Raw genomic sequence first — 144,179 nt, forward strand, 5'->3', positions numbered from 1 at the left:
TCTCTTTCGCTATCTGCTTTGCAATCCTGAATACCGCTCTCTGACCCTCTTCCGAATCCAAGCGTTCTCCGAACATTTTCCTGCATGCCTCCTGCGCCTTTGCCACCTCTTTCTTTGCAGCCTTCTTGGCTGTCATAACTTTAATGCTCTGCTTTTTCTGCTCCCGTACCCTTCGCCTTCTGCCACTCCTTGAACTTCTTCCTCTTCTCGTCAATCCTTTTTCCAACTTCTTCATCCCACCACCATGTTTCCGAGTGCCTCGGTGGTCCTTTTGTCCATCCACATACCTCACCAACAGCTCCCAACAGACTATCTTCCATTGACATCCAACCACGTTCAAGCTCAACCACATAATCCTCTACCCTACTCAGCCTCTCTTTTAATGCCTCCCTTACTCTCACCTGTTTCAACCTCCACACCTTCATTCTCGGTTGGTACTTCACCCGCCGAGCTCTCCGTGCACCTTTCACCCTTATGTCGCAGACAACCAAGTGGTGCTGTGAAACAGCCTCCTCCCCCGGGATCACCTTTGTGTCCCGGAGATGCCCCCTATCTCGCCTACGCACCAGCAGGTAGTCAACGGTTGTCGTCGACCCACCTGACGTGTATGTAACAAGCTTATTATCCCCTTTCTGGAACTGAGTATTACAAATCAACAAATCAGCTCCATCAGCAAACTCCAAAATCCTTTCATCTTCTCCATTTCTCACACCATATCCGTAACCCCCATGAACTCCCTCAAAACCGTCAATACTCCTTCCCACATGTCCATTTAGGTCTCCACCTATCACAACAACTTCCTCATCTTTCACGTTTTCCATCAGCTTCTCTATAGCACACCAGAACTTGTCCTTCTCTTCATCGCTCCGACCAACCTGCGCAGCATATCCCGAGATGACGTTCACCAAGAGCTTTCCAATCATCATTTTCACCATCATCAACCTATCACTCACTCTAGTCACACTCACCACACTGTCTACAAACTCCTCAGAAAACAGGACACCAACACCATTCACGCCCTCCAGGCACCCTTGCCACACAAACTTGTATTTCTGCCCCTGCCTACCCTTCACCATTCTCACACCACTTCCCTTCCATCTCGTCTCTTGCACACAACATATGTGCACTCTTCTTCTGATCAATACTTCCACCACTTCTCCTGATCTCCCTGTCATTGTCCCTACATTCCATGTCCCAAACCTCAGAAACCGATCTCCACTTCGGGCTGTACCCTGCCCATATGTAGTTGTAATTGTCATTGTTCTCTTTTTGAGGCAATGTTTTTCTGGCCGGATGCCCTTCCTGACGCCAACCCTCTTTGTCGCCTCTTACGACACGCAGGGATACGGTGTACCTATTCTAACCAGGGTACACACCGGGATAAAGCTTTGAATAAAACCAAACGGGTTTAATCCCGAACAAATAAACGGAGAAACGTAAATGATTCTTCATTCACAATACAGTATTTATATGAGGATATAAAATCCAACGAGTATCAACTTCTTTCCTCCACTAACACCATTGACTGTCCTGGGTGATGCTCAACACCTTTTGCCTTGCTATTACCTCCTCATCTTCTTATCCTTTCTCTTCTAAGACTCTCTGTCCTCCATACATGATACACAACAACATGTACAAACTATCAGGAACACAAGCAAAGTCAGCATCCTCACTGACACTAAGAACAGGGTGACCTGGATGAGCAAGGAAGTCACCACAGATTTTCAAGGTAATCTGAATCGGTGAAAGAAAAATGTGTTCTTCAGGCTCGTATGTTGGCATTGTGAGCATGTCGTCCTCAACGGTGTCTTTGTCTTGATGGAGATGAGTTGGAGCACAATTAACAAATTTACGAGACACCAGTAACATTTGTCTCTCATACAAATTTGTCTCCGGTGGTTTGATAAATTGAACGACACCCTCTAACTTTGACTGAAGTTGTTCTTTGAAAGATCCATGTCGACTCATGAAGGACCAAGTTATTTCATGACTGGAGTCAATGCACAAAGTCCCTTCTCCCATGCATTAATCAACTAAATGGCATGGCCTTTCTCCACAGCATATCCAAGTTTGTTGCAGAGCCAAACCAGACCAGACCATTATTAGCCCCTGTTGGACTTGGTCCGAAACGGGGGCTTGTGGATTGGGTCTTGTCCGTTTGTGCGTCCATCCGCAGCCATATCCTGGACATGTATGGAATGGTTTTGTTCATACTTGGCGCAAAGACAACACATGATGGTATAATATGCACATCATTTTGTTTGGCGATTCGATGAAAGATGGCCGAATGGCGGCCATTTTAGTTGTAAAAACTCAATGTTGAAACACGTCCTCAACCACTTCACGTCCAGCGCTGCAAAATAAAGTTGAATATCACTATGGTGTAAATGTATGTGCATAAGTATTTGTTTTGAAATGTTTTTGGGGAAAAAAAACGGCAGTAAGTGTTCCATTGGAAAAATCTAAACACAAAAGGTAGAACCCTTTATTGAAAATAGTTGGGAGGCCATGCTCTGACTTGTGTGTGCGTGATGTGAAGTGGCCATTGCTGTTGCCAAAACCATGGGGGCTGTGACATTTTATGTCGTTTTCTGCTTGTCTTTACTGGCATCTTTGGCTGTTCCTGTTGATCTCCTGAATGCCGTGGAACATGGGAGGTGGCACTTCGCTTCAGCGGCTGTGAGGTCGGATGCATTAACCGAGCGCAAAGCAACTGTGTGGTCATACTGCGCTGCTTCCAGAATTGATGGCTCATTGGAAATGTCAAAACATGATGGACATCATCCTTGAATTTGACCCGTTGGCAGAAAATGCAAGCACTCCATTCCATGGGCTTAACGCGACTTCTTGGTGTGCTGCTCCACCCTGCAGCTGAATCTGCCGGGGATGCACAGGATGCTGCTGTGTTTTCTCGATGAGACTGTGACGCTTCTAAACGATCAATTTTGTTTTTGTTTGTGTACTCGCTACAACAATTTATCTGCCAGTGCAAGTTCAGTTCATCACTTCGGCTAATATATCCACCAGTCGCTCTATCACTTCTCGTTTTTTACTGTCTTTCAGTTGCTTCTCCTTTGCTATTGAGGTTAAGCCCTTTTCACCCCCATCTCGAAGGCTGTTTTTGGGTTTGTTGCCTTCCTGATGGAAAATACAGGCGTCTAAATCCACCTCACGTGGCCTTTTCAACGACAACAGCGGCTCCATCATTACCGATTCTGAAAACAAATAAAACAAGATTAATTTGCTTGCAGCAACAACTTGATACAATTGGGCTTGATACAAAAATATCTAGAGGGAAATGTAGCTTCAATAAATGATTTTCTGATCTGACTTTCAATGCCACATGCATGACCACATGTACAGACCACAGAGCCGCATGCATGACTACATGTACAGACCACAGAGCCACATGTACAGACCACAGAGCCACATGCATGACCACATGTACAGACCACAGAGCCACATGCATGACTACATATACAGACCACAGAGCCACATGTACAGACCACAGTCACATGCATGACCACATGTACAGACCACAGAGCCACATGCATGACCACATGTACAGACCACAGAGCCGCATGCATGACCACATGTACAGACCACAGAGCCGCATGCATGACCACATGTACAGACCACAGCGCCACATGCATGACTACATATACAGACCACAGAGCCACATGTCCAGACCACAGAGCCGCATGCATGACTACATATACAGACCACAGAGCCACATGTACAGACCACAGGACCACATGTACAGATCACAGAGCCACATGCATGACTACATATACAGACCACAGAGCCACATGTACAGACCACAGAGCCACATGTACAGACCACAGAGCCACATGCATGATTACATATACAGACCACAGAGCCACATGCATGACTACATATACAGACCACAGAGCCACATGCATGACCACATGTACAGACCACAGAGCCACATGCATGACTACATATACAGACCACAGAGCCACATGTCCAGACCACAGAGCCGCATGTATGACTACATGTCCAGACCACAGAGCCGCATGCATGACTACATATACAGACCACAGAGCCACATGTACAGACCACAGAGCCACATGCATGACTACATATACAGACCACAGAGCCACATGTACAGACCACAGAGCCACATGCATGACCACATGTACAGACCACAGAGCCACATGCATGACCACATGTACAGACCACAGAGCCGCATGCATGACCACATGTACAGATCACAGAGCCACATGCATGACTACATGTACAGAGCCACATGCATGACTACATATACAGACCACAGAGCCACATGCATGACTACATATACAGACCACAGAGCCACATGTACAGACCACAGAGCCACATGCATGACCACATGTACAGACCACAGAGCCACATGCATGACCACATGTACAGACCACAGAGCCACATGCATGACTACATATACAGACCACAGAGCCACATGCATGACCACATGCACAGACCACAAAGCCACCTGGTGGCCAATCGATACACCTCAGCACAATGTTTGTTTTTAAGGTGAGGCTTATTAGAATGACCAGCACAACTTCCAAGTCATGCTCACCCCATCGTAATAATGAAAATATCAAATTTGTCAAAGTAATCCATTTTCGGTGGCCATATTGGATTTGCCATTTTGTGCACTTATAATGCAAAATCGAGCTTCGCAACAAGTAGATTCGAATTCAGCATATCAAATTCACCGCAGAACAGCTTGTTGACAGCTTGTACTAAGAAATAGCTTTTACTCCTTGGATAATGTACTTGTCCAATTTTTCGTCGAGTCTACACTACTCCTTATCCCCTCTCACTCTCTCTCCAGCTCCCCTCCCCCTCTCCTGATCCCCTCTCTCCTCCTGCTCCCATCTCCCTCTCCTCCTGCTCCCCTCTCATTCCTCCTCCTGATTTCCGCTCACCCTCTCCCTGCCCCCCCTGATGCCAGTACACCCCCTCTCCCTCCTCCTCATTAACCTGCTCTCCCCCCTTCCCCCTGCTCCCTCCTCTCCTGTTCAGCCTGCTCAACAATGCCTTGACTTGGAACAGGCCACAACAGTTTATTAACGATAAAGTGCTCAATTTATTTTTTTCACTTTCCACACATATCATCGAATGTCTGATCTTCATACCTACAAATCGCTGTATATATTGCTTTTGGTGGTGCTTTATTTTTCAAATTAGGAGCTTGGAGCTCTTTTATGCTTCATATGATGTCATTTTCCATGATGGACTCTCACGGACTAATTAAAGTATATAATTGAAATCTGTGTTCGGATTTGAGGATCGGATCTTTTGGACTAAAGAAGTGTCAAAATTTGGAGTGAAATCTAAAAAATTTAAGAAATCATCAATTCTTACAACGAAGCATATTTACTTAAGCAACGTTGTCATTCCTCCTTCTCCATATTTACACAAGAATATATAAGATACAGAATCAATTAGTCGGGAGACCGGTTAAATTGCTGAGAGATGGTTTTTTTAACTTATGATTATGTTGTCCAAGTGCAGCAGAAGGTATGTACATGTACACTGAAATGTACAAGTTGTATGAAAAGTACAATGTATGAAAGTTGTCATGATTGCTTGCGACGGGTGGTATTTGGACGGCCCCACGGTGTTCACACACGTCTTTTTATGATGCAGCAGCGCTGTGTTTACGGTGTTTATATTAGGGTACAAAATAATAAAAGGATGTAAATGTTGTCCTTTATGTACATATCGCTCCCCCGTCCAACTGAGCCCCCCTCCTCCCCACATTTTGCTAATCTGTGAATCTGGTGCCCTTTAGACCCTTGTTTGAAAAAGTCCATTCTTGTTAAAATGTGAGAATGTAATGGACCAACCCTCACTTCATTAGTGACTGGAGTCTTCTAAAGAGTAGAGCAATATGTGCTGGTACCTGGTACCCTGACTAATTTTATGATTTCTACTCGCCTATTGGGGGAGAGAGTGCGATGGAGTGGAGGATTAGTGCTTCAGGGGCGTAGCTAGGCCCATGAAGACCCCACAGATACTTCACACAGTTGTAATGAATGAATATATTCCGATTTAAACCCTTGTTGCAACTCCCATCGACATTCCATATGTTCGAGTAGAAATCTTCAAACAAATGATTGTTTCATGTGATTTATTATGGCATTGACAGCAAACTGAGAAACACACCAAAGCAAATACAGTATCTGAAGTCGCTCAAGTACAATCGCTCATCATCATCATCAATCAACTGGTATTTCCATTTCACCTTTTTCTTTTATTTCCTCCTTTAATTACTCGACAGTCACTCTGCTGCAACTACTGCATTGCTGGTACGAAGTCTCTTTTGTTCAGTTTACAGTTGTCCAGTCATTTTTAGGTTTGCGTCCATTTTCCTTCTTTCAGTTACATTTGGATTAAATCTTGAAATTAGCAATGCTGTCTTTTCTTGTTATTTATGAGCATTAGTCACACTCTTGATGTAGATTTTCACTAAAAATAGAATGCAATTGTCAGGTTATCATACTTGGATGATGTCATCATTGATATAAAATAAATCCCAGGGCATGCTTTTTTTACATCCTTGGAGGAGGTGTTGAGGTGTTTACTTTTGACGAGGCAGCAATGAGTAAAACGGTAAAATACGGGACCTGTTAAACCTGCTCAATCAATCAATTAATCGATTTATTAATTGTGTCCTTCCCCCACCTGCTCAATCAATCAATTAATCGATTTATTAATTGTGTCCTTCCCCCACCTGCTCAATCAATCAATTAATCGATTTATTAGCCTCCAAGCAGGTGTCAGCCCCACTGAGATCTTTTATTTCGGGTATTGTCTGTCCTGAGCCTCTACCTGAAAATGACGACGTATTTATTTCATATTCGGCATGTGTATGCAGTGATATCTGATTATGAGGGACGCCAAATTCTTTTGGGATCAGAGTCGATTAAGAAGTTTGGGAATTTGATTTTTAAGCAGTGAAGTCGCTTCAATATTTGGCTATGTCCTTCCTTCCTTCCGTCCGTCAAAAATGAAGAACAACCTTTCTAACCCACCTTGTTTAATTCTAAAGGGTTCCAAAGTGTAATTGTTGCGAGTTCTAGGGGGTACTAAAGGGGAAGTTTAATGGGTTTCGTTCATTTCTAAGCTTTGCCTATTTTATATTAAAAATGCCAACCTGAACCGCTTCCTTCGGACATGGGTGCGATTTTCTATTTTTAAGGAAGAGAATACAAGATTGTACAAGATTGTACACGCTTTTTGGAACCATTATTTATTTACTAGCAGAGCACCAACCGACAGCGATCGTGTTCCAAGCATGTAACACATTCTGTTGATGCATACCTTTATGTGAGCGGTGTATAGGCAACTGACAGCTCCCTCAATCGCTCCTGAAAATATTTTAAAAATCGCATCTGTGTCTGGAGGAAGTGGTTCATTTTGGCATTTAATATGAAATATTTTTAAAATGCTTTAAAACTTTATGAATGCTTTAAAACAGCTGTTCACCACCATCTCTTATCTTCCCCCATCCGAAACCTTGATCTCTTCTACCCCCGCTAATTCACCCCAGATCCACTTTTTTTGAAATACCGACTTCTTTCCTGGAAGTTCTAGCAGTGTCCATGTGTTTTTTTTACCTCTCACACCCTCCTCCCCCTTCCCATGCCTCTTTCCCCCAAGCCCTCTCCCTCCCACAGATCTCCCCATGTCCCTGTTCTCTACTGTTGTACTTGGGTGCTTCCCTCTCTCCCCCCATCTTGTCTCCCGCTCCCTTTATTGCATGTTTTGTGTGTCCATTTTGTTTTTTGTGATTGATGTTAGCTCTTACACGAGCCTCGATCTTGTATACAAAAAAAAAAAAAGGCAAAGCCTCAAAACGAACGAATCCCATTAGAACTTCCCTTTAGAATCCCTTAGAATTACTCATTAGAACCCTTTAGAACTCAGAAGAATTACACTTCAGAATCCTTTGGAATAAAAACCCGGTGGGTTTTAAAGGTTCTTCTTCATTTTTGACGGAGGGATGGACAAAGTCAAATATTGTAGCGGCTTCACCGCTTAAAAATAATCCGGGTTACGTGCATGAAGCAAAAACATGGCTACTGGTTATAATTCAAAACAACTCGCTGCACTGGAAAACGTGGGGACAGGAATACTGTAGGCCTATGTACTGCAAAAGGTGCGACTTGTAATACCTTCTCCCACCTGGAGGCGGCGATACATGATACACATTTACATAGAGAATTTGAGAACTCCCCTTTCCCCCCCAACCAAGACCACCGGCAAAGATAAAACACCCCGATACATTAATTGAGGTCATGCTGATCCTATGTAGCAAGTGTGGATGTAATCGGGTCAGAACTGTAGGAGGAGTAGCACAGCAAACAAACACACAAACAAACACTGGTCGTCAATTATAATAAGGAATATACACTTTACCATCACCATTACCAACACGTGATTTTGAATTACTTATTTATTTTTATACACAGCATCACCGCCACCAACATTCCACTTTTAATTATTTATTTACATAGATTACCATGTCCAGTCTGTCTCTATGATCAACATAGCACCTTGAATTATTTATCTATTTATATGCAATTTACCATCTTCACTTCGGTCTCAGTGTTGTGGCCTTCACAAAGGCGGTCTTTGTGCCATGTAACCTCCACAAAGGTGGTCTCAGTGCTGTGTAACCTTCATGATGGGGGTCTCAGTGCTGTGTAACCTTCATGATGGGGGTCTCAGTGCTGTGCAACCTTTATGATGGGGGTCTCAGTGCTGTGTAACCTTCATGATGGGGGGTCTCAGTGCTGTGTAACCTTCATGATGGGGGTCTCAGTCCTGTGTAACCTGTATGATGGGGGTCTCAGTGCTGTGTAACCTTTATGATGTGGGTCTCAGTGCTGTGTAACCTTCATGATGGGGGTCTCAGTCCTGTGTAACCTTTATGATGGGGGTCTCAGTGCTGTGTAACCTTTATGATGGGGGTCTCAGTGCTGTGTAACCTTCATGATGGGGGTCTCAGTCCTGTGTAACCTTTATGATGGGGGTCTCAGTGCTGTGTAACCTTTATGATGTGGGTCTCAGTGCTGTGTAACCTTCATGATGGGGGTCTCAGTCCTGTGTAACCTTTATGATGGGGGTCTCAGTGCTGTGTAACCTTTATGATGGGGGTCTCAGTGCTGCGTAACCTTTATGATGTGGGTCTCAGTGCTGTGTAACCTTCATGATGGGGGTCTCAGTGCTGTGTAACCTTCATGATGGGGGTCTCAGTCCTGTGTAACCTTTATGATGGGGGTCTCAGTGCTGTGTAACCTTCATGATGGGGGTCTCAGTGTTATGTAACCTTTATGATGGGGGTCTCAGTGCTGTGCAACCTTCATGATGGGGGTCTCAGTGCTGTGCAACCTTCATGATGGGGGTCTCAGTGCTGTGTAACCTTTATGATGGGGGTCTCAGTGCTGTGTAAGCTTTATGATGTGGGTCTCAGTGCTGTGTAAGCTTCATGATGGGGGTCTGTGTTATGTAACCTTTATGATGGGGGTCTCAGTGCTGTGCAACCTTCATGATGGGGGTCTCAGTGCTGTGCAACCTTCATGATGGGGGTCTCAGTGCTGTGTAACCTTTATGATGGGGGTCTCAGTGCTGTGTAACCTTCATGATGGGGGTCTCAGTGTTATGTAACCTTTATGATGGGGGTCTCAGTGCTGTGCAACCTTCATGATGGGGGTCTCAGTGCTGTGCAACCTTCATGATGGGGGTCTCAGTGCTGTGTAACCTTTATGATGGGGGTCTCAGTGCTGTGTAAGCTTCATGATGGGGGTCTCAGTGCTGTGCAACCTTTATGATGGGGGTCTCAGTGCTGTGTAACCTTTATGATGGGGGTCTCAGTGCTGTGCAACCTTCATGATGGGGGTCTCAGTGCTGTGCAACCTTCATGATGGGGGTCTCAGTGCTGTGTAACCTTTATGATGGGGGTCTCAGTGCTGTGCAACCTTCATGATGGGGGTCTCAGTGCTGTGCAACCTTTATGATGTGGGTCTCAGTGCTGTGTAACCTTTATGATGGGGGTCTCAGTGCTGTGCAACCTTCATGATGGGGGTCTCAGTGCTGTGCAACCTTCATGATGGGGGTCTCAGTGCTGTGCAACCTTCATGATGGGGGTCTCAGTGCTGTGCAACCTTTATGATGGGGGTCTCAGTGCTGTGTAACCTTTATGATGGGGGTCTCAGTGCTGTGCAACCTTCATGATGGGGGTCTCAGTGCTGTGTAACCTTTATGATGGGGGTCTCAGTGCTGTGTAACCTTTATGATGGGGGTCTCAGTGCTGTGCAAGTGTTTAAAGCCAGAGTGTAAGGGTTCTAAAAGATTATGCTGGTGTTATGAACATGAGATGTTATATTGGAAAAAAGCAGCAAATTGATCAGCTGGGGAAAGAGATGTAGTTATAGTTACTGGGAAAGGAGCTCGGATCCTGTTTATCGGGCTGCAGATTATTGTGAAAAAGTGCCTTAAAAATGGCGGAACTGACAACTAGCTTCCCACCAGCTACTTTTGGTATTTTTATAAAGTATGGGCCTTGACACGTTCACAAACCAAAAATACCCAGAATACCTCTGGGGGAACATGCTTAAATGACGTCATCGAAATGGCTGCCAAAATTGTAAAGTTTGGCAATGTGTACAGGTGCTCACGTGGTACCTAACCGTTTATATAGTAGTTTTACTTGAGCAAAGGTATTGTACACAAAAGTAGATCATTGAAACAAATGGTAACCACCAATGTGAAATGAACACCAGGGGGCGATAGCAACATGGCCGCCAGTGCATTGAAATGGCGTTTTTCTTTTCTCCATATTTGATGAATACAGTGGGAGAAATCTGATGTTTGCTTTTATGATACAGTTCTAACAATATTATACACGTATAAAGAGGGACTTGGCTTATTACAGAATAATGACACCTGGTTGGTTGCACGATATTGATTGCAACACTAAATGTAATGGTTCCTTTGGTGTTTTTCCAGACATACTGAGCTTGACATCCACAGATTAAGGATCGACTGCTAATTAAACCATTAGGAGGTAGGCCCAGAGTTGATCGTTACCTTTAAAATTATTCAGTTTTGTTTCCTTCTTGTTTTTCATTCTTGTTTTATTCCAGTGCTTTTATTATTATGAGTTGATATATTCATTTCAATGTTATCAATTTCTATTTCATTGTTGATTATCCCAGAGTTTAAAGTGACTCGCAGTTAACCGATAGATTTAATGATGTTCATTTTTGTTTCATTCTTGGTTCAGTTCTTCTTCATTCTCGATTCATCACAGAGTTTTACATTTAATTTGTCTTTGTTTATTTATTCTTGGCAAGTTTACCATCACACTTCAGGTTCACTCTTTTCTTGGATTTCTTCATTCAACATAATATGGCCGTGGATACCTTGTCCTTATTTGCTGTATTTTTGTTAGTTTTTATTCCTTGTATTAATTTCTGCATCTGTTGCTGTGCTTTTTCTAAGAATAGATTCATTACTTTTGTTCTAGGTCCACATCTTTAGATGAGAACAATGGACGAGCAAGAGCCATCTACAAGTAGGGACTCTGAGAATGTCTTGCGGACCATCAACAAGTAGGGACTCTGAGAATGTCTTGCGGACCATCAACAAGTAGGGACTCTGAGAATGTCTTGCGGACCATCAACAAGTAGGGACTCTGAGAATGTCTTGTGGACCATCTACAAGTAGGGGCTCTGAGAATGTCTTGCGGACCATCAACAAGTAGGGACTCTGAGAATGTCTTGCAGACCATCAACAAGTAGGGACTCTGAGAATGTCTTGCGGACCATCAACAAGTAGGGACTCTGAGAATGTCTTGCGGACCATCAACAAGTAGGGACTCTGAGAATGTCTTGCGGACCATCAACAAGTAGGGACTCTGAGAATGTCTTGCGGACCATCAACAAGTAGGGACTCTGAGAATGTCTTGCGGACCATCAACAAGTAGGGACTCTGAGAATGTCTTGCGGACCATCTACAAGTAGGGGCTCTGAGAATGTCTTGCGGACCATCAACAAGTAGGGACTCTGAGAATGTCTTGCGGACCATCTACAAGTAGGGGCTCTGAGAATGTCTTGCGGACCATCTACAAGTAGGGGCTCTGAGAATGTCTTGCGGACCATCTACAAGTAGGGGCTCTGAGAATGTCTTGCGGACCATCAACAAGTAGGGACTCTGAGAATGTCTTGCGGACTGATATTTGTACAATTTGCAAAGGAAAGAAAGGACCTATATCTGAGAAAGAAAAGGCACGGACAAGTACATCTAAGGGATTGTCAACTTTTATAAAATAATGCAAGGAGCGACAAGATGAGGTTGCTGATGAAATACTGTCACTTCGTGAGACACCTCAGGTGTCCCAGATCCGATTTCATTTTGCCTGCAAATGTACCTGTACGGATTCACAAAAACGTCAAGCAGCACAAAAACGCAGGCAAGAATGGAGTAGTAATTCCAATGAACACCAGCCGAAAGTAGCCAGGCTGTCAAGAGAAAAAACATCAGCCTTGTCCTGGGATGAACACTATCATTTGTGGAGAGCCAGAGAATAAAAAGAAAGGAATAAAACCTACAGCAGCGAATATGAAGCCAGCAGAAGTTCGTGAGAATGTGCTTCGGGGGGCTATTGCTGCAGGAAATCAGGTTGTTGTCCAACGTCTTTCTTTTGAGAACGATATATTTGCAAAGAATGCGAAATACCACAAGATATGCTATCAAAACATTACCTCTTCAAATACCAAAGAGGATAATAAGTGTAAAGCAGAGAAAGAAAGTGTTGACTCTACTTTCAATCAAGCAGCTAGAAATGTCTACCTGGAATTCAAGGAAATGTTGGACAATGGAACACCAGTGCTTCTATCAGACTTGTGCAAACATTACAGAGGGTGTTTACTGTTTGGTCAAACTGGACATGGATCCTGACACTGCCAAACAGGCACGGTCCTTTTAGGTTAAGAAAAACATGATCGAAAATTTGGGAGACGAGATAGCATTTTACAGTCAGATAGGATTGCCGGATGTTGTATGCTCCAGTAGCATAACAGTGGGACATTTAGTTGGAGAGATGGCTAAAGTGTCAGAATCCGATATCGAGCAAGACCTGCTTGAGAATGATGATGGTTCTGATTACAACAATGATTCCCAAATACTTCACTGTGCAGTTAGTATTATTCGCAGAGACATAGAAAAATTACAACCAACAACTGAATAACCGAATACCCAAGAAATTGATCTTAATGCATCAGCTGCGTTTAATTTAAATATTATTTAAATATTTAAATTAAATTATTAAATTAATTTAAATGCATTTAAATGCATTGCATGCATGCATCCATTTAATTTAATTTATTATTTAAATATTTAAATTAAATTATTAAATTAATTTAAATGCATTTAAATGCATTACATGCATGCATACATTTAATTTAAATATCATTTAAATATTTAAATTAAATTATTAAATGCATTTAATAGGAAATCATGAATGCAATGCATGCATGCATTTAAATTAATTTATTATTATATTATAATTTAATTAATTAATAATTTATATTATAATTTATATTATATAAATTATATTATACTAGCAGAAGTACCCGGCATTGCCGGGCGGGGGAGGGGAGGGGAACGGGGGGGGGGGGGGGGGGGGGGGGGGGGGAGCGAGCCCCTTGGCAAAGCGAATGATTTTTTTTTTCATAGCGTCATAGCGTCATAGCGTTTCATAGCGTCATAGCGATTTTTTTTTTTTCATAGCGTCATAGCGTTCATAGCGTAATATCGTTCATAGCGTCATAGCGATTTTTTTTTTCATAGCGTCATAGCGTTTCATAGCATCATAGCGATTTTTTTTTTCATAGCGTCATAGCGTCATAGCGTTCATAGCGTCATATCGTTAATAGCGTCATAGCGATTTTTTTTGTCATAGCGTTATAGCGTCATATCGTTCATAGCGTCATCACGTGATCGCTCTGAGCGAATCAGCGCCCACCTGCTCTGATTCCGTTGATTCCGTGCGCTGAGGTAAATATGAATAAAAAATATGGATCGTCAAATATTTTGAGTTCGGCCATGTTCGTCCCAGGCTCAATGGTCATGTCTATGCCAAATATCAAGCACGTAAGCCTCTGCGTTTAGGAGTCTATCGGTAACATCACACACACACACACACACACACACACACACACACACACACACACACACACACACACACACACACACACACACACACACACACAAACTGTGTTTTATATATATAGATTTATTATACCTCTCCCACCTCCCCCAAAGCCCTCGCCCTCCCACATTTCTCCCGTTGTCCCTGCTCTCAAATGTTGTTTGTGTCCTTCCCCCTCTCTCCCCATCTTGTCTGCCGCTCCCCTTATTTTTTGTGTTTTGTGTGTCGGTTTGACTTTTTGTGTGATTAATGTTAGCTCTTTCACGAGCCTCGATCTTGTATACAAAAATATATATATATATATTATTTTTAATATTATTAAATATAATTAATAATATTTCCCGGTGTGTACCCCGGTTTAGAATAGGTACATCGTATCCCTGCGCATCGTAAGAGGCGACTAAGGGTTGGTGTCAGGAAGGGCATCCGGCCATAAAAACATTGCAAACATTGCCTCAAAAAGGGAACCATGATTGTCATGGGGCCTGCAAGGCTAACCCCCACTCTAGTGGGGGAAATGGCCTTAAAACGATCATTCATTCATTTTCATTCATAATTAATAATATTATTTTTAAATATTATTAAATATTAATATTATCAAATATAATATTTAAATCAGATGCTAGTATCATTTTATTACAGATCAGGACACAGGGACCCGCAATGTAAAAATAAAATACAAAAACTTAATAAAAATGGAGGCCAACTTGATGACGTCACTTGAACATGTTCCCCCAAGGGGATTCTGGGTATTTTTGGTGTGTCAAGTAGTCAGGGCCCATACTTTATCAAAATATCAAAATTAGCTGGTAGGAAGCTAGTTGCCATTTCACCCTCATTTTCATGCTCAATCTGCAGCCCGATAATGAATAAAAGAGAATAACATATTGATGCTAGAACAGGTGTTTTTAGTCCAGGTACGGTAATACGAGGCTTTTGCTGCAGCAAGTGATTTCATGTAGTTTACCCTCTACTGTTTAAGTCTCGTCATTGTCGAGTTTTCTTGTACTGGGATTTCTTTCTGATTTGCAACAAGTTGTTTTAAGAAAATGCAAATTGCTATTAAATGAAAAAGAGTGCTCGCTTGGCTCATCATACTTGGAACTTTCACATGCAGGACAAGGACATGAGACATCGGTGCATTTACCCTGCCGATAGTGTTTGCTCACGTTACATGAGCCTCGACTTTGAGACACAGGACCGCAATGGCGTCGTGCAGTCGGCAGACATGCATAAGAGTGTGCGATGTGAACGAAGCGGAGGTGCAGGTGGATAATGTTGGATGAAACTGCTCTGAACATGTTCACATCATAATGCCATTGATATTGGGAATGTCTGGTGCTCTTCATCTTCATCATCCACATATCAAGTCATCTCCACTCTTTTTCTTTCGAAAGTCACTCCAGTGAATATTTTCCTTATTTCCAATTTGTTCAGTCCATTTTATTTTTTTCGTGCTTGTCTCTCAGTTCTTGTTTCCATGTACAAAATCTTGGATAGTGCACAAGCAAGGTGGCAGAAGGCAAAAAGGTGACGCACGGGCAGTAGGGAAGCATTTCCATTTGTGACATTTTGTTTTGTATTCTTCTTTTCCTTTGTCTTCTTTGTAGTTGTTGTGGTGGTTGCATTTGCTGTGTCACTTACAGCGCATTCAGAAAGTATTCAGACCCCTTCACTTTTTTCACATTTTGTTATGTTGCAGCCTTGTGCTGAAATCGTTTAAATTCATTCTTTCCCTCATCAATCTACACTCAATACCCCGTAATGACAAAGAGAAAACAGGATTTTAGAAAGTTTTGCAAATTTATTAAAAAGAAAAAACTGAAATATCACATTGACATAAGTATTCAGACCCTTTGCTATGACACTTGAAATTTAGCTCAGGTGCCTCCCATTTCTCTTGATCATCTTTGAGATGTTTCCACACCTTGATTGGAGTCCACCTGTGGTAAATTCAATTGATTGGACATGATTTGGAAAGGCACACACCTGTCTATATAAGGTCTCACAGCTGACAATGCATATCAGAGCAAAAACCAAGCCATGAGGTCGAAGAAACTGCCTGCAGAGCTCAGAGACAGGATTGTGTCGAGGCACAGATCTGGGGAAGCCTACAAAAAAATCTCTGCTGCATTGAAGGTTCCCAAGAGCACAGTGGCCTCCATAATTCTTAAATGGAAGAAGTTTGGAACAACCAGGACTCTTCCTAGAGCTGGCCGCCCGACCAAATTGGGCAATCGGGGGAGAAGGGCCTTGGTAAGAGAGGTGACCAAGAACCCGATGGTCACTCTGGCTGAGCTCCAGAGATCCTGTGTGGAGATGGGAGAAACTTCCAGAAGGACAACCATCACTGCAACATTCCAACGATCTGGGCTTTATGGCACAGTGGCCAGACGGAAGCCTCTCCTCAGTGAAAGACGCACGAAAGCCCGCTTGGAGTTTGCAAGACTCCAATCAAGGTGCAGAAACTTCTCAAAGATGATCAAGAGAAATGGGAGGCACCTGAGCTAAATTTCAAGTGTCATAGCAAAGGGTCTGGATACTTATGTCAATGTGATATTTCAGTTTTTTCTTTTTAATAAATTTGCAAAACTTTCTAAAATCCTGTTTTCTCTCATTATGGGGTATTGAGTGTAGATTGATGAGGGAAAAAATGAATTTAAACGATTTCAGCAAAAGGCTGCAACATAACAAAATGTGATAAAGTGAAGGGGTCTGAATACTTTCTGAATGCACTGTATTTTACACGTTAAGATGTTGCATAGTATTGTCACCCTTGCACGCCTGCTGCTGCCTTAACGGTTAAAGTGACACACTTAGGGTCTTATGGTCTTGGATTTGAGCTCCTGTTGGCCCATTAAATAACACCAGGTGGGTTGACTCGGCCTGTCATCCTTCCGAGGTGGACGAGCTTACTGGAAACGGGGGTCACTGCATCAGCATCAGCGGCACAGCCACGTTCCCAGCAAAATGATGTAAGCAGTGGGCAGAGGTAATGATAACGATCACCGTTGTTCTTGTTAAGCAAGGTGAGGAAGCGATCGAGGTGTGGGGTCTCTCTTTGTGAACACATGAGCGATGCTAAAGTTGACGTTGCATGCACATTGCACATTATTAAACTTCCTTTGGCTGCATATGTCTGCACGTCTTCACTGGTAGTGTTGGGATGCAGCACCTTTCGTAGACTAGTCTACGCTGAACAGTTTCCTTCTTTTTGTGTCCTGTTTCTTGCTTTCTCCTTGCAGCTCGCAATGTGGTGTGTTTTGTATACAAGTCGTGTTCTTTACCAAGGACCCTGCAGTTTTTGTGGCTCTCTTCTACCCCAAAGTATTTGTTTCTGACATGTGCTTCCTCATGTGGACTTTCATGTGTCCCGAGTGTCTGAAGCTCTTGCCACAGACCGAGCACTTGAAAGGATGCTCTCCGGTGTGGCTCCTAATGTGGACATTCATGACGGTTATGTGCGAGAAGCCCTTGGCACAATACGAGCACTTGTATCGCTGCTCTCCCGTGTGGCTCCTCATATGGACGTTCATGTTTCCTAACTGCGTGAAGCCCTTTCCGCAGAACGAGCACCTGTACGGATGCTCTCCCGTGTGGCTCCTCAAGTGGACTTTCAAGTCCCAGAAGCGCCTGAAGCCCTTGCCACAGAAATTGCACTTGTGCGGCTCCTCGCCCGTGTGGCTCCGTACGTGGATCTTCAAGTTGGCCAAGTGGCTGTAGCCTTTGCCACAGAAAGAGCACTTGTACGGACGCTCTCCCGTGTGGCTCCTCATGTGGCCTTGCACGTCCCATAAGCGCATGAAGGCCTTGGCGCACACGTTGCACTTGTACACGTTCTCCTCTTTGTGCACCTTCACGTGGTTATAAAACTTTCTTTTGAATTCGGTGCTGTATTGGCAGTAACAGCACGTGTACATTGCCGACGAGTCCTGGGAAGCCATTATTTGGCCGATATCATTTGGCGTTTCTTCTGCAAATAAAATCATAGGACCATGAGAATAAATCGGATTCTATCAAATCATTACAATCGATATGTGGACCGGCATTAGGATACCCGGGTGTGAATGAATCATTGTGGTTGTATACTCACAATCGGAACGGCACATTGCTATTCACCACGTAAACATCAAACTTCTTATATTTTTACCTGAACACGACCTTTCTTAATCATATATCGCAAAGTTCATGGAATAGTCAGGTTCACTATGTTAACAAATGTAATTTCGTTCAAAATTTTGGGAGATTAGCAAACCTGTACATTTTTGGAATCGGAGCATGGAGAATCCGAAAATCAATGTTGGTATTTGCAGACACCTGCATGGCCGCCATTTTGGATTTTCAAAATGGCCACCATAAAATACATATTTTGCGCTATCTCGGTTTCTACTCAACCTCGAAACTTAATTAAATATGCTAAACCTACGTTTTCTGGGTCAGGGAATCCAATAAAGGCCTCAAAATAGTGCTCAGGATTACAGAAAAGCAACAAACAAAGGTAATTGAAAACCATTGCCTTTATATTTGTGATATAACTGTATTACATAATACATGATATTGCAAGTCCTTTGAAGTTATAGGTATGGGTTTATAAAGCAACAAAGCAGCCTTGTTAGTATCAGATTGAACTATAAGTCCTATACACAGGATCTACTAGGTCTATACCGTTCAGGAATATGCTTTTGCAGATCTTCATCACTGTCCTGAGTGTCATCTGGAAAGTCCTAAAAGTGAAGCAAGTGTTAGGATTAGAAGTCTAATGATCCCACCAATGGTTTTCCTGACCCAGAAAACATAGGATTAGCATATTTAAATAAGATTCTCGGTTGACTAGAAGCCGAGATAGCGCAAATTATGTATTTTATGGTGGCCATTTTGAAAATCCAAAATGGCGGCCATGCAGGTGTCTACACAAATGCCAACATTAATTTTTGGATTCCTCATGCTCTGAATATTCCAAAAATGTACAGGTTTGCTAATCACCAAAAGGTTTGAACGAAAAAACACGGTGAACCTGACTGGAGGAGCTTGTTCAGATCCATGGACTTTGACATGAATCTAAATTATAGATAAGTAAATAACGAGGCAATCATGCTAGCGTAGAGGTACGCACACCCTTCTGGACCGTTTAACCAGGGTTTGAATCTCAATCCAGCTATAAACTACCTCCCTGGTATCTCGCAGGTCGGGTGATTCATCAACGTGTGTGCCGACAATCTGATGGAGGTTAAAAACTGGAGGCCTTGTCTGGCAGAATTAGTTGGTGGATGTAAAAGATGCCACGGTGTCCTTTCCGAAGAGTCGGAACAAATTCCTGTTGGGTGCAGGGTGTTGTAGGGTGCCATGGTGTTGGGTACAGGGTGCACCGCATTAGCGGCACACCTGCTACCTCAACAAATGATGCCGCCCACAGCCATGTGGTGCATACGAAGGAACAGGTAAATGAAGGAAAACAGATTTGAACCTGGAATTTCCTTATGTGACCCATGTACGCAGATGGTAACAAAACAACCAAACTCTTGTGAGGTTTAAAACATCATCTTGTAAATAACTCACTTATATAGATCAACAATGATGTTGGGAAAATTAAATAACTGAAGGTTTAACAAACAAATCGTATGGTTTGCACAAGTACGAGTTAAGAAGCATATTTCTTTCCATTTTTCCCTGCTCCTGCCTCTCCATCCCCTCCACTTCCCTGCCTCTATTTTCACCTTGCTTGCTCCACTCTCCAGACTCCCTCGGCATCCTCTCGCTGGTTGAAGTTCACTGCAGTAACCATCATTGCCATCCAATATCTGCCGTTTGATGACGTGAGAGACTATTTCCTCTTCAACAAGTTCTGTTGCCATCACTGCATTGGCTTCCATATCAAGAAATGTCTTCATTTGGTTCAGAAATCATTATCGTCTCGGTGCCACAAACTCGCAACGCTCATCCTCAAAGATGTCCTTTTCGAGTGCATTCTCTCCACCTTCGAGCCTCATTAAAACAGTTGGCCATTGATTGTCGGGTAACAGCTCCAGAAATCTTTGAGCGTTGTCATACATATCTACAGACGATGAAATTGATAACTGAGATGCATTACCATCAGCATTTGTAACAACTTGCCATCCACCGTTTGCCCTTCACGTGACTCGTGGTGGTCCCTCTCTGCTCTCCCCCCGTTGGTATTTTTGTGCACATAAGATTGTTCACGGTTCTGTTTAAATATTATTTAAATATGTATAACCTTTCCCCTTCAGTGTTTTACTCAGTGGTATTTTACAACACGCTGTTTTTCTTCCTATTTAAAAGGCTTTTCTCAATTTCCTCTCCAACTCATTCCACCTCAAAAAAAAGAAATTCAATATCTTATACGTCTCCCTCACTACATGGTCTAAATTCACATTCATTCCATCCCTCCTCCATCATTCTGAACCGGATTGCTAACTTGAAAATCACAACAAACCCAATTTGTTTTCAATGTTCGTCTTTCATTAATCATCCACTTTCTAAACTCCCCTCTTGCCCCTCCCATCCAAATGCCTCCCCTTGCACCTACACTCCTAAACTCCCCCCTTGCCCCGCCACTCTTAAACTCCCCCCCTACCCCTCCACTCCTGAACTCCCCCCTTGCCCTTCCACTCCTGAACTCCCCCCTTGCCCTTCCCCTCCTAAACTCCCCCATCACTCCTCCCCTTCAAAACTCCCCCCCAACCCCTCCCATTCAAATCTCCCCCCATACCATTCCTCTCCAATTCTCCCTCCTCCCCCCTCCTCCTCAAAGCTGCCTCCTCCCCACTTCGTCTCCCTTCTATCTCATACCTCCACCCCCCCCCAACCTTCTTCTTTCCTCTGCCCCCCCTCAAACAACCCCTCTCTGTGCCTCATCCCTTCACCTTCAAACCTTTCATCCTCCTCATCCTTCCCTTTCTTGGAACTCTTCTGCAATCGCTGACACACTAACAACTGCTCTCCCTACCTCCCCCTCTCATCCTTCATCTTACCCTACTCCTCCCCTCCCCTGTCCTGTACCCGATGCTCCCCCTCTCTCTTCATTAACGGTATGGACCTCAAACATCCGGGGCCTTCGCTCAAACCTGACTGATCTCTCCATACAGGTTGCTTCTGACAATCCAGACTTGATCTGCTTAACAGAGACTTTCCTCCTTCAAGATGTCTCTGATTCCTTAATATCTCTTCCTGGTTACTCCCTCCTCCGGTATGATAGACCTGAGCCTCGGCCTGGTGGTGGGGTGGCTATCTTTATCAAAAACTCTCTTCCTCACTCTCCTTGCACTGCCCTCTCTCCTCCTCACCCCCAGGAGTACCTCTGGCTACGGCTTCCTCTCCGCTCCCACCTTTTGTTCATATGTGTTCTGTACCGTCCCCCAAACAGTGATGACTCCATCTACATTTCACTGTCTGACAACATGGACCAACTTCTATCCACTCATCCCAACTCTCTCTTCCTCATATGTGGTGACTTCAATTGTCATCATGCCACCTGGTTGGGTGTGGGTTCCTCTCTCACCAGTCATGGCACCTCAGCAAAGGACTTCTGTGACTCACTGGGATTGACACAATCTGTCAATTTCCCGACCCAGATCTCAGCCAATGGAGTATCTTCTCTTCTAGACTTGGTTATGACTAACTTCCCTGCTAATGTCTGCTGCTCTTCTTCTGCTACAATCGGTTCTTCTGATCATGTGCTTGTCAAAGTGGACATCTCTCTGGCCATTCTCAGAGAGCCTCCTCAGCGTCGACGAGTCTGGCATTTCACTCAGGCCGACTGGGACGGTCTTCAAGCAGCCATCAATCGTCTGGATCGGTCTCCCATCTCCACTGCCTCTGACATCAATTCTTCCTGGGAATTCTTCCAAAGCAAACTGATCTCTCTCATGCACAGATTTATCCCATCTCGCCTTCAGTTGTCTTACCCTTCCTCCCGTCCATGGTACACTGAATCTTGTGGTGAGGCAGTTGCCCTGAAACAACTTGCCTTTGCCTCTTGGAAGGCTAATCCAACTGAAGGAAATCTCAGTTCCTTCCACCAAGCTCGGAACAAGTGTGTGTCTACCCTCAGGAGTGCCAGGAAGCACTATCTCTCCTCACTCAAGAATGAACTCTCAAACCTGTCTCCTTCCTCCAAATCCTGGTGGCATCTGGTCAAATCCGTTTCTGGTGTTTGTTCCCCCTCCATCCCCTCCCTTACCTCAAATGGCCACACAGTTGACATCGCACGTGACAAAGCCGAATGCCTCAACTCTGTGTTTGCCTCAAAATCCTTAGTCCCAAACCCATCTCTCTCTGTTCCCACCTTTCCCAGTCGAACCAAACTGCTCCTGGACTCTGTGACCTTCTCTCCTGACAAGGTGGAGGAGTTTTTGTCAAACCTCGACTCTGATTCTGCAACTGGACCAGATGGCATCAGCCCACGGGTCCTAAAATCCTGCTCTGCAGCTCTATCTCACCCTCTTTCTGTTCTTTTCACCCTATCTTTTGCTCAAGGTCATCTGCCAGCATCCTGGAAATCAGCAAACATTACCGCTTTACACAAAAAAGGTGCAAAAACAGATCCTTGCAACTACAGACCAATCAGCCTTTTTGTCTAACCTCGACTCTGATTCTGCAACTGGACCAGACGGCATCAGCCCACGGGTCCTAAAATCCTGCTCTGCCACTCTATCTCACCCTCTCTCTGTTCTTTTCACCCTATCTTTTGCTCAAGGTCATCTGCCAGCATCCTGGAAATCAGCAAACATTACCGCTTTACACAAAAAAGGTGCAAAAACAGATCCTTTTAACTACAGACCAATCAGCCTGCTCCCAATTATCAGCAAAGTCATGGAATCCATCATTGCTTCGGATATGAAATCTTTCCTCTTCTCCAATGGCTTGATCTCTGATCATCAATTTGGATTCAGACCAGGTCACTCTACTCTGGACATGCTGCTTCTCCTGTCTCAACAATGGATGGAGGTCCTCAATGCCAAACAGGAAATTAGAGCTGTCTCCCTCGACATATCACGTGCCTTCGATACGGTCTGGCACCCAGCTCTGCTCACCAAACTCTACTCCTATGGTATCCATGGAAATCTCCATGCATGGCTTGCGGACTTCCTCTCTGGTCGTAGTCAACGTGTGGCCCTGAATGGATTTCTCTCATCTCCCCTTCCCGTTCAGGCTGGAATTCCCCAAGGCAGTGTGCTGGCCCTGTGCTTTTTCTGGTCTTTATCAATGATCTCTCCGACTCTCTGGAAAATCCTCTCTATCTCTTTGCTGATGACTCCACTCTCTGCCGCTCCATTCCTCTTCCCTCAGATCGGCAGTCTGCAGCCTCCTCACTCTCTGAAGACCTGGACAAAATCACAGACTGGTCAAACAAGTGGAACATGTCTTTCAATCCTGACAAATCTCACACTCTTACTATGTCTCTCCGAAAAGATCGACTGGACAACCCTCCCATCTACTTTCTCAACAATCCTCTCCAAGAAGTTCTGTCGCTCAAGCTTTTGGGTCTCACTATCTGCCATGATCTTTCTTGGGAAAACCACATTTCCAAGCTGGCCTGCAAAGCCAGTCGCCGACTGGGCATCCTCCGTCGTGCGAAGTCCTTCCTAGGCACACCTGAGCTCCTCACCACATACAAGGCTTTCATCCGCAGCTCAATGGAATACTGTTCTCCCCTATGGGCTGGTGCTCCTGCCTCACACCTAGCTCGGCTTCACGCTGTTGAAACCAAAGCTTTCAGAATCATTGGAATCTCCCGCGATGAAGCTATCACTGAGGGCCTTTCACTCACTCACCGCAGGCAGGTAGGTGGTCTTTCTGTCTTCTACCGACTCCTCTCCGGCCTTGCTCCCCCAGCTCTCTCTGTGCTCTGTCCCCCAAATATTCCTACAGGTCGCACAAGATCTGCCAGCCACCCTCTGATGGTTAAACTGCCGAAATCTCGGCTCTCTGCTCACCTTCACTCTTTCATTCCTCTTTTCTCCCGCCTCTGGAACAAACTCCCACACTCACTTCAATCACACTCCTCCCTCCAGGTCTTCAAAACAGCTGTTCACCACCATCTCTTATCTTCCCCCATCCAAAACCTTGATCTTTTCTACCCCCACTAATTCACCCCAGATCCACCTTGTTTGAAATTCCAACTTCTTTCCTGGAAGTCTTGGCAGTGTCCATATGTTTTATACCTCTCCCACCCCCCCCCCCTTCCCATGCCTCCCCCCCAAAGCCCTCTCCCTCCCACAGTTCTCTCGATGTCTCCATGTATCTCGGTCCCCGCTCTCAAATGTTGTGTTTGTGTCCTTCCCCCTCTCTCCCCATCTTGTCTACCGCTCCCGATGTTATTTGTTTTGTGTGTCTGTTTGTCTTTCTGTGTGATTAATGTTCGCTCTTTCACGAGCCTCGATCTTGTATTCAAAAAATAAAAAAAAATAAAAAAATAAAAAATAAAAATAAAAAAATAAAAAAATAAAAAGTAATTAAAAATGAAATGTAGAAATATGTAATTTACATAAGTATTCAACCCCCCTGAGTCAATACTTCATAGAAGCGCCTTTGGCAGCGATTACAGCTTCGAGTCTTCTTTTGAATATGTCTGCATCAGCTTTGCACATCTGGATTTTGGGAGTTTCTCCCATTCTTCCTTGCAGATTTGCTCAAGCTTTGTCAAGTTGCATGGGGAGCGTCGGTGAATAGCAATTTTCAAGTCTTTCCACAGATTCTCAATGGGATTCAAGTCTCAGATTTGGCTGGGCCACTCAAGGACTTTCACATTGTTGTCCTGAAGCCTTTCCAGTGTTGCTTTGTCTGTATGCTTGGGGTCATTGTCCTGTTGGAACGTAAATCTTCGCTGCAGTCTAAGGTCTTTTGCCCTCTGAAGCAGGTTATCCTGAAGGATTTGCCTGGATTTGGCTCCATTCATTGTTCCCTCTATCCTTACAAGTCTCCTAGTACCTGCCGCTGAAAAGCATCCCCATAGTATGATGTTGCCACCACCATGCTTCACGGTAGGGATGGGCTTAGATGGGTGATGAGCTGTGCTTGGTTTCCACCAGACGTAGCGCTTTGTATTCAGACCAAAGCGTTCTATTTTAGTCTCACCAGACCACAGAATATTTTCCCTCATGCTCTCAGTCTTTCACGAGCCTTTTTGCAAACTCCAGACGTGCTGTCATGTCCTTTTTCTCAGGAGTGGCGTCCGTCTGGCCAATTCCCCATAAAGCCTCGATTTGTGAAGTGCTGCAGGACTGTTGTCCTTCCGCCAGGTTCTCCCATCTCGGCCAAGGAACTCTGTAGTTCTGTCAGAGAGGTCATTGGGTTCTTCATCACCTCCCTGACCAAGCTCGTTCTTGCCCAATTGCTCAGTTTGGTCAGACGGCCAGCTCTAGGAAGTTCCATATTCTTTCCATTTCCTAATGATGGAGCTCACTTTGCTCTTGGGATCTTTCAACACTCTATAAATTGTTTTATATCCTTCCCCAGATCATTGCGTCCTCACAATTCTATCTCGGAGTTCTACGGACACTTCCTTGGACTTCATGGTGGAGTTTCTGCTCTGACATGCACCGTCAACTGTGGGACCTTATACAGAAAGGTGTTTCTTTTTAAATCGTGTCCAATCAATTGAATTAGCCGCAGGTGGACTCCAATCATATTGTCGAGACATCTCAAGGATGATGAAAGGAAAGTGGATGCACGTGAGCTGAATTTGGAATGTCATAGCAAAGGGGTAGACCACTTGTTGACTTAAGACATTTCAGCTTTTCATTTTAATTATTTTGTAAAAAATTCTAAATAAAATTCCATTTTGATATTATGGGGTATTATGTGCAGATCAGTGACAAAGAAATCTCAATTTAATCCATTTTAAATTCAGGAGGTAACACAACAAAATGTGAAGCAAGTCAAAGGGTGTGAATACTTTCTGAAGGCACTGCATATTTACGTTTCTTTGCCGTCCCAGACATCATCTATAAAGCCCTACAACGGATGTGACGAGAGTGAGCGATCAACAAGAGGAGGACATCCGTATCTATTGCAGACACAACAATAATCTGGCAACTGTTGTTTATACAGTGCAATATCATTGTCGTGTCTGCTTCTTCATGTACTACATTAAGATTGGTGAGGTCAGTTGACTCATTAAGGTGTCTCTTCCAAAATGTCAAAATTGTCCGAGAAGAAATGAACAAATCGACCATGGACAAGCTTTTGTGGAATAATAGTACCCATTTCATGATCGATGGATTGGATTGTGCATTCAGACAGACAAGTGTCCATTTGTAAAATCTGTTTCTAACTTACAACTGTCACCCCACTCCCACCATGTACGTGCCAGCCCAAAGTCCCCTTTATTGGCGAATGCATTGCAAAATAGATCTGCCCAAGTCATTTACATTGTTTGGAACGACAATTTTGTTTTGATTGTGTAGGGCAGTACCAACCCGACTCAGGAGATTCAGGGTTTCTTGACTCTTCAATCAAAGGTTCACACGGCTCGTGCTTTGCAAAAACAGTAACTTCTTCTTGCGGTGTTGTAAGATTGTTCCTGTGGAAAGCTCCCGACATCACCGGATTCTCTGTGCGTGCACAAACCAACAAAACATGTTCCCGACATTATCTGCAATGTTAACAATGAGTCGGCCATAATATTGTCACGTGACCGGTTTCCCCTTACATCGTGGGAGCTCAGATGTTGAGAATACTGTGCTGAAATAAAGCGATACCCTGGTCACGCCGCAGGGATTTAACAGATAAATAGGAAGTTAATGAACAGGTTTTAATTGCATGACAAAACTAGGACGGCAGGTACTCGGTGGAGCGCATACCTCCGCCAGGCTGACCAGTTTGTAGTTTCTATCCCACTGATAGGCCGGATCTGGATTCTGACCTGAACCAAATTCTAATCGGCTTGTTCTTGTCACCGAACCAACTCATCCACCAAGTTTAGTCATAACTCATCCATAACTTTTTTAAATATCATGTTATATAATCACTTTCCACCCAATCTCTCAATGGTGAAGAATTACTTAGGAATTAAATAATCCTCGTATCCGAATCCATATTCAGATCTTCACCACAATTGAATCAATTCTCCCCTGTCACACACCCAACCAGTCCACCAAGTTTCATCCAAATCTGTCCATAACGTTTTGAGATATCTTGATCACAAACAAACAGACAGGGGTGAAAACATAACCTCCATCCACCTTCGGTGGCGTAGGTAATAATTACTACGTTCATTTATAATAAACTGAAACACCTACTCCTGTTGTGAGCGTCTTGGGAAGGAGGGTGTCGGGGTGGTGGGACACATCTATTTTGTGCCCAATGCTAGTAATACCCTTTCCCTCTGGCAGGGGGTCAGTAATCACCGTGCACAGACGAAAATCTCAAGTTGTCAACCCACCCTCACAGAGGGCGGGGAAGGGGAATTATTTTATGCCCATGACCTGACCCTGGATATCCCCAACACTTGTTCAAAATTTGGTGGAGGTCGGCCAAGCCCTTTGAGTCTAGAAGTGAGCAGACAGACAGCCAAACAGTCCTTATGTATTTTTTTTTTGGACCCTAACATTTGTAAACTGTGACCTGTTTCTACATTTGTGGCCCTGTGTCCCGCGTGTTTGCGGTTTGTCGTGTGCAAAAAAAAGAGCCATGAGCGCAAGAAAAAGAGCCAGGAGCGAAAAAAAGAGCCGTGAGTGCAAAAAGAGCCGCGAGCGAAAAAAAGAGCCGTGAGCGAAATAAAGAGCCATGAGCGAAAAAAGAGCCGTGAGCGCAAAAAAGAGCCGTGAGCGCAAAAAGAGCCGTGAGCGAAAAAAAGAGCCGTGAGCGAAAAAAGAGCCATGATCGCAAAAAGAGCCGCGAGCGAAAAAAAGAGCCGTGAGCGAAAAAAAAGAGCCGTGAGCGAAAAAAAGAGCCGTGAGCGAAAAAAAGCCGTGAGCGCAAAAAAAGAGCCATGAGCGCAAAAACGAGCCGTGAGGGCAAAAAATAGCCATGAGCGCAAAAAGAGCTGTGAGCGCAAAAAGAGCCGTGAGCGCAAAGAAAGCCGTGAGCACAAAAAAAGAGCCGTGAGCGCCAAAAAAGAGCCGTGAGCGAAAAAAAGAGCCATGAGCATAACACAGTTCTAAAAACATATATCTTCCACTAGCCATACATAAAGCAACTGGACATACACAAAAAAACATGTCTTCAATGAGTAATTTCTTATCTTCCATTAAGAGGTGGAGAGCACTATCTAAATATCTACCTAAATGCTAGTTCACAGGCGACACTATTTCGGGTAATTACAAGACTGGTCTAAACATGCAGATCAAGTGATATCTCTCCTTCAGTCATTTTGAGTTGCATCGTTCAGAAGAACACAATTTAGATTTGCTCGTGTAGGGCAGGGCAGTACCAACCTGATTCAGGAGATTCATGATTTATTGACTCTTCAAGCAAAGGTTCACACGGCTCGTGCTTTGCAACAACAATAACTTCTTGCAGTGTTGGAGGATTGTCACTGTGGAAAGCTCCCACCACCACCGGAATCTCTGTGCATGCACAAACCAACAAAACGTTTTGCCTACATCATCTGGAATGTTAACTATGAGTCAGTCATAATATTGTCACGTGACCGGGTTCCCCCTTATGCAGTGGGAGTTTAGGTCTTGAGGATACTGAAAGAAAGGTATGCTTTAGTTACGCTGCAGGGATTCAACATATCGATAAGAGGCTAATGAGGCGGGTTTTAATTACACTAGAAAATAATTACTGTGTTCATTCATAATTTCATTCATAACTGGAACCCTGGTGTTGGCTTAGCAGTTAGGGTGCCGGCTTGGGATCCCAGGGTCCTGGGTTCGAATCCCGGTCGATCGCTGAATTAACGCCAGGGGGGTTGACTCAGCCTGTCATCCTTCCGAGGTCGGCAAATTGAGTACCAGCTTGCTGGGATGAATGATCCTGGTGTGTACCCCGGTTTAGAATAGGTACACTGTATCCCTGCGCATCGTAAAGGCGTGACCAAGCATAACACGTCAGGTTGGCGTCAGGAAGGGCATCCGGCCATAAAACATTGCCTCAAACAGGGAACCATGATTGTCATGGGGCCCGCAAGGCTAACCCCCGCTCCAGCGGGGAAAATGGCCTTAAAAACGATCATTCATTCATCTATCTATAATGCCAGTAATCTCTGTGTGTCTGTCTGTGACCGCTGTTTCTCGACAACCACGGGTCCGATATACTTGAAACTTGCCAGGTATATTGCTGGGGACCCGAGGATGTGCCTTTTCAAGGTTTCATATTAATCGGACAAGTAGTTAGCGAGCTATGTCCAAAAAACGATTCAACCAATCAGAGAGCAGCGAGCTATCACGTGTGCCGAACGTGGCGAACAGACTCTGCCTCGGACGGCACATTTGAGAGCGTATTCATTTATTTCACGTTGGCAAACTATGTTGGCGTTAAACTATGTTTTAAAACTAATTAAAACTAATTTGCGATTCTTTCGCTTTCCTGCGCGTTTGTGCACGCTATGGCGATTTCTTTACCAAACTCCGCAAGCCGTTCGCTTTGGACCAAACCATTTCATGTAAATAGAGGGGGGGGGGGATTGTCACCGTACTCGCAAGCCGTTCGCTTTGGACCAAACCATTTCATGTAAATAGAGGGGGGGGATTGTCACCGTACTCGCAAGCCGTTCGCTTTGGACCAAACCATTTCATGTAAATAGAGGGGGGGGATTGTCACCGTACTCGCAAGCCGTTCGCTTTGGCTTTGCGAATGGACCAAACCATTTCATGTAAATAGAGGGGGGGGGGGGATTGTCACCGTACTCGCAAGCCGTTCGCTTTGGCTTTGCAAATGGACCAAACCATTTCATGTAAATAGAGGGGGGGGATATAATTTTAGATATATATATAGTACGGGCATGCCCTAGTAATAATAAAAGGCAGTTTGTGTGTGTGTGCGTGTGTGCATCTCCTCCATAACTCCAAAACCATGGAACCTAGCGGCCCCAAACTTTGCACACATACTTCTCGACCTCCAAAGGATTGCAAGAATGAAAACTGAGTGTTCGGGTGTGTTTATGAAGATCATTTACACTAACAGGCTTACCTTTGGTCAGCCTGCGTTCAGGTCGCTCAGCTTAGGGTCTTAATTCCGCCATTTTGTCTGCTCAACTCAAGTATGCCATGCCTCAGACCAGGTCGGTTTCTGTACAATAAAGTTATATATCTACGAATGGTAATATAGCTGATCTTCATGCGTACGATCGCTGTATTTCTGTATACATCGCAACGCTTATAAACACCAGTGTTCGTGCATTTATTTAATTTCCACAAAGCTCAAGAATCTCTTTACCTGAACCGAATTTCAAAAAAATTTCTGCGGAATTGGCCTCAGCAGCAATTCCAACTATTAAGTAAATGTTCTTTATTTGTCTAATTCAGACATTGTGGGATACTCCAGGGACCTCAATAGTATTGTGGGAGTGCTTGCTCGAGTGTTTAAGCTGCCTGGCGAGTGCTTTTCAGGCTCCTTTTTGCAAGTCATGGCGATACAGTGGACAGCATTTCCTTTTTGTTTTTACGTACGCAGTTTGTTATTACACGAGATCACATTGATTCACATTTTTGTGCGATTTACTTTCAATATATATTGGCTACCCCCACTCTAGCAGGGAAAATGGCCTTAAAATGCCTGTTGTTGTTGGTGTTGTACTTTCAATATATATCAATGTTATATTAATATACCCGTAAAAATGTACTTATTAAAAAACGTCAGATCAAACATTGTGTTTGGAACTCCGCCATGTTGAACTGTAGCTTTGCAAGTGAAAGTCTGACATTTTGTTTGCTCGGTCTGGTTTGAATACTTTGCTGATTTCCTGTAGATTTTCACTTTTAGAGAACACTATTTAAAGGTAAATATTTGTGGTTGCCGTTTTTGTGCAATGTTGAAATGTGAAATTTGTGAACAATTTGACTGTCCTCTTTGGGGACTGCTTATTCGTGGGGTCTACTCAACTTGTATTTACATTTTTTTAAACCCCCCGAGGTGCTCCACCTGAAATTAAAACAAATCTGGTGAAAAACGGATGTTTATAAATGAAATCACATCGTTCTGCGCGTTCTGCAGGCAAACATAACAAGTGATTACATGCATGGACGTGTAGGTAAGGTGACACATCACAAGTGATTACATGCATGGACATGTAGGTAAGGTGACACATAACAAGTGATTACATGCATGGACGTGTTGGCAAGGTGACACATAACAAGTGATTACATGCATGGACGTGTAGGCAAGGTGACACATCACAAGTGATTACATGCATGGATGTGTAGGCAAGGTGACACATAACAAGTAATTACATGCATGGACGTGTAGGCAAGGTGACACATAACAAGTGATTACATGCATGGACGTGTAGGCAAGGTGACACAAAACAAGTAATTACATGCATGGACGTGTAGGCAAGGTGACACATAACAAGTGATTACATGCATGGACGTGTAGGCAAGGTGACACATAACAAGTGATTACATGCACAGACGTGTTGGCAAGGTGACACATAAGTGATTACATGCACAGACGTGTAGGCAAGGTGACACATAACAAATGATTACATGCATGGACGTGTAGGCAAGGTGACACATCACAAGTGATTACATGCATGAACGTGTAGGCAAGGTGACACATCACAGGTGATTACATGCATAGACGTGTAGGCAAGGTGACACATAACAAGTGATTACATGCATTGACGTGTAGGCAAGGTGACACATAACAAGTGATTACATGCATGGACGTGTAGGCAAGGTGACACATAAGTGATTACATGCATGGACGTGTAGGCAAGGTGACAAATAACAAGTGATTACATGCATGGACGTGTAGGCAAGGTGACACATAACAAGTGATTACATGCATGGACGTGTAGGCAAGGTGACACATAACAAGTGATTACATGCGTGGACGTGTAGGCAAGGTGACACATAACAAGTGATTACATGCATGGACGTGTAGGCAGGGTGACACATCACAAGTGATTACATGCATGGACGTGTAGGCAAGGTGACACATAACAAGTGATTACATGCATGGATGTGTCGGCAAGGTGACACATCACAAGTGATTACATGCATGGACATGTAGGCAAGGTGACACATCACAAGTGATTTCATGCATGGATGTGTAGGCAAGGTGACACATAACAAGTGATTACATGCATGGATGTGTCGGCAAGGTGACACATCACAAGTGATTACATGCATGGATGTGTCGGCAAGGTGACACATCACAAGTGATTACATGCATTGACGTGTAGGCAAGGTGACACATAAGTGATTACATGCATGGACGTGTCGGCAACGTGACAAATAACAAGTGATTACATGCATGGACGTGTAGGCAAGGTGACACATGACAAGTGATTACATGCATGGATGTGTTGGCAAGGTGACACATCACAAGTGATTACATGCATGGACGTGTAGGCAAGGTGACACATAAGTGATTACATGCATGGACGTGTCGGCAACGTGACAAATAACAAGTGATTACATGCATGGACGTGTAGGCAAGGTGACACATAACAAGTGATTACATGCATGGATGTGTAGGCAAGGTGACACATCACAAGTGATTACATGCATGGACGTGTCGGCAAGGTGATACATAACAAGTGATTCCATGCATGGACGTGTAGGCAAGGTGACACATAAGTGAGTACATGCATGGACGTGTAGGCAATGTGACAAATAACAAGTGATTACATGCATGGATGTGTAGGCAAGGTGACACATAACAAGTGATTACATGCATGGACGTGTAGGGAAGGTGACACATCACAAGTGATTGCATGCATGGACGTGTCGGCAAGGTGGCACATAACAAGTGATTACATGCATGGACGTGTAGGCAAGGTGACACATCACAAGTGATTACATGCATGGACGTGTAGGCAAGGCGACACATCACAAGTGATTACATGCATGGACGTGTCGGCAAGGTGACACATAACAAGTGATTACATGCATGGACGTGTAGGCAAGGTGACACATCACAAGTGATTACATGCATGGACGTGTAGGCAAGGTGACACATCACAATTGATAACATGCATGGACGTGTAGGCAAGGTGACACATAACAAGTGATTACATGCATGGACGTGTAGGCAAGGTGACACATAACAAGTGATTACATGCATGGACGTGTCGGCAAGGTGACACATCACAAGTGATTACATGCATGGACGTGTAGGCAAGGTGACACATCACAAGTGATTACATGCATGGACGTGTAGGCAAGGTGACACATAACAAGTGATTACATGCATGGACGTGTAGGCAAGGTGACACATCACAAGTGATTACATGCATGGACGTGTAGGCAAGGTGACACATCACAAGTGATTACATGCATGGATGTGTAGGCAAGGTGACACGTTTCCTGTGTGGTTTATTTATGTCATGTGATTGTACTAATCTTATTACTAATGGATGCAACTAATGCAACAATTGTACTAATGGATGCAACTGGGGCTGTTACCCTTGCGCTAAAATAAGTTTTGGGGAAATCAGAAGTTTTTGAGGGATTATACACCTTGATGATGTCGGAGAATTTCAAGATTGTATCCATCAACTGAGAAAACCACATTTGAGGCCATTTTTCCCCACAGAGCAGGGGTTGGCCTTTTTCGGGCACCTTGGTCCCCTTTTTGAAGCAATGTTTTATGGCCGGATGCCCTTCCTGCCGCCAACCCCGTTAGTCGCCTCTTGCAACACACAGGGAATTACCAGTGAACTGGTACTCAATTTGCCGACGTCGGAAGGATGACAGGCTGAGTCAACCCCCCTGGCGTTAATTCAGCGATCGACCGGGATTCGTACCCAGGATCCTAGAATCCCAAGCCGTCACCCTAACCGCTAAGCCAACACCAGGCTTAACTTAACATGCAGATTAAGCGATATCTCTCCTTTGGTCATTTTGAGTTCCATCGTTTGAATGACAGTTTTGTTTTGCTCGTGTAGGGGAGTAGTAGTACCAACCTGATTCAGGAGATTCATGATTTGACTCTTCAAGCAAAGGTTCACACGGCTCGTGCTTTGCAAAAACAGTAACTTCTTCTTGCGGTGTTGCAGGATTTTCACTGTGGAAAGCTTCCGCCACCACCGGATTCTCTGCACGTGCGCAAACCGACAAAACATGTTCCCTACATTATCTGCAATGTTAACCATGAGTCCGGCAAAATATTCAGTGACTAACTGTAACACCAGTTTTATTAAAAATAAATTTTTGCAAACCCCTGTGATCACTGCTGTTACGTTTGTGGGGGTAGGCAATGAAATACGTTAGTCCAGGTGGAAGTGTATAGATTACGATGCTCCGACTGTCGCAGTGAAGAAGAAGAACCCTCATGTGCCATAAGTAGGGAATCCGTTAGACCGGATGTCGCGAAAGTGTATCTTTGTCCCCATGACGAGGGGTGGGGTTATGTTAATTAGTTAGGGATTAATGGTAAATCCCCTGTATGTGAATCGCCTCTGTACTTTTCCCATTGTTCCTTATGACAATGCACGACACACACATAGCCAAGCCAAGCAATCAGCGTGCATAATAAACATTATAAAATAAAAGTTCCGGAACCAAGACATTGAAGAATACCGCTGGTGCCGCGAGCCGCCACATCAAGCAGGCAGGTCCGTGAGGCCACGCCCCGAAGAGCAGTGATTGGTCCAGTACCATAGAGCGATGAGATGGGACTCGCTGATAGGGGCATGCATGGGGATCGTTGGATGACGTCAGAGCCTTGAGAATAATTGAGTCCCGACATTTTGGCCTCTTGTGTCAGGGACATTGCAAGCAAACGGTCACATGTACGGTGCTCTATTGAGTTCGGGCTCGCCATTGGTGGTGGCATTCGCACAACACACCCTCTCGCTTCCTGGTGTTCATGGAAGGCGGACGCAGTCGCGCATTTTGTCTTTGTGGTCCCTGGCTTTCATCGGTTCGAGCGACCGCATTGTCCTTTCCTTGGCCCGTTGGTGCTGGCTGTGCGTCGTCTGGGTGCTGTGTGAAGCAGACGGTGAGGACGAGTGCGGCTGGAGTGAACGAATGGCGTGCTAGGCCTGCTTCCCGAGCACGGACTTTGCGCCAGGGTGAGTGCGTTTCCCGCACACGGACCTCCAGGACCCGGTCGCGGACTGATGGGGTTCAAGAGCCACTCAGAGCTAAGTACACAAACACACGCATTCTTTTCCAGTTATTTTTCCCCTTGTGTTTATACGAGTATGTGTGGAGGGTCCCTCGATTAGGAATTTTAGTTTTCCGTGCATTCTGTTGTTACCAGCATTTCTTTCATTAAAGCCGGTACTTTTACATTATAATTCCGTGTCAGTTGAATTGATTATCCAAGTTCGAAGACGTCCAGTGGGGTCCGTGAAGGTAAGAGCTTCGTTACCCTTCGCTGCCCTCCCCCGGGTGTATAAGGAAGGTTCGCCATTGTTGACTGAACGCCTCGGAGTTTAAGCTCAATCGGCTATCCGTCCCCAGGGGTGTTCACCCCGGGAACGCGACACTGCACGCGGATCCTTTTTAGCGGTGGTCCATGGGAGTGCCTTGTGGAGATCTCTTCCTCACAATCCTGTAATATGGAGGTTCTCAAACTGTGGTCCATGGACAACCACAGGTGGTCTGTGATCTCCGTTCAGGTGGTTGTTGCAGAACAGGAAAGGTTTTGGATTCTAATAACTGGAGCGTACCCATAAATTGCAGACATAGCAGTGCGTTTTCTGATGCCATGTGCTACTACACATCTGTGCGACACAGGATTATTGTCACTTCCATCCCTCAAGTCCAAATACAGAAGCAGGATGAATGCTGAACTTGACCTCAGGCTAAAGCTGACAAACATTACACCTGACTTCCCAAAACTTGGGTAAAAAATGCAGACACATTCATCACATTAGAGACGAAAGACTACTGTCATTAAAATACGAGTCGGGTGCTTTGATTTGCAGAACAAAAAGAACGTTTATCAAATGATCCACCAAGACTCAGCAATTTTCAAGTAGCCCACGGAAAAAAAAACAACTACGTTTGAGAACCGCCACTCTAAAGCATGTGGTGAATGTACAGGTGAGATACTGGAGCAATGATATGTCGGTCAATATTCGTAAACCATCAAACCATTTGCTCGATATTAAAACTCCTTCCAGTAGGTTTTCCTTCTCAGGCCCTGGTCTTTCAACTATGCGGTGAAGGCCTTCACAATGCTACATCTACACAACGGTGCGTTCAATCCTCGTGAAAATTGCAGGCATTACTAATCTCTCCAACAGGAAATGAAACTGCAATTGTCGAGGAAAGTTCAGGGTTATAAGCAGGAAAATCCAGACCATAATCATCATCTCTGAAACATCTCAAGTTCAATGCGCTGACAAGTTCCAGGAAAGGTACAACTCAGCTTGAGCAATTAATCGACACCGATACTTCGGTACTTTCATCAGTCTTGAAAGTGCCAATACAGTAAAATTAGATGCATGTTAATGTTGCACACTCATGAACGAGGCATTTGAGGGAATTTCGATTCACATTTGTGTGTTATCACAAAAAACTCAATAACGGTGATTGCATTTTCCTTTAATAAGCAACTCTACGGTTATTAAAGGAAACTTCTTTAGACTCGAGAGCTTACCAGTTTCTGAGGTTACTTCACCCTCTTCAGTTTGCAGTGTGTAAACATCGTTAATCCTGATTCCAAGCATTCCGTGGGCATCGTCCACGCACGCACCATCCTCCTCATTGGGCCCGCACGGAGACTGCAGCATGATCAGCTTCTGGGCACAAACGGACAGTTCCTTGCTCAAAGCACCGAGCATGGAGCACAGAATTTCCACCAGGTTGGAGCCTTCAAGCCGGACGACTCTGCGTTCCACGAAGCTGCGGATCTCGGCATACGTCGCGAAAGGAAACCTTTCTTTGGCATAAGAAAAGAGGTCTGCTCTCAACGAGTCCGACTCCATGCAAATTTGGAGCAGCTTTTGGCTCTTGATGCCCAGATCGATGACCACGGCCTGGGCCGTTTCTCTTCTCAAGCCCTGGTCTTTCAACCATGCAGTGAAGGTCACTACTTCGGCCATGGCTTGCAGGAGATAAAACAACCGCTTGTTGTTAGGTTATGGTTTTCACGGTCCAAGGCATCAAAGAAGAGCGTGTAGTGCCAGTATAATATGGTCACCAATGTACAAGATAGATAAAGACAAGATTGAACTTGTTCAACGATGGACGGTGAGGCTTCACATCATCTGTATCGCTCCCGTAACAAATCCTCAAACTTCCAACCTTGGAATAAGGAAGACAGAACGACACGATACAGATTTTTTAAACTGTGAACAATATCAACATTGTCCGAGGAAACTTTGACTCTGCAGCTTCAGCTGGCAACTAAAGAGCCGTCTATCCCTGTACAAGAAAATTTACGTTTAACTGAAAAAAAAACTTTAGCATTAACAGTCAATAATGACTAAATAAACTACAAAGATGTGTTATAATGGCTGGGGCAGTTGATGCTTTCAAAGCCAACCTGGAGAAGTACTGGGAGAGAAGAAACAAGTCATTTTGGTACAAGGAAGGGTAAAAGAAACTGAAGCAGGAAGGTCAACATGAGGGGTAATATGGGTGGGGAGGATGCTGCATGTGGACGATCTGTCTGTCTGTTGTTGTATAGCCGCGGACAGTTCTCTTGAACAAGCCTGTGGCACGGAGACAGCCGATTGATCTCACAGGAGAGACCTAGAGATCATGCACATCTAGGATGGTGTACTCGACGGACATCTAGGATCCGGAAAGTATAGATGGACTGAAGGAGTGAATATCGGTGAATATCGGAAAGACGAAGGTGATGGCAAGTGGTAAAGCATGTGGTGAGGTGGAAAGAACTGGGAAGTGGCCCTGTGCTGTGTGCAGGAAGGGTGTCGGAGTGAATAACATTCAATGTACAATGTGCGCTGAGTGGGTTCATCAAAAATGTAGTGGTTTGAGAGGGTCATTAACCAGTGTGGCAGCTACATTCAAGTGTAAGGTGTGCACAGAGGGAGCTGCAAATGGAGGAAATGTTGAGTTGGATCTTGGAGATGGCGTGAAGCTGGAAGGTGTGAAAACATTTTGTTACCTCGGAGACATGCTGAATGGAGAAGGTGGATCAGACTCGGCAACGGTTGCTCGAGTGAGATGTGCATGGAAGAAGTTTCGGGAACTGAGTGGCGTACTCACGAGGAGGGGAGCGTCGTTGAAGCTGAAGGGAAAGGTGTATGCTGCATGTGTGAGAAGTGTTATGATTTATGGGAGCGAGACATGGGTAATGAACGTAGAGCAGCAACGAAGGCTGGAAAGGGTGGAAATGCGAATGGTTCTGTGGATGTGTGGAGTATCGTTGAGAGAGAGGAAGACAAATGATGAATTGCGAAAGATGATGGGAAAGAGCCTGTGATGGATGCTGTGAAGAGGAACAGGTTGAGATGGTTTGGTCATGTGTTGAGGAAGGATGAAAGTGACTGGTTGAGAAGAGTGATGGAAATGAATGTAGAAGGAAGTAGAGGACGGGAAGACCGAGAAAGACTTGGCTAAAGTTGGTGGAGGAAGAAATGCGGGCAAGGGGGTTAACAAGGGGAGATGCAGAAAATAGGGCAAAATGGAGAAGATTGTCATGGGGCCCGCAAGGCTAACCCCCGCTCTAGCAGGGAAATTGACCTTAAAATGCCTGTTGTAGAATGGTGTACTCCCGCTTTCACAAAGTCTGGGCCATGACAGAGTTAAAGAGAAAGAGAGAGCCAAGAGGGAAAGGGCTGTTCCATGGGTACCGATGAGCACTCTGACCGTGACCGCGCTGCCCCGACGAATCCCGGAAGCAAGGAAGAATGGGGAAGATTTGGCCCCTGACTTGCGTTGGGACGTACAACCACCACGAAGAAGCGTCCCCGATAGTTGTCAATCTGTCTGTAGTGGTGGAGAATGGGCGGGAGATGCAGGAAGTACTAGGGGAGTGAAAGAAGGCCATTGAGAAACATGGGCTGAAGATGAGTATGGAGAAGATGGAGGTGATGTGGGTCGGGCAGCAGAGAAAATAAATGAATATCAGGTTAGAGAGGAAGATGAGACAAGGAAATATGTTTGAGTATCTGGGTGGACCAGTCACTGGGGATGGTAAGTCAGAGGCACAGGTGTGGAGGAGGATTCAGGTGGGTGCAATTGCATGGAGGTGGGTGGAGGGAGTAATGGCCGACAGGAAGATTTCAAGGAGATTGAAAGCAAAGGTCCTGATGTCGTGTGTAACGCCGGCCTACCTTTCCGGTCTGGAGACGGTGGCACTGACAGAGAGACACAAACAGAGGCTGCAGGTTTGTGGGAACAACTGGGTCGGGAGGATTACGGGTGTGAAGAGGGTGGATAGAAGGAGAATGGATGAACTGAGGGAGGAGATTGGTGTGTAGATGAGCTTGGTAGTGAGATTGGTGAAATGATGGCTGAGATGAGCTGGACACGATGCAGATGTGGGAAGAGAAAATGGCAAAGAGAGTGCTCCTCTCGCGTTCCCCCACCCCTCCCCCCATTGGATTTTCGATGATAAGTTATAAACTATGGTATTGGATGCAGTCCAGTGGCAGACACATCGTGGTGCACACCATTCAACTTTATATTAATGTGTGTGTGTTGCAGGTACAGGTGTGATAGGTGCCGGTGTCGCACTAATCTTTCAAGAGTGCATTAAATGTGTTTCCCAATCGGCCCGTTATCAGATTTTGTCGCAGGTTTTCATGTAACCAGAGTGCGGTCATTCTCGTTTTAATGAAAGAACATCTGGGCAATTCGGCTGTTTACCAGTTTACCACTTTGGCCAATTAGTCAACGCGAATTTGCTGAACTGTTGGGTCAGAGAAGAACACGATGAGCTCCAGAAACATCTAATATAAGAATGCAGGGAAGGTTTCTGTCAAGCAATTATTATTATTATTTTTTGCGGCAAGCAATTTTTTTCCCTGGGGAAGGACCCCCAGACTCACCTGCCCCCATTTGGTGCTATAGCCCTGGTGCCACCCCCCATCCTGGTGCCACCGCACCCCGTCCTGGTGCCACCCCCACCCGTACTGATGCCACCCCCCCCTGTCCTGGTGCCACACCCTCCATCCTGGCACCACCCCCCCCCTGTCCTGGTGCCACCCCCCCTGTCCTGGTGCCACACCCCCCATCCTGGTGCCACCCCACACCCTAGTGCCACCCCCCCCGTCATGGTGCCACCCCCGCCGTCCTGGTGCCACCCCCCCGTCCTGGTGCCACCCCCCCATCCTGGTGCCACCCCCGCATCCTGGTGCCCCCCCATCCTGGTGCCACCCCCCCACCACCATCCTGGTGCCACCCCCACCCCGTCCTGGTGCCACCCACCACCCCTCGTTCCCTTCTCATCTTGAAATGCCTGGCTTCTCCCCTGGGAATCACTACCCAACACACCACCAGGTGGAGAAAGAAACTCAGCTTTAACCACATGGCCAAACACGAAGCTTTATTAAAGATTGCTAATTATAACTTGAACACTAATTTGATCAAAGTGCTTTTGATCTTGTGTCCAAGGATCGTTTCTCACCCGTCTCGACACACAAACAATCTCACTCAAAAAACGAGAGGCGTTTGAACACACAAGGTTAATCACCAACAGATCAAGACCACCGCTTGGTCTTTCATAGCCAGGTACGACCAGCCATCTCCCCCCCAGTTCAGTACGAAACCTGCGCCATTCTTCCTGCTCACCCACAAATCATGTCCCAGTCCTCTTGTCGCCCTCAGGGCCCAGACACACAGCTTCCCCCGCGCGATTCTTCATGCTCACCCACAAATCATGTCCCAGTCCTCTCGTCACCCTCAGGGCCCAGACACACAGCTTCCCCCACGCGATTCTTCATGCTCACCCACAAATCATGTCCCAGTCCTCTCGTCACCCTCAGGGCCCAGACACACAGCTTCCCCCACGCGATTCTTCATGCTCACCCACAAATCATGTCCCAGTCCTCTTGTCGCCCTCAGGGCCCAGACACACAGCTTCCCCCATGCGATTCTTCCTGCTCACCCACAAATCATGTCCCAGTCCTCTCTGTCCAACCTCTCACTCAGTTCGGTACGAAACCCGCACGATTCCTCCTGCTCACCCACAAATCATGTCCCAGTCCTCTCGTCACCCTCAGGGCCCACAGACACACAGCTTCCCCCGCGCGATTCTTCATGCTCACCCACAAATCATGTCCCAGTCCTCTCGTCACCCTCAGGGCCCAGACACACAGCTTCCCCCGCGCGATTCTTCATGCTCACCCACAAATCATGTCCCAGTCCTCTCGTCACCCTCAGGGCCCAGACACACAGCTTCCCCCGCGCGATTCTTCATGCTCACCCACAAATCATGTCCCAGTCCTCTCGTCACCCTCAGGGCCCAGACACACAGCTTCCCCCACGCGATTCTTCATGCTCACCCACAAATCGTGTCCTAGTCCTCTCTGTCTAACCTCTCGCTCAGTTCGGTAAGAAACCCGCGCGATTCTTCCTGCTCACCCACAAATCATGTCCCAGTCCTCTCGTTGCCCTCAGGGCCCAGACAAACAGCTTCCCCGGCGCGATTCTTCATGCTCACAAATCATATCATGTCCCAGTCCTCTCACTTCACTCCCTCAATTTGTTACGAAACCCGTGCGATTCCTCCTGCTCATCCACAAACCGTGTCCCAGTCCTCTCTGTCTAACCTCTCCCTCAGTTTGGTACGAAACTCGTGCGATTCCTCCTGCTCACCCACAAATCATGTCCCAGTCCTCTCGTCACCCTCAGGGCCCAGACACACAGCTTCCCCCACGCGATTCTTCATGCTCACCCACAAATCGTGTCCTAGTCCTCTCTGTCCAACCTCTCGCTCAGTTCGGTAAGAAACCCGCGCGATTCTTCATGCTCACCCACAAATCGTGTCCTAGTCCTCTCTGTCCAACCTCTCGCTCAGTTCGGTAAGAAACCCGCGCGATTCTTCCTGCTCACGCACAAATCATATCATGTCCCAGTTCTCTCGTTGCCCTCAGGGCCCAGACACACAGCTTCCCCCGCGCGATTCTTCATGCTCACCCACAAATCGTGTCCTTGTCCTCTGTCTAACCTCTCGCTCAGTTCGGTAAGAAACCCGCGCGATTCTTCCTGCTCACCCACAAATCGTGTCCTAGTCCTCTCTGTCTAACCTCTCACTCAGTTCGGTACGAAACCCGCGCGATTCTTCATGCTCACCCACAAATCGTGTCCTAGTCCTCTCTGTCCAACCTCTCGCTCAGTTCGGTAAGAAACCCGCGCGATTCTTCATGCTCACCCACAAATCGTGTCCTCGTCCTCTCTGTCCAACCTCTCGCTCAGTTCGGTAAGAAACCCGCGCGATTCTTCCTGCTCACGCACAAATCATATGATGTCCCAGTTCTCTCGTTGCCCTCAGGGCCCAGACACACAGCTTCCCCCGCGCGATTCTTCATGCTCACCCACAAATCGTGTCCTTGTCCTCTGTCTAACCTCTCGCTCAGTTCGGTAAGAAACCCGCGCGATTCTTCCTGCTCACCCACAAATCGTGTCCTAGTCCTCTCTGTCTAACCACTCACTCAGTTTGGTACGAAACTCGTGCGATTCCTCCTGCTCACCCACAAATCATGTCCCAGTCCTCTCGTCACCCTCAGGGCCCAGACACACAGCTTCCCCCACGCGATTCTTCATGCTCACCCACAAATCGTGTCCTCGTCCTCTCTGTCTAACCTCTCGCTCAGTTCGGTAAGAAACCCACACGATTCATCCTGCTCACCCACAAATCATGTCCCAGTCCTCTCGTCACCCTCAGGGCCCAGACACACAGCTTCCCCCGCGCGATTCTTCATCCTCACCCACAAATCGTGTCCTCGTCCTCTCTGTCTAACCTCTCGCTCAGTTCGGTAAGAAACCCGCGCGATTCTTCCTGCTCACCCACAAATCATGTCCCACTCCCAGTCCTCTCGTCACCCTCAGGGCCCAGACACACAGCTTCCACCGCGCGATTCTTCATGCTCACCCACAAATCGTGTCCTAGTCCTCTCTGTCTAACCTCTCACGCAGTTCGGTGAGAAACCCGAGCGATTCTTCCTGCTCACCCACAAATCATGTCCCAGTCCTCTCGTTGCCCTCAGGGCCCAGACACACAGCTTCCTGCGCCAGGGCAGTTTCGCGACGAGCGCTGACAACGCTCCTCCCCTTCGGACATTACCACGCCCTCTCAGACTCAATTATTCATTCTTCTCTCTCGTAAGCATAATATTTGCAAAAAACGCCTTTAGCATCGACAAATTCACCAACGAATGTGAATTATTGCCTTACCAACGAGTAATTTGGTAAATTAATCAATCTTCCAAGCAGACACGGTGTGAAAGCGTCTCCTCAGAGTCTGGGCGGGATTGGTGGTTGGAACCCCTGCCGAGTCATACCAAACATTCAAAAAATGGTATGTGCTGCTCCGTTGTTCATGCTCAACGTTTCAAAGGACAAACCTTGTGAACGTTTGGTGTATCGATTAATCTCCAAACGATTACATTTGCGCTTGGCAAAATGGCGATAGACGTCACTTCCTGTGACTTCAACACTTTACTGCTTTAAGCAGTCTCGGATTTTCTTCCCCACAATGAGTTGTAAAACGAAACCATTAATAATTAACCATTAATTACTTAATGGTATATCATAAGTAGACATAATGTAGAGGAAGAAGAGCAACCAATTGTCATGAAGAATAAAAATAAATTTGATGAAGAAGAAGAAATAAAATATCACACGATGTAACGGAATGAATAATCGACGTTATTGTCGAGGCTGAGGTACAAACCGTACAAAAGAAACGCACAATGCGGTCGCTCGGTTTAAAACGCGTGGGCGGTGTATTTGGGTGAAGAAGCAGCGGAAGGAAGGGAGGAATCTCGCGGGGTGTTGCGCGGTGGAGATCCGCATTTCCGGGTGTGTCGTTTGGGGCTGGGGGTGGGTCTGGTCTGGGTCTTCAATCAAGCGAGCGCGCCTGGATTGCACCCGGTGGGGACTCGAGGGCCTCCAAACGGTCATGCAGAAATACGAGAAGTTGGAGAAGATTGGAGAAGGTAAATAAATAGGAATTTTAAATGGCTTACTCCATAGCAGCTCGGGATCGCCATTGGTAACGAATAATGGCGGCGCTGACAGACGGCCCGGCCCGTGTGATGTCGTGCGGTCGTGTTGGGTTCGTGCGGTCGTGTTGGGTTCGTGCGCCCGTGTTTACCCACATCATCATGGCCGAGACGTGCTCATCCTGGGCCTTCGTCTGCTTGAAGGTTTTTGGAACTTCTCTTCCCAGTTTTGGACAAGTGTGTAAGACCTAGCTCTACCGTGCAGGTGAAGTTAAAGTTAAAAAAAATAATTGTAACGAGGTCGAGGCTCGTGGAAGAGCGAGAACAAAACAAGGAGAACGTCCTGGAAAAGAGCAATATTGGGAAGAGGAGGAGGAGGAGGAGGAGGAGGACACACGGGGTGAACAAGCGAGACACAGTCAAACAGCAAGAGGGGGGAAAGGGAGAGAGAGGAAGGAAAAACACATTAATGTGGGAGAGAAGAGGTGGGCCTGGGGAGGATTAACGAGGGAAGAGAAAATCATGATTATGGAGGGAAGAGGTGGGCTTGAGGAGGATTAACGAGGGAAGAGAAAATCATGATTATGGAGGGAAGAGGTGGGCTTGGGGAGGATTAACGAGGGAAGAGAAAATCATGATTATGGAGGGAAGAGGTGGGCCTGGGGAGGATTAACGAGGGAAGAGAAAATCATGATTATGGAGGGAAGAGGTGGGCTTGGGGAGGATTAACGAGGGAAGAGAAAATCATGATTATGGAGGGAAGAGGTGGGTTTGGGGAGGATTAACGAGGGAAGAGAAAAATCATGATTATGGAGGGAAGAGGTGGGCTTTGGGAGGGTTAACGAGGGAAGAAAATCATGATTATGGAGGGAAGAGGTGGGCTTGGGGAGGGTTAACGAGGGAAGAGAAAATCATGATTATGGAGGGAAGAGGTGGGTTTGGGGAGGATTAACGAGGGAAGAGAAAAATCATGATTATGGAGGGAAGAGGTGGGCTTTGGGAGGGTTAACGAGGGAAGAAAATCATGATTATGGAGGGAAGAGGTGGGCTTGGGGAGGGTTAACGAGGGAAGAGAAAATCATGATTATGGAGGGAAGAGGTGGGTTTGGGGAGGATTAACGAGGGAAGAGAAAATCATGATTATGGAGGGAAGAGGTGGGCTTGGGGAGGATTAACGAGGGAAGAGAAAATCATGATTATGGAGGGAAGAGGTGGGCTTGGGGAGGATTAACGAGGGAAGAGAAAATCATGATTATGGAGGGAAGAGGTGGGCTTGGGGAGGATTAACGAGGGAAGAGAAAAATCATGATTATGGAGGGAAGAGGTGGGCTTTGGGAGGGTTAACGAGGGAAGAAAATCATGATTATGGAGGGAAGAGGTGGGCTTGGGGAGGGTTAACGAGGGAAGAGAAAATCATGATGGAGGGGAGAGGTGGGCTTGGGGAGGGTTAACGAGGGAAGAGAAAATCATGATTATGGAGGGAAGAGGTGGGCTTTGGGAGGGTTAACGAGGGAAGAAAATCATGATTATGGAGGGAAGAGGTGGGCTTGGGGAGGGTTAACGAGGGAAGAGAAAATCATGATGGAGGGGAGAGGTGGGCTTGGGGAGGGTTAACGAGGGAAGAGAAAATCATGATGGAGGGGAGAGGTGGGCTTGGGGAGGGTTAACGAGGGAAGAGAAAATCATGATGGAGGGGAGAGGTGGGCTTGGGGAGGGTTAATGAGGGAAGAGAAAATCATGATTATGGAGGGAAGAGGTGGGCTTGGGGAGGGTTAATGAGGGAAGATAAAATCGTGATTATGGAGGGAAGAGGTGGGCTTGGGGAGGGTTAATGAGGGAAGATAAAATCGCGATTATGGAGGGAAGAGGTGGGCTTGGGGAGGGTTAATGAGGGAAGATAAAATCATGATTATGGAGGGAAGAGGTGGGCTTGGGGAGGGTTAATGAGGGAAGATAAAATCGTGATTATGGAGGGAAGAGGTGGGCTTGCGGAGGACGAGAGGGGGAAGAGAAAATCATTATTATGGAGGGAAGAGGTGGCCTTGGGGAGGATTAACGAGGGAAGAGAAAATCACGAGTATGGAGGGAAGAGGCGGGCTTGGGGAGGGTTAAGGAGCGAAGAGAAAAATCATGATTATGGAGGGAAGAGGTGGGCTTGGGGAGGGTTAACGAGCGAAGAGAATATCATGATTATGGAGGGAAGAGGTGGGCTTGGGAGGGTTAACGAGCGAAGAGAATATCATGATTATGGAGGGAAGAGGTGGGCTTGGGGAGGGTTAACGAGGGAAGATAACATCACGAGTCTGGAGGGAAGGGGTGTTCATGCTCATCATCAAACTGCCAATTTTCCTGGGGCCTGAGGGGGGTGGTGAACAACCATCTTGAAGACCTGGAGGGAAGGATGGGATTGAACAGACCAAGGAAATTGGTTCCAAAGGTGTGAAAAAAGAGGAACCAAAGGTGTGAAAAAAGAGGAACCAAAGGTGTGAAAAAAGAGGAACGAATGAGTGCAGGTGAGCAGTGAACCTGGATTTTTGGGATTTTAACAAGATGAGGTTTACTATCAGACTGGGTGGGCCCTTGTGCCATGGAGGAAGGGGGGATTTGACAAAGCAATAAGAGGGCAGAGGGTGCAAACATCCAAAATATCAAATTTAAAATATTTTTTCTCCATTTCTTCACTTTTGTAATGAATACGATGGCGTCGTCAAGTTATGAACGAGTGACAAGTATTGGTGGTATGCACTTGACGTGTCACTTTGGCCCTATCATCCATTTCCTGGGGTTCACTGCCTCATCGATTTCCTGGGAATCACTGCCTCATCCATTTCTGGGATTCACTGTGTCATCTATTTCCTGTGATTCTCTGCCTCATCCATTTCTGGGATTCACTGTGTCATCCATTTCCTGGGATTCACTGCCTCATCCATTTCCTGGGAATCACTGCCTCATCCATTTCTGGGATTCACTGTGTCATCTATTTCCTGTGATTCTCTGCCTCATCCATTTCTGGGATTCACTGTGTCATCTATTTCCTGTGATTCTCTGCCTCATCCATTTCCTGTGATTCCCTGCCTCAATAATTTCCTGGGATTCCCTGCCTCATCCATTTCCTGGGAATCACTGCCTCATCCATTTCCTGTGATTCTCTGCCTCATCCATTTCCTGGGATTCCCTGCCTCATCCATTTCCTGGGATTCCGTGCCTCATCCATTTCCTGGGCTTCCCTGCCTCACCCATTTCCTGGGATTGCTTGCTGCATCGATTTCCTGGGATTCCATGCATCACCCATTTCCTGGAATTCCCTGCCTCATCCATTTCCTCTGACTCCCTGCCTCATCGATTTCCTGGGATTCCATACCTCATCCATTTCCTGTGATTCTCTGCCTCATCCATTTCCTGGGATTCCGTGCCTCATCCATTTCCTGGGCTTCCCTGCCTCACCCATTTCCTGGGATTGCTTGCTGCATCGATTTCCTGGGATTCCATGCCTCATCCATTTCCTGTGATTCTCTGCCTCATCCATTTCCTGGGATTCCCTGCCTCATCCATTTCCTGGGATTCCATGCATCACCCATTTTCTGGGCTTCCCTGCCTCACCCATTTCCTGGGATTGCTTGCTGCATCGATTTCCTGGGATTCCATGCATCACCCATTTCCTGGAATTCCCTGCCTCATCCATTTCCTCTGACTCCCTGCCTCATCCATTTCCTGGGATTCCATGCATCACCCATTTTCTGGGCTTCCCTGCCTCACCCATTTCCTGGGATTGCTTGCTGCATCGATTTCCTGGGATTCCCTGCCTCATCCATTTCCTCTGACTCCCTGCCTCATCCATTTCCTGGGATTCCATGCATCACCCATTTTCTGGGCTTCCCTGCCTCACCCATTTCCTGGGATTGCTTGCTGCATCGATTTCCTGGGATTCCATGCATCATCCATTTCCTGGGATTCCTGCATGCATGATGCGTGTTCATGCTTTGAATCAATAAATAAAATGTTGATCCTTTTCATGACATAATATATAATGCAAAATATTGCACCACACAATCCTGTGTCAGGTTTTATTTACAGCATGTACTCGTACTTTATTGAACAAGGGATTCACAAACTCCACCCAAAGTAAACTGTTAGTACATCAATATCTATATGTATATATGTGCGCATGTCATGGTCGACCTTTAAAAGGTAATCTTAATTTTTGATTATTGCAGTTCCATCTTTGTCGCTCATGATAACATGTTCATGTCGGTTGAAGAGATTTTATTTTTATGTTCGGTGCTTCATGAACTGATACCTGCTTGTGGATTTCTTAGTCCGACATCGAGTGAATGTTGCTTGTATATCATTATAGATTATGCTGTGCCGATTGTGTTGCAGGAACATACGGAACGGTATTCAAAGCAAAGAATCGAGAGACGCATGAAATCGTAGCCTTGAAGCGAGTACGTTTGGATGATGATGATGAGGTGAGGTGGATGATTTTGTGGTTTTGAATAACAACCGTTTGTGGTAATGTCCTTGAGGAAGGAGTGAGTTTATAATGTGATGAGAATGGAGCTGGGAATGTTTGAATTTGACTATGATCTTTATGCAATGATTATGTGTGTTAAAGAACATATTCCTATGTTGTTGCACAGTTATCGTGAATGTAATCATATATGTAACTGGTACATGCTGTAGAATAAATAAAGAATTTGAGCTGGAAACATTTACAACAGCCCTGTACTGCTCGTTTTCACAAGTTAAGATGGCGTTAGTCATGATATGGAAGACACAAAATGCAGACAAAACTATAACGGCACTCGGTAGAACACATACCTTGTGGCGGGCACAAGGGGCAATAATTCCGCGCACCAGTGGGTGGCGCGAGCGCCCAGGCGGGGACCGATGGCACATGCCCCGCCCTTCGACCAATCGGCCACGCCCGGGGACTAGGCGTGGCCTCGGCACATATATGCGGCTCTAAGCTCGAGCCCGCTCAGTGCTGCAGTTCGAGCTTTCGAAATAAAGACTCTTTTGGTTTTAACAAACGCGTTGTGGCCTACCTCTTTGGCAAGCAAGTTGTGTGCGCAGCACCACACTTCACTGGTGACCCCGATTGGTTCAGCCGTCGCTGACCACCGAATGCGCCATGGCCACCAACGCCGTCGCAGTAAAACTCCCAGAGTTTTGGGAAGCACAGGCCGACGTGTGGTTCGTGCAGGCCGAAGCTCAATTTCAGCTTCGAGGCATAACGGCAGACGAGACCTGTTACGACCACGTGGTCGCCTCCCTCGGGCCCGGCACTGCCGCACGAGTCGTGTCCATCCTGCGGCACCCGCCGGTCGACCACAAGTACGAGGCGCTCAAACGTCTCATCGCCACGTTCGGCCTCACGGAGATCTAACGGGCCGACCGCCTCCTGGACCTTCCCGAACTCGGCGACACACGACCATCCGTGCGGATGGATTTTATGCTGTCGCTGCTGGGTGACCAAGCCCCGGATTTCTTATTCCGGGCGCTTTTCCTACGCCAGCTACCTCTACAGGTACGCCTCGCGCTGGCCGGTTCCGAAATAAAGGAACTCCGCGCCCTGGCCGTCGAGGCCGACAAGTTTTTCGCGGCTTGCGACACGCGGTTGAGTTACGGTGCTGCCGTCGTGGATCCCGGGGCAGAGGCTAAGCGTCCCTCGTGGCCGCTGCCGCGCCCCGCCCACCACCACCACCGCTGCCGAGAAAACCGCGGCCGCCGCCGCAAGCCTGGTGCTATTTCCACGCCAGGTTCGGCCACAAGGCTAGGACGTGTCGCCCGCCATGCTCTTTTCACAAGTCGGGAAACGACCAGGCCGGCGCTCATTAGCGGCCCTGAGCGTCGGCCATTCCGGCAGCCTCCTATTCATTACGGACACCTTGTCCGGGCGCCGTTTCCTCTGTGATACAGGAGCGCAGGTAAGCGTCATCCCCGCCTCCACGTCCGACAAGCGAACCGCGGGCCGGGGCCCCGCGTTGCTTGCCGCCAACGGTACACCCATCCGCACATTTGGGAAGCGCTGCCTCACCCTGCGGTTCGGAGGGCAGCGCTTTCAATGGTCGTTCGTGACCGCCAGCGTGCTAATGGCATTGCTTGGTGCGGACTTCCTATGTGCGAATGGGTTGTTGGTCTACGTGAAGCGCAGACGGCTCGTCCAGGCCGAAACCTTGAGCTCGCTCGCTTGTTCGCTGAGCGGCTCACTGAGCGGCTCACCGAGCGGCTCACCGAGCGGCTTGCGGAGCGGCTTGCTGGAAGGTTCCGTCCCGGCGAGTTTAGTTTGCACGCTTCCGGCAGCGGACGACTTTACCCACCTCCTCGCCAGTTTCCCGGCCCTCACGCGGCCCACCTTCTCAGCGGTGGCCGTTAAACACGGGGTGGAGCACCACATCCCCACGGTCGGGCCGCCGGTCTATGCCCGGGCACGCCGACTCGAGCCCACGAAGCTTGCGGTGGCGAAAGCGGAGTTCGCCACGCTGGAGCGGCTGGGGATCGTGCGGCGCTCCAACAGCGCTTGGGCTTCTCCGCTGCACATCGTGCCGAAGCCCGGTGGGGGATGGCGGCCGTGCGGGGACTACCGCCGGCTCAACGATGCCACCACCCCCGACCGCTAACCGGTCCCACACATTCAGGACTTTTCCGCCCGGTTGGCCAACACGACCGTGTTTTCTAAGGTGGACCTCATCCGGGGCTACCATCAGGTCCCCGTCCAACCGGACGACGTCCCGAAGACGGCCGTCATCACCCCTTTCGGCCTCTTCAAATTCCGAAGGATGCCCTTCGGGTTGAAGAATGCGGCTCAGGCGTTCCAGCGGCTTATGGATAGCGTCTTGCGCGACTTACCTTTCCTGTTTGTCATCTGGACGACATCCTAGTCGCGAGCGCGTCCCGGGAGGAGCACCTGCTCCACCTCCGCACGCTTTTCGAACGCCTGGGCCAGCATGGCCTAATCATCAACCCCGCCAAGTGCCGTTTCGGCGTCGCCACCATCGACTTCTTGGGGCACCGCATCACCGAGCACGGGACCGTCCCTTTACCGGCCAAGGTGGAGGCGGTCAGGGATTTCCCGTGGCCCCACACGATCAAGGGGCTCCAGGAGTTCCTGGGCATGGTAAACTTTTACCACCGCTTCGTGCCCCACGTCGCCCAGCTCCTCTGCCCCTTGCATGAGGCCCTTTGGGGCAAGCCGGGAAAGGTGACATCGCATGGTCGGAGCCGATGGCCGCGGCGTTTGCGGGTGCAAAGTTGGCTCTGGCCGACGCCACCATGCTGGCGCACCCGGCGCCCGATGCACCGATCGCCCTCACCACCGACGCATCGGTGGGCGCGGTGCACGAGCAATGGGTGCGTGGTGCTTGGCAACCGCTGGCGTTTTTCAGCCGGCAGCTTCGCCCGCACGAACGCCGGTACAGCACCTTCGACCGCAAGTTGCTCGGGCTCCACCTGGCGGTCCGACATTTCCACCATCTGCTGGAGGGCCACCCGTTCACGGCCTTCGTTGACCACAAGCCCCTTGTGTTCGCAATGGCCAAGGTCGCCGAGCCATGGTCGGCACGGCAGCAGCGCCACCTCTCTGCCGTGTCCGAGTACACGACGGACATCAGTCACGTGGCGGGTAAGGACAACCCGGTGGCGGATTGCCTTTCCCGGACTGTCATGCACGCGGTCCACGTCGGGGTCGACTATGCCCGGATGGTGGAGGCCCAGACCGCCGAGCCCGGCGTCCAGGCCTTGCGGACCGCCGTCACGAGCCTCCGCGTCACCGAGGTGCCGTTCGACGCCACGGGCACGGCCCTCCTATGCGACGTCTCCCTCGGCCGGCTTCTCCCCATCGTGCCCGCTGGCTGGCAGCGCCCAGTGTTCGGCGCCATCCACGGCCTGTCCCACCCTGGCGCGAGGGCATCCCAGAAACTCGTCGTGGCGAATTTCGTCTGGCATGGCTACAGGAAGGACGTCCGCGACGGCCAGGACGTGCCTCGCGTGCCAGCGCGCAAAGGTCCACCGCCACACCCAGGCACCGTTGGCCCCGTTTACGGTGCCCGAGCGACGGTTCGACCACGTGCACGTCGACTTGGTGGGACCTCTGCCCCCCTCACGAGTGTTCACCCACCTCCTCACCTCACCATGGTCGACCGCACCACACGGTGGCCGGAGGCCGTCCCATTGGCGGCGGCGTCTGCGGCTGAGGTGGCGCAAGCCTTTTTCGCCACTTGGGTTGCCCGGTTCGGTGCCCCCTCGGACATCTCGTCCGACCGCGGCCCCCAGTTCACCTCGGATCTCTGGGCCGCGGTGGCGCAAGGGCTCGGGGTGAAACTACACCGCACCACGGCCTACCACCCCCAGGCCAATGGCCTGTGCGAGCGCTTTCATCGCTCCATGAAGGCCGCGCTCCGGGCCAGCCTCTGCGACGGCAGCTGGGTCGACACTCCCCTGGGTCCTGCTGGGCCTCAGGACGGCACCCAAGGACGACCTGCACGCGTCCTCGGTGGAGCTGGTCCTCGGGCAACCACTGTGGGTACCGGGTGAATTTATCCCCGACTCCACGGCTCCTTGGTCCGCGGCGCAACAGCGCTCCGCCCTTCAGGGGACCGCCCGGAGGTTCGCCCCGGTGCCAACGGCACACCACGGTTGCCCGCCTTCCCACGTCGCCCCGGAGCTTCGCACGGCAAAGTACGTGTTCATCCGGCACGACGCCCACCGGGCACCGCTACGGCCCCCGTACGACGGGCCCTTCCGCGTGTTGGAGACCGGGGAGAAATATTTCACGGTCGACATCGGCGGTGCCCCGGATCGCATTTCCGTGGACCGCCTCAAGCCGGCCCACCTCGATCTGGACCACCCCCCGCCAGCAGCTCTGCCTCCGTGTCGAGGCCGCCCCCCGGCGGTCGGACCTCCGGCACCCCCGCCAGCAGCTCTGCCTCCGCGTCGAGGCCGCCCCCCGGCACCCCCCAGCCCCGCCGGCCCGCTACCCCCCAGCCCTGCACCCATCGCCAGGGGGCGTTTCAGCCGGGTCATCCGGCTTCCCCGCAAACTCACCCTTCAGGTGCGCGGGAATTCTGTGGGGGCGCGTGTGGCAGGCACAAGGGGCAATAATTCTGCGCACCAGTGGGTGGCGCGAGCGCCTCGGCGGGGACTGATGGCACATGCCCCGCCCTTCGACCGATCGGCCACGCCCGGGGACTAGGCGTGGCCTCGGCACATATATGCGGGCACAGCTCGAGCCCGCTCAGTGCTGCAGTTCGAGCTTTCGAAATAAAGACTCTTTTGGTTTTAACAAACGCATTGTGGCCTACCTCTTTGGCAAGCAAGTTGTGTGCGCAGCACCACACTTCAACTTCCGCCATGTTGAACAGTTTATGTTTTGTCTCCCAATGATAAACGGGATCTGGATTCGCACCTGAACCAAAATCGAATCTGCTTGTTCTTGTCACCGAACGAACTCGTGCACCTAGTTTTGTTATAAGTCGTCCACAACGTTTTGAAATACCATGCTATGCAGGGGGTCACCGCTACATTTCTGAGAAACGTTCCAGAAAAGTTGGACTTGTAGTGAATGAAATGATGGATAGGGGGGAATTTTTCCCCATAGGAATTGGTGTAATAGGGGGATGCATTCCTACACTTGGTTTATGTTCTGTACAACACCACTCAACAAGCCTAGCAATTAAACAAATACATATGGAACACACAAAAACATACTATAGGAAAAATATAATAAATAAAACGATTTCAAAAACCCAACCACCTTTTTATCTTGGTCCATATCTATTAACTATTTTATAATTATATATTAACGTTCTTACACCTTGAAAATCTATAATCTCTAATTATATCGTCTCTGTTAACCTGCCCGCATCTCTGTTAACCTGCCCGCGTCTCTGTTAACCTGCCTGCGTCTCTGTTAACCTGCCTGTGTCTCTGTTAACCTGCCTGCGTCTGTTAACCTGCCTGCGTTTCTGTTAACCTGCCTGCGTCTCTGTTAACCTGCCTGCGTCAGTCCTTCGCCCTTTAAATTATTCTTCCCACTAAGCTAATTACTATGCCCCCATGGATCCAGGCTCCAGCCTTTGTGCCAGCACATGTACTTGTGCCATGTAACCCATCACTCATGCTGCGACCCCTGCGGTGTCCACTCCCGACCTCCGTGGTCGCCACTCCCACTTCGGCCGTACTTGCAGCACGGGCTGCGTTACCGGAACAGCACGTCTTGCTTGCTGTGCGTCACACTGTGCCGTCTCCATGGCCCTCGTCTGCCTTTTTATGCCTTCACCCCCGAAGGTGGCCAGAGGCATTATGTTTTCAGGTTTTTCGTGCATATGTCCGTGCTTACGGGCTAAACCTGCTTTTACTCTGCAACCACATGTCCGATTGAGACAAAACTTTCATGGTAGGAGAAACACCCATGCAGAATGCTTTTATGATAATTGTGACGTCATAGGTCACGTGTTATGGCAGCCATCTTGGATTAAACGCAAATAATTAAAATATATATTTCTCTGAAACTGTTGAATGGAAAAAAATTGAAACTTTTGAAACTCTCAATGGGGAACAAAAGCATGATAATGATATCATCATCATCGTGAAGTGGTATACCAGCCATAAATGTTTTAATTGAATGCCTTATCCTTTTGGCATATTGGTGACCACAATCACATAGCTCTAGTTAAAAATAGTTCAAACAGTTGTCAGTGGAAAACCAAGATAACGAGCAATATCTGCTGGTCATTCGCCATACTTATTTTGTTTCACTATGTCTAATTTGACATCCTGAGTTACACTATTGTGTTGCCACTTACGTGCAAGTTCACCATTTTGTTACCCCTTTGTTTACCACTCATTGTTCAACTATTACTGTGGTTAAGTACACAAAGAAAACAAAGATAAAAATACAATACAGTACTGTGCAGTCACTGTGGCATTCAGTCCAACAATGCACAGTGCGAGATAGAGTCTGAGAGGGAGAGGACGCTTCATTCCAGCAACTTTGCAGTCACGACAAAGGGATTGCAGTGTTACGATTATATTAACTTTATTAATATTCTGAAAACGATGCTATTGTATTGAGAAACCTGGGCAAATTTGTCTGAAGTGGCCTGAAGGCCAGGCATGAAGGTATGAAGCCTAAGGCCTATACGTACTGTGTTGTTGGAAGACCTGTAATGCCTATGCTTTTTTGATATTTAATGTCATTTGAACAATCGGTTTGTTTGTGTTTCACACTGAATGAAAAACGTAAACGTAGAGCACGGTGATTGTGATAGATGACAGGTTCGACGATATGTTCGGCCTGAAAGGCATAGAAATCAAAATGTCGTTGTGTGGAGTCAGCCGTCGTATGCCCTAATGACATCACCCCATTATGTGACCAGATCCTCAGCTCTGATTGGTATGCATACACTCATACATTCATACATACCTATATACATACAATATGCATACAGACATATGGCCAGCACAAACACTGTTCTAGATGGCTTTGCCCTATGGGCTACACCATAAAAAATGAATAAACGATCGTATCCAGGTCCAGATCCGGATCTTCACAAAAATCTAATCTGATTGTCCTTGTCACACACCCAACCTGTCCACCAAGTTTCGTCCGAATCCGTCCATAATCCATCCGTCCGAATCCTCCCGATGTCCCTGCTCTCAAATGTTGTAGTTGTGTCTCTCTCCACATCTTGTCTCCCGCTCCCTTTATCATATGTTTATGTGTCAGTTTGTCTTTTTGTGATTAATGTTAGCTCTTACATAAGCCTCGATCTTGTGTACAAAAAAAAAAAAAAAACTTTTTGAGATATCCTGCTCACAGATAAACAGACAGGGTGAAAAGCTAACATCCGTCCACCTTCAGTGATGGAAGGAACTACCATCCGTACCCTAAAATAATGTTGTAGGAATTATTTCTAGGGGTGCCGTTGCATAGTATAGTTGTTTCCCATATTGCATGTTTTAGCATAAGAGTGAGGTAATTTAATGGCAATATAGAATGTGTCGTTTTTTGTGTTGGAGGTTGCTGTCTTCCCTTCCTTAATGTGTGTCTAAAACCACCAACCCTACATACCCTTTTTAATGTTCTAACCTTAATAATCTATCCTGAACGTGTCTTTTAAGCATCTGACAGGCCATGGTTATTGTTAGCTAGGGTGACGGTTGATGTGTGATTGTGAAGGAGGGGTGGTAATGGATGGTCTTAGTTTCAAGTGATGGCTGTTTCTTCCGCTTAATCATGCAGATGGCATCCTCTCTCAATTGCGGTTGATAACCACAAGATTTAGCCAATCTGTTTTTTCATAACAGTGCTGTAGAATGTTTCGAGCACAAAAGTGAACATTTTGTAGACCAGATCCACATTCGGGTGTTTCAGACAAATCTTGTGCAATTTCTGGCAACCCTCGGATCTTTTGGACATCGGTGTGTCATGAAGCCATCTCGGTTTGTATTACCACACCCACCAAGGACACAGTGACCCTGAATATTTGTATAAATTTGAAAAGGAATTGCCTTTTGAGCTGAATCGAATTGCGATGTAACCTGTAAACAACACAGAAGTAGCAGTCGTCTTCATGGTGACGTCATGGCCAATCATGAAGGAGAAGAAGATTTCGACTTTTAATTGCATAATTACCGAATTTATGAATCGCACATCGGAAAAGACATCATATATATTTGTAGGATATCAATGGATAGATTAGCGTGGAGGTGGTCTGAGTGTTTTGGTACTCTCGTCCTTTTTTTTTCATTTGTGTTTCCACCATTTTCATCAAATAAATTTTAATAATAGCCCCCCTGAGTGGGCTGACGGTCATCTCTTCAGGTTGTAGTTCAGACATCTAGTGATTTGGGGGGAACCCCCTTGTTTTTAAAATTCCTCGGCCATTTCAACCAGAAGCAATCGGCTTGCTATTGCTTGCCAAGCCAGCCGTTCCTTATCACCCATTTTGTTGGCGTGCTTGCTGGAGTGATTAAACCGTTTCGCGAGGGCTCTTATTAACTCAACTGTACTACCGTCCAGTTGAGTTCATCACATACTGAACCCTCCGGGGTCCATCGTCTGTCGTCGTCGTCTGTGGTCTGTCGTCCGTTAACTTTCGACGTTAACACTCCAGCGTCCACAAATATCAACCGATTCTGATCAAACTTGACATGCAGCATCCTTACCCCAAGGACCAGGTTGGTATAACATTTCAGCCCGATCCGTTGAAAAATGGCGGACTTAGGCGACCATTTTGTTTTTGGTCATGAAAACGACGTCGACACTCTTGCGTCCACAAATATTAACAGATTTTGATCAAACTTAAAATGTTTAACCCTGACCACACAAGGTTGGTTGCTATTGCATTCCAACCCGATCCGTCACAAAATGGGCGCCATAGGCCGCCATATTGTTTTCAGCTCCGAAACGACGTTAAGACTTTAACGTCCACAAATATTTATGGATTTTGATCAAACTTGGTGTGTGAGACTCTTACCACACGACACAAGGTAGGTTGCTATCTTTAGTCAAATCCAGTACAGACAACTGACCTACTTTAAAGTTGTCCAGTCAGTTCAGTTGAGTTCTGCTTCCCTGGAAGCTCTAGTTTTATTAGTCACAAGGCTGGGGAAGTTTGGGTGTGTTATAACACCCCACTCCTCACAGGGGTCTCCCTAATCCAAAATTGAAGAATCTAAGACTAAGTGATCCGACAGACAATTGGGTAGAAGGGTAAATAAGAGTCGAGTAAATATCTGAAGCTTCAGGTGGTAACCCCCAGTACTTTTGCATCTAGTTGGACTTAGAATTGTATTTGTACTTGTCGCGCTAACTCGGTTCCTGTTATTTACCTGTCCAATTTTACTTTATTCCTTTGCATCGCACATTCAGGGTGTACCAAGTTCTGCACTCCGAGAAATCTGTTTGCTTAAAGAACTCAAGCACAAGAATATAGTACGGTAAGCAAACATGTTGCTTCTTTTTTCCTGTTTTTTGTTTCTCCTTGCTTATAATGCTCCATTTAAGCCTGGTGATGGGATAACGGTTGAGGTGGCTGGCTTAAGATATTGGGTCTTCAGTTTGAGCCCCTATCGTTGTGTTAAATAATACCACGTAGCACGACTCAGCCTGTCATCCTTCTGAGGTTGACAAAATGATTACCAGCTAATAACAAGGGCACTGCATTAGCGGCACAGCCACACTTCCAGAAAATGATGAAACCAGCCGCCACAGGCTGCATACGGAATAACAATAATCATCCTTTTATAATTGCATTTGGAGGTTGATATGTCAGACGTCCAGCAATTAGTGGATTTTGATTTGTAATCTCAAAATGAGTACATAAGTTTTGCTGAATGTTTTATATATAGTACAGTACTGTGTAAAAAATGTTGGCACCTTGAAAATAAACGTTTTTATTGTCACACTGGGTGTTTTTACCTCCAGTGTGACAATATTACCTCCGTATCATGAGCTTCGGATTCACGTTTGGTTGTTTTCACCCCTGTCTGTCTCGTCTATTTTTTATTTTTATTTTTTTTGTATACAGAGTCGAGGCTCGTGAAAGAGCTAAGCTATTTGTCTGTCTGAACAGGATATCTCAAAAAGTTATGGACGGATTTAGACGCAACTTGGTGGGCAGCTTGAATGTGTGAAAAGGACGAATGGATTTGATTTTGGTGCAGACCTGGATTCAGATACTAGAATTTTAAAAGTGACTTCACAATTGTAAGATAGGGCCAAAGCTATACGATATCTCACGATATCTCAAAATATTCATGATATCTCACAAAGTCATGGTATCTCAAAAGGTTATCAACGGATTCGGACGAAACTTGGTGGATGAGTTGGGTAGGTGACAAGAACAAGCCGATTCAATTTTCGTTCAGGTCCGGATGCAGATCCAGTCTATCTGTGGGATACAACAACAACCACCTTCAGAGGCCATTTTTCCCCGCAGAGCAGGGGTTGGCCTTTTTTGGGCACCGTGGTCCCATTTTTGAAGCAATGTTTTACGGTCGGATACCCTTCCTGCCGCTAACCAAGTCAGTCGCCTCTTGAGAGAGACAAGGAATTACCAGTAAACTGGTACTCAATTTGCCGACCTCAGGAGGATGACAGGCTGAGTCAACTCCCCTGGTGTTAATTAAGCGATCGACCGGGATTTGAACCCAGGATCCTAGGATTATCTATGGGATACAAAACGTAAACTGTCCAACCTGTCCGATGTATACGCTCTACCGAGTGTCATTCTAATTATTACCTGTACTGTTCTGTTCTGCAGGTTGCATTGAGCATTTTAATATGTACAACACGCTGCAAACATGAAAGAAACGATGAACTTGCCTTCACATGCTTTGTACATCTTTTCCTATGGTTTCACAAGTTCACCATTCATACATACATACATATATATATATATATATATATTATATATTTATATATATATATATATATATATATATATATATATATATATATATATATATATATATATATATATATATATATATATGTATGTATGTATATATGTATGTATGTATATATGTATGTATGTATATATGTATGTATGTATATATGTATGTATATATGTATGTATGTATGTATATATGTATGTATATATGTATGTATGTATGTATATATGTATGTATATATGTATGTATGTATGTATATATATATGTATGTATGTATGTATATATGTATGTATATATGTATGTATATATGTATGTATGTATATATATATGTATGTATATATATATGTATGTATGTATGTATATATATATATATGTATGTATATACATATGTATGTATGTATGTATGTATATATATATGTATGTATGTATATATGTGTGAAGAAGCGGCTCTTCGTTTGCAAAAGAAGTCCACAAACAGTTTGAAAATGACGCAGCTTTATTAAAAACCAACTTATACAGATCCGGAGGAGACAGACATCTACAGCAAGAACCAGCTTCATGCCACGTCTAGCCTTCCTCGAGCACATTGATTCGCAGTCCGTATAAATAGGGACAAGTTTATCAGAAAATCTCCGAGAGAACGAAGGAACTAGCGAGAGTCCCCCACCGTCATCCCTAGCCCCCACCGTCATCCGTCCCTTATCTGGACCAGATGTTTCTCTGGGCTCCGAGGAGACAGAAAATGTAACTCATTAAAGGGAGGGTGCATTCTTGGCTTCAATAAGGCCATAAAATATATGGGTTTGTTCAACTGAGTAATTCAAAACATGTTTATACAGATTCAAGCGTCGCTGTGATTAATACAAAATATATAGTTTTAACGATAGGTTTATGTCTGCAATCTAATCATTCTACCGGCGTTACACATCCGCGCGCATGTGAGCGTTCTCCTGCCCGCGGCTCGAGGCGCCGTCTGCGAATCAAAGAGGGTTTTTACGACCGGACTTATCTAGGTGAAAGGGCACACGTATACGAAAAACCATTTGCCCAGCACGACCGAAGCGAGCATTTCTCATTTATACTAAAGCGAAGAGAAAAGCCCTTTATTCACTTATGAAAATAGCATATAAGCAACATTAAAATCATAACATATTATTCAAGACGTCTTATACAGAATTCTTAGCAATAACGAATCTACGACTTGACATTCCTTCCTCTTGTCTCGTCGAGACAAAGTATCTTAAGAGACAACGTGCCACATCGGGCTTTATTGAAAAATAATTGTGTAATGCGGGTATCTCCCGAGGGCATACCGTGCGCCCATAGCGCCTCGCCCGTGCATTTGGGGAACGTGTCGTGTGGTGCGTGCTTTGAACCTGAGGGCTCAGAACATGAAAGTCCATTAACGTTTCGGATCCACAACGAAGACGTCTGGTCCAGATGAGGTTCTGCCCCGCCAGAGGGCCCACAACCTCCCCTGCGGAACTTGCTCCCCCCACCCTTTGCAGACGCAGTCCTTGCAGATCTTCGAAGTTAATCAACGGTCATGCCCATGAGGTCCCTCACGTGCTGCTGTTCTGGGGAATACAAAATGTCGTCAGTATCTTGTGTCTCAATTTCCTGATCAGGGTACAGAGCGTAAAAATCCGATTCACTTGAAGCATTTGAACTTAAAACATTTGGAGAAAAGAGAGGGACTTCCTTTATGTCAAAGTCTCCCATGGGCGCCTGGTCGGCTTGCGGGTCTAAGATATCCACGTCGGGTCCCTCGACCGCCAGACCCAGCGTCGCAATCAGATCCATAGTTGGGTCGGAAGGGGGCGTGCAGCTGTCAGCTTGTAATACATAAGCAGCGTTAGCCAGTACACGCAAGGGGTTTATAGCACAAGTATCACAGTCATCACATACACCGTTACAGGCAGCAGCCAGTTCCCACATGGGATCCACACAAGTATCACAGTCGTCACAAAATTCAATACAATTTTCTGGAGCGTTGGTCGCAACTGCCTTGTTGAAGGACCCGTTCAGGTCGACGGCCTCTGTGGTCAGAGCCATAGTCGTTGTCGGCGGCTTCTTCACTTTCCATCCTGTAAAATACTTTCTCATACAGAGGAGGACTAGAGATTTCATTAGTGCCCCCCAAATTACTACCCCGATTATCACAGCCAGTGCGGTCAATAACCACTTCACTATGGTGCCCGTCCATCCCCGGAACCAGTCAGTGAGCCAGCTAAATGTATAAGAATTTTTGCGCGCGATCCGATCGATCGTCAGGGCGTGGCTAGTTTCCCTTAGTCTCACTATTGCGGCTGACACTCCTTCAGATGGATCGGGTATGTAAGTGCAACATTTTCCCTCTATAATTCCGCATACCCCTCCTTTCTCTGCCAAGAGCATGTCCAAAGCCACCCGATTCTGCATCACCATTGTACGCATGTGAATCACCGTATCCAATAGTATGTCATGAGCCGTAGCGGTGTCGTTTGCCACCTTTTCTAGGGCCAAAGCCAATTTGTCTATCCGGAAACTATCCATGACTGTGCCCGCTCCTGGGAAGAAGAAACCAAACACCTTTTCCCATAGACTCCCGTGTAGTTTAGTGGTTCCATCTTCGTTCATGACTGACCTCTTATAACGCCTGTCCAAGGACTTTGGGTCTAGCTCATCCAGTATCTCAACGTCAGGAAGGACTGAACCCAGATAACATGTGCCCCCCCAATTATTTGGTAAATAGGGGTAAGCCTTGTCGCCGCATATAAACATTGTCCCATGGGGTGGGACCAGGTGGGTGGATAAGCACCGGAGTCCCTTTACCACCCCATTAATCCTACTAACCCCCCTGGAGAATGTTATAGCCGTTATGTTGTGGTTGTGTTTATCTTGCAGTACTATTCGTAATGTAATCCCTGAGCTCCCTTGTCCCAGCTTCCCGGGGAGAGTGTAGGCGCATTCTGATTCTCCCATACGCAAGTGGCCGGAACCCTGGAGGCAGACCCTCCCTTTCTGTGGTTTGACCCAGACGGGGGCAGGCCTCTCGGCCACATGGGCAATCATTGACGGGCGATAATTAAATTGTCGATTGCAACTCTTGCCGTTGTCAACCCCTTCTCTTTCCAGCGTGGTGACTAAACATGGGGAATCGATAGGTTGTGAGCAGAGGTCATTGAGGGACAGAGGTAGCACTATCATGTGTATTCCTGTGGTGCCTGCTTGGGGAAAGTGCATGCACGACCAGCAGTGTGTCCTATTTTGAATTGTTGCCACCTCCCTGGCCACTTTCCAATATGTGTTTTCCCCCCTCTTTGGGGCCTTATCCTGGGGGTGTGGCGTGAGTATGTATTCGATGCATGGTGTGTATTTAGTTTCGCCACTGGCCGCTCCTGGGGTCCAGACGCTGCACCGGACCTGCATAGTCATGCCTTTCTCTAGGCGCGTGCGTGTTTGTAGCTTAAAATCAGGGGTTCCCCATTTGTATCCTGGTTGGGCCAAGGTCTCAATGCTAGCTTGCCCGTTTTCCCGGAACTCACGTTGCTTTTGTAGTACCATGCCAACGCGTCCAGGCCCTGCCGACAGTGCTAGCCAATTTATGTTCACCCAATTTGTGTGCAGGGCTTTCTGTTCGAAACATGGTAGTGATACTCTTTGTCCCCATGTTACGGTGAGGTGTCGGGTTTCGTTTTCGCATCTATTGGAATCGGAGTTTCCCCTAGCTGCTGTCGCTATCAATAGTATTGTACCTATGATTAGGCCCATCCTTACTGTGGTTGCTGTGGTGTAGTGTCTGGTGCTTGTATGGCCAACTTACAGTGCGTGGCGTGGATCCACGAAGTCTTGCCCTCGCAAAAGACTGCCGTTGGTGTAGTCAGCAACACCTGGACTGGTCCCTTCCACCTTGGTTCCAAGGCGTTCTTGCAGGTGAAGTGCTCCACGAACACCTGGTCTTTTTCCTCTGGTGGAACACCTGGTCCACAAGTCTCCTGGGAACGCCTGGTCTACAGGTCTCCAATTCATAGATTCAATTCATTCAATTCATAGTTTCATAGAACACCTTTTCTCCAATTTCCTAATCCACTTTTTTCAAGTGGATCCAATTTTATCCAATATTCAATTTTTAAATTCAATCCCATTTAATCCAGTCCAATTCAAATTAAATTCAATCCTTCTCTCAGCATCCCATTACCTGTTTCCAACATCAATAAAAATAAAATTATAAAATTAATAAAAATCAATCATCTCAAATCTCAAATCAAATCAAAAAATCAATCAAAATCATAAAAAATCAATAAAATAATAAAAATAAACGAAAATTACTTCAGCTAGAGTTTCAACTAGAATTAACACAAACAAACCACCATTAACCTCCATTAACACAAACAAACCACCATTAACCTCCATTAACACAAACAAACCACCATTAACCTCCATTAACACAAACAAACCACCATTAACCTCCATTAACCTCCCCCTATTATTTATTTATTTTCACGAATAAACAAATAATAGAAATAACCTGGTCTACTTCCAATTTCAATTCTGGTCAGTTCTGGTGTCTGGTCACACACAATGTTTTCCTCACCCACTGTGATTCGCTCAAAATAGATTCTCACTGTTATGTCTGAAATTCGTCTCATGAAAACCCATTCAAGAGTCCGGTGTAACAGACAGCCAAACACATAGACACGCCGAAGACCCCAGGGTACCCATCAAACTAGCTTGTCCCCAGATCCACAACACAGCGAAACATGTAACTTTACTAAAACTAGAACGGGCACTCGGTAGAGCGCATACCTTCGCCGCAGCTACTTTTGTTGCCAAAATAAAAGACTACAAGATCTGTGTAGCAAAGCCACACCTACGTTGTCATGCGGGAAGATTTGTTTCAAATTAAACCATTCTATCCCGCCAAAAGTTTGATATTGTAATCACATCCATGACCTTTTCATGACCTTGACCTTTGACCCGATCGATTCCAAAATCTAATCAAATGGTTCCCGGATAATAACCTATCATCCCACCAAATTTCATGCGAATCGGTTGAATACCTTTTGAGTTATGCGAATAACATACACATACACACACACACACACACACTGACATACAAATAAATACACAGCGATCAAAACATAACCTTCCGCTTTTGCGAAGGTAATAATCACTTACTCATAACTAATACTCATAATAACTCATAATTACTTATGTAATTACTCATGCCAATACTTACTTAAAATAATGTAATATCCCAATCTTCACCCCCTATGCAAATCGAAGCACCCCGGACAATCCACAACCAATATCAACCACTGTAGCCGCCTTCCCGACTCCAGGCAGCCACACGCAGCCACATACATCTCCATCCACGTCACACAAGACAACAGCCAACGAGTGTGTCCACCACACAGAAACCTTTGGCAATGCAACAACCGAACTCCCAGACAACCAACAACAAAACCCAATCCATCTCCATGGCTCATCAAGCAGTTCCAACTTAATCCAGCTTCACATACCGATTTCCCCAAAAACTCATGAAACTTCACCCCCATTCTGGAAAAACCCTGGACTAAACCCTGACACCCTAAATAACTTCAGACCCATCTCCAACCTACCCTTTCTGTCAAAAGTTTTGGAACGTGCTGTGGCCACTCAACTCAAACATCACCACTCTGCCAATAACCTGTATGAAACATCCCAATCCGGATTCTGCTCCAGCCACAGTACTGAAACTGCTCTCCTCAGTCACCAGCGACCTTCTCTCTCCTCTGACGCCGGCAACCTCAACATTTTCATCCTCCTCACCTCAACGCCTCCTTTGACATCATCAATCACACCATCCTCCTCACCCTGTTTAGACCAGCTTGTGCCTATTAAACCCAAATCAGTTCACTCCCAAGCCTACAAGGACCACCTACAGCACTGCAAAGATGTCCTCTACTCCACCTACTACTCTCAAATTATCCACTCTGGCTCCGGAATCCCAAAAGCACTCTTCTCTACAATAAACAAACTAAATAAACAAATAAATAAACAAACTTTACAACGTGAACAAACTCCTCAGCGCCCTGGATACCACCACCTGTCATTCAGAGTAGACAACAGCATCTCCTTTCTCCTTTCTGGCATCCAAATAAAATTCTGGCTTCAAATCAACTTCCTCGAACTTAACTATGATAAATCTAAATTAATCTTCGTTTGCCCAAAACCACTCACCAAATCCACCCATAACTTTGCCCCCAACATCGATGGTTTCCCAGTATCCACCTTCCCTCACATCCGGAATCTTGGCATCATCATTGACCAAAACCCTCTCCTTTGAAAAATACACTAAACAGATCATAAAGACAGCCTTCTTTCACCTTAAAACATCGCCCGTCTCTGTCCATCCCTTTCCTTTCTGGTTCAAGATTACTCATTTTATTCAATTAATTGGAGCACGATGCATTTTTTTTTTTTGAATTGTGATAAACTGATCATTTGAACACAAATTGAACAAAATTAATCGAACAAAACACTTCCATTAACTCGACATTCTTTTCACAGCACAAAGTTCACTTGAACATCCTTTTCCTGGATACTCCCTCTTTATTTTTATACCATACCATGCTTCTCCACTTGCAACCCAAATATTTTCCATGAAATAAATAAAATGAATTTTATGAATCTTCTCATTATTCGAAAGTTTACAAAATGTCCCAAATCTGTATATTATTTTCTACTGTGGTTATATTAAACCATTATTTTACAAAATCCAACTTTCAATAAACTGAAAAATGCTTCGCCATGGAATAGTCCACCACTCATATAAATAATCATAAGAGTTCTGCGAAACATCTCCATCTTTAAAACTTAGCCAACCATTTTTAAACCACATGTTTTCCCCCCAAAAAACAAGTCACATTCTTTGTATATTGCCAACATTGTTCATCGTTTAAGTATCATCCAGAACTAAAATTTTATAAACCATCAACTTGTAGATGCATTTATTTATATCCCATTAACCCAAGAACTCTCAATTGCTTGGTTATATTTTAGTAATGTCATATATCCATATTTCTTTTCCAAAATGTTCCTGATATACACATTAATCCCATCTGTCTTTGTTTCCAGATCAACTCAAATCAAGAAATCGACACAAATCCTTATTACCTCCAATCAACTCAAAATTAAATCAAACAATTCAAAACCAGATCGGATCAGCGATCAGAAATCACTTTTCCAATCAACACATTCCAAGCAACAATTCATTCAAAGACCAAGCTTAAAAACACAACTCTCATCTTACTGTGACAAATAAGCAACCAACCTACTTCACACTAAAACAAATAACTTTTCATCACCCCTTTCTTCTCCACCGCCTCTTACACTTAAACAGATCACAATTACTCACTCATACACTGTTGCCCATCATGAAATCCCAGTAGGTTGTTCTTCAATCCCAACCATCATGTGATCCCAACCACCACTTCTGACACCATTGTCGACGTCTCCATTTATTTCGTTCCTCATGGGGTTGGTGTTTTATGGCCTTTACCTCTTACCCAATCACACTGCACATCATTCCCCGTCCTTGATGGATAATTTTACATCCAGATGGGCACAGCATCCCATTTTTGGCGACCCAGCCCTGAAACAAGCCCCTGGACTCCTTGCAGGCTGGACCAAAACCCCTGGACGAGGTTGCATCCCAGTACTGACTCTGCTGCCTTCTTGCAAACCACTTCAACTCCATGAATTTTACATGTTTCGTGAACAGAACAAAGCACTCTGTAATCGTCAGATTGAAACTGCCCCAAACCCGTCCATATAAACTCCATTGTTGTCCTGTCCATCTCTCTGTGTTACATTTACATTTTGTGACTCACAGTACCTGCCTCCATGGAACAATGACGCCTAAGCACTCAATTAGCCCTCCCAGTACCAAAGACTTACAATCAGACCGACAGACAGACAAATAACAGAGGCATGTCGCCAGCCCCAGCACAGGACATCACCTTTCCGGGCAGGCACAATATAATCCACAGTATCGAAATGCCAATTTCTATCCGGAGCCTCGCAAAGCCAAAATCGGGCATGTTCACTGCATTTCAACCTCCAACCACACGGGGTGTTCCACCCTGCGCCTGCTCCACCATGCAACCCGATCTGTACTTGGTGCGCCCGGCGCCCCCTATAATCAGCGAGTTATAATAACCACAATATACTTACTTGGTGTACCAATATACCAATATACAGCACCCACCTCTTGATACCACAACTTAATTCATGTTACTTGCATCTCTTTGCATCTTCCCAATTGTCCTCCATTTACCATGACTATCCCCATTGCTCGGTCACACACGTCACTGTGCTCGGCCCGGTTAAATTAAACTCAAGCGTACTGTACCTGACGCTTCCGGTCGGCACCGGAAGTCTGTTTATTTCTTGAGACCCCTGAATCGGGACATCAACGACAATTACAACGACAAACAGAACTCGATATTCTTTGTTCACTAATTACGTACGTGATTTCAGTTTTAACCCACAATATAATGTCCCGATATTCTCCAGATTTAAGTCCTATATATCCTGCCGTTAAATCAACCTCCAGTAGACTGACAGCCTGTCGTTCTTCCAAGGTTAGTGAATTATCTCCGACCTCTTTCTCTTACAAATCTCGAACAAAGGTCAAATGAACTTTAAAAGGTCAAACTTCAAACGGAGAAAGGTGGTACCAGTTCTCATTCCACAACTAATACAAGTCCGGCGACATTCCCGTTCCTTGCAAGAACTCCACATCCGGACAGACAAACGACCACTATCGTGGCTCCACATCGCAAAATGCTAGCTTCTACGAATCCAACAACCGTATAACTCCACAGACAGACAAACACAACCACATCCTCCTCGCGCCCACACCTTGGCACAAGCCACACCACATACCGACAGTTGAAACTGAACGTCCGACTTCCTCGGATAAGCGTTCTGTTGAAAACGTGACATTTGACCCACAATGCATTTGGGCACACATCCTCCTCTGAGAGTGGGCGAGTTATCGCCGGCACTCTGAGCAAATCTCATGCTCTGAACCCAATTCAACAAACTCAACAACAACTGCTCTTATTTCCCATCCTGACAACAACAATTACAACGGCAACTGCCCAAAACCGAGAGCCCCCATTCAGCGCACACGTGACTCGCGGTTCGCTCGGCTCCTGCCCGAACGCACAATAACTCTACCCAAACTTCCACGGAGCCGCACGGCGGAAACACAGGTTTGTACCACACTTTAATTAAACGAACATCGCCAGGATTCTCGGATAGACGTTAATTTCACAACACACATGACAAAAATCCGATTTAAATTCAGAGATCGCCGATCGACCTGGCACAACCATCTCAACGCGACGACGCCACGCCGCCCTCCGTCCTGGCGCGCACCCTCGTGCCTCCACACGAATCCCAACACTCCCAAACAGATGAAAATCCGGACTCAGTTCAGGACCTCACCTGTTCCCTCGGATAGTCGCTAGGGAATGTCAAGTAGACCACTTACAAAGCTTCACACCGAAACCCTCTGCTTTGCATATGTCATACAGACAAATACATTGGCCAGATACACACGTCAATTAACATCCCAATATACATTCATTCCTCATTCATATACGAGTGAGTCTCCCAGACTTCGCGCGAAACTCAGATCGACTCAAATCATGCCTTTCTCCAGCCACTCCCATGTGGCAGACGTCCCGCCAATCTGCGCCTGTATTTTGTATCCACAAACGCATAAGTTCCGGTATGTGACCGGGCTGTTCAGCCAGCAAGGTTCTCACCCGCTCCTGCATAGCCGCCAAATCTGGTTCTTTCAAATGGTTTTTTAAAGGGACACATCTCGATTGTAGGCTGTGGGTTCTCCGATTCCGTGAGCCCTTCCACTGAGGGGTACAATACAATACTCCTAGCCCTTCTGGGGCCGCGAACCCGCTGTCCGCCCCACTAATTTCTTGTCCTCTAAAAGGGTTGCCCGGGCTAAGGTGAACCTGGGGGGCGGCTGGTCTAGTTTTCTGGGGGTCTAACCCCTGGGGGAACAGGGGCGGGGGTGGGAGAGGTGGCGCCTGTGGCCCGGGGACAGGGCTCAGGGCTTGGGGGGGTAGAGGCATGGTGGCTACCTCCCCTGTCGCGGGGTCTTGGTCCGGATTATGGACGAGCGGCATTAGCCGCTGATTTGCTTGCTTAACTACCTCCTTAATTGTTTTGTCCTGAACCTTGTCTGCTTGTTTCTTTTGGCCCTGAAGCTTCAGCACTTCCCCTGCCAAGCTAGCCTGTCTTGAGGCTGCCAGTCGCTTCATTCCTTCCTTTTCCCACCAGCCATACACTTTCCAGTAATCGGGTGGGAAGTGTTTCCTTTCCCTTTCTAGCTTATCCAAAGCTCCGTACAACACTTCCAACTTGTCAAGTGCAAACGACCCCTCCTCTGGCCAGGGATTATTTAAATCTTTAGTTAACACAGCCCAGTCCTTTACTGGTCTTACCGCGGCAAAATGATGCCTCTTAAACATGAAAGATGCCGGGGTTCCCTTAAGGGGTTCCCCTTCTTTCATTAGCTTGCTTCCCATCTTATTGCTCTGGGCTGATCCTTCCTGGAAAGTTCTCGGCCTGGCTCAACCTTTACGGCTGTCCGACCTCACTTTTCCCCTTTCCCTTGTTAACTATAACGTTACCCTTATCGAACGTTATCTTTACCGATATCCTGCGCAAATCCTTTTACTGGCCATGTTCTTATGGCCCTCTAAGTTAGCCACAGCCCTTCGTTCCCTGGCATGCAATGGCATACCCCATCTTGTCTCTGGGCTGTTCCTTCCTGGAAAAATCTTGGCCACCTGGCTTCAACCTATATGGCTGTCCGACCTCATTTTCCCCTCCTGGTGCTAACTGTAACTTTAAGCTTACTGTTAAGTCCTTACTGGTATCCTGCGCAAAATCTATTCTTAGCTTTACCCTTAATGTTTATCCTGGCTTTAACAAAGCCACGTCATTCTGAGGCCTAAAATGAGCCTTTACTTACAATTTCTGTTCGAGTGCAGGCAGCGCGGAGACAGGGAGACTGGAACCGCTCGAGGGAGGAAGGTACGAATTTGGAATAATAGCCCTCTGATATAAAACAACTCTCACCTTTAATCAAATCAGCGTGCCGGCGCCGGCCTCAGGCAGCCTTCCTCCTGTCCCTCGGGCTCCGTTTCCCGTCGTCCGGTGCTGCACCCCACTCCTGGTACCATCTGTGAAGAAGCGGCTCTTCGTTTGCAAAAGAAGTCCACAAACAGTTTGAAAATGACGCAGCTTTATTAAAAACCAACTTATACAGATCCGGAGGAGACAGACATCTACAGCAAGAACCAGCTTCATGCCACGTCTAGCCTTCCTCGAGCACATTGATTCGCAGTCCGTATAAATAGGGACAAGTTTATCAGAAAATCTCCGAGTGAACGAAGGAACTAGCGAGAGTCCCCCACCGTCATCCCTAGCCCCCACCGTCATCCGTCCCTTATCTGGACCAGATGTTTCTCTGGGCTCCGAGGAGACAGAAAATGTAACTCATTAAAGGGAGGGTGCATTCTTGGCTTCAATAAGGCCATAAAATATATGGGTTTGTTCAACTGAGTAATTCAAAACATGTTTATACAGATTCAAGCGTCGCTGTGATTAATACAAAATATATAGTTTTAACGATAGGTTTATGTCTGCAATCTAATCATTCTACCGGCGTTACACATCCGCGCGCATGTGAGCGTTCTCCTGCCCGCGGCTCGAGGCGCCGTCTGCGAATCAAAGAGGGTTTTTACGACCGGACTTATCTAGGTGAAAGGGCACACGTATACGAAAAACCATTTGCCCAGCACGACCGAAGCGAGCATTTCTCATTTATACTAAAGCGAAGAGAAAAGCCCTTTATTCACTTATGAAAATAGCATATAAGCAACATTAAAATCATAACATATTATTCAAGACGTCTTATACAGAATTCTTAGCAATAACGAATCTACGACTTGACATATGTATATATGTATGTATGTATGTATGTATATATATATGTATGTATGTATATATGTATATATGTATGTATGTATATATGTATATATATATGTATGTATGTATATATGTATATATATATGTATGTATGTATATATGTATATATATATATGTATGTATGTATATATATATATGTATGTATATATATATATGTATGTATGTATGTATATATGTATGTATGTATATATGTATATATGTATGTATGTATATATGTATGTATGTATATGTATATGTATATATGTATATGTATAATATACATATATTTTCAAATATATTTTTGCTCAAAATATATTTTAAAAAATATTTACTGGGACATGGCTTTATGTTGTTCCTTTTGTTCCAAAATGAAAAGACACCAAATATGAAAGCAATCTGATTTTATTTAGGGGTGCCACATCAGCCTTCAAACTAAAAGTGTCTACAAAACTTTTCTATATATGGATCGAAAGCAAAACCAGAAGTTTGTTTTATGAAAATCCACCCTCCACTCACTTTCTATGTATTCCAGCAAATACAAGTTACAATAGCTGCACAAATAGCACTATATTGCTATGAAAACTCAAATTCAATGATAACAATCCAAATGTTCAGTTCATAAAATGAAGAGACACCATATCACATAATATTAAAAAACCCAAATATAATGAGAAATGTAACTCCTATTTCTGGGCCTGTTTCACCACTGTTGCCTTCTTGGCATCGGGGTACATCTTCCTGTGAGCAGCAACAACTTGGAGCAGAGCTTGCTTTTGCTCTTCATCCTTTGTAAGGAGCTTATTGTAGTCTTGTATCAATGCGACACCCCTTTCTGCCCTGTCGTTCACCACGACTAAGCCACTGGCGGCTTTCTTTGCTTCCTGAAAGCTGGTTTCTTGCTCCCATGAACCAGGATCCTTATCCATCCAATCAGTTGGGGTCCCTAGGATGCTGAAGAAATGCTTGGTGTGTTTTGTTATGAGGCCAGCGATTGACAGGGCGGTTCCTCGTTTGATAGCTGGTCTCTTTGGAGAGGGGTTTTCACCGTCATTTTTCAATGCTTCAATCATATTGATCTTGCTTTCTTTGTCAATTCTGGTGTCAAAGAATGCAAATGCCACTAGTACTGGGCTCATGTACCACGTGTGGCAGCCAAGTGCCTTCAAGGCTGCCTGAGCCATCTTCTGATTGATTTGTTCAAACTTTTCCAACTTCTTGAAGAGGTTAATTAAATGTCATTCAGGGGAGCCTCAATAGCTTGTGGAACCCGAAACCAAGCCTGTACATACACAAGGCAGACAAAAATGTTGAAGGCTCGGAGTTCTCTCGCCTCTCGAAGTGTCAAGTGGAACTCTGACCGAAACATGAACACCTGTAGTGAATATAGTGTTTTTGCCATCCATCTGGCTCTGTGCATTGTTCCTGGAGCCATGATCCGGATTCCACGAGGTGGGATTCCTCCCATGTAGATGACAGTCAGTTCTAGGAGTTCACGATAATCATCTCGTGGCTGCTGATGTTTCAAACACACAAGAGCAAATTCCAGAGCTTCATCCATCATGTCATTGTTCTGTGCAAACTCAGCTGCCGTATCAGGATCTGTGAATCCATTTTTTGGTTGGTGATGGGCAATGGACGGCCACTTCGCCTGAAACCGCTTAAAAAGCTGGATGTCAGGGCCTGATGAAGGACCGAAAAGAGTGGTGAAAACATCTCCCAGAATGATTTCGTGCGCATGATGGCGGCAAGCCAAATGAAGTAGTTCAGTCTGTAGCTTCTTTTCAATGAGGACAGCAGCCCCTCCACGAACACCTGAATTGCTGGCCGTTGTGTCAAAAGACAAAGCCTTCACCTTGCCCACAAGGTTCCAGCTCTTCAGTGTGTCCACTACAGCGGTTGCCATAGCTTCTCCTCCCCCGTCAGGTAACTTGGGAACATTCAACAGCTGCTCCATTCCATGGTACTGGTTGGACACAAGGATTGGAAGACGATCCACCTTCACATGCACAAAATCTCCAGTGACATCGGGAAGAAGCTTTCCATCCCAATGGACCACTAAAGGACCCTGCACATTATGATGAAATGCTTCTTTTATTTCGTCCATGGTTTTGCATCGATGCATCATGCGATTCCGCCGCACTGTCCATCGGTTCAGTGCCAGCTCTGCAGGATCCCATCCTACTGCTCTACAAATGGATGCCAAGTTGTGGACAGCCATTCGGTCACTTGTTTTCGTACGATCCAAAGAAGCTGCGACTTCAGGAGTGACAATGTTGATAGGCCTTCTTTGGCCAACGGCCAAAGGCCAACGATCATTGTTGATAGGCCAACGTCATTCGCTGGTCCGATAACCAAAGATGTGGTATAAAAAACCAGGTGAGCTAACAATGCAGCAATGAAGGAATTCGGCCAAGGCACCGGCACACAACGACCTACCTACATCGAAAGACTCAATGCCAATGGTGACAGAAGCCAAGACGGCCAGCTTAAACACCGCCGAAAGACCACGGTGTACCAACTTACGATGCAGAACATCTTGCACTTAATATGATGACAACAGGTGCCATCCTCTGACGTACCATTACAGGTACAGGTACAGTACACGTGAGCACAGAGCAAAAGTTCACTGAAACCGAGATTAAGAAAAAAGAAAAAACACCTCGTGGTCCGTGCTCGATATCCGAGTTTCAATCTTTTCAAACACATGATGCTCTCGGTCACGGTATCTCCTGCGAGCTGCTTCTCCTTCAACCACACAAACAACAACTTCTCCATATCTTCATGGATAGAGGTCCGGAGCTTTGAAATAATCGTAACGCCCTTGGCTGGCGTTATAGCCTTTATGGACTCCTTCTGCTTCAAAATCGTACATATCGTAGAAGGAGTACGATCGTACTGCCTCGCCAAGTCGACAACACGCACACCTCACCTGGCATGCTCTTCTCCTCTGCTTAATAAAACCAGTTTATTTCTTTACATTCTCTTGTATTATGTACAGTATATACGAGGTCGTGCTTGTTTATACATTATTTGTTATTTATAAAGTACATTTTTGTTATTTAAAAGCACCTAACAAAAAAAATTGGTGTTTTTTTTTTGAGGCTGGAACGGATTAATAGCATTTCAATGCATTTGAATGGGAAAATTTGCTTTGACTTACGAGCGATTTGGCTTACGAGCTCCGTCACGGAACGGATTAAACTCGTAAGCCGAGGTACCACTGTATATATATATATATATATATATATATATATATATATATATATATATATATATATTGTTGCGAATATGGAATTTGGCCTCCATATCCGCTTGTAAATATTCCCCTATTTTCTCCAATACTCCCCAACTTTCCCCAATCCCCCATTCCCTAGTCCCATTGCATGTAAATAACAATCAGTAGAGCCGACCTTCCCCTTATTCCCCCATTAAATGTCGTGCCCAGGTCCACCGCACCACACGTAGACAACTTTCGGACATCTTCCTAGTTATTCTTATTCTATGTCAGTTAAGGCCTCGTCTCCATTAATTATGACTCTTCGTTGCACCAGAATGTGATTATATGGCATCAGTAGTGAGTTTAGGACCTTTCCCATACCTCCTTCCATCTTCTTCCCCAACAATTACAACAACAACAGAGGAGATGGCGGCGGAGCGGGGGAGGATGCGTCCTCACACCGGCTCGATTAGCTCCAGACCATGCGCTCCACGGGGTTACCACGAAGGGGCTCCTTGTCAGCTCCTCGTCAAGGGCGGAGCCTGGTAAACCCCCCGCACGCACCCAATGAGAAGCAACGTGCCGATTCCACGAGGCGGAGCTAACGAGCCGAGGGCGTGTCACTCCCCGCCGGATATACGCGGCCACGGGCCGGATGTGACGAGAGATTCGCCCCCAGCTGGAGAAAGACGGACCTGCGAGCGCTGAAACAGATGCGCCTGAGTTTGGAGAGGCCTGAGAAAGAACGTCACCTCTGAGCGCTGCGACGAGACCTCCCCGCATCTCTGGACCGAACCGTGTACCCTGCTTTGAGCCAAGAGTGCACCTTGAGCCATCGCTATCTGCCTTTCCTAGCCATCAAACCCCGTGTGAGTCAGCGTTGTCCCGTTGATCTGTCGTCTGTCTAGGGTTAATATAAGAGTGTGTCTAAGTGCCTGTCTTTCTATGCTGTCCCTCTTGTAGTTGTAATCTAACCTTCCGCCTTAATATAACCTCCTCCGGAGGTCTTGAGAACTGAACCCCTGGTGTCGTATTGTGTCATTATAACCCAGCCGGGTGTCTTCTTTTTCTTATTGAGCCAGCGTAGCGCGACTTCGTCAACGTCGAGTATAGTCGGGTAATTTGTGCGGACACGACGGCCATTCCGCTCGGCCCACCTTAACATCAAAGTCGTGTCTGTAACAATTGGTGTCAGGAGTGGGATTCGAGGCCCGACCAAATTTTGAAAAAAAAAAAAAAACGAATAGAGGAAAAAAAAAATTTGGTCAAAATTTGGAGCGGCCGAAATTTGTTTTGTTTTACGAAACTCGAATTTTGCAAGTCGCGCTATGGCGGATCAAGACGGCTGGGGTCCGGTAGGGGAGAGTGAAGCAGGGTCGGTCCAGGACCAAATTGAGGGACATGAGGAGAGCGAAGCAGTGAGGGCGGCAGGTTCGCAAAATAGCGCCGTCACGCACGAAGTAGCGGGCGCGCAAAATGGCGCGCTCGCTCACGTGGTTGAAGGGTCCCAAAATAGCGGCGCCGCGGAGGGCGAGCCTGCGGTGGCGGCTGGGGACGCTGGGCAAACCGGGTTTGACCTCAGATTATTCTTGACCCAACTGAATGCAAAAATGGATAGGATGGAGGGCCAAATGAGGGTTGATAGTGGGCGATTAGAGGGCCAAATGGGGGTAATGGGAAACCAAATGGGGGTAATGAGGGACGAAGCGAGGGGTACCGGTGAGAAGTTAGACAATAATTTTGAGGAGTTAGACAAGAAAATTGGGAAGTTAGACAATAATTTTGAGGGGTTAGACAACGGGATAAAAGAAGTGAAAAATGGGTTAATGGGGGTAGAAAATAGAATGGCTGCCCAGGAGAATCAGATAGAGGGAGTGAAAAATGGGTTAGAGGGGTTAGAAAACAGTATGGAAGGCAAATTGAGGGACATGAGGGACCAAGCGGAAAGGGAAGTTAAACAAATGGAGCAGCAGATAGAGGGGGTCAGAATGGGGGTAGAAACCAAACTGGATGCTCACAGGGAGGAAATGGAGCAGATGAGGGTGGCATCTGGGCAGGAGATGCAAGTGATGGGAGAGCAGATCAGAAGAGGAGTGAGTGAGGAGGTCGGAGGAGTGCGTGAGGAGGTGAGGCACTGTAAGGAGCACATGGAGAAGGAGGTGAGAAAGGGGACTGTAAAGTTACAAGGGGGCATAGAGGACCTGACGCAGGAGGTGGAGCAGCTGACGGTGGGACAGACGGAGTTAGTGGAGCAGGTTCAAAGGAACACTGCGGTATTAGGAGGGTTAAAAGCGACACAAAACGACATAAAAAACGACTTGATAGCGACAAAGAGGGAATGTCAGATGGTACGTGAGGGACTGACAACGAGGCTGGACGAGGTGATAGAGGTTATGGAGACGAAGGACCGGCAGGTGAGGACGCACCTGGAAACGGTCAAGGTAGCCTTAGAGGATGAGCTTGAGGAGACGTACCGGGGAATAAAAGAGGTGAAGCACAAATTAGAAGAAGTGGAAGAAGGGATGAGCGAAATTAAGAAGCGACGGAGAGGGGATAAGAAAGAGATAAAAGAGGAGATAAAAGAATTGGTCCAAAGTCTGTGTTTGGATCGTGATGATGTGCTCATTAACCGGATGAGGGATTCGCAGGTGATGGAGGAGGAGCGAAGAGAAAGAGGACCCGGTGTAAGTGGTGACCAATATGGTCGTGCGTATGATGCGCCAGGGGATTTAAGAAGCTTGGGGGTCGAGATAGACCCGGGTGTTCGCGAAAGGCCGTTGGTGAGGTGTGTGACAGGTCTGGTGTGCGAAAGAGGAGGTGTGCGAGAAAGTCCGACTCTGGGGTGTGTGAGGAAAAAGTGCGTGCCAAGGAGTGAGTGTGCTGGCGAGAGTGAGTCGGTCGTAGCGCGTGTGCGAGGGAGCACGTGGAAGCGCGGGGTGGTGAGTGTTACAGAGGGTGTGACGGGAGAGTGTGCGCAAGAGTGTGCGCGAGAAAGGTGTGTGACGGACAGGTGCATGAGGAAAGAGTGCGCTGTCAGAAGTAAGGAAGAGTGTCCACCTGTGGTGAGTGTTACAGAGGGTGAAAATGGAGAGTGTGCGCGAGAAAGGTGTGTGACGGACAGGTGCATGGGGAAAGAGTGCGCTGTCAGAAGAAAGGAAGAGTGTCCACCTGTGGTGAGTGTTACAGAGGGTGTAACGGGAGAGTGTGCGCGAGAAAGGTGTGTGACGGACAGGTGCATGGGGAAAGAGTGCGCTGTCAAGAGCAAGGGTGAGTGCGCTGTCAGGAATGGAGGTGGAAGTAGTGAGAGTGACATGGAGCGTGAGTTAGTTGTGACAGGTGAGCGAGGATGTACACCTGGGATGGAAGGATGCACACCTGGAATGGTAGAGCGTGAGTGGGAATGCACGCTGGAGTTGGTGGTGAGGCACGTGGTTGGGTGTGCGAATGAGAGCACACCTGTGATTGTCACAGAGGAGGTGACCGAGGAGGGGGCGCGAAGAGGTGTATTGGTGAGGTGTGCTACCAACGAGTGTGTGCCAAAGTGTTCGGTGGTCAGGTGTGTGACCAAGGCGGTGAGTGGAATGAGTGTACCTGGGTGTGTAAGGAAAGGTACGAGGAGCATGGGCACGGCTGGATGTGTGAGCAAGGAACGGGCTGCGGGGTGTAAGCGTCCAGGTGAAGCATCGACGTTAGACGGGGTAGAGTTTAGAACGACTTATAGCCGAATCGGGCCCTCGGTGCGTGCCGGGCCTCGCTTTGAACGGCCGCGTCCAGGCTCCACTAGGCGGAGCGGGCGGCCCGATAGAAAGGGTCGTCATGGCGACCACTTTTTGTTGAGGCATTCCGGCAGGTCGAGATCGGGACATTGGATGGCTCCACGCCGAGGTGATGCGTGGGATCTCGGCCCGGGTAAGCCCCCGTCCCTGCACCGAGTGCCGGACGCATCCAGCCGCTGGCACAAAACAACCAGCATCCATTGCTTGGCTTTACGAAGCCGGGCTTTGGACAGGAATTGGCGCACCGAGAGGCAGTAGTGAGTAGACTGGGTGATGAGGTTAGTGTTTTGGACCCAAAATTGGAGAAAAACAAAATTTGATGATTGGCAAGGGATTGGCAGTAGTGATTGGCAGATGATGGGCAGTGATTGGCCAAATTTTTGATTTGTTGAAATTTGACGTGCAAAATTGATAGTGAGAGACCCCCGATGTGGTGGGATGGCAAATCCACCATCCTTCCCATGTGGGGGGGCAAAGGAGCAATAGTTTATGGGGTGTATGGCAGTGAAAACTAGCCCGGGTGGGTTAGGTTATATTGATAGGGATCTAGAGAAGATGACCTTAGGTGACGTTAAGTTTAGTTAGTGACTGATACCTGTAGTAGGGACGCAGGTAGATTAGTGTGGATGATAATGACGTGGGAGCGCAATAGTTTAAAGGGACGACTGGGAAGCGCAAGTTTCAGAAGGGAGTAGTTAGCTGAGATGATGCCGTGTTTGTGAGAATTGAACAGGTGTGATTGCACAGGTGTGCAACTGGACAGGTGTGTGGAGCAGTGTATGAGTAGTGAGTGTTGTGGATCAGCGCGAATGCGCTTGGGGAGAGAAGGGTGCAGGTGGCACCAGGTGTGAGAGCACAGGTGTGCAAGTACAGGTGTGTGGAGAGAGTTGGAGTAAGTGGTACGGAGTGGTGTGCATGGTGCGAAGGTGTGGATGGGGGAAGAGTGGACCCCTTTCACGAGTACCCGGGGCGGGTAGTGTAAGTGTTAGGTAGAGGGTGCAGGTAAATTGTGGTTGGATATTGGCATTTGTGGTGCGGTTGCAGAATGGTGTTGTGAATGGGTGCATTAGTGTTGTGGAAATGGCTGGGCGTGTAGCCTGTTAGTGTGTGTAGTTGGTTGGGCACTCCACCACTGTGAGGATGTCGGCCAGGTGAGGCCGCAGGTGGGCTCTGGGAGCCGGTAGTTGTGAGTGGGTGCCTGAGGATCCCGGGTGTGGATCGGGCAGCCCAGTGCCAGAGAGGGCACGGAGTGGGGAGAGAGCCAGAGGGCCTTCCCCAGGTAGTTAGGTTAGGGTAAGGAGCAGGTAAGCTCGGAGGCAACTGCAGTGGTGGTGGTGTGCAGGTGGGTAGACCCACTGGGAGAGGTACACGCCGCAGCCCAGAAATTGTGCGAGGGCACCGGGAGATGAATCGGGGGAGTGAGACCCCAAATTGAAAAGCACCACAGGTTGGCCAATGGGAATTGGTTTTTAGAACCCATAGAGTAAGAGGGCCAATGGTTTGGCCGGAGAAAGACCCCGGGTAGTGTAAAGTTGTTAAAGTCATTTAGGAAATAGTTAGGATTGAAGAACCTGTCGCACCATACGCAGCCACTTACCTGTGGTGATGATGATGACTCCACACCTGTGTTTTCTTTGTTTGTGTTGCAGAAATGAGAATTGCTGTTGGATTTGTGAGACGCATCACGACGTGGATGAGACATTGGGGTGATTCCATCTCTCCCTCCCTAGGAGGGACTGATGATGAATTGGTGATGGCAAATTTTGATGTTGAGTTGGAGATGGCAAATTTTGATGAGAGTTGAAAATGGCAAATTTGATTGGTTAGGAGGGAGAGAAGACGAATTTGGTATATGGGAGGAACGGGGAAGACAGTAGGGATGTTTGTTGATTTGTAAAGTAGATGTTTATGGGTAGTGTTGTGTTGTGTGGATACAGTAAGGGGTAAGGGAGGGGCCATGTAGGTTACCTGGTGGGGGGGGGGGGGGGGGGCGTACGATAGGAACGTACCTGTCTCACCTGGTTCCCATGTGCCCCCAGTGTGCATCACCTTACATTGCGTGCACTTTTGCGCCCTTACCACCTTACTCACTTGTTTCTTCTTTTGTCTCCCACCTCCGAGGATCTGGCTTTGGGGTAGAGAGAGAGGAGAGAGAGGTGCTGGCTGCGCAGTTGTGGGCCTGCACTTTCGCTGTTTGCTGCCGGGATCGATACACCATATGGACCGCAATGTTTGTGGCCACCCACAATGGACCGCAGTTCGTTTGCGGCCAAGCACCACCCGGGGATGGACCTATGGGTCAACGTGGCACCTATGCCATAAAGGTGAACCACTGTTAACTAACACCAAGTGCACCACAAGAAGAGCAAGAGACACCTGCAGGGTTAGGGGTTGTCGAATTTATTTTTATTCCAATGAACAATGGTGACTGCACCGATTGGTGGTGGGGTGGTGCTGTTGATGCTCGGGAAGGGTGCTCTGCACGTTATTAAAGGCCGTCGGCCACAGAGCACTCGTGGGTTGGTGTATCGATGTTGGCAAGCGCGCTCTCTCTCTATGCATAACATCTGCATGTGTCCCTCCAAAAACAGGTCCTGGATCGTAGTGTAAATAGCAGCGTAGTCTTGTAAATAATGCTCCCTACCGGCTGTATGTTTAGTTTGCGAATTCTTTCCGGATTCGGTTATCCTGTGGGTGTGTTTCTGTGAGGAGAAGGGTGCAACGTCGCAGGGGGACATATTTACTCATTTGTGAATATCTGTAAAACTGTCGCACTCAGGGTAGAGTTAATAGTAGAGGGAACTACATTGCGTGCCACACTAAAGTAGGTAAAAATTTATCGGGTCGGGACGCCCCGAGGGTAGAGAAGGGTGCAATGTTGCGAATATGGAATTTGGCCTCCATATCCGCTTGTAAATATTCCCCTATTTTCTCCAATACTCCCCAACTTTCCCCAATCCCCCATTCCCTAGTCCCATTGCATGTAAATAACAATCAGTAGAGCCGACCTTCCCCTTATTCCCCCATTAAATGTCGTGCCCAGGTCCACCGCACCACACGTAGACAACTTTCGGACATCTTCCTAGTTATTCTTATTCTATGTCAGTTAAGGCCTCGTCTCCATTAATTATGACTCTTCGTTGCACCAGAATGTGATTATATGGCATCAGTAGTGAGTTTAGGACCTTTCCCATACCTCCTTCCATCTTCTTCCCCAACAATTACAACAACAACAGAGGAGATGGCGGCGGAGCGGGGGAGGATGCGTCCTCACACCGGCTCGATTAGCTCCAGACCATGCGCTCCACGGGGTTACCACGAAGGGGCTCCTTGTCAGCTCCTCGTCAAGGGCGGAGCCTGGTAAACCCCCCGCACGCACCCAATGAGAAGCAACGTGCCGATTCCACGAGGCGGAGCTAACGAGCCGAGGGCGTGTCACTCCCCGCCGGATATACGCGGCCACGGGCCGGATGTGACGAGAGATTCGCCCCCAGCTGGAGAAAGACGGACCTGCGAGCGCTGAAACAGATGCGCCTGAGTTTGGAGAGGCCTGAGAAAGAACGTCACCTCTGAGCGCTGCGACGAGACCTCCCCGCATCTCTGGACCGAACCGTGTACCCTGCTTTGAGCCAAGAGTGCACCTTGAGCCATCGCTATCTGCCTTTCCTAGCCATCAAACCCCGTGTGAGTCAGCGTTGTCCCGTTGATCTGTCGTCTGTCTAGGGTTAATATAAGAGTGTGTCTAAGTGCCTGTCTTTCTATGCTGTCCCTCTTGTAGTTGTAATCTAACCTTCCGCCTTAATATAACCTCCTCCGGAGGTCTTGAGAACTGAACCCCTGGTGTCGTATTGTGTCATTATAACCCAGCCGGGTGTCTTCTTTTTCTTATTGAGCCAGCGTAGCGCGACTTCGTCAACGTCGAGTATAGTCGGGTAATTTGTGCGGACACGACGGCCATTCCGCTCGGCCCACCTTAACATCAAAGTCGTGTCTGTAACAATATATATATATATATATTTATATATATATATATTGCGTATCAAAAAAAGGTAATCCGAATTCAAGGGGTTAATATGCAAAGGTTATTTATTTTGACAATTTACATGTGGTTTACTAATTAAGAGGAGATCCTCAGGTTTCCATTGATACCTTCCATGCATCATTGCTGTCACACATGACCGAGTACATTTTCATTGAAAATGACAAGTTCAAATCGCATTTTTACAAGTTTGGCTAATCGATGCAAGTCAGGATAATTGGTGCAAAATGAACGTCAGATGTGAACTTTTCTCAGGAATGATTGACTTTTATGCACCTGCACCTTCAACATGTCCACCTCCCCATTTCAACACAAAGCTCACAGCGGCTCAAACTCAGCAAACTCAGCTCAGCTCAGCGGCAAAAAACTCAGCGGCAAAGGAACAGCTCAAAGCATGCCCTGAACTGCGCGTCTCACCATAGCCGGGTCATTGCGCAAAGCATCCAATTCATGTCGAATACGGCCCTGCAATTCGTCAAGATCACGGGGAGGAGTTACGAACACCTTGTTCTTTAAATGTCCCCAAAAGAAATATTTACATGGTGTGAGGTCAGGTGATCTTGGCGGCCATTCCACTGCATGGTTGAGGGTGATGACTCGGTCTCCAAAGAGTTCCCTCAGTCGTTCTCAGACAGCGATAAGACGATGTGCTGTGGCGCCGTCTTGGGCCCACCAGAGAGATCTGAAGACACCACGAACCTGTCGCTCAAAGTTCTCCTCCAGCTGCGGTAAAACTTCATCATTGATCATCTGCAGATACCTGTTACCAGTGACATTCCTTTGAACGAAAAATGGTCCGATCACCTGACCACTTCCACAAAGTCCCAACCAAGCAGTCCACTTTTGTCGATTCATGTTGGTGTCAAAATTAAATTCCGGGGGGTTGTCCTGTCGGTGTGTGTCACACATATATACAGGGTGATCTCGTTTAAAATGGTTTGGGCACGTTATTGACTGCGCGGGTCCGAGAGAAACCGCGGGTTCAAACACTTGGTGCAGACATCTGTCGGAGTATTGGGAGGTTTTGCCTGCGAAGGAGCGTCTTGGACCCCACGTGATTTCGAGAGATAAGAACACGAGGAGAAGAATGAGCACCCTGGACACATCATGAACCATCCCGTGACGCCATTAGCTCACTCAGCCCTGGAACGAGGCATGACCAACGCATGGGGACGGATGCAGCCGGAGGAGACGAGAGGTATAGGTTCAGGTATGAGCTGAGGCCACGATTGCTTCCACAGAAGCAGTCGTAGGTTCGCTGGTGCTGGGGGAGCATTTCAGATCCACTGCTGTGTCTTTCATCACCTAATTTCTTTCTTCTTCGACTCAAAATATCTGTCATTCTGTCCTTCCTTCATTTGGGTGTCCAAGATTCATGTTTCGTTCACAGGCGTAAAACGAATGCTCCAAGTTTTGCCGTGTGGTAATGTCTGCGAAGTTCTTATAGAAAATGTACATGTGTGTATAATGTGCTTTGTTGGAAAATTGGAAAACTGCAATGATGTCCTCTCGTGAGCACAATTATTGCAGCAAGGCCTCCTTTCCTGCTTCCTCAGGCTCGTTTGCACGACGTGCTTGAGGCCTCCTTTACTGCTTCCTGAGGCTCGTTTGCACGACGTGCTTGAGGCCTCCTTTCCTGCTTCCTGAGGCTTGTTTGCACGACGTGCTTGAGGCCTCCTTTCCTGCTTCCTGAGGCTCATTTGCACGACGTGCTTGAGGGCTCCGAGTGCTTCTTCGAAAGTGTTGCGTTTACATTCTGTACGCCTGGCCATCTTCGCTGCTTAACGTGCAGTGTAAACGAACCTTTTCTTTGTTATCAATGGTGATCTCAAGCTTGGGGCGGAGGTTGTATGTGTAATGTATTTGGGAGGACGACTCGGCACATCCTTGTGCTTTTACATGAATTACAATGACTTGGACCGGTGTGTACGGTGTGTACCCTGGTTAGAATAGGTACACCGTATCCCTGCGTGTCGTAAGAGGCGACGAAGAGGGTTGGCATCAGGAAGGGCATCTGGCCATAAAAACATTGCCTCAAAAAGAGAACCATGACAATTACAACTACATATGGGCAGGGTACAGCCCGAAGTGGAGATCGGTTTCTGAGGTTTGGGACATGGAATGTAGGGACAATGACAGGGAGATCAGGAGAAGTGATGGAAGTATTGATCAGAAGAAGAGTGCACATATGTTGTGTGCAAGAGACTAGATGGAAGGGAAGTGGTGTGAGAATGGTGAAGGGGAGGCAGGGACAGAAATACAAGTTTGTGTGGCAAGGGTGCCCGGAGGGCGTGAATGGTGTTGGTGTCCTGTTTTCTGAGGAGTTTGTAGACAGTGTGGTGAGTGTGACTAGAGTGAGTGATAGGTTGATGATGGTGAAAATGATGATTGGAAAGTTCTTGGTGAACGTCATCTCGGGATATGCTCCGCATTGGTCGGAGCGATTTTTTTATTTTTATTTTTTATTTTTATTTTTATTTTTTTTTGTTTGTATACTGAATCGACGCTCGTGAAAGAGCTAACATTTACTTCACAAACAAATCAACCAGACAAACAAAATATATAAAAAGAGGGAGTGGAAAAACAAGATGGGGAGAGAAGAGGAAGCACACAAACACAACATTTGAGAGCAGGGAGATGTGTGGAAGGGAGAGGGCTTGGGAGGCGTGGGAAGGGGGGGGGGGGGGGGGGGGAGGGAGAAGTATAAAACACAAGGACACCAAGGACTTCCAGGACAGAAGTTGGTACAGTGGAACCTTGACTTACGAGTGCCCCAACTTACGAGTTTTTCGAGATACGAGCCGTCGCTCGGGCGGTTTATTGCTTTGAGATGCGAGCCGAGATCCGAGTTACGAGCTTTCGCCACCCGGTCACGTGGTTATCTTGCCGTTCAAGTACAGTATCTCTGTCGTATAGCGCTGCATTTTAGTTTTCGCATTTCGGTTATTTTGAGTTTACGCCGCCAGGTGGGTTCCGGTCACGTGGTTATCTTGCCGTGCACGTACAGTATCTCTGTCGTATAGCGCTGCATTTTAGTTTTCGCATTTCGGTTATTTTGAGTTTACGCCGCCAGGTGGGTTCCGGTCACGTGGTTATCTTGCCGTGCACGTACAGTATCTCTGTCGTATAGCGCTGCATTTTAGTTTTCGCATTTCGGTTATTTTGAGTTTACGCCGCCAGGTGGGTTCCGGTCACGTGGTTATCTTGCCGTGCACGTACAGTATCTCTGTCGTATAGCGCTGCATTTTTGTTTTCGCATTTTGGTTATTTTGGAAAATTTCATGTTCATGTCGAACATTTCATGTTCATGTTCATGTTTTCATGTTCATGCCATGCCAGGCCACAACTTGCTCAGAGTGCCGGCGATAGCTCGCCTTCTCTTTGTGGAAAACACGGTGAGATCCTTAACATCCAACAACTAATGGGACGCAAACGGGGCGCCCAGTTTAGCGGTACACACATTGATGAATCACCCTGCCTGTGATTCACCCATGACAGGTTATAGCTGGGTCGGGATTCAAACCCAGGCTGGACAGTTTAGACTTCAGAGTCAAGTGTGCGTACCTCCAGTCCAGGCCATCCTGCCAACTTGTATGCTGCATACAGGTGAAATATAAAGCGCGAGATATTTTTATATATACTGTATATTTAAAAAAAAATTGGTGTGGTTTTTGGCGGGCTGGAACGGATTAATAGCATTTCAATGCATTTCAATGGGGAAATTTGATTTGAGATACGAGCAATTTGAGTTACGAGCTCGGTCACAGAACGAATTAAACTCGTAAGTCAAGGTTCCACTGTATTTCAAAAAAGTGGAATTGGGGTGAAATTAGCGGGGGTAGAAAAGATCAAGGTTTTGGATGGGGGAAGATGAGAAGATTGAAGAGAAGGACAAGTTCTGGTGTGCGATAGAGAAGCTGATGGAAAACGTGAAAGATGAGGAAGTTGTTGTGGTAGGAGGAGACCTAAATGGGCATGTGGGAAGGAGTATGGACGGTTTTGAGGGAGTTCATGGGGGTTACGGATATGGTGTGAGAAATGGAGAAGGTGAAAGGATTTTGGAGTTTGCTGATGGAGCTGATTTGTGGATTTGTAATACTCAGATCCAGAAAGGGGATAATAAGCTTGTTACATACACGTCAGGTGGGTCGACGACAATCGTTGACTACCTGATGGTGCGTAGGCGAGATAGGGGGCACCTCCGGGACACAAAGGTGATCCCGCGGGAGGAGGCTGTTTCACAGCAACACTTGGTTGTCTGCGACATAAGGGTGAAAGGTGCGAGGAGAGCTCGGCGGGTGAAGTACCAACCGAGAATGAAGGTGTGGAGGTTGAAAGAGGTGACAGTAAGGGAGGCATTAAAAGAGAGGCTGAGTAGGGTCGAGGATGATGTGGTTGAGCTTGAACGTGGTTGGATGTCCATGAAAGATAGTCTGTTGGGAGCCGGTGGTGAGGTATGTGGGGTGGATGGACAAAAGGACCACCGAGGCACTCGGAAACATGGTGGTGGGATGATGAAGTTGGAAAGAGGAATGACGAGAAGACAAAGAAGTTCAAGGAGTGGCAGAAGGCGAAGGGTACGGGAGCAGAAAAAGCAGAGCATGAAAGTTATAAGGCTGCAAAGAAAGAGGCAGCAAAGGCGCAGGAGGCATGTAGGAAAATGTTCGGAGAACGCGTGGATTCGGATGAGGGTCAGAGAGCGGTATTCAGGATTGCAAAGCAGATAGCGAAAGAGAGGTGTGATGTGATGGGGGTGAGTTGCTTGAAGGATGAAGTGGGACAAATCGTTGTGGACCCAGATGGAATTAAAGGAAGATGGAAAAGATATATGGAAATGCTGTTGAATACATAGAATGAATTGGATGGCAACGTAGAGAGTAACCCAGTTTTAGGACCGGCAGAGAAGATAACTGAGAAGGAAGTTGAGGAAGCGATAAAAGCAATGAAGAGTGGAAAAGCGGGAGGGCCGACGGGAGTTGTGGGAGATATGTTGAAGGCAGCAGGAAGTTGGGGTGTGAAGAGAATGGCAGAGATCTGTAATCCGGTGGTGAAAGAAGGTCGCATTCCAGTGGATTGGGAACTGAGTACCCTCGTCCCTCTGTACAAGGGGAAATGTGACCCTCTGGAGTGTGGCTCATACCGAGCGATAAAGTTATTGGAGCATGGAATGAAGGCATTGGAAAGGGTGTTGGAGAGGAGGATAAGGAAGAAGGTGAAGATCTACGAAATGCAGTTTGGATTTATGCCAGGAAGAGGAACGACAGACGCGCTCTTTATTGTGAGGCAGATGCAGGAGAAGTACATGGAGAAGAGGAAGAAGTTGTTTCTTGGGTTTGTTGATCTGGAGAAAGCATTCGATAGGGTTCCACGCGAAGTATTGACATGGGCATTGAGGAAGTTAGAAGTGGAGGAATGGTTGATCAGAGTTGTGATGGCAATGTACAAAAGAGCACGCACAGCTGTAAGGACGAAGGACGGGAACAGTGGTGCGTTTGAGGTGAAGGTGGGAGTGCATCAGGGGTCGGTACTAAGTCCACTACTAGTTGTAGCTGTGATGAGGTGCTGGCTCAGAACGTAAAGGAGGGTTTACCGTGGGAGTTGTTGTATGCAGATGATCTGGTGTTGATTGCGGAAAGTATGGATGGACTGAAGGAAAAGATGAATAAGTGTAAGGAATGTATGGAGACAAAAGGTCTGAAGGTGAATATAGGAAAGACGAAGGTGATGGCAATTGGTAAGGCATGTGGTGAGGTGGAAAGAACTGGGAAGTGGCCATGTGCTGTGTGCAGGAAGGGTGTCGGAGTGAACTCCATTCAATGTACAATGTGCGCTGAGTGGGTTCATCAAAAATGTAGTGGTCTGAGAGGGTCATTAACCAGTGTTGCAGCTACATTCAAATGTAAGGTGTGCACAGAGGGAGCTGCAGATGGAGGAAATGTTGCGTTGGATCTTGGAGACGGCGTGAAGCTGGAAGGTGTGAAAACATTTTGCTACCTCGGAGACATGCTGAATGGACAAGGTGGATCAGACTCGGCAACGGTTGCTGGAGTGAGATGTGCATGGAAGAAGTTTCGGGAACTGAGTGGTGTGCTGATGAGGAGGGGAGTGTCGTTGAAGCTGAAGGGAAAGGTGTATGCTGTAATCTGTAATCTGTAAATCTGTAACAATGCTGCGTGTGTGAGAAGTGTTATGATTTATGGGAGCTAGACATGGGTCATGAATGTGGAGCAGCAACGAAGGTTGGAAAGGGTGGAAATGCGAATGGTTCGATGGATGTGCGGAGTATCGTTGAGAGAGAGGAAGACAAATGATGAATTGCGAAAGATGATGGGAATAGAGCCTGTGATTGATGCTGTGAAGAGGAACAGGTTGAGATGGTTTGGTCATGTGTTGAGGAAGGATGAAAGTGACTGGTTGAGAAGAGTGATGGAAATGAATGTTGAAGGAAGTAGAGGACGGGGAAGACCGAGAAAGACTTGGCTAAAGATGGTGGAAGAAGAAATGCGGGCAAGGGGGTTAACAAGGAGAGATGCAGAAAATAGGGCAAAATGGAGAAGATTGTCATGGGGACAGCAAGGCTAACCCCCCGCTCTGGCAGGGAAAATGGCCTTAAAATGCATGTTGTTGTTGTCCTGTCGGTGCATATTCAAGAACATTATGGGTGTTGACCTTGCCGTCCATGGCGAAAGCGGCTTCATCGCCGATAACGAGATTCCGCAGGAAATTGACATCTGCTTCGCAACGTGCTATCAACCATCTGGCAAGCACCAGCCTCCTGGCAAAATCCCCTGGCGTAAGTTGATGCCGGATGTGAATCCGATATGGATGTTGGTGGAGGTCCAGTCTTGTGATTCGGTTGAATGTTGCCGAAGGCAATCCCGTCCCATTTCGTCTTGCGCTGGTATCCCTAGGATGCTCCAAAACGTGCTGCCTTACTGCTGCAATGTTCATTTCCGATCGCCCAGTGCGCCTCCTACCAGAATTCCCCTTGTTGCAGTTGAGGCTAGTGCCGTGGTCTTGGTATTTTCTAACATTTGCCCAGATGGCTTTGGCTGCTGGAGGCTCCCGTTCTGGGAGACGTTCCCTGAACACATCACAAGTTCGCTGCAAACTTCCAGTTTGGTGAAAGGTTGTAAACACAAAGGTCCGCTGTTCAGTCGTAAGTTGAACCATCTTTTCAATGACTCAGACTGTCTCTAAACCCAGACACTGTACGCCCATCTTAAATACCCATCTTAAACAAAGGATGACGCAACCGACGATTACTAGACCAGCTTAACAATTTTACATAATCAACTTGGCAGTCGACAAGTAATGCGTCCATTTCAAACTGTCTTGCACCGATTAGCCAAACTTGTTAAAATGCGATTTGAACTTGTCATTTTCAATGAACATGTACTCGGTCATGTGTGACAGCAATGATGCATGAAAGGCATCAATGGAAAGCTGAGGATCTCCTCATAATTGGTAAACCACATGTAAATTGTCAAACTAAATAACCTTTGCATATTAACCCCTTGAATTCGGATTACCTTTTTTTTGATACGCACTGTATGTGTATATATTGTTACGGACGCGGCTAGGATGTTGATTGGCCGAGCGGATGGCCGCCGCGCCCGAACAGTTACCCCGACTAACCCGATTCCTCGACGTTGGCCAAAATCGCGCCACAGATATTCAATAGGGAATGGACAAAAGCGAAGGATGTGAAGAAGAAGAACACCAAAGCAAAAGGGTGGAAATACGAATATAATTTATTACTATTTACACAATCAAAGAAACCAAGGAGGAGGAAAGATAATAAAATAAAATAGAAAGAGGGATGGACCAGAAGGACACAGTGCAAATTCCTAGCTTACCTATAGCAGTCTTAATTAACCCAGGGACAGAACAAACAAAACAAACTCACGTACACAAGAAGGATGGAATCGTTGGAATGAATGCTGGAAGCAGGAATGGGAAGGGTCAGCTGGGGCAGATGGTTCGGGCTTGATCCCGCACGGGATGTCGAGCTGGACCTCGACGGCCACCGATGCCACCGCAATCTGGTTCCCGCGGGGTTACGGGTCGAAGCTGCCTGGTGGAGTCAACGCTGCTTGTGGAGCCCAAAGCTGCTGGTTCTCTGGCTCAACTCTTTCTTGGAACCTCTCTGGCGCAACTCTTTCTTGGAACCTCTGGCGCAACTCCTTCTTGGAACCTTTGGCGCAACTCTTTCTTGGAACCTTTGGCGCAACTCTTGTAATTCACCTCTCCCTCTCTTGCTTAGTCCAACAACAACTTCTCGGCTTTCGCGCGCGCGCTTTATAGCACCTCAGGCGATCAAGCCGCTGGTGTCCAGGACACGCCCATCGGTCAGCTCGCCTCGGCCCTGATTGGTCGGCATGGCCCTCTGGCTCCGCCCTTGATGACGATGGGCGGGCACGGCCTTCTTCCCCGAGCTGACCACGCCGTAATGGCGGCAAATGCAGTTGGCAGTAGAGGTTTTGGGAATGGGAATGAAAGGGGATCTATCTATTTGAATTTGGTGCAATGGAGTATTGGTTAATGGAAGACAAAGCCTTAACCTAATACACAGAATAAGGAAATAAACTACTGAACAGTGATATATGGTGTCCTTCGTGTATGCTTTATGGAGTTAACTACAGGAACGCCCTTTGACCTTTATACAACACTGGAGTAAGGAGGGCGATATTTTACAACAATTGACACAACAACAACAACAACAAAAAAACCATTCTCGTATCCACAACAATATATATAGATATAAATAATATAACCACCTTTAGAGGCCATTTTTCCCCGCAAAGCGGGGGTTGGCCTTTTTCGGGAACCGTGGTTGTTGTTGTTTTTTTGGTCCCCTTTTTGAAGCAATGTTTTATGGCCGGATGCCCTTCCTGACGCCAACCCTTTTTGCCGCCTTTAACGACAAACAGGGAATTACCAGTGAACTGGTACTCAATTTGCCGACCTCGGAAGGATGACAGGCTGAGTCAACCCCTCTGGCATTAATTCAGCGATCGACCGGGATTCGAACCCCAGGATCCTAGGATCCTAAGCCGGCACCCTAGCCGCTCGCCCAACACCAGGGGTGTGTGTGTGTGTGTGTGTGTGTGTGTGTGTGTGTGTGTGTGTGTGTGTGTGTGTGTGTGTGTGTGTGTGTGTGTGTGTGTGTGTGTGTGTGTGTGTGTGTGTGTGTGTGTGTGTGTGTGTGTGTGTGTGTGTGTGTGTGTGTGTGTGTGTGTGTGTGTGTGTGTGTGTGTGTGTGTGTGTGTGTGTGTTTGTTTGTTTGTTTGTTTGTTTGTTTTGTTTACAACCTGCGCCCCAATGATCCATTCCCAATGCCGACAGACATTTTGTCCGTCTTGCTTGTGTTTCATCTTGCAATGTTTTGGTTTCTCCTTTCATTACTCCATTTTACTTTATCACACCACAATCAGATTTTGCACCTCAATCCACAGGCACGTTTCGATTATTTTAATTGTCAGTTTCACATTTTTGTGAAAATGTATTCGCGGAGCAATAATGTTTAGTGTAGTGTAGTTATATCCTTAATGAATGTAATAGCGCAAGTGTGATGTAATTAATCGTGATATATTAGAAATGCATGTAATAGATGGGGTCCCCCTCTCCCAATGTCTGCGTCTGGAATTATGAACCCTTTAACCCTATTCTTAATGTCCACACCTCTGTAATCTCTCCGAAATGTTCTTTTAAAGGGTTTTTCTAGGCCTCAAAGCACTAGCTGGACGCAAAAATAACGTAGGTACAATCGGTGGTTGGCAGCCCGAATTGACGGGGTGGAGGGTCGCCCTGCCCACCAGTATAAACAGCATCCAATGGTGAGAGAGAGGGCTGAAGGGCCTGGGAACTAACAATGTCGCGGTTTTCCTGAGGGGATAAAAGGGCAGAGCGAAAAAGGGACTGTGAGAGAGAGTGTTCGGAAATCTCCGAAGGATAAGCTTCTTCAACCGATCGCTCCTGGAGCACCGGGTCACGTCCCATCTAGGTCGGAGCCACACCCTTCTCCCTCTCCCTCTCCTTCTCCCTCTCCCTCTCCTTCTCTCTTTCTCTCACTCTCTCTCACTCTCTCACTCTCTCACTCTCTCACTCTCTCACTCTCTCACTCTCTCACTCTCTCACTCTCTCACTCTCTCACTCTCTCACTCACACACACACACACAGCCTGTTTCCCTTCCGAGCAAGCCGGGACTGTGCAGCGACTCATCCTGCCATCCACGGTGCTTTTGCCCAGAAACTCTTCTGGCCTGTTCTTCCTGCTCGTCTCTATTGTGGTGTATATGAGGGCCCAGTTAAGTTTAAAAATTAAGGTCTCAATTCATTTATTGGCATTGTGGGAATGTATTGGCCGGGGTTAAGGAATTTTACTGTTTTTGGTTGATATTTTTGCCTCCTTTTATTTCCTTCCCTCCTCCTCCTCCTCCCCCCGCTCCCCTCACAACCCCCCATCCCCCCATGCATGGTTATTGTGATTAAATATACCAGGTCTCGGGGTGAATTCTGGCTGTTGTTGTTCTCATTTGTGATTAGGGAAAGGCTTGTTAGCTGCGGTTCTTAACACCGCATACAAGACTGCGTCACGCCTCCCTGGTTTGCTCAGCCTAATTGGAATTGAGGCGTGTGATTCCTAATTGGCGTAACGCTGGACCGATTGGGTGCCTCCATTCTGCATGGCATAGCTGCATTGGAATCCTTGATCCGACAGGGGGTTCCCCAAAATGGTTGACCATTGCGGTCGTGTTGAGATGACTCTTCTGATTTGAACCGGTCAACTTGAGCGAGCGGCGACCACAACAATATTTTCCTTGTGCATTGTGCGATGCCAATATGACCTTTGTCTTGAGGGTTTTCCACACAGATTCAGCTTTCTATTTTTTTTGAGGCTGGAAGGCTCATGGTGGAGCTGCGACACAAATCACATATATATGTAGATATATACATGAAACAACACCAGACATGACTTTCACACAAGTACAGCCGTTGAGATCGGGGGAAGTGGTATCAACTTTCCAGAACTCTCTGGGTACCAGGGACGCCATCTGAGTGACATGATTTGCAGGTTACATGACGTGCTGCACAGTGAGAAGAAGCTGACGTTGGTGTTTGAATACTGTGATCAGGTGAGTTGCCTGGACTGTCATTTGCCTTTGCGGACATTGAAATTGAAACCGATGTAACAAATTTAAAATGGTCAAGATGATTATGGCTGCTAAAAACAAACGGTTATGGAATTGGAGATTCATTGTCACCCCAAGCTGTGGTTTTTATTTAAAATTCATTTTGCTCCTCATAACCCGCCACGTATGCTGCCTATACTTTTGGTTTTTAACAATGACATTATTGTTTGAGTGTAATCCAGAAGTTTTCTTGATCATACAATTTCAGATCTAACCAAAATTTGAGCATCAAGGTGTTCTTGTACTTTTGTGTAAAGAATGTGCCACCTCAGAAGTGCAAATTGTTACTTCAAGATAAGTATGTGTGCGGCCACAAATGTGAGATGTGCTATAAGGCCCGCAGGCTCAACAAGCGTTTCCGCCTTTTTTTCTTTTTTTTTTTTTTTTGTATACAAGATCGAGGCTCGTGAAAGAGCGAACATTAATCACACAGAAAGACAAACCGACACATAAAACATATAACATCGGGAGCGGTAGACAAGATGGGGAGAGAGGGGGAAGGACACAAACACAACATTTGAGAGCAGGGACCGAGAGACATGGAGACATGGAGACATCGAGAGATCTGAGAGAGGGCGAGGGCTTTGGGGGGGGGGGGGGGCATGGGAAGGGGGCGGTGGGAGAGGTATAAAACATATGGACACTGCCAGGACTTCCAGGAAAGAAGTTGGAATTTCAAATAAGGTGGATCTGGGGTGAATTAGCGGGGGTAGAAAAGATCAAGGTTTTGGATGGGGGAAGATAAGAGATGGTGGTGAACAGCTGTTTTAAAGACCTGGAGGGAGGAGTGGGATTGAAGGGAGTGAGGGAGTTTGTTCCAGAGGCGGGAGAAAAGAGGAATGAAAGAGTGAAGGTGAGCAGAGAGCCGAGATTTCGGCAGTTTAACCATCAGAGGGTTGCTGGCAGATCTTGTGCGACCTGTAGGAATATTTGGGGGACAGAGCACAGAGAGAGCTGGGGGTGCAAGGCCGGAGAGGAGTCGGTAGAAGACAGAAAGACCACCTACCTGCCTGCGGTGAGTGAGTGAAAGGCCCTCAGAGATAGCTTCATCGCGGGAGATTCCAATAATTCTGAAAGCTTTGGTTTCAACAGCGTGAAGCCGAGCTAGGTGTGAGGCAGGAGCACCGGCCCATAGGGGAGAACAGTATTCCATTGAGCTGCGGATGAAAGCCTTGTATGTGGTGAGGAGCTCAGGTGTGCCGAGGAAGGACTTCGCACGACGGAGGATGCCCAGTCGGCGACTGGCTTTGGAGGCCAGCTTGGAAATGTGGTTTTCCCAAGAAAGATCATGGCAGATAGTGAGACCCAAAATCTTGAGCGACAGAACTTCTTGGAGAGGATTGTTGAGAAAGTAGATGGGAGGGTTGTCCAGTCGATCTTTTCGGAGAGACATAGTAAGAGTGTGAGATTTGTCAGGATTGAAAGACATGTTCCACTTGTTTGACCAGTCTGTGATTTTGTCCAGGTCTTCAGAGAGTGAGGAGGCAGCAGACTGCCGATCTGAGGGAAGAGGAATGGAGCGGCAGAGAGTGGAGTCATCAGCAAAGACATAGAGGGCATTTTCGAGAGAGTCAGATAGATCATTGATGAAGACCAGAAAAAGCACGGGGCCCAGAACACTGCCTTGGGGAACTCCAGCCTGAACAGGAAGAGGAGATGAGAGAAACCCATTCAGGGCCACACGTTGACGACGACTAGAGAGGAAGTCCGCCAGCCATGCGTGGAGATTTCCATGGATACCAAAGGAGGAGAGTTTGGTGAGCAGAGCGGGGTGCCAGACCGTGTCGAAGGCACGTGATATGTCGAGGGAGACAGCTCTAATTTCCTGTTTGGCATTGAGGACCTCCATCCATTGTTGAGACAGCAGAAGCAGCATGTCCAGAGTAGAGTGACCTGGTCTGAAACCAAATTGATGATCAGAGATCAAGCCATTGGAGAAGAGGAAAGATTTCATATCCGAAGCAATGATGGATTCCATGACTTTGCTGATAATTGGGAGAAGGCTGATTGGTCTGTAGTTGCTAGGATCTGTTTTTGCACCTTTTTTGTGCAAAGCGGTGATGTTGGCTGATTTCCAAGCAGATGGCAGTTGACCTTGAGCAAAAGAGAGGGTGAAGAGAACAGAGAGAGGGTGAGATAGAGCAGCAGAGCAGGATTTTAGGACCCGTGGGCTGATGCCGTCGGGTCCAGTTGCAGAATCAGAGTCGAGGGTTGACAGAAACTTTTCCACCTTGTCAGGAGGAAAGGACACGGAGTCCAGGAGCAGCAGGGTACGACTGGGTATGGTGGGTACAGAGAGGGATGGGTTTGGGACACAAGATTTAGAGGCAAACACAGAGTTGAGGCATTCAGCTTTTTTGTCAGCTGTGTAGCCGTTTGAGGTAAGGGAGGGGATGGAGGGGGAACAAACACCAGAAATGGATTTGACCAGACGCCACCAGGATTTGGAAGAGGGAGACAGATAAGAGAGTTCGGTCTTGAGAACGGAGAGATATTGTTTCCTGGCTCTCCTGAGGGTGGACACACACTTGTTTCGGGCTTTGTGAAAGGAAATGAGATTTCCTTCCGTTGGATTTGCTTTCCAGGAGACGAAGGCAAGTTGTTTCTGGGCAACAGCCTCACCACAAGATTCCGTGTACCATGGACGGGAGGAAGGGTATGACAACTGAAGACGAGATGGGATAAATCTGTGCATGAGAGAGAGCAATTTACTTTGGAAGAATTCCCAGGATGAGTTGATGTCAGAGGTGGTAGAGATGGGAGACCAGTCCAGATGATTGATGGCTGCTTGAAGACCGTGCCAGTTGGCCTGAGTGAAATGCCAGACTCGTCGACGCTGAGCAGGCTCCCTGAGGATGGTCAGAGAGATGTCCACTTTAACAAGGACATGATCAGATGATCCGATCGGAGCAGAAGAAGAGCAGCAGACATTTTTAGGGAAGTTAGTCATAACCAAGTCCAGAAGAGAAGATGTTCCGTTGACTGAGATCCGGGTCGGGAAATTGACAGATTGTCAGTCCCAGTGAGTCGCAGAAGTCCTTTGCTGAGGAGCCATGGCTGGTGAGAGAGGTACCCACACCCAGCCAACTGGCATGATGACAGTTGAAATCACCACATATGAGGAAGAGAGAGTTGGGATGAGTAGATAGAAGTTGGTCCATATCATCAGACAGCGGATGTAGATGGAGTCATCACTGTTTGGTGGACGGTACAACACACATATGAACAAGAGGTGGGAGCGAAGGGGAAGCCGTAGCCGTAGCCAGAGGTATTCCTGGGGGTGAGGTGGAGAGAGTGCAGTGCAGGGCGAGTGAGGAAGAGAGTTTTTGATAAAGATAGCAACCCCGCCTCCAGGACGAGGCTCAGGTCTATCATACCGGAGGAGGGAGTAGCCCGGGAGAGATACTATGGAATCAGAGACATCATAAAGGAGGAAAGTTTCTGTTTAGCAGATCACGTCTGGTTTGACAGAAGCAACCTGTATGGAGAGATCAGTTAAGTTTGAACGAAGGCCCCGGATGTTTGAGGTCCATACCGTTAATGAAGAGGAAGGGGGAGCATCAGATACAGAACAGGGGGGAGGAGGGGTAGGGTAAGATGTGGAAGAGGTGGAAGAGGTAGGGAGAGCTGTTTGAAGGTGTGTCAGAGATTTCAGAATAGCTCGGAGAAAGGGAAGGATGGGGCGGACAAAAGGTTTGATGGTGATTGGGTGAGCCACAATGAGGTGTTATTTGAGGAGGGGGAAGAGCGAGGCAGAAGGTTGGGGGAGATGGAGGTGAGAGTTTGAAGGGGGAAGAAGCGGGGAGGACACTTTGAGGAGGGGGAGTGAGAGGGGGGAAATTGAGAAGCAATGAGGGTGGGGAGATTTGAAGGTGAGGGGGGAGTTTGGGAGGGAAGGGACAAGGGGAGGGATTTGAAAGGGATGGGATATGGGGGAGATTTGGAGGGGAGGGGTGAGGCAGGAGTCTAGGAGGGGAGGGGAGGGGCGAGGGGCGTCTTGGCGGGGAGGGGTGAGGGGGTAGTTTAGGAGGGAGGGGGCAAGGGGGGAGATTTGAAAGGGATGGGTGATGGGGAAGATTTGGAGGGGAGGGGTGATGGGGAAGATTTGGAGGGGAGGGGTTATGGGGAAGATTTGGAGGGGAGGGGTGAGATTGGATTTTTGAAAGTGTACGATTTATGGGAAACGAACATTTATTGCAAAATGAGTTTCTTGTGACCTTCGAGTTAAAAATACGTTTAAGGACGCTGGATGGAGGATGGAGTGCAGGAGAGTTTAGGGAATGTAGAAAAAAGGCACTGTAAGAGATGGATATTTTTTTTGGGATGAATTGATTTGGTGAGCAAGTCGAAAGCAGCCTTTTAAAGAAGAAGAAGAAAAAGGTGTTATAAAATATGACGGAATACATAACTTGAGGGGAAAGTGTAAACATTGAAGGTTAATGAGTGAAAACTATCTGGGGAAATGGGGGAGAAACACGTGGTCGAAGAACGAACGAACGAACGAATAAGAATGAATAAACGAATGAGAACAGAGAAGGAATTTTTTTTTTTTTTTTTTTTTTTTTTTTTTTTTGAGTTGAGATTTACACAAGGAAGTAGGCTATGGGTGAAAAGCCTGGGAATACAGAGAACGAAAGTTATTGGATCACAAACGACGGACCCCTGAGAGAAAAACAAAGCCTCAAGGTTGTACAGTGCACACTGTACAAGGCCTCAAGACACGACACGAATTAACACGATTTTCAATACAGGTATGAAAGATTTGCACTGAAAAATCTTCGTCGGGACACAATATACGTATAACACCATAAATAAATACAGTTTTAACGAAAATACAAATGGGAACAATCACTTAACTTCGATTTCAAATCGTTCGCGACGCGGCAAAGGCCTTGCTCGCGACACGGCAAACAGACGATCAATTTATGAAAGATAAACACCGAGAAACAACCAAAGTTGCACACAATAACTTCACACACCGAAAGATAAATACAGTTTCGACAAAATACAATTGTGAACAGACTTAACTTCGAAAAACGTGGAGACCGTGTGGAGCTTCGAAAATCCCTCCCACCGTCTCCGAGATCTCGCGAGACTTTGGGCACATTTTGACCTGGATGAGGCCAAGCCAAGCCTGTGGGCTGAGGTGTGTACTGCAAGGCTTACAGGCTCCTTTGACACAGTTCAACAAAATTGTCAAATGTAACAACAACAGTTTTGCATCAAATTTAACCGCAAGTTGATTTTGCATCTGGAATGTAGATTATGTCCACGTTAGCCATGCCAGCTCCTAAGTGTGTATTTGCCCACGCCGTGCTGTGGTCTGAGGTTTGCCGCAAGGCCCACAGTCTCAACTATCACACGGCCTCCTTCGGCACAGCTTGACAAACTTGTCCAATTTAACGGTGACATTGTTGTCTAATTTAACCACAACTTTATTATAAACCATGAATGCAAGCTACCCGTGCCAGTTCCGTGTCTACACCTAGATCTACTGTAATTTAGATCCTCCACTCCGAGATGTTTGCATTGATAAATACTTTGTCCTGTTTTTGTAGACAGTACAAAAAGTTGAAAATTGCCATCATTTTAAATGTTTTGTGAAAGTGTAATTTTTCTCATTCATTTTCAGGATTTGAAAAAATATTTTGACAGTTGCAATGGAGACCTCGATCCTGAAATTGTGAAGGTAAATGTGCCGTTTTGGATTTAAAGAATTGTAATAATCACAAAGTTTTAAAGGAACAACAGCAGCCTGTTTAGTATTCCCAACTGAACTGGTTTATGACTTTTGATGCGGTTAACCCAGATTAAAAATACTAGATGCTCTGTATTTGTCCAGTGTCTGCTGTCCTTGTAATTCATGTTAATGTACACTGATGTCTCTAATATCCGTCTTGCAAATATTTTCTGCACCAGCTTGCATTTTTTTAATTTTTTTTTATGTATACTGAATCGAGGCTCGTGAAAGAGCCAACATTTATTTCACAAACAAATCAACCAGACAAACAAAATATACAAAAAGAGGGAGCGGAAGACAAGATGGGGAGAGAAGGGGAAGCACACAACCACAACATTTGAGAGCAGGGAGAAGTGTGTGAGGGAGAGGGCTTGGGGGCAGAAGGGGGGGGGGGGGAGGTATAAAACACAAGGGGACCGAAATTAGCGGGGGTAGAAAAGATCAAGGTTTTGGATGGGGGAAGATAAGAGATGGTGGTGAACAGCTGTTTTAAAGACCTGGAGGGTGGAGTGGGATTGAAGAGAGTGAGGGAGTTTGTTCCAGAGGCGGGAGAAAAGAGGAATGAAGGAGTGAAGGTGAGCAGAAAGTCTTGATTTTGGCAGTTTAACCATAAGAGGGTTGCAGGCAGATCTTGTGCGACCTGTAGGAATATTTGGGGGACAGAGCCGCCCAGAGAGAGCTGGGGGGGCAAGGCCAGAGAGGAGTCGGTAGAAGACGGAAAGACCACCAACCTGCCTGCGGTGAGTGAGTGAAAGGCCCTTGGAGTTAGCTTCATCGCGGGAGATTCCAATGATTCTGAACGCTTTGGTTTCAACAGCGTGAAGACGAGCTAGGTGTGAGGCAGGAGCACCAGACCAGAGGGGAGAGCAGTATTCCATAGAGCTGCGGATGAAAGCCTTGTATGTGGTGAGGAGCTCAGGTGTGCCAAGGAAGGACTTCGCACGACGGAGGATGCCCAGTCGGCGACTGGCTTTGGAGGCCAGATTTGAAATGTGGTTTTCCCAGGAAAGATCATGGCAAATAGTGAGACCCAAAAGCTTGAGTGACAGAACTTCTTGGAGAGGATTATTCAGAAAGTGGATGGGAGGGTGTTCCAGTCGGTCTTTTCGGAGAGACATCGTAAGAGTGTGAGATTTATCAGGATTGAAAGACATGTTCCATTTGTTTGCCCACTCTGTGATTTTGTCCAGGTCTGCAGAGAGTGAGGAGGCTGCAGACTGCCGATCTGAGGGATGAGGAATGGAGCGACAGAGAGTAGAGTCGTCAGCAAAGAGATAGAGAGGATTTTCAAGAGAGTCAGAGAGATCATTGATGAAGACCAGAAAAAGCACAGGGCCCAGAACACTACCTTGGGGAACTCCAGCCTGAATCATGAGCTTTTGATAAATAATTTGGGTGGCCCACATAATAGCACTCGCTAATGGATAGTAGAGATCCAACAGTGCTTTTTCAAAAGTAAAAAGAAAGGCAGATACCCATGGAGCTCCTGTGCAAATGGCAGCGCTTGGTGCGCTATTCCGCATCCGTTTTGAGTGATGCAGTCGGTTTGTTCAAGCAAAAGGTCTCTGTGCTGGAGCTCAAGCATGAAGATTTAATGAGTGGAAATAGAGACCTTTAGAGGAGATCTGCGTGATGCTGGATGATAATCCCACCGAAGTACGATCAATGTGCAGCACCGACGGAAGCCAGAAGGGTCTAATTAACATGTCCAGACGGACACGGGTGAAAATATATAACCTGAGTATAACCTCTGTCCAACTTCGGTGCCGGATGTAAAAATACGGTGGGAAAGCACATCCAATCACTGGTCAATTGAATGCAGAGATTATTAAATTAATGGTCTCCTGGAGCATTGGATATTTTTTTATTAATCCCAATCTCCAGCCTCAGCATCGCTGTCTCCACAAGCTGGTACGAGGCTTCCGCCTGTTTGAGTTACAATGTTTCCTCGTCAGCGGCACAGACAGATGATGACATCAAGCCCTCGTTTAACCCAGCTTAAAGGTTTCAGTAGACATTAAAGGTCATCCACTTTTGAACCGGCTTCAAATAACAAAGCATATTTTTATATTGAATTGTCGATGCTGAAGTACAGTGCTTTAGTTGCGAACCGCGTAGACATACGCTGCACTTGCTGGACAAGCTCGTTGCTTGCTTCTTACTACGGTGTGACTGGCAACTGTGTGCACATGGCACGCACATTCTTTGCATGATCTGGTGATGGATTTCTTTTTTAAGGGTAAATATATTCACGCGTTGCTAAATTCATGCTTCTCCATTGTAGTGTGAAATACGTGGAAATTTATGCAGCCTGAAAATTTCCGCTTCTGCAGTACTTATATATAGTTATTTTCCGAGTTGACAGCCAAACCCGGTTTGACTCGGGCTCCGCTTGGAAGAGCAACTTTGGGTACAGCAGTTCAGCAATGAAATTGTCACAATTTAGGGAAAGACCTGCAATGGACATATAGCAGGTCGTCAAAGTTGGTTGAGGGCCTATACGCAGCCTCAGGTTTCCTAACATTACCTGCACAGCATGTTGACCAACATTCTCTTCATCTACGATATCCCGAACACACATCTGGCGGTCGTCTTGAGCCATTGCTTTAACCTTCTCTTCATTTGATGGTGTCATGGCCGTATGTGGTTCCCACTGCGATGCTTGTTAACAATGTCTGTTTTGCTGTCCTTTAAGTGCTTTACCCACGACCAGACGTTATTGTGAAACATGCACGCACCATCACCGTACTCAACACACAATCTCCTGTAAAATTTTCACTGTTTTTACACTTTCCTTCACAAGAAATTGAATTGCTGCTTTCTGCCCAAATGACGCGTATTAGGGAGTCATTTTTTTCTGGGAAATACTGCGGTGCCTTCCACGACGAGAAAGCAAATTGATGCGTTAAAACAGTGAGCTCATAGATGTTATGCACAGTCACCACATGGTTGTGCACTAAGCAATGCTCAATGTGTACCACTTTGTTAATTTTGGTACCACCCTCCCTCGTATTTTGAGGCAGTCACCACATGGTTGTGCACGAAGCAATGCTCAATATGTACCACTTTGTAATTTGTAATTATTGTATTTGTATTTGTATTGTATTGTATTTGTATTGTATTTGTACTCAATTTGTAATTTTTGGTGCCACCCACCCTCGCATTTTGAGGCAGTCACCACATGGCTGTACACTAAGCAATGCTCAATATGTACCACTTTGTAATTTTTGGTGCCACCCACCCTCGTATTTTGAGGCATTCACCACATGGCTGTACACTAAGTAATGCTCAATATGTGCCACTTTGTAATTTTTGGTACCACCCTCCCTCGTATTTTGAGGCAGTCACCACATGGTTGTGCACTAAGCAATGCTCAATATGTGCCACTTTGTAATTTTTGGTACCACCCTCCCTCGTATTTTGAGGCATACACCACATGGTTGTGCACGAAGCAATGCTCAATATGTGCCACTTTGTAATTTTTGGTTCCACCCTCCCTCGTATTTTGAGGCAGTCACCACATGGTTGTGCACTAAGCAATGCTCAATATGTGCCACTTTTTAATTTTTGGTACCACCCTCCCTCGTATTTTGAGGCAGTCACCACATGGCTGTACACTAAGCAATGCTCAATATGTACCACTTTGTAACTTTTGGTACCACCCTCCCTCGTATTTTGAGGCAGTCACCACATGGCTGTACACTAAGCAATGCTCAATATGTACCACTTTGTTACTTTTGGTACCCCTCTCGTATTTTGAGGTTTGATATTAAAATGAGGTGTTGTCGAATTGTAACTCCTTTGAATGTTAATTTGATACACCGGGAATAGTTCCTGCTGTTTATTCAGTCATTGTAGTCATTGCGAGGAACGGCTTCATCAAATAAGCTGCACATGTATGCAAGCAATTCTGTGTTTTGTAATTAATTGCTTTGTTCTTGTCTTCCTCCACCATTTTTCTCAACCCCAAAACCCTACGCTGTGCGTACAGTCCTTCATGTACCAGCTGCTCAAAGGATTAGCTTTCTGCCACAGCCGAAACGTGCTCCATCGTGACCTCAAGCCACAGAATCTGCTCATTAACCGGGTGGGACGGGCAGGGAGGGCCGGGGAGCAACTACGAGGGCAGGGGCCAAGTTACCGTCCGATGCCGCGGCTCCGCCGGTGTTACAGTTTCCAGACCTTTGCATATGTCGGTGCGTGGGATGACAAAAAGAGAGCTTGTAAAACATGGCAAAAACATAACAAAAATCACATTGGATGCACCAATGATCATGAAAGACCACTTGTTTTATCTTTTTCATGCTTTATCTTGGCGAGGGTTTATAGGTTAGTGTTCGGCAGTAGTTATTTATATTTTAGTCATGATAGATCAAAGGTTTACAGACTGTCTCTTTTGGGTCTCGTTTCAGTTTATTTATTGGATTGTTATTTTCCTTTCCTTTTAGAATGGCGAGCTTAAACTCGCAGATTTTGGTCTCGCTCGTGCTTTCGGGATTCCTGTGAGGTGTTACTCAGCAGAGGTGAGATAATGCTTGTGACTCCCACTATCTCATATCTCCCCCTCCTGTTCAGAGTGACTTCTTTCCATGAAATGGAAAATGCCAATTGATAGGAGGATCATGTAGTGAGAAACCAATTGTGATTTTTCATTTGTTTGCATCTCAGTGATGACAAAGCTGAATTTGGTCAATTGTTTGGTTTGACCGGCTTGTCTATTTGTGATGTAAGGTATTTTTTTTAACCTTCCTCTCACCTACCCCTTCCCACCCCCACCCATTTTGTGCAGGTGGTTACGCTTTGGTATAGACCCCCAGATGTCCTATTTGGAGCAAAGCTTTATTCAACGTCCATTGATATGTGGTCAGCTGGGTGCATCTTTGCCGGTGGGTTTTTTTTGTATACTGAATCGAGGCTCGTGAAAGAGCTAACATTAATCACACAAAAAGTCAAACCGACACATAAAACACAAAAAAATAAGGGGAGCGGCAGACAAGATGGGGAGAGAGGGGGAAGGACACAAACACAACATTTGAGAGCAGGGACATCAGGAGAAATGTGGGAGGGTGAGGGCTTGGGGGGAGGTGGGAGAGGTATAAAACATATGAACACTGCAAGGACTTCCAGGAAAGAAGTTGGAATTTCAAAAAAAAAGTGTATCTGGGGTGAATTAGCGGGGGTAGAAAAGATCAAGGTTTTGGATGGGGAAAGATAAGAGATGGTGGTGAACAGCTGTTTAAAAGACCTGGAGGGGGGCATGGGATTGAAGGGAGTGGGGGAGTTTGTTCCAGAGGCGGGAGAAAAGGGGAATGAGAGTGAAGGTGAGCAGAGCCTAGATTTTGGCAGTTTAACCATAAGAGGGTTGCAGGCAGATCTTGTGCGACCTGAAGGAATATTGGGGGGACAGAGCACAGAGAGAGCTGGGGGAGCAAGGCTGGAGAGGAGTTGGTAGAAGACAGAAAGACCACCAACCTGCCTGCGGTGAGTGAGTGAAAGGCCCTCGGAGTTAACTTCATCGCAGGAGATTCCAATGATCCTGAAAGCTTTGATTTCAACAGCGTGAAGCAATCGAATTCTCAAACCACTTGGTGAACGCTCTACATGAAACTTGGTTAATGAACATTCCCTCACCCCCCCCCCCCCCCCCCATGTTCTTGCGGCCTGACCGTAGATCTTCTGTTATCTATATATTCCAGAGAGGAATGACCCTTCCTGCTGCTCCTGTAGGGAACGGGTATACTTGTCCAATTACATTTATCAGGCCTGTTGTATCAAAGATTTGTTGGTCTGCTGATTAAGGTTATTATTGATGGTAAATGTGATGTGAATGAGGTACTTAAACTGCAAAAATAATCTTGCATTGACTTCCTGCCCTTGTTCATCTACTGCTGTGACAATGAAACATCTCATTGGCAAATTGGTTAAATGAACAGGTAACAGGTAACCAACAGAGTAACTGTCGGTAAAGGGAAGATGGTTTACGCAGAACAAATGTATGCCATATGTTACGGATTCGTCACTTCCGTTGTGGTGGATTCGTCACTTCCGTTGTGGTGGTTTTCATCCACTGTAATTATTTCTGATTCCATGTACTATTATTGTTTTCAAAAGGTTTATTGTTCATGAACTGTTTTCAAAAGGTAAAAAAGTTAATGTTAAAAGAAACAGGAAACCGGATCGGGAACCGTACGACGAAGAGGAAGAAGAAGAAAAGAGGGCGGAGCGAGTGAGTCGGAGAAGAAAGCCGAGCTGCTCCGAGTTCTGAAGCGAACGTTGTCGAACGGGAGTCACTAGCGAACTTTCGGGTTTCCCGGGAAAGGGATCCCTGCGACAGAGTTGTCATCACTGTGACCGATCAACCTGCGTGTCAGGTTTTTGGCGGTGGATTCTGAGGAGAATTATCGTCGGGCCGTTACGCCTCAAGAACGGGTTGTCGGCCATTTTGACTCGCGCGCTTCGTGCGTCGAGCAAGGTTTCTTTGCTTCGTCAGCCGTTTTCACCGCTTTCAGACGTATCTGATGTGTGTGTGTGTGTGTGCACCGTGGCTTTTGAAGATTAATTTGTGGTTCGCCGACTGTGAGCCGTGAAAGTCGCCTTGAGGGCGCCTTTGTGCAGCTTTGGGCTGTGTGACTGTACTTGCCATCCGCACGGGATTCTGGTCTCGATTGGACATCGTTCTGGCGATCGCTGGAGCGAATTGACTTCGGCTTGAAACCTGAATCAACTTGGGTTTGAGGCCGGGAAAGAGACATTGGGAATGTTCTGGTTTCACTCACTTGGAGCCCAGTGAGTTATATATTACGAAGCTGATGGTACCATCATAGGATATATTGATTGTACTTTTGATTACTATTATTGTTGTACTGTTATTCTTGTGTGATCTTAATACAATATTTGTTTGTGAGTAACAATTGGTGTGGCTTCACCATTGATCTTTGACATACGGAATAACACATTTTTCTGCCGTGACTCCTCTCGGGGCTTGGAGGTACACCGTGACCAAGGGGTCGGGGAGGAGCACGTAACACATACAACAAACAGAAGGTTTCCTTTGCTCATGGACAGTTTGAAAGGAGAGACCGCCTTTCGAGGCCATTTTCCCCCGCAGATCGGGGGTTGGCCTTTTTTGGGCACCATGGTCCCCTTTTTGAAGCAATGTTTTATGGCCGGATGCCCTTCCTGCCGTAAACCCTGTTAGTCGCCTCTTGCGACACACAGGGAATTACCAGTGAACTGGTGCTCAATTTTCCGACCTCGGAAGGATGACAGGCTGAGTCAACCCCCCTGGCGTTAATTCAATGATCGACCGGGATTTGAACCCAGGGTCCTGGGATCCCAAGCCAGCACCCTAACCGCTAAGCCAACATCAGGCTTTTAAAAGTTTGAAAGGAGCTCGTTTATTATTTATTTTATCGTAAAACGATGACTGAGCATGATTCCTGTGACACTAATCCATGACATCAGTATATATCTTCATGATTCTCCCAAAATAATCTTCACACAGGTATGTATGCACAATGCTACAAATGTGCTGACTTTGCCTTCATTTGTTCTGCAGAACTCGCGAATGCTGGTCGTCCTCTGTTTCCCGGCAATGACGTTGACGACCAGCTCAAGAGGATCTTCAGATATCCTTTTTCTTTTAATTTACCTTGTCAGCCATGAAAATATCTGTGCACGACTGATTCCCTGAAAGCCTGTGTGCACCTACAGATCAGATGTTCTTCATTTGGATGCAGCAGAAGGAGCACGGTCCTCCCAAATTAAACTGGTTTAACGGTGACAACACTTGGTGCAATAAGTCACTGTCAATACAGGAGATGATGCACAATAAGTTGATACAAAGCCATAATTGCAGATCATGTGCTGATAATAGAAATCGATAAAGACTGTAAGGGTGTTTTCCACTTGAGCAGACAGCGGTGCTGATCATACAGATTGTGTGGCTTTATCCATCCATCTATCTATCTATCTATATTTATCCATCAATTTGTTTATTTTCTGTATGTTCCTTCACTGACGTACATTGCTGGGAATGCCGACAGAAGAGCAATGGCTTGGCATGACCAAACTTCCTGATTACAAGGTGATTGCTGTGGATGTTTTCAATATCTTTGTTGATATTCTGATATTGTTGAAGAGAAATATGAAAGTGTGATGCTGCCTTATTGTTTCCGCAATAAATCGATCAGCTGCTTGTAATCCCAAATCCTTATTTTGTTTTCATTTTAGGACTGGTGTACACAATGTGAGCAGCAATGTACATACTAATATGCTGTTGTGCATGTTATTCGATAAGCTAATACAACAATGGATATTCTGATTTGATGTTTGTAGCACGTACCGTGCGTGGTAGGTATCGTGATACTTGTCATGACTCGATACTTGTCAGGTCAAGCATATCGCTACACCCCAAATACTTATGTATTGAAAAGATTGGTGTGTTTTGGACTATTGTGGGAATGTCGTTTTTATAACTTTTTGAACGGCCGTCGTACATCCCAAAGGGTCGTCCTTCCCAATAGACTGCATTCATTGTTTGACCAGCCATTCCCACCAACATTCTCCACTTCACTAGATTATGACTACCACTTTGATCGTAGTGGGGAGGCTTGCGTGCTCCTGTGACCCTTTGGGCTATACTGGCAGGAGCTTTGCTCCTGGTAGGTCTTACAGGTCAATCGGTAGGACCCAGGCAGGTCAATGGGTAGGAGCCAGACTAAGAGTAGTCACACATTTTTGGTGGAAGGAAAAGTCATTTTTCCCACATGGCTTAGTCACCCCTACCTTCTCAGTGGTCTTGTGAAGAGGGTTTTCCTTGTTTCAGGACTTGGTGAATGGCACCATGCCAGTCTTCTTCTCCTTCCTCTACTTCTCTTTTTTTTGTTTTCATTATACTCTTCTTTCTTTTCTTCTATTCTGTCATTTCTAGTCTTAGTTATTTTGCGTCTTTCTTGTCCGTGACTCCCTGTGGGATCTGATGAATTCTGCCTCTCTGAAGGGTACCGGAAATAAACATGTCGCAGGTCATGGCCGCCTGGTAGTACAGGATCCCAAACTCTTTGGTAATGCTCTGAGAGGCTGATCTATCAACAGGTGTAAAATGTCGAAATGGTTGTGCTGCCATGGACATGCATGGGGGTGGTCCGTGCAGCCATTTTCGGTTGCACTTCTGAGGCCATCAGTGTGGCATTTTTATGACGATGTGTTCACATGAGTTTGTGGGACCCAATTGAGTGTCTTGGACTGGTCTGTAAAAAAAATTTTTTTCCTTTTTGTACACTGAATCGAGGCTCGTGAAAGAGCTAACATTTATTTCACAAACACAAACACGAATTTCTTTATGTAACTTTGACTGTCCTCTCCTTCTTCATTTTCTTCTTTTTCCTTGTCGGCCTGTCCACTTCCTTTCAATGTTTTATGTATTTCTATCACTATGAATATGAATATGGTTCTGCAATCTAAGAATAACAAATCTCTACCTGCACGTGCACAGTTTGTCTTTTCAATCTTTTCAATACATAGTATTATATCTCCTCTCTTCCCCTCACTCCACTCCCCTCTCATTCACCTCCCCATCTTTCTCCTTCCTCTCCTCATACGGGGGAGTGGGTCACACATGGGGGAGTGGGTCACATACGGGGGAGAGGATCACGACGTTCATTCGTGGTCTCGTTCTGTTCCCTCATTCTTTTATTCATTTTGAAAATGGCAGTTACAAATGACCCTCATGCAACTCATTGAGACAGCGCTGACATAAAGAAACAGGAATGACCACCCACATGCCCCACATTACGCAACTTTGAGCTAAAGACCGCTCGGATACACGCTACGCATGTGGAGCATATTCTGACGTCGAGAGCAACTCACACCAATAACCTGACAAAACAATGTCCGCAACATGTGACTGCACAGGATCACGAAGTACAGCAGTGAACCAGATTCACTCTGTTCCAACATGAACACCTCAACCTCATCTGCAGGTTCGGCACCGACCATTGGAGAACAAAGCTCCGCCGCTCTCCCCACGTGCAGCGCACCTAATAATTGCAACTTTTCATTGTGACTATGTCTAAAGAATGAAACATTCCGACTATATAAAGAATACAGCTCAAATTGAAAAGTCCCTGGGAAAAAAGTTATGGGTGGTGTTTAGTCCACCGAAAAACAAAATTATTCTTTTCGTTACAGCATACAAAATGACATTTTTTAAATTAAAGATTTCAAATAAACGTATTTAAAGTGTATGTGCACTTCAATTATTTAAGAGCAGGTTGGACAAACATTGGTCCTCTCATCTAATGTTACCCTGATTTCCCAACAAACATGCACTCCTCACAATAAATTGTTCAATTTATGTCAAGTAATGGGATATATACAAACCCCATCGATGGAATTAATGGAAGTTTAAACAGGATTACCTTTACTTCCGTATAATAATGATGAATGATGATGATAACTTATAAAATAAGATTGAAGAAATATCTCTTGGCAAATTCCCGTGTATGTTATTTGGGAGGTGTATGCGTTAACTATCAATTGAATTTTCTTCCCGTTTTTTTTGCAACCGAGTCTAAAACAATATCTCTTGGCAATTTCTGGTCTGTGGCGATACGTGAACGAAACTCCGCCCCTCTCCCCACATTATTGACTTTTTATTGTGACTACGTCTAGATTAAACATTTCATCGTGACGACTGTCATCAAATGGAAAAGTCCGCCGCAAATTTTTCATATATCTCGGTATTTTCCCGTCTGTGTTATTTTTGGCAGTGTATGATATATCATCCCGCAAATTTCTAAAATGTCCCAGCAATTTCCCGTCTGTGCGTGAATGTTCTCAATTATTGCTGAAAGAGTCTAAAACCATCGATAAAAATGAAATCGGATGGTGAATTAGAGTCAAGATAAAGCCGTGAGAGAGTCTCAATGGTCTTTATGTTACAGGCCTTTGAAAATGCATTTTGTTCTATAAACGGTAACTTTCATTGAATTTTCTTCCTGTTTTTTTTGCAACCGAGTCTAAACTATTTTAGTGACTGAAAAATTAAATGAGATATCGAATTGGAGTTGAAATAAAACTGTGAGACAGAAAGCAAGATACCGCGGGCCTAACAAAAGAGGCCTCAAAGCTATGTGAGTAAACAAAATGGTGGTGATTGTTTTTGAAGCCCCTCCCATGGACAGACAGACAGGCAGACTCACAGACATAATCACCGATGGAGAATCTTACTATAATTCACCAAATGTCCGTCCATCCGTTTGAAGGTACCGCAAAAACGGCTGAACCGATTGCAACGATATTTTGGGTGGGTAATTCTGGGACCCCCTGTTGTAAAATAGGCTATATTGTTTTTCCAATTTTCCAGTTTATTCCAAACACGATGGAATAATATTTACCAATATGAACCAATATAATATTTACCAATGTGGCTTTTGTTGAAATTCTACAAATACTGTTTATTCTACTTACCAGGAGAGAGTAGATCGACTCCTGACGAACTCTTCCTATCCTATATAAACGCGCGGCTCCGAAGTAACATGGCAGAGTGTGCAAAGCGACCGAGAAACGGGTGTAGCGGCCACTTCCGTGTTACAGATTCGGCGCGCACTCTTCACACATAAACGTGCGACTGAGAAAGACGTGTAACGGCCGCTTCCGTTTTGCAGAATTCAATCTTTTTTCAAAATGGGCGCCATGTACTGTTTAGATTTTGATGATTTGCGTGTGATATGATTCAACGGATGTTTATATGAATCGTTTCAAATAAAATAAAAAGCCTTCAATTTCTGATATTTTGCCTTTTCATTTGGGCTTCCCAATTGAAGCCCCGCCCAAAGGGCGGGTACCGTTGCTAGTATTATCTAATGTGATTTTGTGATTATCTAATATCTAATGTGATTATCTAATGTGAATATTATCTAATATCATAGATAGTGATTTTGTGGCATGAGTACCTTAAATTACAAATTTAATATAACCAAGTCACATTGAGGGCCCTTCTTGTAAGGGCCCTTCTTTGATAGCAGTGTACAAAGTGCAAACTCCATTGTACGTAGCCAGTCCAAAAACGCTTGTTAGTCCAGCTGCAATGGTCTTAGTTAGTCGTGGCTGATACATGTCTTCCACTTGTCGCCACCCCACAGCCATTTCCGATGTATCCAGCAACTGCTTCACTGGTGAACGTCGTTCCAAAACTTAATACGACCGGTCGTGATCTTCTACAGGTCAGAGCACAACATGGATGTTTTCAAATGTCGCCTTGAATCGCGGCCCCTAGGGGTTGTTCTTACTAACTTTTGGACAGATTGCACTTGCCAACAGCACTATCATGGTGGTCAGGAAGCCACACGCAGCCTTCAGGCCTTAGTTCCTTGATTATGCTAGTTTAACAGCTACAAGGAAGAGGAAGAGGTTGACATTTACTAGCAGGGGGTGTGTGCGTGTGCGCGCGTGCACCATATGTCACGCACAATACGTGTGTACACAACAGACCACTGTGCACATGTCACATATTACATGCCCTCTGAATGCCGAGGCGGGTTCTTCTCAAGGATTTGCCTGTATTTGGCTCCATTCATTGTTCCCATCTTCCCTTACAAGTCTCCTAGTCCCTGCCACTGAAAGCATCCCCACAGCATGATGCTACCACCACCATGCTTCACAGTAAGGATGGCATTAGCTGTGCTTGTTTTCCGTCAAATGTGATGCTTTGGATTTAGGCCAAAGAGTTCAATTTTCATCTCGTCAGGCCACAGAATATTTTACTTCATGCTCTCAGAGTCTTTCACGTGTCTTTTTGTGAAGTCCCGGCGTGCTGTCATGTGCCTTTTTCTGAGCAGTGGCTTCCATCTAGCCACTCACGCATAAAGCCGAAATTTGTGAAATTCTGCAGAGATTGCAGTCCCTCTGGCAGGTTCTCCCATCTTCATCAAGGAATTATGTAGCTCTGTTAGAGTGGTCATTGGGTACTTGGTCACCTCCCTGATGAAGGTCCTTTCGCAGTTGCTCAGTATGGTCGAACGGCCATCTCTAGGAAGAGTCTGGGTCGTTCCATATTCTTTCCATTTCCTAATGATGGAGCTCACTGTGTTCTTGGGAACTTTCAACACTTTGTTTTATTGTTTTATACAATAGAAATTAGAAATTGAAATTGTTTTATACCCTTCCCCAGATCTATGCCTCCTCACAATTCTATCTTCGAGTTATACGGACAGTTCCTTTGACTTCATGGTAGAGTTTATGTTCATTTTTAATTGATTTGTAAACTAGAGCAATGCGACTGTGTCGCCAATATGCCTCCGCGTAGTCCCTGCCCATGACAATGGGGAGATGCCCTTGTTGACTGTCTTAAAAATAAACAAGTTTGATTTAAATCCCTTTAGCTGTTCTCAAGTATCACATTTTTACCAGACCTGACAGGTTTCACATCGATTGGTTAAGCGGTTTCAGAGAATGGGGTTTTTAAAATATCGGTTTTCAAGCTAATATGCCTGTCACACCACGTGACGTATGACATCAAAAATGTTTACTCTGTAAATGTATGGGTAGGGGATCACGTTTGTGAATTTTCGTGTTGAACGGATAAGGTTAGTTTTACTATCGAAGATGGCTGCCACACCACATGACCTACAACGTCATCATTTTCAAACTATACGCAGCAATGGTGTTAGATGACATTTGTAAAGTTTTGCATCGATAGGGTAAGCGGTTTCGGAGATATAATTATTTTATATTTTCCTTCAATCCAATATGGCTGCCACACCATGTGACCGACGACATTTTTGTGATCAACTTTTAATCGCCATGCATATTCGATGACGCATGTAAAGTTTCGAGTCGATCGCTTATGTGATGTGGGAGGTGGTTTTTTGAGGTTTTAGGTTAAATATAATATGGCTGCCAAACAAGGTGACCTATGATGTCATACATTTAATATTTCAATACAATTGGTCATAGATCATGTGCATGCAATTTCAGATAAGGTTAAGGCATTCGATTGAAACACTTATGGCTGGTATACTACTTCACCGATGTCATCATTATCATGATTTTCTTTCCCACTGTGAGTACTTGAAAATGTGCCGAGCTTCAAATTTTTCCATTCAGCGGTTTCCAAGAAATATTTTTAAAATTATTTACATTTCATTCAATATGGCTGCCATACCACGTGACCTGTGACGTCACAATTATAATAAAAACATTCTACATGGGTGTCACTCATACCCTGAACGTTATGTCTCAATCAGACATGTACAGTCACGTGAAAAAGTAAGTACACCCCATGTAAAGTTTTGACTTTTTCAACATATTTCAACATACAGCTATTTGATCTTCATTTCAACAATATTGATAGATAAAGGTGATATAATATAACAAATATCATGAAACATTTACATTTTGTAGTCCATTGTATAATTTAAATAAACATAAATGCAAATTTCGCATGTGGAAAAAGTAAGTACACCCTTGGCTCTAATAGGTGGTATTGCCCCCTTTGGCAGAAACAACCTCAAGTAGGCGTTTCTTATAACTGTCTACCAGTCTCTGACATCGACTGGGAGAAATTATTGCCCACTCCTCAGTGCAGAATTCTTTCAGCTGTGTGATGTGTGAGGGGTTTCTTGCATGCACAGCTCGTTTCAAATCCCCCCACAACATCTCGATGGGATTTAGATCCGGGCTTTGACTTGGCCATTCCAGAACCCTCCATTTCTTTCTTTTCAGCCATTCCTTGGTCGATTTACTGGTATGTTTAGGGTCATTGTCATGTTGCAAGGTCCACGTTCGGTTGAGATTAAACTTTCCGACGGATGGCCCCACATTATCCTCAAGCACCCTCTGTTACAATGAAGAATTCATAGTGGATTATATGATGGTGAGCTGCCCAGGCCCTGATGCAGCAAAGCTGCCCCAAACCGTAATATTTCCACCACCATGCTTTACAGTTGGTTTTGGTATCAGGTTCTTGTGGTCAAATGCTGTCTTTGGTTTTCGCCAAACATGTCTTCTGGTACTGTGGGCAAATAGCTCTACCTTTGACTCATCTGTCCAGAGCACATTGTTCTTGAAGTGCTGGTCTTGCCTTGGTGTTCATTGGCAAACTTTAGTCTTGCCCTGATGTTCTTTCTGGACAGCAAAGGTTTCCTCCTGGCACACCTCCCATGTAGATCAAATTTGTGCAGCCTCTTTCTAATGGTAGACTCGTGCACTTTGACATCAACAGCGGCAAGAGCTACCTGTAGGTCCCGTGATGACATTCTGGGGTTGTTAGAGACTTCTTTCAGCATCTTGCGGTCTGCTCTCGGGCTGAACTTACTGGGGCGGTGTCTGGCCTGAACAAGTTGGCAGTTGTTTGGAATCTTCTCCACTTGTATATGATCTTCTGGACAGTCGAATGATTGATTTCAAATTGTTTGGAGATCTTTTTAAATCCCTTCCCAGACTCGTAGGCATCTATAACCTTCTTTCTGAAGGCCTCAGCTCTTTTGATTTAGGCATGGTGACGCCGCACACTTCAACAACAAAGAGCAAACCAAACTAAATGTCTGAGGTTTAAATAAGACAGGTTCCTCCAAGATCCTCTCTAATGATGTTCTACTCATTACCTTCGCAAAAGCGGAAGGTTATGTTTTGATCGCTGTGTATTTATTTGTATGTCTGTGTGTGTGTGTGTATGTTATTCGCATAACTCAAAAAGTATTCAACCGATTCGCATGAAATTTGGTGGGATGATAGGTTATTATCCGGGAACCATTTGATTAGATTTTGGAATCGATCGGGTCAAAGGTCAAGGTCAAGGTCATGAAAAGGTCAAAATCGTCTTTTTACCATATTAGGTGTGGCTTTGCTACACAGATCTTGTAGTCTTTTATTTTGGCAACAAAAGTAGCTGCGGCGAAGGTATGCGCTCTACCGAGTGCCCGTTCTAGTTTGCACCTGAGCTGGTGCACCTGATTCTAATTTTAGGTATTTGAAGTAGTGATAAATGTAAGGGTGTACTTACTTTTTCCACATGTGAAATTTGCATTTATGTTTATTTAAATTATACAATGGACTACAAAATGTAAATGTTTCATGATATTTGTTGTATTATATCACCTTTATTTATCAATATTGTTGAAATGAAGATCAAATAGCTGTATTTTGAAATATGTTGAAAAAGTCAAAACTTTACATGGGGTGTACTTACTTTTTCACGTGACTGTAGTTGCTCAGAAAAACGAGGTTTAGCCCGGACGGACGGACAACCCGAAAACATAATGCCGCCGTCCACCTTTGTGGGTGGAGGCATAAAAAATATTCAGCTTTTCATTTCTCTTTAATTTGTAAATATTTGACATTTGTACATTATGTACTTTTGACCACTTTGACATTATGGGATTTAATGTGCAGATCATTGACAACAAAAATCTCAATTTAATCCATTTAAAATTGAGGCTGTAACAGCAAAATGTGAAAAGGTCATGGGGGTGAATACTATATGAAGCCACGATATGTTGATAACCTTCTTTTTATCAAGACACAGATGTGATGTGCACTTTTGTCTGCATAGTTTTAAAATGGCGCATCAGGCTCATTGATTGCATGTCCTCGATCCCAATGCTTATCAATGTTTTCTTCCTCCCCCACGACGACCTCACTGCATGATACCTTGTCTTGTAGAATCTTTTGAAGTGCAATCCTTCTCAGCGCCTGTCGGCAGAAGACGCTCTTCAACACCCATACTTTGCCGATTTCTGTCTTCCTTGAGTCTACCGGCTTGTCCCCTGGTACAGTGTGGAACACCCCAGCTTTTGCACATACGCTTCCACGCCTTTTGATTTGCAATGCTCAAACCGACAGAGGGCACACTCTCACAATAATTCTTTTTATTTCTCTCTTTCTCTCTTTTTATTTCAGAGTTGGGATTGACAATTCTGGTATACGGCATTGCTCCAAAAGGAAAGGTGGCATCATTTTTGTAATTCTAATTGTTTAGCTCGTGATCCCGATGTTGAGCGTGTCCCGTTCGTGGTTGTTCTAGAAAGCACTAGTGTGATCTTGCCACTTTATGATCTAGATATTATCCCGTTGTAATCTTTCCTTTTGAACTTGCATGGTGTATGAATGGACACATTCTAAGATCGATTCGTAACATGTTTCCCCCGTTCTGTGAACCTGTCTATGTGGAGTTAAACATTTTGAGGAATGAAGGTTTAGACTACTGAAACGTATCATTTTGATATTTTCAAGAGACCGTTAACATAACTGCTTTCTTCTTTCCATTTCAACCCGTTTTTTGCTTATTCAATCCATCTCATGCGCACGAAATTACATTCCGTGTCTACAGGTAGAGCATGATTCTGTACATCATTCGTGTTATTGCTTTGTTCTTGAGGGGCGGGGTGGCAGGTTGGTGTTGGGTTGGGCGGTTGACGAGTGAAGCAAATTTGCTGCCAAGGAAATTTCATAAGTGAGTTGCAAGTACTTTACTTGAATTAATGTACCTGGTTCTCAAGAACAGTATGTTTTTCTTTGTTTTTTAAAAAAAGGTTTATTTAAAAATTATCTTGAGAAATAAAGTTTCACAGGAATGAAATATAGCATTTGTTGCAAACTCTGTTCATAAGCTGATGTATTGCCTGTTTTGGGGTTTGTCTGCCTGTTTGGTTATTGAAGCTAAATTTGTGGTTTGTTGAAGCCGTGGAACTACGGAACATTTTTGCAAGAATCCAAGTGCCACTGCAACGAACACCAATATCCTCAGCAGCCTCGCCTTGAACATTGTGTGGGCAGCATGGTTTGATATGATTGCCACATCATTAAAGAAGAGTATGGGAGGCCGCAGAAAACTGCGCAAGTTCCCCGCGTCTTGACAGATTTCCAAAGCTCCCGCAATGTACAAAGAAAGTTGGTTGCTGGGAAAGAAAAGTTGTTACACCCATTACGGCTGTCACCATCAACGATGCTGTGATTCATTTTTACAAATCCACTTTTTTATACTTTAAATTTATGTGTTTAATTTATTACTGTGACGTGTTTACAAATACAGTTACCCTGCACATGTGAAGTGAAAAGCGGGGCTAAACAATTGGTTCGTGTCTGTGCATCCATCCGTCTTATCAGTTCATGATTGAGCAACTTATTGAAATTGAATGTTATATTTGGAACATGAATAGGAAGACAAGTCTATCATTTTACCATACCTTGGCTCAGAATTCGTCCCGACTACACATGCTCAGAGAGGAGCAAGTTATTCGGCGTAGCCCATAGGGAAAAGCAGTCTTGAACAGTGTTTGTCTGTCTGTATGTCCCCTCAAACGTACACCAATCAGAGCTGAGGATCTGGTCACATGACAGGGGTGATGTGATGTCATTACGGCGTTACGGCGGCTAACTCTGCACACCCCCATTTTGATTCCAATTTTTTTCAGGCCGAAAATATCATCAAGCCTGTCGTATTTCACAATCGCCATGCTCCACCTTTATGTTTTTCATTCAGTCGGAAACACAAACAAACCGATTGTTAAAATGATCATCAAATATCGAAAGCATCGGCATTACGGGTCTTCCAACGACACAGTACTTATATTCATGGCTCACCTTCAGGCCGCTTCGGACAAATTAGCCCAGGTTTCTTAATACAGGAGTATCATTTTCATAATAATAATAATAGCGTTAATATTAATAATATAGTAAATATAATCGTAACTGCAATCCCTTTGTCGTTATTGTAAAGTTTATAGATGGTTGGTTCATTGCGGTGTATGCTTGGTTCATTGTTGACTCGAAACATAGCGTCTCAACCAGTGTCTCAATGCAAAAATAATTTAATACTTGCATTATTTGCTAACTGGTATCCCCACCCAGGTCATACTGTCCTCTTCAATTAAAGTATCAAACAAGCCTGGCTATGCTGATGTTAGATGTTTGGTCTTGTTTTACTCTGCCTGCCTGGCAGTCAAACAAAATTGAAAATCATTACAAACTGGAATCTTACTGTTTCTTAAGGGTTAACTTATGGACGTTATAAATTACACAAACAACATGCACGAATAATTAATATAACGTGTTAGATGGGTTGATGTAAAATGGGTATGTAATGGGGTGATGACTGGATAAATGGGTCATCAATGACATCATCAATATCATCAATATCATCAATGGATGACTGGATGTAATGGATAAAAATGATGTAATGGGGTGATGACTGGGAAAAATGACGGTAAAACCCGGAATTAATTTACTTGTATGCCTTTAAACCTTAATTTAAATGGAATCATACTCAGACTGTAGAACATAAATCACTTTAATAATACTTCCACAAACTATGCAATATATCATTGTGTAGCATTAGAGGGCGTGGCATGTGTATTGGGTTGAAGATGCCAGTAGTAGGGAAATGGAGGTTCTAAAACGCACCCAATTTTACATTGAAGTGAATGGGAAAAGTGTGTTGGAACACCCACCCAAAATCCTAAAAACATCCGTCGATTTCTCCCTTCCCCATCTGAACCATTAACAAAAGTTAAATCCTCAATAGACCCCCAAACTCTTTGTTTGTCCCCCGTCGCACTGCGGAGCGAAAGGGGGAGTATGGTTTTCCCCTCCGTGCGTGCACGCGTACGTACGTGCGTGCGTGCGTAAGCGAAGGACCGAATTCTAATTTGGTGTGTGGGTGCAACCCACGTCAAAATCCAAGATGGCCGCCGCCATGTATGTCTGAAGCCATGTATGTCTGAACCTTGTGAGCGGAATATCTTGAAAAATAAGCGAAGTACCAACTTCTAATCTGGTGCGTGGGTTTATCTAGGCATAAGGAAGAACGCTATTGAAAATTGGGTCGCCACGTCAAAATCCAAGATGGCCACCACCGTATATATATATGTCTGAACCTTGTGAGCGAAATATCTTGAAGAATAAACGAACTACTTACTAACTTCTTTTTTTTTTTCTTTTTTTTTTTTGTATACAAGATCGAGGCTCGGGAAAGAGCGAACATTCATCACACAGAAAGACAAACCGACACATAAAACATATAACATCGGGAGCGGTAGACAAGATGGGGAGAGAGGGGGAAGGACACAAACACAACATTTGAGAGCAGGGACCGAGAGACATGGAGACGTCGAGAGATCTGAGAGAGGGCGAAGGCTTTGGGGGGGGGGGGGCATGGGAAGGGGGGGTGTGGGAGAGGTATAAAACATATGGACACTGCCAGGACTTCCAGGAAAGAAGTTGGAATTTCAAACAAGGTGGATCTGGGGTGAATTAGCGGGGATTGAAAAGATCAAGGTTTTGGATGGGGGAAGATAAGAGATGGTGGTGAACAGCTGTTTTAAAGACCTGGAGGCAGGAGTGGGATTGAAGGGAGTGAGGGAGTTTGTTCCAGAGGCGGGAGAAAAGAGGAATGAAAGAGTGAAGGTGAGCAGAGAGCCGAGATTTCGGCAGTTTAACCATCAGAGGGTTGCTGGCAGATCTTGTGCGACCTGTAGGAATATTTGGGGGACAGAGCACAGAGAGAGCTGGGGGTGCAAGGCCGGAGAGGAGTCGGTAGAAGACAGAAAAACCACCGACCTGCCTGCGGTGAGTGAGTGAAAGGCCCTCAGAGATAACTTCATCGCGGGAGATTCCAATAATTCTGAAAGCTTTGGTTTCAACAGCGTGAAGCCGAACTAGGTGTGAGGCAGGAGCACCGGCCCATAGGGGAGAACAGTATTCCATTGAGCTGCGGATGAAAGCCTTGTATGTGGTGAGGAGCTCAGGTGTGCCGAGGAAGGACTTCGCACGACGGAGGATGCCCAGTCGGCGACTGGCTTTGGAGGCCAGCTTGGAAATGTGGTTTTCCCAAGAAAGATCATGGCAGATAGTGAGACCCAAAAGCTTGAGCGACAGAACTTCTTGGAGAGGATTGTTGAGAAAGTAGATGGGAGGGTTGTCCAGTCGATCTTTTCAGAGAGACATAGTAAGAGTGTGAGATTTGTCAGGATTGAAACACATGTTCCACTTGTTTGACCAGTCTGTGATTTGGTCCAAGTCTTCAGAGAGTGAGGAGGCTGCAGACTGCCGATCTGAGGGAAGAGGAATGGAGCGGCAGAGAGTGGAGTCATCAGCAAAGAGATAGAGAGGATTTTCAAGAGAGTCAGAGAGATCATTGATGAAGACCAGAAAAAGCACAGGGCCCAGAACACTGCCTTGGAGAACTCCAGCCTGAACAGGAAGAGGAGATGAGAGAAACCCATTCAGGGCCACACGTTGACGATGACAAGAGAGGAAGTCCGCCAGCCATGCGTGGAGATTTCCATGGATACCAAAGGAGGAGAGTTTGGTGAGCAGAGCGGGGCGCCAGACCGTATCGAAGGCACGTGATATGTCGAGGGAGACAGCTCTTATTTCCTGTTTGGCATTGAGGACCTCCATCCATTGTTGAGACAGCAGAAGCAGCATGTCCAGAGTAGAGTGACCTGGTCTGAAACCAAATTGATGATCAGAGATCAAGCCATTGGAGAAGAGGAAAGATTTCATATCCGAAGCAATGATGGATTCCATGACTTTGCTGATAATTGGGAGAAGGCTGATTGGTCTGTCGTTGCTAGGATCTGTTTTTGCACCTTTTTTGTGCAAAGCGGTGATGTTGGCTGATTTCCAAGCAGATGGCAGTTGACCTTGAGCAAAAGAGAGGGTGAAGAGAACAGAGAGAGGGTGAGATAGAGCAGCAGAGCAGGATTTTAGGACCCGTGGGCTGATGCCGTCGGGTCCAGTTGCAGAATCAGAGTCGAGGGTTGACAGAAACTTTTCCACCTTGTCAGGAGGAAAGGACACGGAGTCCAGGAGCAGCTGGGTACGACTGGGTATGGTGGGTACAGAGAGGGATGGGTTTGGGACACAAGATTTAGAGGCAAACACAGAGTTGAGGCATTCAGCTTTTTCACGTGCGGAGTCAGCTGTGTAGCCGTTTGAGGTAAGGGAGGGGATGGAGGGGGAAGAAACACCAGAAACGGATTTGAGGATTGGATTGACAATTCGTCAATTCTAATATGGTGTGTTTCTAATATGGTGTGATTCTAATCTAATATGGTGTGTTAGGTGTGTCTCGTCAATTCTAATATGGTGTGTGGGTGTATCTACTTGTAAGGGAGAATGCTATTGGAAATTGAGTCGCCACGTCAAAATCCAAGATGGCCGCTTTGCGTCTTCCACTTTGTCAACTAGCATAACTTCACCGACGGGGTCCGAGGCGTAATGCTTGTTGATTCTAAAACGCACCCAATTTTACATTGAAGTAAATGGTAAAAGGGAAAAACTATTTCTAAAACACCCCGTTAACCTTTAAAAATTCCTCCTATTTCTCCCTCTTCCCCGAGCATACCAACAAATATTTATTCACAAGCTATGCCACTTTTTCCATTGTTCCATTGATCATACCCTAAAAAAATTCATCTATTTCTTCCACTTTCAACAAACCTATGATCAAATATTAAAACCTCAATAGACCAGCTATTACAAACAACACCCACTTATTGATAAACCATGCCCACTATTTCCAAAACACCCATACCCCCAAAATATCCGTCTATTTCTCCCTCTTCCCCTAGCATACCAACGAATATTTATGAATATTTATTCACAAGCTATGCCACTTTTTCCATTGTTCCATTGATCATACCCTAAAAAAATTCATCTATTTCTTCCACTTTCAACAAACCTATGATCAAATATGAAATCCTCATAAGACCAACTATTACAAACCACACCCACTTTTTGGTAAACCACGCCCACTATTTCGAAAACACCCATACCCCAAAAAAATCCCCCCATTTATCCCACTTCCTCCAAGCCCTTTGTTGGTTCTAAAACACTCATACCACTCCATTTTCTTTAATATTTTCTTTGTACTCATACAGAGAGCCATCGAATATTTCACGATGTTTCATTTTAGGGAATAACTTAATTTTCAAATGGCACTCATCACCATCGAGCACATTGATAAATAGTATGTTTGAACTTGGGTCTTGGTTTAAATATCTTTGATTGGAGTCCTTCAAGATTTATTTTTTTCCTTAATAAATGAGTCATTATTCAGTTGAAGATTTTGAGGATTATGACAGTGATGATTGTATCTCTATTGAAACAGAGGACAGTTATGATACTGAGAGTGTGTTCAAACGATAGTTATGAAAGTAAATTTATAGACTATGATTATGAAAGCACCGATTGTAGTGAAGATGAATTTTATTTGAAGTAAAGTTATACTATATAAATATGATGAATCTAAACGATATAATATATATATATATATCAGTCACTATGCGACCTTCATATCATCAGTGGAGAACCGCCAGCAAGGTGTCCCATACAGCTGCTGCTGCACCTTGCTGGGAGCGATAAGCACCGCCTGCCACGCGGTGACGTTATCTCTGGTATCCACTCATCATATGGAGTCGACCTGGTTGCGGTTGGGAGTTACTAATAATGGTATCTGTAATCTGGTTCTCCAACCTAATGAGCGGACAACATGACGTCATCGCCATGCACGTCCGCCTTGCCTGCAAAGTTCCAGAGGAAAAAAAAAAAATATATATATATACATACATACACATACACACACACACACAGTCACGTGAAAAAGTAAGTACACCCCATGTAAAATTTTGACTTTTTCAACATATTTCAACATACAGCTATTTGATCTTCATTTCAACAATATTGATAGATAAAGGTGATATAATATAACAAATATCATGAAACATTTACATTTTGTAGTCCATTGTATAATTTAAATAAACATAAATGCAAATTTCGCATGTGGAAAAAGTAAGTACACTTTTGGCTCTAATAGGTGGTATTTCCCCCTTTGGCAGAAACAACCTCAAGTAGGCGTTTCTTATAACTGTCTACCAGTCTCTGACATCGACTGGGAGAAATTTTTGCCCACTCCTCCATGCAGAATTCTTTCAGCTGTGCGATGTTTGAGGGGTTTCTTGAATGCACAGCTCGTTTCAAATCCCCCCACAACATCTCGATGGGATTTAGATCCGGGCTTTGACTTGGCCATTCCAGAACCCTCCATTTCTTTCTTTTCAGCAATTCCTTGGTGGATTCACTGGTATGCTTCGGGTCATTGTCATGTTGCAAGGTCCACCTTTGGTTGAGCTTTGACTTTCCGACAGATGGCCTCACATTATCCTCAAGCACCCTCTGGTACAATGAAGAATTCATAGTGGATTATATGATAGTGAGCTGCCCAGGCCCTGATGCAGCAAAGCTGCCCCAAACCATAATATTTCCACCACCATGCTTTACAGTTGGTATCAGGTTCTTGTGGTCAAATGCTGTCTTTGGTTTTCGCCAAACATGTCTTCTGGTACTGTGGCCAAATAGCTCTACCTTTGACTCATCTGGCCAGAGCACATTGTTCCAGAAGTGCTGGTCTTTGCCTAGGTGTTCATTGGCAAACTTTAGTCTTGCCTTGATGTTCTTTCTGGACAGCAAAGATTTCCTCCTGGCACACCTCCCATGTAGATCAAATTTGTGCAGCCTCTTTCTAATGGTAGACTCATGCACTTTGACATCAACAGTGGCAAGAGCTACCTGTAGGTCCCGTGATGACATTCTGGGGGTTCTTAGAGACTTCTTTCAGCATTGTGCGGTCTGCTCTCGGGCTGAACTTGCTGGGGCGGCCTGGCCTGAACAAGTTGGCAGTTGTTTGGAATCTTCTCCACTTGTAGATGATCTTCCAGACACTCGAATGATTGATTTCAAATTGTTTGGAGATCTTTTTTAATCCCTTCCCAGACTCGTAGGCATCTATAACCTTCTTTCTGAAGGCCTCAGAGAGCTCTTTTGATCTAGGCATGGTGACGCCGCACATTTCAACAACAAAGAGCAAACCAGACTAAATGTCTGAGGTTTAAATGAGACAGGTTCCTCCAAGATCCTCTCTAACGATGTTCTAATCATTTGCACCTGAGCTGGTGCACCTGATTCTAATTTTAGGTATTTGAAGTAGTGCTAAATGTAGGGGTGTACTTACTTTTTCCACATGCGAAATTTGCATTTATGTTTATTTATATTATACAATGGACAACAAAATGTAAATGTTTCATGATATTTGTTATATTATATCACCTTTATCTATCAATACTGTTGAAATGAAGATCAAATAGCTGTATGTTGAAAAAGTCAAAACTTTACATGGGGTGTACTTACTTTTTCACATAACTATATATATATATATATATATATATATATATATATATATATATATATATATATATATATATATATATATATATGTATATATATATATATATGTATATATATATATGTATATATATATATATATGTATATATATATATATATGTATATATATATATATATATGTATATATATATATATATGTATATATATAATATATATATGTATATATATATGTATATATATATATATATGTATATATATATATATATGTATATATATATATATATGTATATATATATATATATGTATATATATATATATATGTATATATATATATATATGTATATATATATATATATATGTATATATATATGTATATATATATATATATATATGTATATATATATATATATGTATATATATATATATATGTATATATATATATATATGTATATATATATATATATATGTATATATATATATATATATGTATATATATATATATATGTATATATATATATATATATATATATATATGTATATATATATATATATGTATATATATATATATATATGTATATATATATATATGTATATATATATATATATATATATATATATGTATATATATATATATATGTATATATATATATATATATTGTTGCGGATATGGGATTTGGCCTCCATCCATATCCGCTTGTAAATGTTCCCCTATTTCCCCAATACTCCCCAACTATCCCCAATCCCCCATTCCCTAGTCCCATTGTCTGTAAACAACACTCTGTAGCCCCGACCTTCCCCTTTTTCCCCCATTAAATGTCGTGCCCAGGTTCACCGCATCTCACGTAGACAACTATAGGACATTTTGCTAGTTATTCTTAGTCTATGTCAGTTAAGGACTCGTTTCCATTAATTCTGACTCTTCGTTGCACCAGAATGTGATTGTATGGCACCGTTAGTAAGTTTAGGACCTCCCAATACTTCCCCGCATCTCTTCCTCATGGAACAACAACACCAACAACAACAACAACAGCGGCGGCGGAGCGGCGGCGGCGCGGGGAGTGTGCGTCCTCACTCCGGCTTGGTTAGCCGCCATTGAACATGTGCTCCGACGGGGTTACCACGCAGGGGCTCACTGTCAGCTCCTCGTCAAGGGCGGAGCCCGGTAACCCCCCGCACCCAATAAGAAGCGGCGGACCGATTCCATCTGGGGCGGAGCTAACGAGCCGAGGGCGTGTCACTCCCCGCTGGACATGCGCAGGAAGACGGAGGTGACGTCAGATGCGCCTCAGCTTGGAGAGAAAAGGACGCCACCTTCCGAGCGCGACAATACCTCCCCGCATATCTGGACCGGACCGTGTGGATTCTGCCCCTGAGCCAAGGTGCACCTTGAGCTATCGACTGCCTGCCCTCCCCTGCCATCAATCCCCGTGTGAGTCAGTCTTGTCCCGTTTGTCTGTGGTCTGTCGGGAATAAGATAAGACTGTGTCTAAGTGCCCATCTTGCTGTGTTTTACCTCTTGCCGTGTAATCTAACCGTTCTGCATAACCAATATTATATCCTCCTCCGGAGGTCTTGAGAACTGTACCCCTTGTGTCGTTGCCTTAATCCCAGCCGTTGTGTCCTTTCCTTCATTGATTTAGCATAGCGCGATTCGGCCAACGTTCGAGTGTAATCGGGTAACTTGTGCGAACACGGCGGCCATTCCGCTCGGTCAAGCAACATCTAAGTCGTGTCCGTAACAATATATATATATATATATATATATATATATATATATATATATATATATATATATATATATATAAACTTGGATAAAAGATTAGATGAGGCTGACAATCCTAAACCTTGGTCTAAACCTCTAAATAGGGTTGATGAAGTGTGTATGAAAGATGATATTGATTAATGGGAATACCACTACATTGGATGAAAAACATGAAGCCGACAGAGAAATGTATTATTTATCTTTGATACTAAATCCAACGTTGAGAGAGAAAGTTGATAGATTTATCTATTAAGCTCTCATGATGGCATCAAGACTGAGGAGCAAATAGTTTTAGCTGATGAATTACATAAACCTATAATCACAAAGTTTAAAAGAAGGAAGGTTTATTCCAAATAGAGGGGTCAATATATGGTTGAACCCCCAAAAAATTGATAGAAAAGGTTTTTCAATGGATTCTGGTACCATTGGGCATGCTAAATAACATACTAAAAATCTAGTAACATCTGACTTCCGGAAAGGGGTCATTTTCAAGATGGCGTCCAAGATGGCTGCCGGGAGCTTAAAATGGCCATATCTCAATTATTATTCAACCTAGAAAGGTGGTTTTGGTGTCTAACCCTAGGTTTTAGGGCCCAAGGAATCCAATTGAATCAATAAAATTACCATCAGTTAATTATTTATTGACAAGTCCAAGATGGCATCCCAAGGTGACATCCTGATCCACTAAAATGGCTCTGTCGAATAGTAGTCAACCTAGAGAGATTTTTTCAGTGTGTATACCTAGGTTTAAGGCACCCAGGCAATCATCAAAATTACTTCAATAAGCACAAAGTAATCAGGTAATCCAGTAAGCCAGGTTTACCAGCCCATTAGGCATTTGTTGTCTTATACAGTTAGTCGCTATTCATCGTCATACTCCGACTCACCAGCTAATGAACCAAGTGTGTTTCAGATTGGAGATAAGAGTGTAATGTGTCTACACCACTGCCACCTGTGACTCAAGTCCACAGTATTGTGCAAATTGTGCTGCACCAAACATGCTTGGTAAGGATATTGATGTGTTGAACATGGCCTTGTTATTCGCAGCAGACAATGTGGATCATAACATTCTTTCTTACAATCGATGGGAAAGGAACATTTCATGGGATGGGCATGATAGCTGCCTTGACACCAGGACAGAAGACAGACCAGAGTATCCCTCAGCACAAAACAACAGAACTGAATGTTGTAGAGAAGTCAAAGGTTGCGATAATAGATCATCGTTTTGCCAAACAACTTCGCCGAGACATCACATTCACAGAACTTCCGAGTTTCACTGAATGTGACATGAAGGTTGATCTGCTTTGGGAGTTGTCGTTCAACTTCAAACAGGCCACACCAGGTTGGCAGGGGATGATGCACATTATTTATCAGGGAAACAAACACCCAGGCCAGTCTTCAGTCAGGTATCTACCGATGATAGACATGTACTCGGGGGACAAGACGTGCATTCTGTCAACATTGGAGTTCCTTTCTGGTCTTGCGTCCAAGCACCACCTTGCCCCAGTAGTTACATTCGACCAGCCCCTATATTGGAAGGCGACAGAAATAATCCTGGATTCACCACCAGACAGCCACCTAAAATCCATTGTCCTGCTGCTCGGCTGCTTTCACACGTTTATGGATTTGCTAGGAGCAATTGGTACACTGATGGAGGGCACAGGATTTAAGGACATTCTAGAGGTAGTCTATGGTGGAAATGCCATAGCCCATATGATGACAGGCAAATCGGTTCAGAGAGCATTCCGTGGCCATCTTCTTGTAGACAAATGTCTTAACCGTATGATAGTGTCAGAGATGGCAGATGATAGTCCCGAATTTGCAGCAATGGTTGAAGAGTCTGATACTGCACTATTGTATACTGCTTTCCAGAAGCTTGTAAAAGGAGACCCTGTCCTTCGGTCTTGTGCCAACACATTCACCATCCCAAACCAGACCACAGAGGTGATCGATGACCTTGGATGCCGAGTAATGGCTATCCTCTTTGGTGGCAAGTGCAAAGATTCCCTTGCAACAATGCGATCTAACACCTTCAGCAAGAAGGTTGTCTCTGCTTCGTCTTTTGTAACACCCGAACGTCTGCCCCCAACTGAATCTGCTACCAAACTTCACTGTCGTAGAGCGTACTACCAGATCATGGTGTGGATGGGAAAAGAAGAGGGGGTGGATGCCATGAAATGGGGGTGGAGCCTGCAGGATAATCAGTTTGTCCCACTTATGTCAAGAATGAACGCTGTTCCAGACAGTCTCTTGAAGGTCATTCATTGTAACTGCTCCACTGCCTGCAAGACACTCCGCTGCTCTTGTAGACGATATGGACTACCATGTACTACTTACTGCCTGTGGACCGTGCCAACTTGAAGAATGTGACAATCCACATAAGTTTCTTCCAGAGGAGTCGGAGGATGACGATGAATAGCGACTAACTGTATAAGACAACAAATGCCTAATGGGCTGGTAAACCTGGCTTACTGGATTACCTGATTACTTTGTGCTTATTTAAGTAATTTTGAGGATTTCCTGGGTGCCTTAAACCTAGGTATACACACTGAAAATATCTCTCTAGGTTGACTACTATTCGACAGAGCCATTTTCGTGGATCAGGATGTCACCTTGGGATGCCATCTTGGACTTGTCAATAAATAATTAACTGATGGTAATTTTATTGATTCACTTGGATTCCTTGGGCCCTAAAACCTAGGGTTAGACACTAAAACCACCTTTCTAGGTTGAATAATAATTGAGATATGGCCATTTTAAGCTCCCGGCGGCCATCTTGGACGCCATCTTGAAAATGACCCCTTTCCTGAAGTCAGATGTTACTAGATTTTTAGTATGTTATTTAGCATGCCCAATGGTACCAGAATCCATTGAAAAACCTTTTGTATCAATTTTTTGGGGGTTAGGTGAGTTTTTTTCATATATTGACCCTACTAAAAGGGGTTTATTACATCTGGTCCGCTGATTTATTTGAACTAAATAATGATAAGGGATACAAGTATGCTTTAACTGTTATTCATTTAAGGAGTAGATATGCATGGATTGTTCCCCTGAAAAACACAAGGGGTAATACTCTTATGTTAGCTTTCAGTGAAATATTTAGTAAAAGCACAAGGAAACCAAAGAAGTTACGGACTGATGAGGGAACAGAGTTCTATAACAAAACATTTGTGAATTTCCTTAAAGATGATGGTATTACATTATATAGCACCTTTTGTGAAAGAAGGCAGTTGTTATTGAGCGTGTTAAACGCACTTTGAAAGAGAGACTTTATAAAAAATTCACTCAACCCTGTTCTCAGCAATGGGTATCTTTAATTGAAGATAATTTAATTCAGGACATTGTAGATAATTCCAATAATACAGTTCATTACAAATCTCACACTCTTACTATGTCTCTCTGAAAAGACCGACTGGACAACCCTCCCATCTACTTTCTCAACAATCCTCTCCAAGAAGTTCTGTCGCTCAAGCTTTTGGGTCTCACTATCTGCCATGATCTTTCTTGGGAAAACCACATTTCCAAGCTGGCCTCCAAAGCCAGTTGCCGACTTGGCATCCTCCGTCGTGCGAAGTCCTTCCTCGGCACACCTGAGCTCCTCACCACATACAAGGCTTTCATCCGCAGCTCAATGGAATACTGTTCTCCCCTATGGGCCGGTGCTCCTGCCTCACACCTAGCTCGGCTTCACGCTGTTGAAACCAAAGCTTTCAGAATCATTGGAATCTCCCGTGATGAAGCTATCTCCGAGGGCCTTTCACCCACTCACCGCAGACAGGTTGGTGGTCTTTCTGTCTTCTACCGACTCCTTTCCGGCCTTGCTCCCCCAGCTCTCTCTGTGCTCTGTCCCCCAAATATTCCTACAGGTCGCACAAGATCTGCCAGCAACCCTCTGATGGTTAAACTGCCGAAATCTCGGCTCTCTGCTCACCTTCACTCCTTCATTCCTCTTTTCTCCCGCCTCTGGAACAAACTCCCACACTCCCTTCAATCCCACTCCTCCCTCCAGGTCTTTAAAACAGCTGTTCACCACCATCTCTTATCTTTCCCCATCCAAAACCTTGATCTTTTCTACCCCCACTAATTCACCCCAGATCCACCTTGTTTGAAATTCCAACTTCTTTCCTGGAAGTCCTGGCAGTGTCCATATGTTTTATACCTCTCCCACCCCCCCCCCACCCCCTTCCCATGCCTTCCCCCCCAAAGCCCTCTCCCTCCCACAGATCTCTCGATGTCCCTGTTCTCAGATGTTGTGTTTGTGTTCCTCCTCCTCTCGCCCCATCTTGTCTACCGCTCCCCATGTTATATGTTTTATGTGTCGGTTTGTCTTTCTGTGTGATTAATGTTAGCTCTTTCACGAGCCTCGATCTTGTATACAAAAAAAAAAAAAAAATTCATCATGAAAACCATCAGAAACATTTACAAAATTAGAATATCAAAAGGAGATTCATTTGAGGAATCAAAAGTTCAAAGTTCGTGATATTGTAAGAATATACAGATGGAAAAGCCATTTTGAAAAAGATTATACAAAGATTCGGATTAATGAACTTTTTAAAATCATTGATTTAATGGATATAGTTCCTTGGACTTACAAATTATATGATTTAAATGGAGAAGAAATATAAGGTTCATTTTATTCACAGGAATTACAAAAGACAAAGATGAAAAATAAGGTCTTTAATCTTAAACAGTCTCCTTCAAAAAAATTGAAAAATATCGTCTTTAATCTTAGTCTCCTGTAACAAAAAATTGAAAAACAAGGTCTTAAACCTTAAACAGTCTCCTTCAATGGGACTAACTAAAAAAAATTGAAAAATAAGGTCTTTAATCTTAGTCTCCTTTAAAAATATATTGAAAAATAAGGTCTTAAACCTTAAACGGTGTCCTTCAAAGGGACTAACTAAAATAAGTGGTTTTCAACGAGATTTTCATCAAGAAAATTTTATTTTAAACTAAAATGTTTCTATAAATTACCACGAGATTTTCATCAAAATTTTTTATTTGAAGTAAAGTTTTACTATATAAATATGGTGATTACAATGTATTGCGATGTTTGTTATCGTGCATATATAAATATTATAACAAACACCTATTCAATCTTTTCCAACAAATATCCACTTGAACGAGACAAGAACTCGATGTTGATAGTGGTGTGGTCGGTAGTGGACTCGTTATTTAAAAAAATAATCTTTTGTAGTAATTGAAACATACACATCTTGAAATCAGACCCTCTTCGTGCTTCTTCTTATATTGATTTATCAAAAGAGATAGGGCTTAAAAGGGCTGTTGTTAATATTAAAAACAATGATAATAAATGTTTTCTATACTCTGTTCTTGCTCACCTTCACCCACAGAAACTTAATCCTCACAGGGTAGGTCATTACTTACCATATATTAATGAACTTAATGTTAAAAATTTGAATTTTCTGATGTCATTGACATATTCCAAAATTTGAGAAAAATAATAATCTTTCTGTTAATGTATATGGATTAACGGATACAAACAAAGTTCAAATATTAAAAATTTCAAATAACTATAAAAATGATGAAACACACATTGACCTTCTGTGTTATAGTTCGGAAGAAAATTCACATTATGCTTCCATCAAAAATTTATCAATATTAACAACTTCACAAGTAATCAATGGAAAATGTAAAACATATCTCTAAGCGATGTCTCAACTTCTTTCATACGAAAGGTCGATTAAACCAACATTCAAAATATTGTAGTAATCATAAATCAACCGTAATTAATATGCCAAAAGTAGGTTCAAACATGTCATTCAAAGATTTCAACAAATCCATAAAAATCCATTTGTGATTATACATTGATTTTGAAAGTATCCCTGAAAAGATAGATACTGCTTCTCCAAATCCAGATCAATCATATACAAATAAATATCAAAAACATACTCCTTGTAGTTTCTGTTATTATATCAAATCATCTGTTGGCGATGAATACAAGTTAGAACTTCATAGAGGAGAAGATGCCTCTCGTGAGTTTGTAAAACGACTGGAGAAAGACTGTTCGATTAACCAAGATAATGGTAAAAACCTATAAGCCAATGTGCTTAACAAAAGAAGAGAAAAAGAAATTTAGGAAAAATAATATCTGTCATATTTGTGAGGAGGAAATTAGTGGAGGTCCAAAGGTAAGAGACCATTGTCATCCCACTGGTAAATATAGAGGTCCGGCTCATCAAAGTTGTAATATTAATTATAAACTTCCCTCTTTAATTCCAGTCTGTCTTCACAACAACGCACACTATGATACACATCTGTTTATAAAAGAATTGAGTAAAACCCGTGGAGACATTTCAGCCATTCCGAACACAAACCAGAAATACATCTCATTCACAAAAACAATTAATACATCTCCCATAATTCATATCAGATTTCTTGACACATTCAAATTTATGTCAAGTCCATTATCTGACTCGGTATCAAATGCTAAAAGCTTTTCAAATCTTAAATCGCATTTTTCAATTCAAGAAGAGATTGAACTCCTATCACAAAAGGGGATATATCCTTGTGATTATATAGATTCATTTGAGAGGTTTAAAGAAACAACTTCCCTATAAAGAGAGCTTTCATAATGAGTTAAATAAAAGTCATATAACTGATAAAGATTATACTCAAGTACAAAATATTTGGAAGAAGTTTAATATAAAGAACATTGGGGAATATCACGATTTGTATCTTAAAACTGATGTTCTTTTATTGGCTGATGTATTTGAGACTTTTAGAAGCGTCTGTCATAATAAAAATTCCTATGGTTTAGACCCTGCTCATTATTACACATCCCCAGGATTGGCTTGGAGTGCCATGCTGAGAGTGATTAAACAGGATTTGGAATTAATCGGTGATATAGATATGCTTTTGATGACAGAGAAGGCTAAAAGAGAAGGAATATCTCAAGTATGTTCAAAGAGATATGCCAAAGCAAACAACAAATATCTTCCTGGTTATGATGCTAAAAAAGATAGTTCTTACTTGATGTATTATGATGCTAACAATTTGTATGGATGGGCTAAGTCTCAAGCTTTACCTTATGAAAAACTTAAATGTGTAAAAGATAATAATTATTAAAAAGGTTTACAAGACATCGTTATATCTTCTCAAAAAGAATTAGATAAAGCTAAAGTTGGGTTTTATTTTGAGGTTGATTTAAAATATCCAGAAGAACACAACAACCACAAAGACCTGCCCTATGCCCCTGATAAAGAAAGTCCAAGAAAAGAATGGCTTAGCAGTTATCAACAATCATTTCTTACTGCAGGCAAACCAACAGAAAAACTACTTACTACATTATATGATAAAGGGAATTATGTTTTACATCAAAGGAATTAAAGACAATATTTATCTCCTGGTTTGAGAGTGAACAAAATTCATAGAATTTTAGAATTTAAACAAAGTCATTGGTTAAAGATCTATATTGATTTCAATACTAAAAGGAGAGCGGAAGCAAAAACAGATTTTGAGAAGGACTTTTATAAATGAATGAATAATGCTGTATTTGGAAAGACTATGGAAAATGTTAGGAATAGACAAAACATAAGACTTGCTTCATCTTGCAAACAAGCAGCTAAATTAATTAATAGACAGTTTTCAAAGAGTGGAGGTGTTTTCAGAGAACTTTTGTGCTATTCATATGATTAAAGAGAGTATTGAAATGAATAAACCTATTTATATCGGAACAACTCTTGACTTGTCAAAATTATTAATGTATGATTACTTTTATAACAACTTAAAGAAGAAATATGTGAATAATATTAATCTACTTTATATGGATACAGATGGTTTTAATTTGAAAATCAATATGGATGATATTTATAAAGATATGTCTCAGGATGTTGATATTTATGATACAAGCAATTATAAATCAGATAAACTATACTCAACAAAGAATAAAAAGGTTATTGGAAAGCTTAAAGATGAATTGGGTGGAAAGATGAGTGAATTTGTGGGATTGAGAGCAAATGCTTATGCTTACAAATATATTGATTATTGTATATAAATATATACTAAATATAATATATACTAAATATAATGAAAAGAATGATAAAAAGTCAAAGGGGGCAAAGAAAAATGTAATCAAAGAAACAATAAACTTGAGACATTATTACCACTGTTTAACCTTTAAGAAAGAAGAGTATAGAAAAATGAATACAACAATAAGTTATAAACATCAATTAATTATATACAGAGGAGGTAAATAAGAAGGCAATGGGGGCTTTTGATGATAAGAGGTTTAATTTAGACAATGGAATTGATAGTTTGCCTTACAGATGTCGGCATTAAGATAAGTGATAAGATAATGTGTTAAGATATTTCAAGTGTTAAGATAAATATAAGAGTTAAGATATACAGTCATGTGAAAAAGTAAGTACACCCCATTTAAAGTTTTGACTTTTTCAACATATTTCAACATACAGCTATTTGATCTTCATTTCAACAATATTGATAGATAAAGGTGATATAATATAACAAATATCATGAAACATTTACATTTGGTAGTCCATTGTATAATTTAAATAAACATAAATGCAAATTTCGCTTGTGGAAAAAGTAAGTACACCCCGACATTTATCACAATTTCAAATACCTAAAATTAGAATCAGGTGCACCAGCTCAGGTGCAAATGATTAGAACATCGTTAGAGAGGATCTTGGAGGAACCTGTCTTATTTAAACTTCAGACATTTAGTTTGGTTTGCTCTTTGTTGTTGAAGTGTGCGCCGTCACCATGCCTAGATCAAAAGAGCTCTCTGAGGCCTTCAGAAAGAAGGTTATAGATGCGTACGAGTCTGGGAAGGGATTTAAAAAGATCTCCAAACAATTTGAAATCAATCATTCGACTGTCCGGAAGATCATCTACAAGTGGAGAAGATTCCTAACAACTGCCAACTTGTTCAGGGCAGGCCGCCCCAGCAAGTTCAGCCCGACAGCAGACCGCAAGATGCTGAAAGGTCTCTAAGAACCCCCAGAATGTCAACACGGGACCTCTACAGGTAGGTCTTGCCACTGTTGATGTCAAAGAGCACGAGTCTACCATTAGAAAGAGGCTGCACAAATTTGATCTACATGGGAGGTGTGCCAGGAGGAAACCTTTGCTGTCCAGAAAGAACATCAGGGCAAGACTAAAGTTTGCCAATGAACACCTCGGCAAAGACCAGCACTTCTGGAACAATGTGCTCTGTACAGATGAGTCAAAGGTAGAGCTATTTGGCCACAGAACCAGAAGACATGTTTGGCGAAAACCAAAGACCGCATTTGACCACAAGAACCTGATACCAACTGTAAACTATGGTGGTGGAAATGTTATGGTTTGGGGCAGCTTTGCTGCATCAGGGCCTGGGCAGCTCACCATCATAGACTCCACTATTAATTCTTCATTGTACCAGAGGGTGCTCGAGGATAATGTGAGGCCATCTGTCGGAAAGTTGAAGCTCAACCGAAGGTGGACCTTGCAACATGACAATGACCCTAAACATACCAGTAAATCCACCAAGGAATGGCTGAAAAAAAAAAGAAACGGAGGGTTCTGGAATGGCCAAGTGAAAGCCCGGATCTAAATCCCATCGAGATGTTGTGGGGGGATTTGAAACGAGCTGTGCATGCAAGAAACCCCTCAAACATCGCACAGCTGAAATAATTCTGCATGGAGGAGTGGGCAAAAATTTCTCCCAGCCGATGTCAGAGACTGGTAGACAGTTATAAGAAACGCCTACTTGAGGTTGTTTCTGCCAAAGGGGGCAATACCACATATTAGAGCCAAGGGTGTACTTACTTTTTCCACATGCAAAATTTGCATTCATGTTTATTTAAATTATACAATGGACTACAAAATGTGAATGTTTCATGATATTTGTTATATTATATCACCTTTATCTATCAATATTGTTGAAATGAAGATCAAATAGCTGTATGTTGAAATATGTTGAAAAAGTCCAAACTTTACATGGTGTGTACTTACATTTTCACATGACTGTATATAAATGATAGAACCAAGCAATAACCAAACCAAAGAGTGGAGAAAATCACAGCCTTGGTATAAAAATGGAAAATATCACGAATGTGCGAAATATCAAATAAGTTTATTGAATAAATAACTAAAACAAAAGTAGATAAAACAAATAAGTGGATAAATTTAAATGCAAGTAAGTTAGAGGATGTAAAGAAAATAAACATCCTTGTTTTATAACCAACAAAGGGCTTGGAGGAAGTGGGATAAATAGGAGGATTTTTTTTGGGGTATGGGTGTTTTGGAAATAGTGGGCGTGTTTATCAAAAAGTGGGTGTGGTTTGTAATATTCGGTCTATTGAGGATTTAATATTTGATAATAGGTTTATTTGAAAGTGGAAGAAATAGATGGATTTTTTGGGGGTATGATCAATCAAATAATGGCAAAAGTGGCGTGGCTTGTGAATAAATATTCGTTGGTATGCTCGGGGAAGAGGGAGAAATAGACGGATTTTTTGGGGGTATGGGTGTTTTGGAAATAGTGGGCGTGGTTTGTCAAAAAGTGGGTGTGGTTTGTAATAGCTGGTCTATTGAGGTTTTAATAATTGATAATAGGTTTAGTTGAAAGTGGAAGAAATAGATGAATTGTTTGGGTATGATTTATGGAACAATGGAAAAAGTGGCGTGGCTTGGGAAAAAATATTTGTTGGTATGCGATGGGAAGAGGGAGTGTCCCACTCATGTACCGATCAATATAGATTGGTATGTACCGATCAACATAGACTCAATCTCAAATTGCGACCATCTTCTCCATTAATTCGCTTAAAACGGTTGAGCTGTCACCTATGCTCTTATTTCAGTTATCACTTATTGTAACCATCTCTTATTTTTTCTTAGTTGAGCTGAAGGGATCTTTGTGCCGACATCATGTTTGCGCACTTTAATGATTTTCAATATCGCATGTAATGGTACAATACAAATTTGATCATGATTGTTACATCAATTTGTGTTCACCCAACTGCCAGCAGAAAGTCTGTTGCTGTTATCTGGCACGCCAGCATATTCTGTTTACAATACAACGTGTTAATTAGCGGTTTTCATTTCATCCTGAGAAAATGAGTGTTGCTGGATTATAATTTATTACTTATGAAATCGAAGATTTGCAAGTATATTCGTTTCTTGAGTTTGTTTTTGTCTGTTTGTTTCAGTTGGCTACAGATCGCAGTTCAAAACTGATCTTCACGAAACTTAACCAACTGATAGAGTTAGTCAAAAGCTGGAAAGCTGTTGTTGTTGACGTTTTAGGTCAAAATGTCATGGTCCCATAAATCGTCAATTTTCATCCGATTAGCTATATCTTATATATATACTAGCAGAAGTACCCGGCATTGCCGGGTGGGGGAGGGGAGGGGGGAGAGGAAGGGAGGGGAGGAGAGGGGGGGAGGGGAGAATAGGGGGGGGGGAAGTACCCGGCATTCCGTGTATAAACGTGAGGGAGAAGAGGAGGGAGGGGGAGGGATGGGAGAGGAGAGGGGTAGGAGGGAGGAGGGGAAGGGGAGGGGAGGGGGAAGGGGAGGGCCAGTCAACAATGACGTTGCAGTTCTCATGGTCGGAGAGCAGCACAACAATCGCGACATCGTCCTGAATCTTCGCAACAGCACGAAGCAGATTTTGGAGACTCACCGATCCTGTGACGCCCTCCAGTACCGGCCTTGCCTGGTGGGGGAAGGGAGACCCGTACATTCCCAACCCGTACATTCGCCCTCTCGACTCAAGCTCACTCGGACAAAAGCCTCGCACAAATTACACCGTGAAGGCCCAATGGCCATGTCTATGCCACAAATCAAGTACGTGAGCGAGTCGGGCGCACTGAATATATATAGAATATATATAGAATATATATAGCGAAGTGTGGTGCTGCGCTCACAACTTGCTTGCCAAAGAGGTAGGCCACAACGCGTTTGATAAACCCAAAAGAGTCTTTATTACGAAAGCTCGAACTGCAGCACTGAGCGGGCTTGAGCTTTGAGCCCGCATATATGTGCCGAGGCCACGCCTAGTCCCCGGGCGTGGCCGATTGGTCGAAGGGCGGGGCATGTACCATCGGTCCCCGCCTGGGCGCTCGCGCCACCCACTGGTGCGTGGAATTATTACCCCTTGTGCCCGCCACACGCGCCCCCCCAGAATTCCCACGCACCTGAAGGGTGAGTTTGCGGGGAAGCCGGATGACCCGGCCGAAACGCCCCCTGGCGATGGGTGCAGGGCTGGGGGGTTGCAGGCCGGCGGGGCTGGGGAGTGCCGGGGGGGCGGCCCCAACGCGGAGGAAGAGCTGCTGGCGGGGGGTGGTCCGGATCGAGGTGGGCCGGCTAGAGGCGGTCCACGGAAATGTGATCCGGGGGACCGCCGATGTCGACCGTGAAAAATTTGACCCCGGTCTCCAGCACGCGGAAGGGCCCGTCGTACGGGGGTCGTAGCGGTGCCCGGTGGGCGTCGTGCCGGATGAACACGTACTTTGCCGTGCGAAGCTCCGGGGCGACGTGGGAAGGCGGGCAACCGTGGTGTGCCGTTGGCACCGGGGCGAACCTCTGGGCGGTCTCCTGAAGGGCGGAGCGCTGTTGCGCCGCGGACCAAGGAGCCGTGGAGTCGGGGATAAATTCACCCGGTACCCGCAGTGGTTGCCCGAAGACCAGCTCCGCCGAAGACGCGTGCAGGTCGTCCTTGGGCGCCGTCCTGAGGCCCAGCAGGACCCAGGGGAGCCTGTCGACCCAGCCGCCGTCGCGGAGGCTGGCCCGGAGCGCGGCCTTCATGGAGCGATGAAAGCGCTCGCACAGGCCATTGGCCTGGGGGTGGTAGGCCGTGGTGCGGTGTAGTTTCACCCCGAGCCCTTGCGCCACCGCGGCCCAGAGCTCCGAGGTGAACTGGGGTCGCGGTTTGACAAGATGTCCGAGGGGGCACCGAACCGGGCAACCCAAGTGGCGATAAAGGCTTGCGCCACCTCAGCCACAGACGTCGCCGCCAATTGGACGGCCTCCGGCCACCGTGTGGTGCGGTCGACCATGGTGAGGAGGTGGGTGAACCCTCGCGAGGGGGGCAGAGGTCCCACCAAGTCGACGTGCACGTGGTCGAACCGCCGCTCGGGCACCGTAAACGGTGCCTGGGTGTGGCGGTGGACCTTTGCGCGCTGGCACGCGAGGCACGTCCTGGCCCAGTCGCGGACGTCCTTCCTGAGGCCATGCCAGATGAACTTCGCCCCGACGAGTTTCTGGGATGCCCTCGCGCCAGGGTGGGACAGGCCGTGGATGGCGTCGAACACCGGGCGCTGCCAGCCAGTGGGCACGATGGGGCGAGGCTGGCCGAGGGAGACGTCGCATAGGAGGGCCATGCCCGTGGCATAGAACGGCACCTCGGTGACGCGGAGGCCCGCGACGGCGGTCCGCAAGGCCTGGACGCCGGGGTCGGCGGTCTAGGCCTCCGCCATCCGGGCATAGTCGACCCCGAGGTGGACCGCGTGCACGACGGACCGGGAAAGGCAATCCGCCACCGGGTTGTCCTTACCCGCCACGTGACGGATGCCCGTCGTGTACTCGGACACGGCAGAGAGGTGGCGCTGCTGCCGTGCCGACCATGGCTCGGCGACCTTGGCCATCGCGAACACAAGGGGCTTGTGGTCAACGAAGGCCGTGAACGGGCGGCCCTCCAGCAGATGGCGGAAGTGTCGGACCGCCAGGTGGAGCCCGAGCAACTCGCGGTCGAAGGTGCTGTACCGGCGTTCGTGCGGGCGAAGCTGCCGGCTGAAAAACGCCAGCGGTTGCCAAGCACCACGCACGCACCCATTGCTCGTGCACCGCGCCCACCGCGTAGTCCGACGCGTCAGTGGTGAGGGCCATCGGTGCATCGGGCGCCGGGTGCGCCAGCATGGTGGCGTCGGCCAGAGCCAGCTTTGCGCCCGTGAACGCCGCGGCCATCGGCTCCGACCATGCGATGTCACCTTTGCCCGGCTTGCCCCGAAGGGCCTCGTGCAAGGGGCGGAGGAGCCGGGCGACGTGGGGCACGAAGCGGTGGTAAAAGTTTACCATGCCCAGGAACTCCTGGAGCCCCTTGATCGTGCGGGGCCGCGGGAAATCCCTGACCGCCTCGACCTTGGCCGGTAAAGGGACAGCCTCGTGCTCGGTGATGCGGTGCCCCAAGAAGTCGATGGTGGCAACGCCGAAACGGCACTTGGCGGGGTTGATGATTAGGCCATGCTGGCCCAGGCGTTCGAAAAGCGTGCGGAGGTGGAGCAGGTGCTCCTCCCGGGACGCGCTCGCGACTAGGATGTCGTCCAGGTAGACAAACAGGAAAGGTAAGTCGCGCAAGACGCTATCCATGAGCCGCTGGAACGCCTGAGCCGCATTCTTCAACCCGAAGGGCATCCTGAGGAATTTGAAGAGGCCGAAAGGGGTGATGACGGCCGTCTTCGGGACGTCGTCCGGTTGGACGGGGACCTGATGGTAGCCCCGGATGAGGTCCACCTTAGAAAACACGGTCGTGTTGGCCAACCGGGCGGAAAAGTCCTGAATGTGTGGGACCGGGTAGCGGACGGGGGTGGTGGCATCATTGAGCCGGCGGTAGTCCCCGCACGGCCGCCAACTCCCGCCGGGCTTCGGCACGATGTGCAGCGGAGAAGCCCAAGCGCTGTTGGAGCGCCGCACGATCCCCAGCCGCTCCAGCGTAGGGAACTCCGCTTTCGCCACCGCGAGCTTCGTGGGCTCGAGTCGGCGTGCCCGGGCATAGACCGGCGGCCCGACCGTGGGGATGTGGTGCTCCACCCCGTGTTTAACGGCCACCGCTGAGAAGGTGGGCCGCGTGAGGGCCGGGAAACTGGCGAGGAGGCGGGTAAAGTCGTCCGCTGCCGGAAGCGTGAAAACTAAACTCGCCGGGACGGAACCCTCCAGCAAGCCGCTCAGTGAGCCGCTCAACAAGCCGCTCAGCGAACAAGCGAGCGAGCTAAAGGTTTCGGCCTGGACGAGCCATCTGCGCTTCACGTCGACCAACAACCCATTCGCACATAGGAAGTCTGCACCAAGCAATGCCATTGGCACGCTGGCGGTCACGAACGACCATTGAAAGCGCTGCCCTCCGAACCGCAGGGAGAGGCAGCGCTTCCCGAATGTGCGGATGGGTGTACCGTTGGCGGCGAGCAACGCGGGGCCCCGGCCCGCGGTTCGCTTGTCGGACGTGGAGGCGGGGATGACGCTTACCTGCGCTCCTGTATCGCAGAGGAAACGGCGCCCGGACAAGGTGTCCGTAATGAACAGGAGGCTGCCGGAATGGCCGACGTTCAGGGCCGCTAATGAGCGCCGGCCCGGTCGTTTCCCGACTTGTGAAAAGAGTATGGCGGGCGACACGTCCTAGCCTTGTGGCCGAACCTGGCGTGGTAAGAGCACCAGGCTTGCGGGGGCGGCGGCGGCCGCGGTGTTCTCGGCGGCGGTGGTGGTGGGCGGGGCGCGGCAGCGGCCACGAGGGACGCTGTAGCCTCTGCCCCGGGATCCACGACGGCAGCACCGTAACTCGACCGCGTGTTGCAAGCCGCGAAAAACTTGTCGGCCTCTATGGCCAGGGCGCGGGGTTCCTTTATTTCGGAACCGGCCAGCGCGAGGCGTACCTGTAGAGGTAGCTGGCGTAGGAAAAGTGCCCGGAATAAGAAATCCGGGGCTTGGTCACCCAGCAGCGACAGCATAAAATCCATCCGCACGGATGGTCGTGTGTCGCCGAGTTCGGGAAGGTCCAGGAGGCGGTCGGCCCGTTCGATCTCCGTGAGGCCGAACGTGGCGATGAGGAGACGTTTGAGCGCCTCGTACTTGTGGTTGACCGGCGAGTGCCGCAGGATGGACACGACTCGTGCGGCAGTGCCGGGCCCGAGGGAGGCGACCACGTGGTAGTAACGGGTCTCGCCCGCCGTTATGCCTCGAAGCTGAAATTGAGCTTCGGCCTGCACGAACCACACGTCGGCCTGTGCTTCCCAAAACTCTGGGAGTTTTACTGCGACGGCGTTGGTGGCCATGGCGCGTTCAGTGGTCAGCGACGGCTGAACCAATCGGGGTCACCAGTGAAGTGTGGTGCTGCGCACACACAACTTGCTTGCCAAAGAGGTAGGCCACAATGCGTTTGTTAAAACAAAAGAGTTTTTTTCGAAAGCTCGAACTGCAGCACTGAGCGGGCTCGAGCTTAGAGCCCGCATATATGTGCCGAGGCCACGCCTATTCCCCGGGCGTGGCCGATCGGTCGAAGGGCGGGGCATGTGCCATCGGTCCCCGCCTGGGCGCTCGCGCCACCCACTGGTGCGCGGAATTATTGCCCCTTGTGCCCGCCACAGCCTAAGACTTAGTTTTAACAGAAAGTATGTCCAGGCCCCCCCCCCCCCTCCCTCCCTCATTACACTTGCAACATATAGGCCATTTCCGTAATCTCCTCACTGATTTCCGCTCCGGAGTCTTCAGATAAACACCGTAAACCGTACGCAGTAGCACCTGCCGGCGACGTACAGTATGTTCGTTCGCTTTTGTATTCGTCATCTGAGAAATGATAAGGCATACTGTTCATAAACTAACTGCTTATAATCTATCTATAATTCCAGTAATCTCTGTATGTCTGTATGTCTGTGACCGCTGTTTCTCGACAACCACGGGTCCGATATACTTGAAACTTGCCAGGTATATTGCTGGGGACCCGAGGATGTGCCTTTTCAAGGTTTCATATTAATCGGACAAGTAGTTACCGAGCTATGTCCAAAAAACGATTCAACCAATCAGAGAGCAGCGAGTTATCACGTGTGCCGAACGTGGCGAACAGACTCTGCCTCGGACGGCACATTTGAGAGCGTATTCATTTATTTCACGTTGGCAAACTATGTTGCCGCTATGTTGGCGTTAAACTATGTTTTAAAACTAATTAAAACTAATTTGCGATTCTTTCGCTTTCCTGCGCGTTTGTGCACGCTATGGCGATTTCTTTACCAAACTCCGCAAGCCGTTCGCTTTGGACCAAACCATTTCATGTAAATAGAGGGGGGGGGGGGGGGGGGATTGTCACCGTACTCGCAAGCCGTTCGCTTTGGACCAAACCATTTCATGTAAATAGAGGGGGGGGGGGATTGTCACCGTACTCGCAAGCCGTTCGCTTTGGACCAAACCATTTCATGTAAATAGAGGGGGGGGATTGTCACCGTACTCGCAAGCCGTTCGCTTTGGCTTTGCGAATGGACCAAACCATTTCATGTAAATAGAGGGGGGGGATATAATTTTAGATATATATATAGTACGGGCATGCCCTAGTATACTGCAAACACTATAGCGAGCTGCTACGAGAACTGGTGAAATCCGTTATCTGACCAAGCGGTTCAGGGAACAAGGTTCGACAAGATACATTCAAAATGGCAGTCCTCTTCTATGGAACACCATTTTATAGACCATCATTGGTGTCCTATTGAACAGGAGTGTT

The 144,179-nt window shown here is 45.7% G+C and overlaps 2 protein-coding genes and 1 long non-coding RNA gene across 8 annotated transcripts; 1 reads left to right on the forward strand and 2 right to left on the reverse strand.

Annotated features, from left to right (window-relative positions):
* Window positions 1-6,122: 6,122 nt before the first annotated feature.
* Window positions 6,123-13,388, reverse strand: LOC137433761 (uncharacterized). Its single transcript, XR_013624814.1, has 2 exons — window positions 9,528-13,388; window positions 6,123-9,436 (listed from the first exon to the last, which is right to left on the reverse strand). It is a non-coding gene; the product is annotated as an uncharacterized LOC137433761 (long non-coding RNA).
* Window positions 13,389-13,696: 308 nt separating this feature from the next.
* LOC137433763 (uncharacterized) lies at window positions 13,697-43,501 on the reverse strand. 6 transcript variants are annotated; one of them, XR_013624815.1, is made up of 7 exons: window positions 43,398-43,501; window positions 36,911-37,557; window positions 34,263-34,394; window positions 28,624-28,755; window positions 26,665-26,799; window positions 17,002-18,200; window positions 13,697-15,897 (listed from the first exon to the last, which is right to left on the reverse strand). XR_013624815.1 is itself a non-coding variant. In XM_068126054.2 (6 exons), exons 2-6 carry the CDS (start codon window positions 37,353-37,355, stop codon window positions 17,545-17,547), a joined length of 1,500 nt encoding a protein of 499 aa, XP_067982155.2. In that variant the 5' UTR covers window positions 37,356-37,557; window positions 43,398-43,501; the 3' UTR covers window positions 13,697-17,544. The 6 variants fall into 6 exon arrangements, 5 of the variants coding, with proteins under 5 accessions (XP_067982155.2, XP_067982156.2, XP_078642224.1 ...); XM_068126054.2 differs by having other exon boundaries at window positions 13,697-18,200; XM_068126055.2 differs by having other exon boundaries at window positions 13,697-18,200; window positions 43,319-43,456.
* Window positions 43,502-44,062: 561 nt separating this feature from the next.
* On the forward strand, window positions 44,063-117,370 carry CDK5 (cyclin dependent kinase 5). Its single transcript, XM_068126061.2, has 13 exons — window positions 44,063-44,384; window positions 48,771-48,859; window positions 58,267-58,334; window positions 93,932-93,992; window positions 99,682-99,738; window positions 103,781-103,876; window positions 104,238-104,312; window positions 104,579-104,675; window positions 107,348-107,417; window positions 107,815-107,875; window positions 111,936-112,016; window positions 116,455-116,561; window positions 116,692-117,370. The coding sequence occupies exons 1-12, from the start codon at window positions 44,348-44,350 to the stop codon at window positions 116,539-116,541; spliced, it is 879 nt and encodes a 292-aa protein (XP_067982162.1). The 5' UTR covers window positions 44,063-44,347; the 3' UTR covers window positions 116,542-116,561; window positions 116,692-117,370.
* Window positions 117,371-144,179: the final 26,809 nt, after the last annotated feature.

This window comes from Myxine glutinosa, chromosome 10 (assembly GCF_964187855.1).
Source record: "Myxine glutinosa chromosome 10, kmMyxGlut1.1, whole genome shotgun sequence".
NCBI lineage: Eukaryota > Metazoa > Chordata > Myxini > Myxiniformes > Myxinidae > Myxine > Myxine glutinosa.

Coding starts and splice junctions, on each gene's coding strand:
- CDK5 (XM_068126061.2), top strand. CDS start 44,348: ATGCAGAAATACGAGAAGTTGGAGAAGATTGGAGAAG. Junction 104,676..107,347: donor AGCTGGGTGCATCTTTGCCG/GTGGGTTTTTTT, acceptor TTTGTTCTGCAG/AACTCGCGAATGCTGGTCGT. Junction 112,017..116,454: donor CCGGTCGTGATCTTCTACAG/GTCAGAGCACAA, acceptor CTTGTCTTGTAG/AATCTTTTGAAGTGCAATCC.
- LOC137433763 (XM_068126054.2), bottom strand. CDS start 37,355: ATGGCCGAAGTAGTGACCTTCACTGCATGGTTGAAAGACCAGGGCTTG. Junction 34,395..36,910: donor TGAAGTAACCTCAGAAACTG/GTAAGCTCTCGA, acceptor GCGCACGTGCAG/AGAATCCGGTGGTGGCGGAA. Junction 18,201..26,664: donor CCCTGAATCTCCTGAGTCGG/GTTGGTACTGCC, acceptor TTTTATTTGCAG/AAGAAACGCCAAATGATATC.